Here is a 110,469-nt window from a genome sequence, read left to right on the forward strand (position 1 = left end):
TGTTGTACCTACATTGCACACACAATCATTTCACTGAGTCGAGAAACAAAAATAAAGGTTGATGTTGCCCCATCCTGTCCCTACCCTGTTTTTGTGCAGTTTTATTTAGAATTCTTTACTTTGCAGAAAGGTTTTGAATATGTAAAAATATTTAAATTTTGTATGGAAACAGGGTAAAGAAAGTAAAGTTCGTCCAGTGTACTGTTATTTCACAGATAAATTTATTTTCAAGTGCACTTATTTTCCATATTTTAAGTATGGCGTCTGGTAAGAAGATTCTCAAATGGACACAATGAATTCATTAAATAAGAAGTAATAACTGCAGGTGTTTAAAAATCTTTATTTAAAATATAAGCTATATTGTATCTATAACACAAGGAAGCAGTTTGACATATTATTCATCTGAAAATTCAACACTATAATATTTACCATATCAAACATGTCCTTGAATTATTATATGTATATGTATATACAAATTCCGGTATATATGGTGTGTGTGTGTGTGTTTGTGTGTTATACATATATTTATCTGTTTATACACATGTATCAGCGAAACGAAAAAGAAACAATATGACAGGTAGTTACAAACAATGGTTATACATACATTTATCGGTGTATCCACTAACATGCGGATCCAAGTATATGTGTTTATTGTTTTATTTCTTTTTATAAAGACAAGTGTATCAGTAGATTAGCAAACCTTTTGTTAATAATACATTTTGGTCATGATCAACAAGAACAAGTGGTGACAATCTTTTTTTTAGTGTCAGAAACAATTTAACAATGAAGCTATCGGTATAGCAAATTAAGCCAGTGTTCCACATCAAAATCAGTCAAAAAGGATACATTAGGCCAGTGTTCCACATCTAAATCAGACAAAAAGGATACATTAGGCCAGTGTTCCACATCAAAATGAGACAAAAAGGATACATTAGGCCAGTGTTCCACATCAAAATCAGACACAAAGGATACATTAGGCCAGTGATCTACATCATTGCTAAATGCCACAACTAACAAGAATAATTACCCAAATTGTTAAAGATATCAAAAGTGCACATCACACACTACACAAATGAAATGAAATAGCCAGCTTAAAATAAATCAAAAGATTTCTACTCATAGGTACTAAAGTCTTAATACTCTATAGTTTCCATGTGTCTATTTAAATACTGCCATTAGTGCATGTAATTTGCAGTTTCAAATAATACAAATTATTAGCTTAATAAGTCATGCTTGGTCAAATGTCCATGTTATATAGCAAGAGAGTTTCGGTATTTCGCTGCGAACAATTTGCAACGAGATGCAACTATTACTAGATATTTTTTTGCCAGGGTAGAAAAAAAAATGAACCAGGTAACGCTCTTCGCGTTCACGAAATCCATTACATATAATCGTTCTAGTGCAACATCAAGTTCTTATTATGCACTTTACCGTGACAATACCTCCCCAAAAAACAAAATGGAAACATTTAAAAATAATCACGGAATACGAGTAAAAGAATATATCTCTTATAAAACTCATTTACAACACTAATAATGGTAAAAAAATGATCAACGATATACTACTTAAGTCGTTTGCATCTACATTTCAACCCCGTTGGCTGCCTCTGTTCGAAAACAAATAAGGTTATAGGGTCAATGATTACGTAGTAGTTTACTCACTAGACAGCAATGTCGTATCGCACATGCCACGAGTATCTTTATCTTGTCTTGCTCCTAAAGCTACTCCTAACCAAGTGTCAGCGGCATCCGTTCTTAAAATGAATTATTTTATTATATCAGGTAGCTTCATGATAAGCGCACTGATCAGCTAGTGTCAAGCAATACCGTGACCACTCGACCGTTAATGGTAGCAGTCAGTCGCTGTTGGAATCCGTGCTTTGGGGAAAGACATGTACCAAATGATCAAATACCTTGTTAGACTTGCACGTTACCTTTAGTCTGTATAGCCACAGCTTCATTGCAAATTAATCCTTTTCTTTTAGGATACCTTGCCTGATTATGATCCCATTAATTACATGCATAGCACTGCTTACTCTGACGACCTCTATCCTTACCAGACCTTCACTTTGTCTTCGCATATTTTATAGACTCTCTAGTCGTTTGACCCTTGATTGGTTTCTAGTCTGTAATCTTTTGAAGCCTGTTAGCCATGTCTTGTACGTTTTTAAATGACTTTCTCCATCAGAAACTGGTTCAATTCCTGAGCCAACCGTTCTTAACGATTGGTCTCTGAGCAAGAAATCAGTTAGCTTTCAAACGTTTTCTTCACTTTCCTGCATTCGATCCCTCGTTTGAAATAACTTTCTGACGACTAACTGAAAAGATGTTTCTCCCTTCTCGGGTTTGCTATACATGAAAATCTTACGGAGACCCTGTTTAGTTCTGTAATCTGTTTAGAAGTGCATCACTGCTAGCGTCGTAATTAAGCGCATAATTTTTGGGGAACAGAACACTGAGATGAATTGTCCAATCATCTCGTTCCCACGTGTGAATCTCAGCATATCGCTCAAACAGATAGTGATAACGTTCCACATTATATTTATAATGATCAATGGCGATTTGGAGACACATAATTTGCTAAAAGCAGAATCACTTTCACCTTTTCTAGCTGCTAAGAAGTCGACCTGCCTGTCATAATCTCTCTACTTATTTCTACCCTCTACCTCCATGATCTCTAACCTTGTCTACTGTTCTAATTCTACCTTTCTTTCCACTGCATCAAGTTACCTGTTTTACCCTTCAATATGCTTTGCTATTTCCAGTTTTTCCCTTTCTTCATCCTTTCCTAAATCACTCTTTTCCCTTTCTGCTACCTCATATCCCAGTTGCTTACCCCAATCAGCTAAGTCTTTAAAGGATGACATGACCGATAGGTGTTAGAGTTATCTTTTTCAAACAGACTATTTATATACAATACGCACTAGCGGAGGTAAAATATCAATTGTCAACTTAATATTCCTTATCCAGGCAACCATGTAATGAACAGTTTGTACGTTCCGTCGCATACAAGATGACAGTAATTCACCTAATCCAAATCTCGCACTTCTGACGCCACGGTGACACTGCCATGGAAACCGAATGGATATGTATTAAGTGAAAATACTGAAACCAATGACGTGAATAAATGTTTATGGTAATGAAGTATGAGAGTCTCTATAAACCCAACTACTAATGCAACACTCAAATGAAACAAATAATGACAAAATGCAAAGAAACAAGAACACTATATTAAGACTTAAAATCAGGACATTATATTCGTTGCCTTACATACCGTGATATTAACACAAAAGTCGGAGCATAACACTCTCATATATATATATATATATATATATATATATATATATATATATATATATATATATATATATATATATATATATATAAAACCAGATGATATCATGATATGCTAAATGGTACTGATGTTATCATATGCAACTCATGTAGCGATGTATTCACCATAATGTGATTATTTTTTTAATAATTATGTGCGTGTGGTTTATATAACCATAAGCTTTGTCAACATTCAAAATTCACAGTTCAAAAGTCAAAATACAATGTTAAAAGTTCACATTCTTTGAAGAAAACGCTTATGTGGCTGCCCCACCCTCTTCAAATCATGCATCCGGGTTTCCAACCATATTATTCTGTTGCAATGCTGCTTCGCTGCTGAATATGTTGCCATACTACCAACCTTGTCGCCCTGTTTTCAACAATGTTGCAGTTTTGCCAACTGTGAGGTCCAGCTATGCTATCAATCATGTTGTCACCAAGTTGGCAGCTATGTTGTCAGCCATATGCCTGAAGTAAACTGTAAAGTAAATAATGCCCATGAAGATAACGGAATCATTGTGCCAGCTTATGGAATTATAATCCTAAAATACTATTAAAAAATTCAAGGAAACAATGTTAAAGTAACCATGCAAATCGCGAAATTTACGTATCTCGTTGCAAATGATCTACAACGAGGTGCAATTATTACTCAATATTTTGTTTAGTCAGTGTAAAATAGAAACTGCAAGAGGTTACTCTGTACTCGTCATCATCTAAACGCTACATCTAGTGCTCCATTAAGTTATTTTCTTGTACTATGCCCTGTCCAGTAATATGGTCAAATTTAGTATTAGCTACAATTTAACAACACTAAAATATTATGTTCAGTAAATAAATTATATTGTTATTATTCTGTCCTAATTCTCTCATAAAGGTCCTCTTTTAGATAATTAATAGTTTTAGACTTCTCGAAAGCTCCTCGCAGCTTTCATAAATCTGTATACTTTTGCAAATTTTAGCATTGTAGCTACTTTAACAATACTAAACGTATTTTATACTGTCATTGTAAATTAACCATACACTTTAAATTTTGAGCCAGCTACTTAAAAATAATGAGAATGCTGAATGTGTGCCTTCGTAATGAGAAGAAAGAAATAAACAATACCTTTAGTGTAGGAAGCAACATACATTTTATTCTGCTATTCAACGCTTTAAAAGTGGAACAAACAGACGTTATGAATATATAGTTTCTTTGTAGTTTTGAAAAAATAAGTGGTTACCAAATATATTAACTGCATTCTTATTCCAATTTATATTTCAGGTTTGCTTTATTAATTGGTCAGAGATGAGAAACTTTGATCATCAAAAAAAATTCTTCTTTGTTTGCCATCAATTTTGTATTGATCGTGTTATTGTTGCAACCAGACTGTTTGGAACGGCTGTCATATGCATTTGATATTTTAATTACCGTGGTCATTTTCTATTCAAACGTCTCCTCCACTTCTTTGTAGTATGGCTCTGAAGTGGTAAAATAGTCGTCAAAGAAGGAAAATAAAAATTCAAATGTTGGTCTGTTCTCGGCGTTACCGTCCCAGCATTTCAGCATTTTGTCATACATAGGGTCCTGACAATTTGAAGGCTTTGGCATCCTGTAGCCACGATCTACTTCGTCTAGCACTTCATTGTTTGTCATGTCTAAAAGAATATCAGATAATTATATTTCTGTATAATAACAATATTCCATTTTGTGCCACAGAACACTTTAAATACTGTGGAGTCAAGTGTCTCGCATCTATGTCTCTGTGTTGATGCATCACCACTGGGTATGATATTGTTGACAATGGTGCAGGAAAAGTGATGCTTATATCTTTCTATGTCTGATACAGGTGAGAGCAACCAGTTACATATATATCTCATTAAATGAACAAAAGTAAAACTGTCTGGAAAGATTGTTGGAGTATATTTTTATCTTGATATTTTTATACTGTAGTCAGGAATTACAAGCAAGAGTCCTTCTAAGGGATCGATGCTCTACTGACCAAAAAAGAATTTGAGAGAATTTTCAATAAAGCATTTCTTCGTTTTAGCTATTTAGTGTTAAAACCATTTCTAATATTTCTAAAGGATAACAATAGTTTCAATTAGCCGCTGTGATGACGATAACGACGTGAAATTGGCACATTTTTCATTTATGACCAATTAGGCATCATTAGGAGTCTGTTGGTGAAAAGCCTTTGTTAACATGATTGTATACAGGATGGTAATTATTGCATTTTCAAGATGTCAGATCTGTACCATTTTCATCTAGGACCAACTACACACCATGAGAAGCTTTCTTCCTGGTGAAAACCCAATGTCGATACAATGCTTCCCATGGTGGCCATTATGTATGACAAATCAGAACCATTTTCAATGAGGTCAAAGTAGACATGAGAGGAAGGTCTTCTAGTGAAAACCCAATATCGATATGAACATCTATCCAGGAGGAATGGATATAACCGGCTTTTCAAGATGGCTAGTTTGGTGAAAATATTGGAGGTAAGATTGGCACCGTTTTTAGATAGGACCACCTGGAGATGGTACGAAGTCCTTTAGTGAAAGACCTATGTCAAATATGATTTTCTATTTTGGATAAGCAGTTGTAACAATACTTGCAAGATGGCAGAACTGGTAACCATATTGGACGACATATCGGCACCATTTTCATTTATGACCAAGAAAACGTCATACGAAATATTTGAATGAAAATTTCATGATTATATGACCTTGAATTCTGCTTGGACGGTCATATTGAAGTATCATTAAAATTTACAACCAGCTAGATTTCACAATAAGACTTCTGATGATGACCCCAAGTCAATATGATTTTCGGTTCAGGAGGTGCGGCAATGGTAAGAATTTAGTGGTGACCATTGTGCTGGTCATATTAGATATTATATTGGCACTATTTTTATTTAGGACAATGACGTCTTTGAGTAAAAACAAAAACTCAAATAACTCCACGCCATCCATTCAGTTGGAGTAGTCATAACATGATCTTAAATATGGTCGTTGTAACAGCCATGTTGAAAATATGCCCGGCACCATGGGTTAATGAGTATTTAAAGTTTCATAATAATCCATCAATTTGTTTAGGGGCGATAGCAATAACAAATTTATGATAAACGAGGACGATGGACAGATCATTCTAAGAGGTCTACTGTCATGTATATGACCAGTGTAGCTAAAAAAGAATAATAGCATTAATCATGGTGTTACAATTTAATGCAAGCTTAAAATTTGAAATTCATAAAATTTAAAAACACATAATTTCCCTTGTGCGACAAATAACTGCTTCCTGCATTTGGATCTGTATCAGGTTTAATCGAGGGAACATTAATAATTGATATATAAACAATTACAAGAAAAGGATGTTAATATTTATAAATTAATTATCCCTGTTCATAAGAATAACATTTGAACACATTTTAAAAGGATAACATTTCTTTTTATATCTGCTATCGTTGTCATTATCATCATCATCGTCATTTTCTGTCTCTTCTTTTCATGAATTATTTTTTCCCCTCATAACACCTTGCACTGAAATACAGATTATTATACAAATATTTTGCTAGATCGTGTAATGTCTTATCGACAGAACAGTATGCCACCCGTTGACATCATCTCAGTGCCAAGCAAACTTGAATCTTTAATATTCAATATTTAGTACTGATGAGTTTCTTCTAAAGTACACAGTAATGAACGACAACGTGTCTACCTATTTGCACACGAAGCAACCAGGGCCGACAAGGGACGCAACCGGGGATATATCCCCGGGGCCCAGGCCCATAAGAGAAAGCTTGCCAGTAGCTTCTCGCGGGTCGGTGGTTCTTTCCGGGGTTTTCCCGGGTTCGTGTGCTGAAAAATGTCGTTAAACCCTACAGCAACAGCAACAACAACGTAAATATAGCGGGTTCCTCAAAATGCCCTTCTACCAAATATATGTGGTAGAGGTATCGTAACTCTTTTACACTAAAATGAAGCAGGGGAGTCCAAGCGTATTTGTATGTCTGAAAGGATTAATTCTTGGTGTTTCTGAACAGATGAAGTTCTCTGCTGGCGGTTGCACTGAGACCTGAGATTTGCTTATTCTTTCTTTGCTCAAAGCTAGTGAGATGTAATGGTGAAAATGATTCCCTTCTCCCAGTGTCATACACTGTACAGTCTTGATAATATCTGAATTTTGTTTATTAAACTATTTTGATCTCGTGGTTTGTGTCCAGATTGTTGTTGGTGTATTAGGTCTTTATTTAATGACACGAATTCCTTATTATTCCAGCTGTTAGTATAGATTACAAAGCCATAGCCTACATGTCGAACCCATGATGAAAACATTGTTTTAAAACATGCACCCATTGACCCGTGAAATCACTGTTAAAAGGTTGAGGGATGGTGTTGTAGAATGAATATTGTTGTTTAATGCTTTTTCAACCCAAGCAAAATACAGTATCCATCAAGAAAATAAAGAAATACAAGCCAATGACAAACTTTAATGAAAAATGTATAAAATATTTTGCGATGTAGATCCCAAGTTCCAAAGGAGAAACTATGCGTGTCTCAGAATGAACTGCCCTAGCTTTTCATGAATCATCCGCAGCGTAAAAAGAATCCAGTACGAGGTTTAGAAAATATAAAAAATGAAATAATTATCAAACTCTGAATGCAAATTTGCTATGATTGTGATACTATCCCAATTTTCTATGTCACAGATTAATGCCAAGTATATGGGAATCCATAAATGGGTTTAGGAAATCTCTGCAAATAAACAACTTTAATCCAAACTTTAGCTATGTGATGGTGACAAAACCAGCGAGAGAACAGTGACAGCTTTGTCTTGCTTCCAACTAAATTGGCTTGCAAATAAATGTGTGAATATACTTGGCAGAGATTACACTTATTTTGTTTAAAACAAGACATTCCCTACCTAAATATTAATGATATATTTACTGTAAGACCTATAAAGTAAAAGTGCTGGGCGTTCAAGTTTTTCTGTTCTAATGTTTTTTATTGCAGACAAAAGACTGTTTTTGGGGTAAAATTAAATAAGTCCTTCAAGTGATTTAGATTTAATTTGCCAAAGCTGTACTAAACTTAGTACGTGGTAAGAAGAATTAAATATTTTTGTTGATAAAGTTCGTACCGGGATATGGCACAGCTCCCATTGTTACCATTTCCATCAGTAATATGCCAAAGGACCAAACGTCAGACTTTATGGTGAACGTTCCATGCTTGGCTGCCTCGGGAGCTGTCCATCTGATTGCGAACTTGGAATCTTAAGTAAAAAAGATGTGAAATACTTATGTTTCGTAAAATAAATATTAACAAACAATGAAACACTTGTCTCATGTGTACATTTTCAAACATCAACCGGTTTAAAATGTTGAACAGCTGTTATTTGAACATTTGTACACATTTTAATATTACCTTCCAGTGAGCCGAATACCTTGACAAAAATCAAACCTATCAATGGTTTGAGATATGCTATCTTTTAGAAGATTTCATGTACCTCAATTTCTTGCTGAAAACAAAACAATGAAAGATGTACTATTCACGTGGTGTCAAAGTTTGCCCCGATGATTTTGGGACCAATTTGTTGTTTGCATTTATCTCACGTCTGCTTTGAAATTGTGATTTGTACTGAGATAGAACAAATGTACTTTTTAAAATGCGAAAATATTTGGCTGTGGTTTAGGGTTGTTTTAGGGAAACGTTAAACCATATAAAACTACATTCAAGCATGTAAACGTCGTGCATATACTTCCCTTTGTCTTGCAATAAAACTCACCTCACCTATCCTAATAATGTTCTTTTACAAATATCAACCCGAAACAATATCTAAAATGTTTGAGGAAATAAATTTTTTTTTCTCCCCAGGAATATTTACTAGAGCACATTTAAATTTTGGAAATAAGCTCGGCTACATCTCTAATCCAGCAAAGCAGAGATTTTGTATCTCCCATTCATACAGTATATAGACAAAGAGAAGAAACTCTTACCCATTTCACATAATATACTCAGTTAAAAGAAAACTAACTATTAGTCGACCAGCTTCCCGGCCATTTTAGGGTTGCAAACACCGAGTTTCTCTTTGACTGTCCCATAAATCGTTTCTTTGTGCAAATTGAATTCGTCCCTAAGGGGTGACTTATTATCAATAAGTAAGAGTTATATTTGGAAAAAACAAAACGCCAAACTGGTTGGATAGACAGATAAATAGGAAAAATTAAAGGCAAAACCCTAGTAAATAAATACAATTATACCACCGAGTACAATATGTCACAAACAAACTGACAAGTAACATTTTGTTAATCTTCGTGTATTAAAATCGACAGAAATTCCAACAGTTTGATATTTTAAATTCATTTGTTTGATAAATGCATGAATTTAATTTTAGGTCGCATATAAATATAGTCGTACTGGATGATGCAATTGACAATATCTCGGTATAAGTCAATACCAAATATCTTACAAAATCGACATCGAAAAGAAACTCGATACTTTTGTGATTCACAGTATCAAATAAACGTCACTATCGAATGTCAGCTCGTTTAAAGTCCAAGCATTCATTCTCATCATCTGATTCACTAAATAAAGTTTAGAAATCCATCCATGTCGTCTGGTCATGGCAAATATTTTCCTCCTTTACTGTCACCTGCGGAAGCTTCGGTATTGGTTCTCTCTCATGAGTCACGCTCATGTTCTTCAGTGAAACCAAATTCATTTTTTGTGGTCCATTTATGCCTTTGCAAAGTCTATAACTTTAAACTTGAATGCTCTAGTGTAAGGATAACATTCTTTTCACCCACATTCATGAAATACCAAATGTTTAGCAGTCAGAATGTAAGATATCCAGTGGCAAGGTACCAGATTAGTGACAGGTCAGAGATATGGACCATTAGTAATCTGGAACCTGGGCAAATGCTCTCAAAGTTACAGTTTGTCCTACACATTATTTCATTCAAGGATTGATACTAATGATCATGCTTGATCCCAGGGAGTTAATATAAGCACCCACATTTAGCTGAATACAAGAATCCACTTGGAAGTCTTGGAATTGTGGCATGAAAACATACAAAAACATTTGAATTGAGAACATCATTATAACTCCTAGTTTGATATAAAATGTACGTCGTACGCATTTAATCACTCCTCTCTCCATGAATGACGCACGATGATAATCGGGCGAATGTATTTTCTGTATTATCCTCAGGCGTAGTTTCTCCAACCAATCCCAACTGATTGACAGAGCATCAATAGCCAAGGTTTACGGAGCCCGGACTGGACAGACCAAGGTGGACAGTTCATGGTTCCACCTTATCGCGAAAGGTATAACAAGTGCGCACATTCACTGAAACACCTGCGGACACATGGACAGCTCGGTGTTAAAAGTCTGGCATCCTCTCAACAACGAATTGTCAAGGAGTTGGAACCTGCCGAGAATGTAATTTGGATCATGATATCTATATGGAAGCACCAGTGCAAGACTCCTAGACCAGAATGCATGGTTTGGGTATTTCGGTCACCCACACCCCATTGAATTGTCCGACATTATGATAATTACCCTGCTGCAGATATGATTATTCCAGAAATAAACTGCGTTCACTGCAGTAATTTCTTCTCTAGCTTGGGTTTCTCCCGAGGAATTCTTGCTGAAAGCCATATTTGTCTTGCCAATGATGCAATAATTGTTTTATCATCGTCGGGATTGCAACATAAGTGATGCAAATGACTGAAAAATGTTGGAACTCTTGACCAGTAACTATCTGCAAAGGGGGCTGAGGAGAATCAAATTTGCCGCCACTCTGATCAAGCAGATGAACTGTAACAATTCTCTTGCTGAAATTAACTCCCTGTTAGAACTCGACTATGCAACATCTAGAGAGGCTCGCGAGGACGAAACTGTAAAACAATTACATTTAAAGATAAGCAATCTAATTCACTAGCAAATGTATCTTCGGGAAATAAACAAATGATATTCCCGCCCCTAAACAAAGACGAGTTTTAACTGCTTTTTTTTAAAGTAATACGATGCACTTGCTGTTAACAAGATTGACCTGAGCAAAGTGATGATGCAGTATTTGTTCTTTGATGAACCTGCACGGAAGAGCATATAATTTTCTCGGAAGCGAAAGCGAAATAATTTGTATGAAGCCAGGTGAAATAGTGATGTGAACATATGAGTTCGTTAGATCTAGAATGATCGCACTAAAATTTGACCAAGGTTTCCATTTCCAATTTGAATCCTGGTGCGGCTATGTACTTGATGATCAGGTTGAGTGATGTTCCTCACCTGTGCTTCCAGTCAACTTCACCAAAGAAAGCCTGGAATGAAAAATCCCGAGAGTTTAACTCGCAAAGTAATAGCTTTGTTTCCGTTCCTTTTGTTTGGGACCTGACGCTAACTAAAATTAGAATGTTTAAACTGCTGACGTTCGGCGATTATACGCTATGTCTCCTTTAGCCTGAAGTTATCGCCTTTATGCTGTCTGCTTTCAAATGTCTTCATTTTATCTGTCAAAAAGGAAGGACATGCCAAAATGTATTGAGTACAGTGGCAAAGACTGATGTGGCTTGAGTGAAGGCGACCAGAGATAGCCATCTCGTTTCGCCAGGTCTGTTCTGGATGACACTGCTAGGGCTTTAGGCTTGAATGATATGTTGCCCTATTAAATAACAGGGTTATGCAAGCCATGCATCCTCATCGCTCTGTTTTTCAGCAAGGCGAAAACTAACTTGTGATACCAGGTCCGGCTTAGAAGACGTGATCACATAGTCCTGCTCTAAGATGGAGGTGGCATAAAAACATAGCAATCTACTTAAAAACCAGATGGTTTGACATGATCACCACTGCAACGTATTTAACTATATTGTGGCAAGTTGGCACCGTACGCAGCAAAGTGCATGTGATACCACTGAGACAAGAACGATGCTGGCTATTGGCTGCCTAAATAGAAAGCTTTCATATTACCCCGGTCCTTGCATCTTAAAGAAAGACGTTCAGAGATTTATTTAATCTTCACTGACCATGGCAGTGAACAAAAGGAAGGGTGTTCATCCTCATTGTTAACATCTACTCTAGCCTAAAATGTATAGGTCTGGTTCGCAGACAGTGACAGTGGACACTCAGATAGTAAAACAAATCTATAAATATCTTAACAGCCCAACAGACGGACTAATTCAATGAATCGCCATATGAAGTCGCATTTAACAGCATGACTGGCTGTTACGCAGCATAACTCCCCTATGCGACATATTTTTGGGTTCCTAGCCAAAAGTATAGTATGGCACATCCGACCCCTGGACTGGCAGGCAGACAAATAGGGCAGCTGCGTTAAACTGGTAAACATCCAGTTGATAGGTAGGCACCTATCAAGGGTAAGTGGAATTTCTAGATAAGAGTTTATTCCCTAGTGATTTATGGTATATAGACAAGAAAGACTAATTTTTCGTCATTATGGAACAGTTGGATTCAAGACACAGTGGAGCTCGTTTCCTAATAATAGTGTGATTAGAGAATGATGTATTCATTACAGTAACTACTATATTTGAGAAACTACTTGCACTGTGCGGTGAGAAGACATTGTTTCTTGAAGATTTAATGAGGATAAAGCTAATTATAACAAGCACACACAGATGAAGCCATAAACAATCTTTCTATAATGCGAATGTGCATGTTGAAGAGGTGGTTTTGTTTATTTATATTAGCGGGTCTCTAGTTGCCGTAAGTAAAACATGGGTAAGATCCATTTCTGAGACTGATCTAACCAACAAAGTTAATGATACACTACTCATGCATGGTAAACATCATCAGTAGAATAGTGATGTTCCAGGGAGGGTTTGGCCAGCCACTTCTCTTAGACAAGGCGCATTAAGACTGCACAACATTGCATTCTTTAAAACAAATTGTGACCGAAATGTCAGGCCTGTGTTTATTACAATACGTTTTGGTGCTACATTAAATGACATGGTTTGTACAGCCAAGAAGAGTTATTCTAAAATGTTCTCTACGGATATTAAATTTACTCCAGGTGTTACTTTGTTTCTTACTTCATTAATGAAGGTACAAATGAAGATGATAAAACACACAAATAATTAGCATGTCGCTACAACAAAGAAATATTACTCCGTCTGGTATCCACCCATATCTTGCATTATTTTGGTCCACCGAAATGTATCCGATTTTAGCTATGTTTGAGAAATATATAATAAAGAAAGTTTCTAAATTTAACAAAAGAAATTTATTTTATTCAGCTTTAACATTTTTTTGGGATCAAATTCAGGGAATTTTTAAATACATCCAAGAATGTTTTAAAAACAATTTAAACAATTTCAAATGTTTTGAAAGAAATCTATGCTTTTTAAGGCAAACTCTCGATTTCAAGAATGTTTTCAGGGTGGTCCGAACTGCAAAATACGTTACAGCCATATTGACATCTTTTCTACTCTGGAAACTTAACATAAGTATTATAAAAAAGCATACAAATCTGTTTACCTTTTTCCGGATAATATGTATTATCCTCAATTACTTTGGCCAAAGCAAAGTTAGCCACTTTGGCGATATTGTTATCACCAACTAAAATATTCCTTGCACCTAGGTCTCGATGGATAATCTTATTTCGTTCCAGGTAGGCCATTCCTTTGGCAATCTGAAACAATTACAATAAACTTCACTGGCATAATACAGTATTTTCCCAACAGTCTAAAATCTTATTATGTCAAGTTGCCTTTAAATTGTTATAGTACGCCAATATACTCGTCCAACATTAAAATTTATGCTAGGATGCTTTCTATAACCAAAAATTACTTCACGTTCTGTTAAATTTAGTGAAATGCTCTTGGTTGTTTTTGAGAGGTTGTTTAAAGGGTTCTATTACATTAGCTATGGTACTAATACTTAAAGCAGTAAATCCATCCATCGCATGATGCTTTGTGTTAAAATTAGTCTTTTTTTTACTGCGCATATTTTGAAAGAACTTATTTAAGGTTCTATATATTCAGTCACCATCATTTGTAAAGCTTGAAATGTCTATATGCAAGTATGCCTTCTGTTAAATTTGGTTTAATTCAGTTGCGATGTTTGCGAGGTGTCAGTTATAATTTTTTTTTTATAGCCAGAGTCGCCATGTTTAATAGTGGATTTGCACCACCGGTAAAAAAAAAAACGAAATAAAACCCCAAACAAACCGTGATGGCAGGATGCTTTCTGCTAAGCAGAGTTTAAATTGTCCAGATTGTCGTAATAGATTCGTATATATATATATGTATATATATATGTATATATATATATATATATATATATATATATATATATATATATATATATATATATATATATATATATATATATATATATATATATATATAAAGAGAGAGAGAGAGAGTGACAAAGAGAGAGTGAGAGAATTACACACAATTCATTCCTGTTTTCCAGTATTGTTCTTGTTTTTAATATTAGTCAGCAGGTGAATTTAATGTTTGGCTTAGATATAATTTGAGAGGAATCATTTATTTAGAGTAATCATTGGAATTACAAAGTACATATTGACTTTAGACTGAACTATTATTTTAAGATTACTGTGTATTCATTCAAAGGTCTTTTGGACAATGCCAGTGTGATACATTAAGACTGTTGGCACTTTAGCATATTCAATGATATTAGTACATCACCACATTAGGGATCTGGAATTAATTTAGAACGCTCTATTATTTGCTGTTGTGAAAGGATATTAATTATGTGGATTGTTTTGAATTTAATTCACAATACTGTAGGTTCCTCTTATATTTTCGTATCATAATTTAGATAATTAAATTATTTGTCAAGTTTTACAAAACTTGTTGGTTTTACTTCTTTCTTTTACTTAGTTTAAGACAGTAGAATTGTAATATATGTTATCAGGAATTCTGCGTTTCGTTTCTATGTTCAGCATAAACCATGAAGGCCTCCGCTGCAGACAAATTTTGTCTTGTCCACAAAGTCCGATCATAATAAAATGAAAATATGTTTTTGGAAATATCCAGGTCATTCCAATGGCATCATAACCTAAGCATTTCACTCCCGTGTAGATACATGTTACACAAATTCCATTAGCTATTGGTTTTGCAATATTGCTTACGATGTTAAAACCATACAGTAACTGACGTCGAACGAATATTTGTTAAAGCAAATACAAAACTCATTTAAGGAACAAAAAGCAATAACTTCATTTACTTATGAAGAAGACTATATCTACTTAAGTATTTACCCGGTAATTTTAGTTATTGGGTGACGCCATGAAATACTCTTAGACTAATATGTTGTTGTTTACATATACAAATGTGTTTCGGTATGTTGTAATCTCGTTTATTTCACATATTGCGTTATACAAGAATACCATGAGCACACATTATACAACTGTCTCGTATTTAATAGTTTTTGTTGTAAGAACTGTTGGAGAATGGATAACACTCGAGATTATTGATCAATGGGTATCAATAGCCCCTGATCTTAGGATAATGTATATGGTCTTAAACAAAAGATTCTGTGCGGAACGTTTAGCTTTTGATTAGACTAGCCATGATTGCGACATCTGACATTGACTTCAGAATGTATGTGTTTGTTTATTATCATGAGTGCACGCGCTTCATAAAGTTTGGTAGAAAAGCTTATTCAAGAACAAAAGTTCTTTTTCAAAATTCATTTTTTAAAAAGTCAGAAAGGCTCTGCCTTTTTGTTTGTTTACCCAAACCTCAAGAGGAATATTCTATACATCAGGTTAAAATCGCTACAACGTCTTGGTCACGCTTCAAGTTTGACCAAATGTTGTTCCAGAAAAAAAATCATTTTTCTTGTCTTTCAGTCACAAATACCATGAACTTTTATATTCTGATACGTATATCAATAGGCTTATTTCTTACTCAACATGGAAGTCATACAGAAACTTTGGCAAATACACGTTGTCGAAAACTTAAATATATGCGCAGAAACTATATTTCTTCTTTCAGTTAGAATGACCTTAATCTTTAACCTTTGACCTCAAAATTAATATTCATCTCTATCGTACCAAGTGCAAGCTATAAGGAGCTTTGAATGTCGAGGGCTGAATAGGAAAATGTGCTATCTATATTTTCTTTTTCAAAACTGGATTAGGCCATAATTGGAACCTGCTGTTCTTCTCCTTTTAGCAAAAGAATGACCATTTACTGCTTTATAATACTTTGTTCATAATCGACAAAAGTAAAAGACGATATGTGGCGACAGCTCATGTCTGTTCAGGTAAATGGGGATAATTGGCAGATGCGACTGGTAAAAGGTGACATGAGACTTTTGGCTCAGAGCAGGAGTATGGTTAAACTGGAAGACAAAATGTGCTTAAATCCAATATCACCTATTTTATTTAAGGAAACATATGTTCTCCACTGAGGTAATTTTCAAGGGGTTATAATTAGGTTCATCGTGTTAGGATTGAAATAAACAGTTTAAATATCACGTCACAAGTATAAAGCCAGGACTGAACAAAATAAACCAGGAAAGATGCATCAAGAATTTTGGGTAAGTACTAGAATCCACCTCCTCTCTGCGGATGTACTGGCACAATTAGTTGGAATAAGACGCAGTATTTTTGGATGTTTTATTTAAAGATAAACAGTGTTTAGTTAAGTGTCATCATCTAAGATGAATCAACGGTTTGTAAGAATATCAAGATCTACATGACTTCAAGGATTTGTTCTAGCCTTGCATATTTTTACATATTGCCATTTTAACCATTGTTCAGTCACTTTCTTTCTTGCAATTGCTACACCTGTACAGCTAGCTAATAGGAACCAATTTGAAATGCACTAGATGTTCCTTCTTTGGGTATTCATTTTTATTCTTCATTGTTATTGCTTATTTTACCAAGCAACACATCTTCATCATCAAAAATTCCTTAGTCTGGACTTCCATTAGGATTAAAACAATATGTTCTCATTACGCTTGTATTTTGAAGATTTGCATTTAATATCATATTCAATCTAAATAACTATTTCGTTAAATATTTAATCCCTTGACGTAGGTGAAAGGACGATGTGAATTTCACATGCTTTAGTTTTAACAAATCTAAGCGATAACAAAAACATGCCATACATTCTTCAGACTATTTCTACTAATACGATTAGAATAATTTTTGATAGTGTACTATCAAACTCTAAGTGCAATAAAATGTTAAACCTGAATATAACGAAAATTCAACATGCTTGACAGTCATATTTAAAGTATTTTAGTGAGAACTGCTGCTGTGGGGTTCATTAATGCTCAAGAACTATGAATTTTCCATTCAGGAATCCGACAAAAGATCCTTGAGATAACATGTCTATATTGAACTGGTAAAATTACAAAGTTTCGTAAAGGTGATATTTGCTAGCTACAAAAACCAGCATCAAAATACATAAAAACGACTTGCTTAATTTAGCGAAATCACAATGTATTCAAAATATTATTGTATAGTTCACCAATCCTACGCGAAGAGAGATTTAAGAAAAATGATACAAAATAATAATGATAACATATATGACGGAAAGACAGGATCTAAGGAACAACATTTTCGAAATTTACCTGGGCAGACACGTGCACCATAATCTTCAGATTCATGTTCCTCCCCTCTCCGTCTCTCAGGTAGACAAGCAGACTTCCTTTAGACATGAATTCTGTGATGATGCAAATCGGCTCTTCCTGGGAACAGACGGCATACAGGCGCACCAGATTATCATGTTTACATCTCTTCATAATCATAGCTTCATACAGGAAAGATTCAGGAGACATTGTCCCTGGTTTAAGTTTCTTAATAGCTACATCTTCTGTCTTGTTCCATTTGCCTGATAAAAATCATGAAATAGAAAGAGTATATTAGTCAGTGTATATCACAGGAATCCTAAAACAACCAAAAGGTATGCAATACTGATGAAATGCCTTTATTTTAGTCTGAATCTTCAAAGTATATGATTTGCTTTTATTTCGTGTTTACCAATAATGTATATTTGCACAACAGCAAATTCAATGCTTTTCTACCTACCGCTTATTTAAATTATGAAACTGATGTATGTTCAAGAAACAAAGTTAATGAAATCGAATCACAAAAGTTGTTTTTCTCCCATTATCATACAGCACAAAACCATGTCCATTTTGGCTATGCTTCTGTAAAGTATCACATTTTCTTTTAAGTATTACTTTGCAAATGATGCATTGTCAGTGTTAGGTTGCTGGAGCTTAAAGGTAAGTCATGACTTTAAGGCTACGTTATGATTCAACGTCTTTTGCTATCTGTTTATCCTATATTCTACACATGTCTACTGCTAAATGACTGAGGTCAGTTGGTCACTTATATAGTTAAAATGGGGTTACAAAATTCAGTGGAGCGTATTGAACTTCCTCTTTTTTAAATGGAAGCAGATAGGGGAATTGTCTCCGAGTCAGTAGAAGGTTAAGAAATATAAATGAAAAAGAGCAATTAACATATGCTAATCACCTTTTGGTACCCAATTATTTTACAAATACGGTCCCATGGTTTTTGTCTTGTAAGACATAGTCCTGGAAACAAATTGTTGCTTTTGTTGTTGATATTGTTGTTTTACATGCTTTTGAGTCAAGATAACCGGGGCAAGTGTAAATGTATTTTACCAGAAAAATTCATTCTAAAGATCATTTCATCTCTCTATAAATGGTGTCTTGAAATAGTTTTATGTAAAGTGTATACACAAGATCACTGATGAATAATGTATACACTGTAATTACTCAAATTATGTTTCAAACCTGTATCATAATTAAGTTAATATTCATTCTATGGTTTCGAAAATATAGCAGGGGTTACAATACGAAGCTCGTGAGTATGTTACAATCTCGCTATGAACTAACATCATACAATAACATTATTTTCATCAAGTCACCTTCTTTCAAATGGCTAACTCTAAGATATTGTGAAAGTGGTCAAGATAACTGCAAAATATCTTGCCCGTAAAAATTCTGTACTAATGTAACATTTTTATCGGTTGCCATAGGAAAATATGCAAAATTACTCAAAATTATGCCCTTCTTTATGGAGTAAAGCAAATATTATGTCCATTTATAATAAGGATTCTTCATTACATTTTTATGCTATTTAACACAATTTGCAAACAATCCGACATTTGCAATGAATCTCAGTTTGCACCTTTTTGAAGCCAACAAATTCTTGAATAATGCTAGCTGATGATTATTAATGAAAATATCCAAGATATAGATCCAAAATGCACTGTATTATCTAGTTTTATAGTGCTCCGTACGGAATAGACAAATAAATAAGAAAAGAGTTACATTGCCTAATTCAAATACTAGTTATTTCATATGATAAAAAATGTATTCACTATATTTTTATTTTATTAATCACAATAACTATTAAGCATCCCTCTCAGTAAACAGAACACAAAATGACACTGTGATTACTAATTAGATTTCATATATAAAATAATGTTTGTATCATCCTTGATTCAGATTTTACCACCTTACCTAATAAATCTAATTACTGCTGTAGGAATAAATCTGAAAGTTCGGAAATGCATGGAAGTGAATAGTGATATAACCTTTGATCGTCGCTTAATATTTTATCATACCTTTAATATTTTATCATACCTTTAATATTTTATCATACCTTTAATATTTTATCATACCTTTAATATTTTATCATACCTTCAATGAGAATTTCGCGAAAGTAGGTACCTATAGTTTGATTGAATTTATCGAAACCAAAGCAAGTTTCAATATTTTACAGCGTGAAACCAAAAATGTTTCTTTCTAGACCAGTAAATTGTGATTCAAGTTTCTTTCGTACGTTTCCTTTAGAGAATGGACCTAACGTTCCGCAAATGAAATAGTGTACACTAGTGGTTTATGCAATAGTCATGCAGTCAAATAACTTAGCATTGTTTTCTTCCCACGAGTGAGATTTTTATGACGTGAAAAACTGTTACTTTTCATTTGTTTACGATGACAACATTTTTCCAATATTCAGTTTTACTTTTCTCTCAGTAAGGTAATAAATATTTTACGCTCGCGAAAACGTATGCATTTATGGCAGGCTAAGCTATATACCTTTCCAAACCTCTCCAAACTGGCCATCACCAAGTTTTACAGCAAACTCCAGAGACTCTCGTGGAGTCTCCCAGGCATCATTTGTTTCTGGGGACAACTCGACTACAGGCGTCGATTTGGGACCTCTCTTGATCAAAACCTTGCTGTATACATGCTCCTCTTCTATAACCAAAAGAACAGATAATAATCATTGGAATTTTCAAATTGTTCAAAATACGATATACTCACAGGAAAAAAATGATAATGTAGCGATTTTTGGTGATCATGATATGTGTTTCCTCTTTGATGGTAAGCAGCTATATCAGAATCCAAGTCGAACGGAATGACCCTCAGCAACATAGCGACTTTCATTCCTACGACGCTTTATTCGACTATATCCGGGTACTGAAAAAGTAAATTTAGTCGCTGGGGTGGCAAAATCTTTTTAGAATCGATATTAGCAAACAAAATGAGACAAAAGGTAATGACCATCGTTTAGTTGTCAGAAAGATACATTTTAGGACAATTATCAATGTCGTGTAATTCGCTCTGTACACTTCGGCTAGCCTTCGACAATTCTTGCCAAATTGATCGTTATAAATAGCTGAAATTCTTTTGACTAGATGCTAAACATGAAAAAATAATATGTAGGAAGTCCTCATGTAGGTGATCAACTAAGTACTGACTGGCGATGTTTTCATTGGATTCGTAATAAAATGGATTGTTTTTCACCATATCTTCTTGAACTTATTAGTATATCATTGCTGAAAGTATTTTTGACCTTTGTCTATTTTTCAGTGAGCTTCCTTGTCCAGCTGTATAGATTGAAACAATTTTGGCCTTGAAACAACTGTTCCTTTTTACACACGTCCATATAAATGTTACCGGGAAATGTTAAATAAAATTCGTTATCCATAGTTCAATGTATTTGGTATCTGAGTAGTTTATTCGTTCTCAAAGAAGAAATGTTCCAAAAGAGGACTTCTTCAGTAGTCAGAAGAGTGATGACTGGCGTTGACGGCCAGGCTTCAGTAGTTGTTGTTGCTGTTTCCGTCAGTATATTTCAAAAACTGTTCAGTAAAATATAGTAAAATATATCGTTTATAATAATAATAATAATAATAATGAGGACTTTGTATAGCGCATAATCTTTAGAAGCTCTAAGCGCTTTACAACATTAGACAACACCTATAAGATAAAGGAGATATAATGATATGATTACAAAATCAAACACCATGAAATTAGAAAACATAAAAAAACATGCTGAGAATATTTAAGGTAGGAAACATAAATAGGTCTTTAAGTTTGTTCTTGCAGTCGAAATAAGTGAGCTTTGAGAACACTCTTGAATGGGATCACTGTGTCTTTGTGTCTAAGTTCAGTGGGTAATTCATTCCACGTTGCTGGGACCTGGTATGCAAAAGAACGCTGTCCATATCAGTTTGTTTTCATAGTGGGAATAATGAGTATACGATTGTCGGAAGAGGAGCGTAAGTATCTTGCTGGTGTGTACACATGGGCGAGGTCGGAGAGGTATGCTGGACTAGAGTTCGACAGTGAAACGTAGCACAGAGAATAAATTTTGTGTTTGATTATGGATCAAAATGATAGCAAGTTTAGGGTACAGAGCAGCGGAGAGGTGTGCTCTGATCGTGGTACTCTAAGTATGATCCGATCAGCTGTGTTTTGAAGTTTTTGAAGTTTCTGGAGCATATATTGAGATGAACCAGACAGAATTGAGTTACAATAGTCTAGTCTTGAAAGTACTAATGAACACACAAGTGTTTTAGTGGCATCTACTGAAAGATATTTGCGAATTGAGCTGATGAGTCTCAGCTCAAGATCTGCAGCCTTGCATATGTTCATGACATGTTGGTGCAATGTGAGAGTACTGTTCAGAGTAACACCTAGGTTTTGTACTGATTGTGTGAATTTAATGTTGGTGTTGCTGATATTTATTGTTTGAGGTAAAGGATGTGAATGAGAAAGTCTTTGTGTTGTGATCAGAATGGCCTCAGTTTTATCATCATTCATCTGCAGCTTGTTCCATGTCATCCATTATTTCATATCAGAAATGCACCTCTCAACACCTTGGATGGTAGCATCAACTTCAGTTGGGTGGCTAGAGTTGTATATTTGGGTGTCATCAGCGTACAATTGGTGAGACACTGGATGATGATCTATGACACTTGAGACGACTGAGTGTATAGAATGAAGAGAACAGGTCCAAGAACAGATCCCTGTGGAACATCACAACATATATCAACTGGGCTGGAGTGTATTCAATTTGCAGATACAATTTGTGTCCTGTTGACCAAGTAGGACTTGAACCACAGTAAGAGTATCATCATAAATGCCAAAAACATGCTGGAGATGGTGAAGTAATATATCATGGTCTATTGTGTCAAATGCTGCAGATAAATCAAGGATGGTGAGGACTGTAATCTTTCCGCTATCCAACGCAGAGAGAATGTCATTAACTACTTTTAGAAGAGTAGTTTCAGTACTGTGGCAAGGGCGATATGTAGATTGTACATTGCTAAAAGACTCTTTGAATTCAGATGAGAAACAGGCTGGGATAGAACAATCTTTTCTAAGACTTTTTGATATGAATGGGAGATTAGAAACTGGGCGGTAGTTCTTTAAATCGTTATGGTCTAGTGTTGGTTTCTTCAGCAGAGGTTTTACAATGGCAGTTTTGAAAAATGATGGGAATTCCCCGGATGAGAGGGAGAGGTATTAATAACATCAGTTAGTGAAGGCAATACTGGATCTAAGCACTCAAGCAACAGTGATGTTAGAATTGGATCAAGTTCACTTGACGTTGGTGCACTCTTCATCACGATTGTACGTACGAAATCCACAGAGACAGGTTCAAATGCTGCTAATGGTTGCCGCTCAAATTCTGTATCTCAAATGTATGGTGACGACGAGTCAATTGAAATAGTGGTGTCAAGCTTATCTCTAATGGTTTGTACTTTGTCACAGAAGAAATTTGCAAACATGTCCGGTAGGTCGACTGGAGAAAAGGTAGTTGGAAGTGGTATTGATTTGTTCCTTGACATTAGTTTGTTAGTAATCTCGAAGAGCTCTTTGCAGCTGGAACTTTCCATGATCTTAGTAGTGTAGTGGGCTGATTTCGCTGCATGGACTATATTTGTGACATTCTTCTTAGCGGCTTCATAGATTTGCTTATGAATAGTGAGTCTAGTGGAAAGCCAAAGCCTCTCAGCTTTACGGCGGTCTCTTTTAGCAGTGCGAAGCTGGTCCCTAACACTGCTATACCATGGAGAACACTTTTGAACTGATACTCTGCACTTGGTATCTGGGGCATGTTTGTCGAGCAATGAACGCAGGCAGTTATCGAGTTGTTCTGCTGTAGGAGGTAAGCAAGCTGTTAGGTTAGCTTGGATGTCGTGCATTTGTTTGGTTCTATTTATAAGACGGAGGTTTCTCTTAGTAGCAGATAAAGGTGGAGGGTTAGGGACTGATGCGTTCAGATGGCATATAATGCAGAGGTGATCTGATGCAAGGTCATGGGATGCCAGGGAGGACCGTAGAATGTTATCATCAGGTCTATGAGGAATCCAGTCTAAAATGTGACCATGTTTATGGGTGGGTTGGTTAACAGACTGTTTGCGGTTGAAAACATTAATGGAATCTATGAGTTTTAATGCGTTTGGGTTTCCGGGTCAGTCAAAGTAAAAGTTGAAATCTCCAAGAATAATCAGGTTGCCACCTATCAAATTTCCATACTCCAGGAGATTCGGAAACTGCTCCAAAAAGAGAGATTCAGCCAGCTTGTTTTTTCTACTTGGAGGAGGGCGGTCTAGGCAGAAACATGGACTGACCTTTGCTCCAGTGTGAGTGTGGTTTGGAATAGTTCAAAGTATGTGTGGTCGAAAATGAATGTTATGTTGTGGTTAAGACGTTTGATGATGGAGTTCTTTGTGATGACAGCAATTCCACCTCCGCGAGAGTTACGGGGGAACGACTTGATGGAGTAAGCAGTGGGTGTTAGATCCGCACTCTTGGGCTCATCGCATGCTGTTCTTAGCCATGTTTCTGTCAGGAAAAAGACGTCAGTATTCTGGTCGTTGATAAAATTAACTAATTCTGTGCACGTTTCCGGTGGTCCTACTGACTGGGCATTGAATAATGCAATACGCAGAGGTATCTCTTGGATAGTTGACACAAAGGTTGACGAATTAATAGGGATTTGAATTAGGTTATCTAAATTAACGGTCGATTTTTTTGAATTGTTGAGCCGAAATAAGGGAGATAACTGGAATTCTTCTTCCTGGTTTACGCCGGCCAGCTTATCACCTTGTTGCAAACTCAAATTCCAAAGACTGTGCCAATGACATAATACCCAGCCCCCTAAAAGATCTAGCACACAAAGATAATTTGATTTTTAGGTGCATGTTCTACACACCAAACGCATAGGGATTGTTTTAGTAGGTTATGAAGAGAGGAACTGTAAAACGTAGAGGTAGATGCTGTGATAATTTCTACTTCATTTAATAGTCGTTGACTTGTAATGCTGCAATCCAAGAATCGAAACCAAGTGGATATCCTTTCCAGCAAAGTTTCACTTCTTAAAATCGTCGCTTGCCCACCTTATGTGCTCTTCGATACGCGATGATTTCCATATCGTATCAATGCTTTCTTATTGGGTCGCTCGTTGTGACTCCGACAAGGCAAAAGGTCCTTTTTGAGCACATTTCAATTGATATCACCCCAGTTATAGTTAGGATGATCACAACCACGCATTAGAACAGCGAAATTAAACAATTATGTCGTCCATTTAGGTAAATAACCTTTACATTTTGTCTTTCCTATTCAAATCCAGTCTCAACTGTTTACAACTTTTTTTCTGGTTGTGATTTTCCAACCAATCGATCAAACACCAATACTTGCTTTTCATATGTGACGTTTCTGGTGCACATCAGGATATTACGATGGTACTATTGATTGCATGCTTTGATGAAACGTGGTGATGTGTAAAATGTTTCCACAAATGTTCTTTCAATGTTATTTGGTTTCAAGCTTTTTGGTGGTGAGAACGTGAATGTCTTGTTTCTTCAACTGCTGTATTAAAGCTTAGTTTATCAGTTCAGTATCTTTTTCTTTTGGCCATCTTAGAGGATCGACCGATATGTTTCAAAGTTAGTTTTAAAGCAGGCACTAAATCTGAACTTGTTTCAGAAGTCTAAAGAATTACCCAAGCTGATTTTGAATGCATGTCATTATAAAAGAATCAAATATCTGTAACCACAATGAGAGCCGTCTGCTCATTATGCTTGCCTTTGATGATCGATGCCTGTCAATTTCTTCTGGAAAGATGAACTCTTGACCTCCAACTGGGAATCTGTTTTACGTTGTAGTTAGTCTTATAACTTTTTACTTTATAGAGATTAGTCAGTCGTGCCTTAACATTTGAGACGTTAAGTGGTTTATGTTGTGTTCCATTTTGGCAAATTATTTTATTTTCTTCAATTTTTTAAATACTTCAAGCGATTGTTTTCTCTGGAAATACTAGCGCTCTAAATTAATTCTTGGACAAAGACATTTCTTGAAATTTATACGTAATTCAAAAACTGGAATGATATTTTCTGTGATTCCACAAGAGACCGCTGACACTGAATCACTTCGCAGGTTGCAACAGACGTCATCGTCTTCCATTTTGGATTTCGTCGGGATTCGAACTCAGTTTCATTCAGGACTTTTTGTTACTAGGACTTCTATTTTTTAATTCTTGGATTATTTTTGGATTTTCTTCATAAAACTATAAGCTTTTTTTCTCATTTATTCACTTGATATTCTAGGGAAATAAATTATTTGTTAAATTTTGCAAAGCTTGTTGTCTTTACTCTTTTCTGGCGGGGCCTCGAGTGGTCGAGTGGTCTAAAGCGCTCGCCGTTACGGATCACTTCCATCTCACCTCTGTCTGCGTGGGTTCGAGTCTCGGGCTCGGCAAATATGGATATGTGAGAAAGCTTGCCGGTAGCTTCTCGTGGGTCGGTGGTTCTTTCCGGGGTTTCCCCGGTTTCTTCCTCTACCATTAATACTGGCCGCCATGCATAGCCTATCTTATGCTGAAAAATGGCGTTAAACTCTACAAGAACAACAACAACAACAACAACAATACTTTTTTCTGTTAGTTTTTGTAAGAGTCTAGACTCGTAACATTAATTACAATCATTGTGAAAGTTCTCAAGCGATAGTCTCTAGAAGAAATGTTGCACATGTCATCGTCTTAATATCTGTCAATCATTTGTTATGGGGAGATGACACATAAAACAATGGGCAATATTTTAATAGAAGATACTCCTTATAAAGACTTATTTATAGCTTATGAACGCTACAAGCAGCCTAAAGTATTTTGCAATAACCATAGTCTTATGATATTACCTGTCTTTGATTCATTGCTAGCATCACTTCTAGACATGTCATCCTCCATTACCGGTCTTTCGATCACCTGAAACAGGATATAGATGCACAATCAATATATGTGACATTCAGATTACATTGCTTTTTTTAAACGGAAAATAGCATGTTCTTGGTTCTAACCATTTATTGCCAGTTTAAATTCTTATCCAACGCAATTGCAAACTTCTTTAAAACAAGAACCCCTTGCTAGTATTGTTATTAAACCGTTTCAGACACATTCTGTAGTTTTTTGATGAGACTAGCACAAACATAGTAGAATTTTATTTAGACTAAAAACCTGATAAGTACCCACAACGAGAATGTTGAAATAAAAAGGGTTGTCAAACCACGGGATATTCGGACTGATTGAAATTAGATGATATAACCCCATCCATAAGAAACAGAGAAACTTGTATATACAGTCTTGGTCAATGAAGCCGTGTTACGAGAGAGATGATGATAATGATATTCTTGTATGAACAGGCAATTTTTTAAAAATGAAATCAATTTCTTACAATAGTATCCAAATGACGATATAAGGCACAGTGTGCGACGGTTCGCTTTGCATTATATTGACATACGACTTTCAAGATTCAAAATGGTTGCCGCAATGATAGCATATAGCTCTATGGGTATCAGAGACCACCGTAAAACTGAGAGACTCTGGCTTTCCACTAGACTCACTATTCATAAGCAAATCTATGAAGTAGCTATGAAGAATGTCACAAATATAGTCCATGCAGCGAAATCAGCCCACTGCACTACTAAGATCATGGAAAGTTCCAGCTGCAAAGAGCTCTTCGAGATTACTAACAAACTAATGTCAAGGAACAAATCAATGCCACTTCCAACTACCTTCTCTCCAGTCGTCCTTCCTGACATGTTTGCAAATTTCTTCCGTGACAAAGTACAAACCATTAGAGATAAGCTTGACACCACAATTTGAATTAACTCGTCGTCACCATACAGTTAGGATACAGAATTTGAGCGGCAACCATTAGCAGCATTTGAATCTGTCTCTATGGATTTTGTACGTACAATCCTGATGAAGAGTGCACCAAAAGTCATGTGAACTTGATCCAATTCCAACATCACTGTTGCTTGAGTGCTTAGATCCAGTATTGCCTTCACTAACTGATGTTATTAATACCTCTCTCTCATCCGGGGTATTCCCATCATTTTTCAAAACTGCCATTGTAAAGCCTCTGCTGAAGAAACCAACACTAGACCATAACGATTTAAAGAACTACTGCCCAGTTTCTAATCTCCCATTCATATAAAAAATCTTAGAAAAGATTGTTCTATCTCAGCTTGTATCTCATCTAATATCAAACAGTCTTTTTAGCAATGTACAATCTGTATATCACCCTTGCCACAGTACTGAAACTACTCTTCTAAAAGTAGTTAATGACATTCTCTCTGCGTTGGATAGCGGAAAGATTACAGTCCTCACCATCCTTGATTTGTCTGCAGCATTTGACACAATAGACCATGATATATTACTTCACCGTCTCCAGCATGTATTTGGCACTCATGATATAGCCTTACTGTGGTTCAAGTCCTACTTGGTCAACAGGACACAAATTGTATCTGCAAATGGAATACACTCCAGCCCAGTTGATATATGTTGTGGTGTTCCACAGGGGTCTGTTCTTGGTCCTGTTCTTTTCATTCTGTACACACAGCCGCTCTAAAGTGTCATAGATCATCATCCAGTGTCTCACCAATTGTACGCTGATGACACCCAAATATACAAATCTAGCCACCCAACTGAAGTTGATGCTACCATCCAAGGTGTTGAGAGGTGCATTTCTGATGTGAAATCATAGATGACATGGAACAAGCTGCAGATGAATGATGATAAAACTGAGGCCATTCTGATCACAACACAAAGACTTTCTCATTCACATCCTTTACCTCAAACAATAAATATCAGCAACACCAACATTAAATTCACACACTCAGTACAAAACATAGGTGTAACTCTGGACAGTACTCTCACATTACACCAACATGTCATGAACATATGCAAGGCTGCATATCTTGAGCTGAGACGCATCAGCTCAGTTCGCAAATATCCTTCAGTAGATGCCACTAAAACACTTGTGTGTTCATTAGTACTTTCAAGACTGGACTATTATAACTCAATTCTGTCTGGTTCATCTCAATATATGCTCCAGAAACTTCAAAAAGTTCAAGACACAGCTGATCGGATCATACTTAGAGTACCACGATCAGAGCACACCTCCCCGCTGCTCTGTACCCTATACTGCCTATCCATTCGATCCAGAATCAAACACAAAATTTGTTCTCTGTGCTACGTTTCACTGTCGGGCTCTAGTCCAACATACCTATCCGATCTCACCCATGTGTAGACACCAGCAAGATACTTACGCTCCTCTTCCGACAATCGTATACTCATTATTCCCACTATGAAAACAAAGTCATATGGGCAGCGTTCTTTTGCATACCAGGGCCCAGCAACGTGGAATGAATTGGCCACTGAACGTAGACACAAAGACACAGTTATCCCATTCAAGAGTGCTCTCAAAACTCACTTATTTCGACTGCAAGAAGAAACTTAAAGACCTAATAACATTTCCTAACTGAAATATTCTCAGCATGTTTTTTAATTTTTAATGTTTTTCTAATTTCATGGTGTTTGGTTTTGTAATAATATTATTATGTTTTTTTTTTATCTTATAGGTGTTGTCTAATGTTGTAAAGCGCTTAGAGCTTCTAAAGATTAATCGCTATACAAAGTCATTATTATAATTATTATTATTATTATTATTGTTATTATTATTTAACATGGCGGCTCTCCACTGACAGAACGTTGATTATTCTTATGACGTCATGACCTGAAGCCGAGTTTTCAAATGGCGTTCATGACGCAAAGAGGATTTGTACGACGTCTTAACGGGAAGCAGACCTTTTGAATGGTGCCACTTAGCCGTTGCATATTTGTATGACTTGAAGCCGATTTTTCATCGGAGTGAAGGAAGATTTATAAGACGTCTTAATCGGAAGTAGGCCCTTTGGATGGTGCCAATTTCAGGTTGCATATTTATATGACCTGAAGTACACTTAGTTTTATTTCAGACCCTATTATGTATCATTTCTATGTTAAGTCAGCTGTTGTCCAATTTCACAGTAGAGTTGGAATGGAATGCAAACAATATAAAGGTTCTCTTTAAGGAAAAAATAACCATAAAAAACTAATAATGAAAAACAATAATTAAAATAATTTCAATTAAAAAAAATTGTTAAAATTTAATTAAAAACATGAAAATGAAAAATAAAAAAGAAAATAAGAATAATAAAGAATGCATGCAAATGTTATTAGAAATTATATAATTATCTAAATATTTTGCAAAGATTTAGTGGAATGTATGTTATGATTAGGAAATGGTAGTTATAATTATTCAGTTTTAGTTATTTTTGGAGGAATGGTTTTGGGTAGATTTAACGGAAATCATGTATTATTTTTGCAAAGGTTTTGTAGAAATAATGTTTATAATTCTTTCAATTTTTTGAAAACTTTGAGGAAAATTATGAAATATTTGAGAAGTTGGGGAATATTAATATTAAGTGGAAATTATGGTTATATAATTAATCAATGTTTGCATATGCTGCGAATTTGTATAAAGAATAAGTGGAAATTATGTTATGACTGAGAAATGGAAATAATGAAAATTTTATTAAAATAAGAGTTAGGATATATATATATATATATATATATATATATATATATATATATATATATATATATATATATATATATATATATATATATATATATACATATTGATTCTGTCGTTGAAAGGGTAAGCACAATAACCAATTATATTCCGCAGTAGAGTAAATAATTTACTCGTCATATAGTTTTTGATCTCTGTTTAAATAAATGTTTTGCAAATATTTTCTTTCGCAGTAGAAACAAAAATGTAGAACATGTGATTTGTATATAGAGGAAATTATTTTCAAATTTGGAGATGTTTTGAAAGAAGATATCGCGCAAGACTTGTTAACTTTACTAAAGTTATATAATATCTGGTCTAAGCATAATACCTTTTAGTTGGATGCAGCTCGGTATTGTTGGGATGATACTGTTAACGTCGAATATCGACAACGTTGTAACGAGAATTGTAATAGACTTTGATGGTATCTTCTAAACATTCTGTAAACTTAACTTTCCAATTATTGGCCATTTTGATGATAAAGAGTAATATGCTATCCACGTCGGATTAGATTTTCTGACTTTTATTTAAGAATATAAGATAATGGTAAATGTTCATTTATTTGAAAAACTGTTTGAGTATAAATGGACAAGGAATACTAATTATACCCCATGATGAACCCCATTTTGTGTCACTGATTGTAGAGTATCTATTCTGCACAATCAGATTGTTCGGCGTAAAGGACAAGCAAAAACTGGGTAGAATTAAGTCACATGATTATTTTCTGAAGTGTTTTAACAGGAAGTTGCCAAGAGTCATATCATCCATAGTTACAGATCTCTATCAAACGTATTAGTTGTGATGCAGTTTAAATTACAAATTACTATATCACTTTAACAGGCTTAGGAATAGTTATAGAAATCAACTGATAGATAGTTATGAAAATAAGACAAGTCAATTAATTTTTATTACTTCTTTGCTAACAATAAAGAATTCTGAAATTACATCTTTATTAGAATAACATGACTAATTAAATTGAAACAAATTCAATGCACTTTTAATGATACCAGCCTAATGCAAAAATGTACGCAGGTATCTTCCATAATATAACACCAAGAATTTAAAGTTTAACTACAGAATAATTACACTGTTGAGTATCCATTTCTTGCTGAATTATTACATTAGGGTCATGCATAACCGACTACGATAGTCTCTGTATATATTGCATACAATTACTTATTCATGCTTGTGTCGGGTTCTCCTTTCATCAAGAATGTCATTATAATTACACAGAATCAGAAATAAAAAGGTCCTGAACTGAAGTATTTTGAAAAATGATTACCACAATTTTATAAGGCAGCTCATTCCCACCCCAAGTATGTACAAATCGTGTTAGATAGTGGGGTGTAATAATGTTGCCAATGTCCAGTATCGTGACGTCATCATTTCTATTGTTCCTATACAAACCCAATATTTGTTTTGAGGCTATACAGTCCCAATCTTTTTTGAGGCTATACAGTCCCAATCTTTTTTAGGCTATACAGTCCCAATATATTTTGAGGCTATACAGTCCTAATCTTTTTTGAGGCTATATAGTCCCAATCTTTTTGGAGGCTATACAGTCCCAATCTTTTTTAGGCTATACAGTCCCAATATATTTTGAGGCTATACAGTCCTAATCTTTTTGGAGGCTATATAGTTCCAATCTTTTTGGAGGCTATACAGTCCCAATCTTTTTGGAGGCTATACAGTCCCAATCTTTTTTGACGCTATATAGTTCCAAACGTTTTTGAGGTTATACAGTCCCAACATTCCCCATGTTAAATTCCCCTTGTCGCTAACAGCCTCAGAGGTTTTGCCCATGTTAAATTCCCATTGTCGCAATAGTGGCCCACGACCTTTTTGACCGGGATTTCTATTGAGGCTATAGTTGCCTACTTTACTAATTAAATGTCACTTTCATGTTCGAATTCAATAAACAGCGTTATATACTTGCCAGTCAGTACCTGTGGTTCAAAAGGGCACCAAACTTCCAGTTGATGCCTAAACGTGCCTTGTTTTTAAAACGGAACAAAGTACAGACTCAGAAAATAAATTTAGACAGATGATAATCAGTTAGAAATTGACGAAAGAGACATATTTGCTAGGAAATGATTTAAAGAAGAAGTCACAGAAGGCGTATGTTAACCTTGACTCAAGAGCTCAGAAAGTGATAGGAAACGTAATGAGTGTAGTTACTAGACTGCTTACGAACGAATAAAAGATATAAGATCTAAAATACAAGGCAAAAATCAATGTGCAAGTAAGAATGTTGGAAACAATGCATGTTTCCTATGTAATGCACCAAATCACTTATACCTAAAGTGAGAGTCATAATATTACGATTCATTACCCAGAGGCAGCCCAGTGCAATGCAGTATCGATGGAGGAAGGGAAATTATCAGCTAATCAACTGCCAAATCATTGGCAAGATTATAGTCACCATCATCCACATAACACTGATGAAAAGAAGTTAATAGCATTAATCTAAAAAAAAAAAAACAGCAACAGAAAATACAAATTTCTTCTAGAAATCACATGATGGCCTTGGAGAACCTGATCTTAAAAAATATTGCATTAGCAGAGTCAATGCATTTGCTTTAAGGCAACCTCCGTGTAGATTACCTATTGGAAAAAAAAACAGACCTCTAGTGTAGTGTTTTCACCCAAGGATTTCTGTATCAATTTTGTGCAGACTATAGCAGATATAACTGTGAATGAAGCGTATCTTTTACCCAGGGTCGGTGAGTCTGTCAAATTCCCTTTCAGGTTCAAAATGATTCGGCTGCTTGGACCGCAACTCTTTGGAGTTTGGTAATTTGGAAGATAGATGGACGACCATAGTGATCAAGGTCTGAATGAGTTCGCAATGATCACTCGGATAGCGCTTTTTGCAGACATGCTGGCCGTCAGGATCTTCCACTTCTATTTTTTCGATCAGAAAGTCTTGTTTCGTACGTACAATGCAGTACGGATGCAAAACTTAAAGATCCAACTGGACAAGTTGCAACATGGCCGTAACAGCTAAATACATACGACATGGGCGCTAGTCAAAGGTCCCGGCACAAATACAGAAATGCTGAGGCACTATCGAGAAACCAGTGTAATATTTGCGACAGACAGCAAAAAGCAATACAATTTCTGAAGATAAGACATTTTGCCATAAAGCTGTTGATCTAACAGAACAGAAATTAGCTACCTCAAACCTGAAGCATCAGAGCCGTGGCTAGAGGTCAACAAAAATATGAAATGAAACAATGAAAGAACACTGACTTGTTTCTTGATAGATGAGAACGAAATGAAATTAGACATAAGCAACAAAAACACACTAATATCGGTTTGAAAAGGTTTGAAAATATCCGCTCTTAAGAAAGGAATAGATAGGCTGAAACTGGAAAAAGTCGCAACCAGTGCAGCAATAAAGAAAGCCTCTGGATCCGTTAGGACTGTTTCTGTTTTCAAGGAAGCATGTGGTATCGCAAATGGGAGTTCGAAAATGGGGACATACCAGTTTAGCTTATCATCCCCAAATCCAGAAGCAATAATTTGTTTTCGTAACAATCCAACAGAAGCCCGACTTTGAGTTGAGGAAATTCTCGAGAGACTGAAGATTGGTTTATCTTTTGTAAAATCTTTACATACAGATTTGGAACTCCAAGTATATCGACAGCTGTGCAGATATCATAATATTGACAAAACTACAAATACAAGCATGTAGCTCAAATCGAATGAAAATGTAAAAACATTTAAAATTAAATGTTGAGATATTTAGTCTCACACATTAAGCGACATTGATCATGAAGTATAATTCAAAAATAGGAAGTAATGTCGCATGTTATACTTGGATACCGCAATTCTGTTCACGCAATTAAATCGCAGACACCAATTATAATATGATGATTTTAGCACGGTAAGTTTTCAAACCACTACTGGGCAGTAATTAGGATGCCCAGCATCACAGATACACCTGTAGAACAAGGACAATATGTTCACAGCATATGGGTTTGCTTGATTAGGTTCGTGAAATGGCCAGGTAATGCCTGAAATAAAAGATATTATATTAGCATAATTTATTTACAATTCCAAATAAAATTTGCACAATCAAGGCAGATTCTGTGGGTGCACTGACCAGTCAGGCAATTTGAAGAATGTAAGAAACATACCTAGTCTTGGAAGGACTGCTTCAGTGCTTTAAATGATGAAGTAAATTACCAGTATATGGCAGCGTGGACAAAGCAGTACCAAACTCTAGTCAGTCATGAAGTTATTTTAGTACTAACCTATTGTTAGATGTGCATGCGTAACTGTTATGCATGGGTGGATATTTTATTTATTCAGAGGTCTTCGTTAGCACATCGCTCTCAGTGGAAGATATAGTGAAGTGTATTTACTGCTCTGGTTCGATACACCCAATCATAAGTATTAGAATGACTAAGAGTTATACAAATGTTATCGAATGAATAGCTGGGGTGGAACTTCATTTAGGATTCCATGCTGTGACATCAAGCTGGTCCTAAAATCAGGTCAGAAACATCATTGTCTGAGTCTGGATTGTGAAGAGGAATTAGAGGGGCCGAAGCACTATGTGATTCTTACTTACCCACAAGGCCAGAAATCCAGAAATGGGTTGGAGGTACAATCATCTTACATGACTGGAAAAGGAATAAGTAAATAACTATCCATGAGGCAAGGCATCACAGAATATATATATATATATATATATATATATATATATATATATATATATATATATATATATATATATATATATATATATATATCCAATCGAGATAATCGCCTTCCCTTAGTGTCACATTCAGGGTTATATCTCTCTCTCTCTTTATATATATATATATATATATATATATATATATATATATATATATATATATATATATATATATATATATATATATATATATATATATATACTGTAACTGGCTTGCTAAATGACATATAGTACATCTGGTCTTCAAGAACTTTAGTGGTATATATCTTGCAAATCTGTTTATATGTCTACTTGTCAATCTATGACTGTGATAAACATATAGAAATTCCAAATTAACTTCTGCACAATCCACACCATAACAGAAGAAGTGATGATGTTTGGATGTACTTTCCTTCTGACTTGACTTTCAATCCTCGAAGCAACCGGCAACGCTGAAAACTATGACACTGTTTGTTCTGAAATTTAACTCTCTAAGGCAACACCAGCTGTAATTGATGTGTGGTACTGAACTAACAAACAGTCAAAATTTGTAGTTTAGTAGAACGTATTTCTTTCTGATTAAATATTTCTTCAATCTGGAACTATCATCGTGGCTGACCTCGAATGTAATGTTCCCAAATATGTTGTCGTATTCTCAAATGGGTAGACTAACGCCATCATTCTCTTCGCGGGTGTATTGATTTGATACTCCATACACTATAAATCTAATTCAACACCATCCTGAGATGGCGCAGAACTTGGGTATAGGAGATACTCATTTTTTCCATATACTGCTGAATTATCATGCAAAATTCCGCTAATAGTGTACCTCGCACATTTTTTGCCATATTCCGGATCATCTAGCGGTGTTCATCAAACGCAAGCTCAAAACTGGTTGTAGATTGGTCGCAGGAATCGAATAACATTTGGTCATTAACAGCTCGAAGTCATACTGCATAACGAAATATCTTCCAAATGCTTCTGCGACACAGGCGTCACGATTGGTGACAACCACGTCAGCGCCTGCAGAAAATCGTATAGCAGGTTGGTAGGCTTTCTGGGTGACTTGGTAAACCGCGTTTGTGCGCTGTTTTTCTGTTGGCCAAATATATTGGTAGACACCACAGATGTATGCGTAGTCAATGTACTTTGCTGCACACAATGCTAATACTTATCTTCTAAATCTTCTAGATACAACATCACCTTCTAAATTACCAATGTTATTCACGATTGTGTTGTCGATGTCCGGAGCTGCCCCTCACAGCAATTGAGAAGCCAACTGTGTGGTTCTGGGAACTATAAAATTGCTTTCTAAAAGGGCTGGCAATTTGACAGCGAGCTGCACTTTTTTCGTCACTGGTCTCTGGTAACAATGGCGATGTTATGAACGGAGAGAACAAAATAGATATAAATCGAGCTTGTTGTCGTATTCAAACATAATTAGAAAGCACGATAAAGCAGAGTACCATTTGATTTATTGTAATAATTCTTTATTTTGCCAAGCAGTAGCAACACACATAGCTAAAAGGGACGTAACATGTAAATCGATGAGTTTGGCAAAAGTGTTATCAATAAAGAAAGCAAATTAACTGGTTTTCCATTTATTGATTTTTCCAATCGAATGTTATCAACAAAAAAATGAATTGCAAGACCACCCGAGCAGCCTGCGTGGAGACGAGCCTATGGAATTTAAAAACGAAATTCTTAATAAGATGGTTAAAGCTTTCTTAAGGGCAAACGGTGGAGTTAACAGTAGAAAGCGGTTTGTAGAAACTTTGGAGATATAATATAAAGTTTGAATATGCATGGTGAAGGAAAAGGTTGGCTAACCTAGAACAAAACCATGACAAATGGATACATACTGAGCCAGGAATATTCAGGCCACCAGATAGATAAGCAAAACGTAAAAACTTAGAAACCTTTGTCTCACAAGATATCCTTTTCTCTGTTACACGTATAATCGCAGATTCTGAGGTATTTAATGCACAGGGATCCGAGGACCAGCTTCTAAAGAACTGGCTACATAGGAACCAGAAATATGCCAATACCAGAGACGCTGGACCTTCAAAGGACTGTAGAAACCTCTCAATGCTTACTAAACTCGACAGCCACACCACATCACCGTTGACGAAAGAAACTTGATCAAACTGGAATATGAAATGTCAAGCCAATACGGAATTTCACTAGGCAAAAAAAGGAATAATGCAAACTGTGGCTAAATGCGAATCGAGCAAAAATTCGCAACCACACTTTTCAGGCTCAGAGAGACGATCGGTAAAATTTTCCAGGAGGACACGACCCTTGCCGACCGGCTTCGAGCACGCTTCTATAAGCAGTGTATCACTATATAGTCCATTCTAACGGCAGTTTAGTTCATTTTAAGAACGATTGTATTCACAATCACAAGTGCAAGCAACACAACAGCACCTAATGTCGCCAGGCACCTAAGCCAGTCCAAAGTGCAGGAACTAATCGGTTAAAAGACATATTGCAAGACTGGACAAATACAGAAAAAGCTTACATACATGACGGGAATGATGCATCGTCGAAAGTGTTCTATCATTGTATCGCAAAACAGCAGCGAAGCCGTTGGTTCATTGTCTGCTGGAGCCTAATGGTGCTTGTCACTACCCTGTGAACTACGTTCTTTGTAGCAATACGGTTTGACTTCACTAAAGTGAACAGGCAGACCCAACGCTTGGAAAGGACACTAGCAGGGAAGCAAGTTGCATTAATGCCCACAGTGAAATCTTCTGCGACTAGTGATATTTGTTTGACTCCAGGATATTCGACTTTTTGTGATGCCATTACATATCGCATAGTGCTAGTTCGAGCCGATGTTTTGTTCCTGGCTGGTGGGTCAACGCCAACCACTTTGTGCTTTATAAACATAAACTAGGGCTATTGGGATGGCACTGTGAACACTTATTCATACATCTGTGTGGGCATCATTGTCGCGTCGTACAAAATTGTCGAGGATAACCAGCAGATCGTTGAACTGCATTGTTTCCTCATTGACCTACCTAAATGCAACGCATACCGAAAATTTTGCGTAGCTTATTAATGCGATCTATATGTGGCAGTACCATCTCTGTATTTATAAGAGTAAGGACAATGTCAATAACGATTTTATTAATCCTCTAGATGGGTGAGTATAATGAAGCATGTGATCCGTACCGGATCTTTAATCCGGTTGGAGTTTTCAGAAAAGAGTACAGCTTGGGATGGTACATTGTTTCGCTGAGTTTGGCAATAATTGGGTCAAGATGCATTTTTCTCTTATTCCCGATTACTGATACTATTTGCACACGCTCATAGAAGTGAATCTGACGTCGATTTCAAAGCTGAGTGTATACTACACAATAATGAAATCATCCGGACGTATAGATGATTCCTTCGATTTTACAGATTCGCCTTCATACTTGGTTTTACAGCTAGTCTTCTGGAAAGTAACCGAACGACGAAGGCAGTAGAACCACCGGCATTTATCAACGTCAAGTGTCTTTATGTCCACCTCGACTAAATAAATTCCACGGAAAACCTTATGGACTGATAAGAGAGCACGTTCTTGCAGGTGAATCAGGTAGATGGTAAGCTCTATGGGGGAGTCGGACCGTGAACATTGGATCGCCTCCCAGGTGAAAAAGTACTTGGCGATGGGAGTATTTCCGAGTTTTTGATTCGCATTCTTGACAATAAAATCATAGCTGTCAAGTTGTAATCGATTTCAAGTCAAAGATAACTGTTGAAGAAATACCGAGACAACCGCACAATGCGACTATCAACAAGGCACGCTTCCTCTTTAGCCGAAACTCAAGCCTATTTGGACCATGGGCCATAGTTCAATTTTAATAGTGTTGACCTAGATGATGAAACACTTACCAGCCTCGTGGACAGTGCCAGTACTGCCGGCGCTGTTGCTGTAGCTAACTTAAAAGTGGTGTATTGCATGGCCGATAGCATAACCTTGGTTGAAACAACTACTGAAGAAACCGCTTTAGGCTTTTATTACTGGGATACAACGCAAGATAGTCATAGCTTCAGCTATATTACTGTCAGCAACAACAACGACGCTGTCCCAGATGCAGGATTTTGCTTTATCATTCTCCACAACTATCGTCAAGGCGATACGCAGTCTTAATTGTTACCACAATACGAACGTAGCATTTCGCGAAATGCCTTTGGCAATAATCTTTCCTTCGTGGTATCAGGACTCTTAATCGCACATCTCATCGGCGGAAATTGCAGATATATATTCAAAAAGACATATCATTGTTGCCTGTCAAAGTTATTGGCAATAAAAGCAAACAATGAACCTCAGAACAAACGGCACGGTAGTCTCGATGAGTGTGTTGGCAGGAATGCTGCAGACTGGGTTATTACTGGATCTAAACATATAAAGGAAGCTAATATTTGTTGACATCATCGCCGTCTTGCTAGTACAACATTTTCTTTTATCGGTAATCTAGTAGAGCAACTATGATGTGGTTATACAAAAAGATTCATTCATCGTTCAATTACATTATAGACATACCATTCATGAAATTGCTTTCATTGTCTTCGCTAAAGTATAATTCAAACCCGACTTCGTCTTGTTACGAGTTGCATGCGTACGATTTCCTGTCTCAATAAAAACTAGGCCAACTATTATTAGTAACGCTAGTGGCTCGAAGGCACCGCTAATAAATCATTCCGGTGCATATGTAACGTACGCAAGCGCTTGGTGTGTATAACTTAGCTCCTTGTCGTACTCTTTGTGCGACGGGCACCCGTAATTAATAGCTCAACATTTCGCCGGCGCGGTTGTCACGAAGTCGTGTTATGTACGCGGCCTTTGAACAAATCGGCGTGCCGTCACTAAAGCCAATATAGTCAGGAAAAAGAGTCTTTCCTATTTGACTTGCACTTTCATCCTTGTAATCTTTGCAATCACAATGGTAAATACTAGGGAACATATTTTTCTAAATGGTCGACCTCTCTTTGGATAAACCCGACGGGGTCTGTCTGGTGTAAGACAATATGATTTGGACCAATTCATGGAGAAAGGACTGGTACAAAGTGAGCTGCTAAAGGAAACAAAGTATATTGTATGCAGGACTACTCGTCCTTTGCAAAGTTATTAATCAGAAAACTTACACTGCCATTCAGACAATACCTAACACCTTTAAAGATGTTTGCTCTATGATGTAGGTAACATGATCAAGAGGCTCATATTTTTCATCAGAAAATCCATTGGCATATGGTCTTGTGGAATATAGTCGATGTTAACAAAGGGAGAATATTCTTACAGAACAGGATTTTGTAAATTATATTACGATAAGAGATAAATAGGAACCAACGAAATCTAAGACATAAGTAAGATAGTTCAGGATTCTAATTATAAAGAGTGTAATATTGTTTTTCTTTTGCCACGTTTATCATGGCATAAAATAGGTGAACAATTAAATATGTTTGGCTTCGACAATGATTAAGGGTTATTTCTTTTTAGAATTTTTAAGTTCATTTTTCTGTGCTAAAACAGCCCACAAAGTAAGTAAGGGTAAACAATGTTTCTTTTGACAAAGATGAGAACATTTTGAGCTATTTTAGCCGGAACTTGAATCAGATATCAAGGTGATACTTGTTATACTGTTTCTAATGTGTCAGCTCAAACATGCTAGAATATGGTTGTGATCCTTCATTAAGCATTATGCATTAAACATCAACATATGGTATTTTTGCATAAATCTAGCCTAATTTCCATCGAAAACATTATCTTATCAGTTTGCTACATGTGCCATGCCTAACTTTGTTATGATGACTTTAGACTGCAGTTTAAAAGCTAAATAGGAAAGTCAGATTTCGTAAATATCTATAATAAGTAATATACTCCTGTTTATTATCACCCATCCCGAGTTTCAATCATAACACGATAACAGTGTTAGGTATATACACATTGTTAAGGATAGATAATAAGGACTACATACCTCATACTTTCTATCTCCCTTTGCACCTGAAATAATAGAAGAACAAGGTCTCCAATAATTTTTGATTGATTTATACTTCATATAATTACTGTTCTTTTAGTGAGAATCTGCAAAATATAATTTTTTTCTTGCCAATATTAAGTGTTCATTTCAAAGATGAGTAAGAAAAATATTTTCATTGACAAAAATAAAGAACCATGTAGTTTATTAATTGGATTATGCTTGGATTTTCATTTTAACATCTTGCACGCTTTTACAAATAGAATGGTAGCTTATCTGTGTAGACTTTGAAGTATTATACTTTCTAGGTATTAGAGACTTAAAGTGTTCACACCAAAAATGAAACAAACATTATCAGCTTTCTAATTGCATCATTTGTCCAATCTTGGCCAGTTTTGCTGCCAATTTTGTGTGTTCATACTATTATGCTTTTCATAAGCAATAAAAATTCAAACAATTTTGTACAAAGACCACCGCCAAGAAAAGAAAATAGACAAGAAAACAAGAGACCCAAGTGAGGTTGAGATCATTTAACTGGCAGTCATGTACCTTATAGCCTGTGCATGAATAGTATGCTTTCTGTTGAAATGTCTTCCTTCGCTAATGACTGAATATGTAATGAAAGCGATTCCTCTTATGTCTCATATTATGCATCCATATTTAATTGCATACCAGGATCATTTGTCCAACATTGAAAGACGTTTCTGCCAGGATGGCTATTGTCACATTTTTCATGTTCTGTTCGCTATTTTTCAGATAGGACATATCTGAAGCGAAATTTGTTTTTGCATATTAAAAGGCCTTCAAGTTCAATCACTTTCCGTTAAAAATTGTCAAATTCTGCCGAACGAAATTTGAAACGTTTCTGTTCAATATTTATGTCGAAGAAGTTATTAAAATCTTTTCTTTGGTTTTAAGTAGTAAGAGTAGTATTTTTTTATGGCATCATTTGTATACTGATTAAAGCCCCTTAAACTGGATGGCTTTGTATAAAATTGGGTCAAACACTGATGATTATTTTCTAGGAAAGGCGCTTAAATGACTTCTTAGTTTTTAATAATGTCGGTCACATTTAATAATTTGGATAATTTGTATAAACGTAAAAGCCCTAGAATATTGTAATGATTTCTACTAAATCGGTTCCATTTCTGCATAGCGGTAATGTGAAGAAGGAAGTTATTTTCAATTTTTATTGACGGTAACCATATTTGTTTAAATATCTGACCAGTGGCGAATAGTCATTCTGCAAGGATGCTATCTGTCAAATTTGGCCAAATTCTGTTTGAACTATTCTTTCGAATTGTTATCATTATTTTCTTTGTTTTAGTACAAGCATTCAATTTTGAAATCTGTTCTGAACCGTTTGTACAAAGTTAAAAGCCTTTTATGTGATACTGTTATGACTCCATGGTCTTAAACTAAATAACAGAAAGTGGCAAAAAATCAAGTTTAGTAAAACTTGAATAACTTAATTATACAAATTATAAAATGAAAAGTTAAGACCATGCACGGTATTATGAATTAAATCCAAAACATTCCTAAAAACGTCCTACATAAGTCCACAAGAATCGAAAATTCCGAATTAAAAATCAGATCCTCTAATGTAATGACCTGGCAAGAGTCCTGATGTTCCACACTGGCATTGTCCAGCACATCTTTGAATAATTCACAGTAGTCTCAGAATAATATTTGAATCCAGTGAGCCCTTTGTAATTCCAATAAATGATCGTAACAAATGTCACATATACAGAATTACATCAATAACATAGGACATAAAAAACATGTTCCCACTTCTATCTACTTATTTGCTGGCATAAAGCTCTAAAACGCACTATTCGTCACCTCACTACGTGAAATTTGGCAAATAACCCGCATGTTAACGTTATCGGACATATTCTGTTGAGCAGTTTTTTGAAAATGTCTTCAAAGATTTTTTTTGTAAGTAACAGAAACTATATTTAATGACTGATCGGCATTTTTAAACAAATTTGAAAGACCTAGATGTCAAAATGTCCTCTATAATAGCATTGGCCAACAATTCGGAATAAACAACGCAAGAAAAACAAGAGTTACGCACGACGGACGACGGCAAATACCCTAAGTTCACTTGATACTGGGAATATGTGGAAGGTAGTTATTCAGCATTGATTTATCACAGGCTAAGTCTTCGTTTTTCCACGATTTCGTTTTGGACAGATTTAGCTTTGGCAAGGGTATCAGTTCACCCAAAACATGAATATTAACAATCTAGGATAAATGGCTCATGCAAAGATATGTCTTGTTATGAGGTTATATGGGGTAGACGTAAAGAAGTTTCCAGACGAGCCTCAAAATGATTTATTATTTAGAGGGTATTGCATGCAGTGTTGTGCATTTAGCTTATTGAGAATGAAATGTTTATAGCTGACGCGCATGTATGAGAAAACTTTATGTCTCCATTAACCTCTGTGAATGATATATTTATAGCTGGAACATTTAAAAACAATTTAATATATGTTTATAGCTGGAATAACACATGTTGGTATATTTTAATGTCTTTATTAGCCCTTTATTTGCAGTGGATTACTGAGAAATCAAAACAAAATGTGAAATAAGATAAACATTCAATACCCTTTGCGTGTAGCACTAACAGAGAAATTTGAGGGCCGTCTATGTTGTTTTTGTGACACAGCGATTTTGAAAGTGATTAACAACTATCTGAATTTACAGATTATTTTTCTGCCGAGATCGACAAGAATAGCATTTTTACATCGAGCATATACCGTAATAAAACTATTGGTGCCGACATTATTTCTGAAAAATGTTTGCCGAACCAGACATAACAAATTGGATGAAGATTTTCGGCAAACTTAAATGACTCGATACAAGCGAATTCAGTCAAGTCAAAATCCGGTAATGGTCCGTTTGTCGATACTCTGGTCATCTCGTGTGTTGGATGACCAAATCTTTTAAAATATACAGAACACTCTCCCATTCCAAGAAAACTTCCGGGATAACATGCAGCCATATCAACCGAGATAACATCTTTATGATCGTATTAACTATTCCATAATCCACCGTGTCCGTATTCGACACAACTCGATATTATATCACTGAGAAAATCAAACCGAGTTTGGTTTCCACGAATTTTTCTCTCGTCGGTTATCGATTTTACAATTATTGGAAAGTTTAGTTTCTTTCCTAGCTCAGCGACATCTTTGACAGACGCTCCGGTATCCTTAACTATTTCTCCACACTCATTTATTATTTTACGTCTTTTATCACTTAGACCGTTTCCACTAGTCGAAACGGTAAACTGTTCAGTTACTCGTTCGGCTACACAATTTAGCATTGAAAATGTCATTGGTATTAGATTATTAACGCTGAGTTTATCATTTATCGGATATAACGCGTAGATAACCGTGGTTACAGGATACGCTCGTTCATAATATGGTTTGTCAATACCAGTCAACATTCCTGGTTTGGAATTTTTACTCAATATGGCAATTTTTTCATTATGAAGGACAGGATCATGTTTGTCACGGATAGTCCAGGTATTATTGTATGTTTCTGTTAGTACAATAAATTCTACTTTAAAAAGATATTTTCGATTGTCGAGATAATTAATGATAGTTGCCACTTGTTTTGTCGTTCCTCGTAGTATCGACACCTTTGGTGTTGTGTATGATTTTGAACGTTGACCACATATGAGATGCGCCATCTTTGCTGAGTTCTTTCTTGGCGTCATGAATTTTATTAATCAAAGTTTTATTCGTCGGATCAACCAAAGCTTTAATCGGTAAGTCATGGGATATGAATAAATTGAAATATTATATATATATATATATATATATATATATATATATATATATATATATATATATATATATATATATATATATATATATATATATATATATATATATATATATATATAAGCATAGAATAAATGCAAGTGGCTAATGATAGGTTCTACGACTCCATTTAACAAAGCCTGCTTAAACGAATTATGCGGACTTCATTCACAAAGCGTTCGTGATGGAAGCCTAGGACCAAAACGATATTTGGAGTGTGGTGTTGGAGTTAGAGAAAAAATGCGTTTGTGTGTGCAGTGTGGTGTTAAAAAATACAGAGAACTGAAATGATATTATGATATAAAATAACTACGACAATAATGATAAGGTTATTAAAAGTGCAGAAGATTTTCTAGCAAGATTTTCAAAGTAATGACTTAGAAAAATAATGATTTAAACAAATAATATTATTATATAAAATAGAAAATGAATTTGTCAAACATCCAATCATCAAGAATTACGAAGCAAATCATGATGGTGTAATCTTCCACTGTCGACTAAAAAAACAGCCGGAAATGTTAATAGCACTGGTTATCTCATATTCAATACAACGAAAAATACACGTATCTTTGTCATAGGTACATCTTTGAATGTTTCAATGGATTAATCGAAGACGGTTTTGTGATCGAACATATTGATTAAAGTCCAAAAAAATAATCATTTGAGTAATTTAACAATTGTCACAGAGTCAAAATCGCAAATATGGAAATACTGGTTATAATGATAAGAGCGCAAGATCAGCCTATCTACACATATAGAGGCAGGTGAAAAAATAGCATTTTCATCGATGTGTGCAGCTGGCAAATATTTCGATACTTCAAATCGTTTTGTAAAGCTTGTAGCAGATGACACTCCTAAATCTACATTTTCAAAAACGTTTAAACAAAAAATAACTTTTCATTATCGTTGAAGGGAGACTCTGTCTCTTTGGCAAATGGTAATTAAGTAGATATCTCGATTATACTACTAAATATTTATTTAATTTCTTTTTTGTATTATCATAGTCATTGTTAAAATAAGATAGATCAGTTATTTGATCCATTTTGAAGCTTCTATCGTCAGTGGTGAAAGTGTACCAAATTATTATTAAATATATATTTAGTCCACTTTTCCCCAGTCACATAACATATATATTTTTGTGTTGAGTAAAATATCAAGATGGAAGAATTACTTCGTTATTCTGAAGCTTCTATCATTTTTGTGAAAAAGGGGGATTTATTATATATATATATATATATATATATATATATATATATATATATATATATATATATATATATATATATATATATATATATATATATATATATATATATATATATATATATATATATATATCTGCTTTTATAGTCTATACGCACAAATTTTCAGAAATTTACGTGATTGAGTTCTATAACCCACGTGGGGTTTTATGACTATAAAAAGCATATAAAATTCTAGGGATGATGGGTATAGCCAGAATAACTTAATCACGTAAATTTCTAGAACATTTTGCGTGGGTTTGTTCGTGACTATAAAAGCGGAGAAATTTCTCTATCCCCAGCCAGACTCGAAGTGTACTTGAGAAAACGAAAGGTAAGTGAAATGTTTATTTAGTAGTCTAGAGGCTGTGTTTGCGTTATATTACACAATTGTATTATATCGTCTTGGTTGAGGAATACAACTTAAATATATATTTTATAATAAATAATAAAATGAATTTTGAAAATACCAGAGCTATTATTTCTGCGATTAAAAAGTTAAAACATGACGGTATAAAAATTCAACTTGAAAATTATTTCTGATCAGGAATCATTACAAAATCGTAAATTTGAAGGTGGATATACACTATCAGCAGAATATCGATTGATTAAAACCTTCCAGCAAATTATGTCAAATTAGCGCTATTTCTTTCACTGGAATTGCAGTTGGAAAGTTTACACTAAATTGCGGATTAATTGAGCTTTCCGATACCATTATTGTTTTTGACGGAGTTGTGTTCGTTACGATTTATTGAAGTAGCTCGTTCGGAGTTGACATTATTATTTAAATCCTGATTTTCTAAACCAATCACAGTCATTTCTTCTTTGTAAATTTTGATCATATCGGTGAACTCACAATCTGATATTTTTCCATCACCAAGACTTGTTGATAATAATGAGGATAATTTTGAGTATGTTAACGTCTCTGTGTGTAATTTTATTATATCATCATGCAATTTTGCATTTGTGCACATACTTAATTTTTGCGATGATATTAAGAATACCGGCAATCGATGTTGCAGCTGAAACACAAATTGTCACAACTTCTGCTGCCATTACAAGTTATGGTGTTATTGTTGATAATAATACGCCGGTTCCAGCAATAACAGCAGACGCTGAATAAACAATTATATCAACAATAATCACACATTTGCGATATTTCTTTACTTTTACTATATACCGGTCAACGATATCTTTTAATTTTGTTTGCCATTCACGTGCTTGACTGTATCTAAAACGTTGAACGTTGATCGGAATAATCACTGTATGTGGGAATTTAGCTACTAAGTCAAGGCACCAGTAATAAATCAAGTCGAGTTTTGTTTCTTCGGGTTCCACAGTAAATGTTACCTCGTTTTGATATAACATCACTAACACAGTTAGTGGATAACGCCGTGAAATCGTGGTAGATATTATAAATATTGCAACACCAAGTACTGAGAACCTGTATATACCGGTAACCTTAGCGCGATGTTTAATGGATTTATTGAGTGGTGACCATAATGGCTGGTCAGACGCTATATTATATACCAGGTTCATAATCTGCTTGTGGGGAATTTAAATCAGTTAAATTTTTGTAACGATATCAGGAATTCCACTTATAATTATCTTTTAATATCGCCGAGTTTTGTGTTAATATCAACGAGTTTCACGTCAACAGTCGACGTGGTACCAAAAAAATCAAATGCGATTTTTTTTATTAAGTTTTTGAAAATTTCTACGAGTGTTCATAAACATATTTAAGTGAACGTGATACTCGGCCCGCAGCGTGGATAATTTAGTATCTACTGTGTTATAGTTATTGTCTACATATATTTTTGTTGCAGCATCTTCATCAGATGTTGGATCTCTTAAAACAACTATTTTATTTCCGTTCATGCTAAGTTCACCTGTCATTATGTCACCGGTAATCGTAAACGATTAGCAACACTTTTTGGAATTTCATTTATAATAGTTGCGATTGATATACTTGAGTCCCTGATTTTGCCGTCAATAGTAAATACCGGAATGTTATCAGCAGTAGCACCAATAACTCTACAAACTATGTGATTCCACCTAATGTTACTAGTCTTTAGAACACAGTGTTTATCCTGAAAAATAAAGACCTCATCTCGATCAAATGCAGAGAGGTTCATAATATCGGCAAGTTCACCTTTGACAAATCAGTGTCATCTTTTTTTTTCTTGCCCTTAGTGGTACCACTAAGAGAAGATCTTCCGTAAATATCAACCAGTATATTTTAAGATCTGTTTAAAACGATGCGGCTACTTGTATACTCGTGCACGACTTTATGAGATGCACCGGAAGATTTTGATATAGCGTCGAGTGCATCAATTACTTCACGACCACAGATCGGTGGATCTGTCATTGTTTGTATTGGTAATGTTGAATACCAGACTGGAATATTTTTTATTGTGTTTGTATGATTTACAAATTCAATTGGTGGTGCCAACCCATACAAATCAAAATAAACAATTCCACTTGGATCAATTACGTATGCAACCCAGTGAGTTCCTGGACCAGAACTGTTATCAAGATTAGAAATTCCTGTTTCAAAATTGTTTGGTTATTTTGGTAATTGGTCACACATAAAAACACCTCTGAAATCGTTTATATTTAATTTTTGGCAGCATCGAGTAAATCAAAATTTGACATAGGGCAAAATTAGCGAAGTGTTCCTGGAAATCTCAGACCTTTTCCGTATCGAAAAGGGGTTCCTGGTAATTTTAGGCCTTTTCCCCTTTTTAAAAATCCTTTCCCTGTTATCTTATCAACAAGCATACTACCAACCTTTCTGGCAGTACCGCTTTAAACACCAAGTGCAGCTCTGTTTGCAATACTTGGAGCTGCACAGCTATTAACGCTGGTAATGCTGCAAAAGTGGAAATATACCCTTGTTCTAACTGAGTCTTTAATGGAACTCGGAGAAAGATGAAGCTGAACTCCGGTTTTTCATTCTAAAGCCTTATTAAAATGTTTGAGTTGCGTCTTGGTTAATGATAATTTGTTTGGAACACCACTAGAAATTTGATATCTTTTTAGTGATATTTTTGTTCCGCATTTACTTGCAAGTTTTGATTGTAATTTTTTCACATGACCGGAAGTCAGAGTGAGATTAACGTGTCTATACGGCATTTTCATAATATGATAAGTGATTTAATTACATGGTTTCTACTGGTGCGTCAACAACTCGCATTCGTCCACCAACACCTTCAAGTAACATTGCTTTATCTGATAGAATAACTGCAAATGCTCTGTAATTAGGAACAGCTCCAGCGTCTCTATTTACTCGAGCTCAAAAATGAACATCAACGATAGATTGTCTAGATAAATCAGGATGTTCCAGTGGAAAGTGATAAATCGGATATAGATTTGTAAAATTTAACTGTGATATTTGTAAACCAGTATCTATATTTTAATCACGTCCCATAAAAGTCATTAAACGATGATATACACGTGCTGCATGGTTTAATTCAAAATTGAACAATATATCTTCAGATGGTTCTTGATGTCCATTTATTCTTAAAGAAACTTTACTAACTCCAACTTTGTCAAATATCATATGACTTTCTTCTTGCGAGTTTACTAGTCCAGCATTTTGTAAAGCAACGAAAATATGCCGTGGTGCAGAAACACCTTGCTTTGATGCTATATGCCATGTAAATAAACCATTAACATTACTTTGAACACTCTCTGTAGTTACTGTTAACCATGGTAATAATGATTGACCGCCTTGATCCATAAAACAAAGTAATTTTTGTTCTTCAGCAACTGTTAGTCATTACCGGCATCCACAACGAGACTTTTATTAGTATTACTTTTACCAGCATCAAGACCACCATGATTCCAGATAGCATCATCGTCAGTAGCTTTTCTAACAAGTAAACTGTACGTTTAGCTCCAAAAATAACTTTTCTAACATTTCTACAAAATCCAAAGATGTGGGATAATGAATATGGCATGAAAGTCTTCTACGAACATTTATTAACATTGATCGACGTGTTGCAAATCTTAAAATGTAATTTATATTCGTTGATATTACTGCGGGTGTTTCTGCATTTCCTGCAGCGTTTCTTACATTACCTGTACTTAAGCTTATATATTCTGGAAAGTTAGAATTGTTTTTAGAAAACATCATTGTTGGACTAGCTGACCTTGAATAATCATCAGAATATCTTGCTAAACCTACTATTGTTGCAGCAACATCAACGTCCTTTTGAATATTTTCAATATTTCTTCCATCAATCATATATGTAACACTGTCAAAGAACGCCATAATTCCGTTAGTAACAAAACTTATTTTGTTAGCGGCGTCATATTCAGTATCGTCTTTTTTAATAATTTCACCTTCTACTTCAATAAATGCTTCGGCGGGTAAGAAATGTTTACTTGTATCTTGAACTTGTAATTCGATTCTTCCACGCTGATTTGGTTGTCTTGCGTCGTAAGGATAAAATTGATAATCACTTATAGATTCATCTGTGAGAACTGGTGCGTCTATATCGAACGCTGGATCGGATATACGTTTAAACATTTTATTATATTTATCATGGTCCAAAAGGAAGACCACTTCCTGCTATCATGCTAGCAGTTATATTTTTCTGCTTCACCAGCCAACTCTGATAGTATTTTTTATTTGCGGCTTGATTTATTATTTTACTGACATTTGCAGGCATAACTTCAGTACTGGGTAATTTTACTGGTTGTGATTTTCGTCAAATTAACCGTTTTAGTCTATCCTTGATTGTTGAGATCGCTTTACCGGCAAGATTACCAATAGTGCCGATGCCTTTATCGCGAACGAAATCAATAGCTTTCATTCCTAGTTGTTTTGCAATCGGAATTATGTTTGTGACTATCCTTCTAAAAAGGCCTTGAACAACATCACCGATTCCATCTCCGTAAGTTGCTTTATAGGTTGTTAATCACAAATATACTGCTCTAACCATGACTGATCCATGCTGAGCAGTGTGTATAATCATTTTATTTATTACTGATTTATCTAATCACTGTGAGAATCATCAGCAATTGCATCAATGAGAGAACGACAAACATTGATATCCATAATATCGCCAGTAAATAATTTTCGATAAATATCAGATATTTCATTAATGATTTCCGGCGAATTATTTCCAGCACGTTTTCCTCCAATCAAAATTTCTGATCTATCTCTGTCAGAAAGAATATTGTTAGGACAAGCAATAAAACCGCTTCCTCCAGGCGTAGTTGAGTAAAAACCATTTCCAGTAGCGCCAGGAGGATCTTCTGGACCATAAAATTCTTTTTCTTCAGCAGCAGATGGTTCTACTAATGATTTAAGAAAATCTGAATCTCTTTTATCTATTACTTTTTGTTGAAATTCAATAAAATCTGGATCGTTCCTACTAGCAGAGTCTTTATTTTTAGCAGAAAGATATACCTCGATAATCAAATTTTCAGGTTTTTGGACATTTTTTTTTATAATAAATTTAGGTTTTATATATGCTTCTGTTTAATCCAATCCATATACTGCAAAATTTATTACATTGTTCTGATCATCAATTTCGGCAATACCTTCAGGAGTAAATTTATTTCTAATACTCGACGATTTTTGTTGTGGCCGAGAAATTTGTGAAGGAGATTGTGGTTATTTTTGTTGTTCTATTTGTTACTGCGGTGGAGAAAGTGGATAAGAATGTTCTTACTGGGGAGGTCGTGGTGGGGAAGGTTTTTGTCGAGAACATAAAGTCTTTTTATTTCACTAACAAAACCTCTATATTTTAGATCATCATCTCTAGCTTGTTGTTTTTTTGTTGTTGCAATATATACGATATAATCACGTAACGAAATTATCATCGTTCACAGTATCATATTTAAGTTTCAAAAATCTATTTTTTTTATTAAAACAGAGCATCAAGTACCAGCGCAGGCAAATCTTTCTCTTTAATTTCTTTAAGTTATTCAATAACAGCTTCCCTACATTTTTAATCAATCCAGCAGTTTCTTTTGCTACTTTAGGTTTGGGTGCAAGATCTTTTATTTTACTAATACCTTCAAGTATTTCTTAACCTTTGTCAGGAGGAGGAGGAGGAGGCTGAGCATCAACTATTGCGGCTGGAATTTCTTTTAAAAGTTTTTTTTTTTGTTTTCTTATTATATTTAGCAGTCTGTTCTAACGTTGGACGAAGACTTTCAGTAACTGCTGCAGCTTTTTCAGTTGCTTATGTAATAGGTTTAAATACCTGTTTTTTTTTATCTTCGGCAAATTCTACCTGAGATTCTTGACGTTCTTGAAGTTTTCATCTAAAAGAATCACGAACAGGAAAAAACTTTTTGATTGCTTCCAATCTTTCTCGAGCTAATCTAGCTGTATAAGATTCAGCACCAGGTGCCATTATTGATATGATAATGATTAAATTGCAGCAGCAGAGAGGGTGCGACCTCAATGAAACCTCCGGAGGGTAAACAAAAACACACATACAAATTTAGAAGATAAAAACGACAAAAATAATGTAACAAAAAAACCAAAAACTAACCCAATTCGAGAAACTCTCGGTAAGTTAGAGGCTTTGCTTTGGCGTTATTAAGCTTATATTTTCCTTTCGTAGGAAACTTTTATTTTAAGCAAATGACGTTTCAGCAAAAGGTATGTTCACACTCTCTGCTGCTCTCGGTATGTGACGTGAACACTTAACTATTCCGATCGCTCTCTGAGGTTGGCATCTAGGATCACACATTTTAAAAAGAATACTGTTTTTATTTGTACTGACTTGAATACTGACACAATTTTTGCAAAGCGCCTTTCTACAGTTGGTACAAAAGCTATCGGCAGATTCCTTGTTTCCTCGCATTACACATTGTTCACACAGCTGATCTACTTTGTTCTTCCCTCGGGAAACATCAACATCAGAATTTAATCATACGGAAAATGTTCTGCACATTTGTCATCGGGCACGTCCGATGATGAAGATAATGTGTCCTTCTCACATGTTGGGCACATAAAGCTAGATGACATCCGCCATTTTTAAAGGAATTGCATATGTAATCTCACAGACACCTCTTACAGCAAGTATGCAGAAAGATGAGTGCCCTCGGAACGGTTAAAATGTCCAGACAGAGTGGACATAGCATACGATTCTGATTTTGTTGCCTTCCTCATATGGCATTATTTGAATGCTTGTCTATAAGAATTTTCTTGTCTTGCAGCAGTTGTCCGGCTCCTTATTTGCCATGAAAATCAATCAGATCTGGTGTGTGAAGTTCCAATATGAGTCACATGTAACCATAATATTTAACGACAATTAGTTACCAAAACAATACGCCAGACATGGCTAAAATCACAATTATTGTTTTTGTGTCAGCATCTACGACTGTGGTCCATATCTGTTTTTGAAGAATCTATTTTTCTTTATTCTCTTGGTGCTGGTCTTTGGGTTGAATGTAATCATTATTGGTATTGATTGAAGGGAAGTTATTTGTTTTGAGAACACGATCATTATGGTGATAGGTGTTCTTGTATATTTGACAACAGCGTACCATGAGTAATCAGACTACTGCTTTCTATGAAATGAACTCTGTAATCCAAGATACGTTGTCTTGTTTTCACTTCAGCCTCTCTAAACATGATAGAAAACTTACGACAAGAACTTAGCTATAATTTGGTCTAGTTAGCATATACCTTATTGGGATTTGGCCACAAGGTAAAGTTATGTACTGAAAATCAAAAGCTTATCCTTCTGGCCTTTTAGGATAATTCATCATTCATTAAAGGTGTAATTTTGTTGTTTTTTAAAATATTTTTCATAATATATTCCAGTATTGATTTAAACTGTATGGTGATTTAAAGAAAAAATGAAAACCTGGAGATATACGGAAATTTTGTTTAAATTGTACCATTAAACTCATCGACGTGAAAAATAAATAGTTCTTTTATGTGAAATAAAATACTAGCTTATAAATATTCGACAAGCACTAGTATCTTTGAAAATGAAGGACGGCCTTCTCATAAATATCTTGCAGAATTCAGTGTATTGCAACACTACAACGGGAAATTAATAATCATTCAATATAACATAACAGGACACACTGATGTTATATCAACACATGCCAACAAATAAAAGTATGCCGATGCGTCGCTTGAACTATGTCACATACAAGCTGTCAGTCTTAGATTATTGAAATCCTTCACGGTATTAAATAGTATGGAAGCTATTAGTGATACTTGTAATCAAACTCCGTTCTCTTAATTAGGACTTGGCATGGCCTAATTACGTCTTAGATATCTCATAATTACATGAGTAGTGAATAGGGGCACTAGAGCGACAATGGGAATTAGCATTATAGACCCCCCCCCCCCGGGCAAATATAGCGACAATGGAAATTTAACATGGAGAAAAATCGTGGGCAAATAAAGCGACAAGGGGAATTGAACATGGAGAAAAAAATCGTGGGCAACTCTAGCGACAAGGGGAATTGAACATGGGGGAATAAAGTGTGGGTCTATCTAGGGACAAGGGGGAATTGAACATGGGATTTTTTTTTGGTTTTTAAAAATTTTTTTTTTTAAAAAAAAAGGGGTAGGCAATTGAAAATCATTCTCTTTTCGAGAAATATGGGTGGCCCTGAAAAGGGCCTTTGGGTTTTTTCTTCTTCTTCTAACTCCTTAACTTCTTCCACCATCCTCTTATTTTTTCCATCATTCCTTTCTTCTTCTTCTTTTCTGTTTCCGGCATCCAGTCCGGGTGACCCATGGCTCGAAACTTCTCTTGGATTTTTATCCAGTTAGCGTTCAGTTTTTCTAGTTCTTCCTTTTTCTTTCTATTTTCTTCTTCTTTTCTATCTTTTGCCCACCTGTCTTTTATTTTCTCCACTTCGTCATCTATCACCTTTCTCATCTTTTCTTCCCCTTTTTTCAATCTTTCAACAGTCCTTTTGACAAAGGGCCACTCTGACCTTTTTTCTATCTCTTCCATAAACCTTCTTACTTCTTCTACCTTCTCCAGGGCCTCTTTTAATGTTCCCACTCTGACATAAAGGGGATTTATTAGCCCTCTCAGTCTCTTCACTTCTTCTTCAATTAATCCTTCTACCATCTCCCTGGCTAATTTTAGTTCGTTCACGTAGTGCACACTGGTTCTTAACCTCCAATCTCTTTCAATCCTTTCAACTCCATATTCACCATCCACCATCCAAAAATAAACATGCCTTAAATCATTGAACAGTTGGGACACTTCCATCTTCTTTTTATATTCTTTGTAGAATGGTTTGAACGACGAATACTGTGGATTCTTATAGTGAAAGCGCGGACGTGATGGAAAACATCCCCCTAAGACATAAAATTGATCTTACCTAGATCATGACCAAACAACGCGCGGACGTGAAGGAAAACATCCCCCTACTTTCTCATTTCATATAATAAAACCCAAACTATACTCTCCACATACGCTAAGAAACAATAAAGAAACCCATAATATACTATTCACACAAACATGCGACAACGGTTACAATCACAAACACTAACACACAAACACATACACTCGCACTATGAAAAAAAAGAGTTAGTGTTTATATTCACACTACTCTACCTACACACATTGGCAAATGGATAGTTATTTCTTTTCTGGAGTATTGGGTAGCCCTGAAAAGGGCTGTTTTTTTGTTTGGAACTTCATGGACACCTGGTTAATGGTGACACCTTCCAGGCCTGGCGCCACATACACATCTTGTTCCCCAGTTGCTTTTTACTTTTTTTGGGGAGAGAGCAGAGGCAGGATATGTGGCTTCACAATCCCAATTTACGGTCTCTGGGATTCTGAAATTTCTTCTTCTCTACTTTTCCTCCTCTTCTTTGTTTCTTCTCTCCTCCTCCTCCTCTTCTTTGTATCTTCTCTCCGCCTCTTTGTATCTTCTCTCCTCCTCTTCCTTGTTTCTTCTTTCCTCCTCCTCTCTCATCCTTCCCTCTTCCACAATGGCCTCCGCGGCCAGTTCGTTCAACAGGCGCCTGGCATATTCCAGATGCACATGAAGTTCCAACAGTTTCGCCAGTCTCGTGTTCATTCTGGTGTTGATCAATCAACAAGGGTAGCTGGACTGCCGAACGAGTTTCAATTTGTAGTAAAAGCGCGGACGTGATGGAAAACATCCCCATAAAACATAAAATTGATCTTACCTAGACATGACCAAAAAATAAAACAACGCGCGGACCTAAAAGAAACACTCACTCACTTTTTTATGCTACCCATTCCTATTCTAAAATTTTTTTTTATTAATCACTTCAATAGACTATTCACATACTCCAAGCAATTCAATCCAACCCCAAATCTACTCTCCCCGCACACCTCAAACACCAAAAAAACATGATCTTAATCTACTATCCACACCAACGTACGTGAGCACTTACAAACACAAACACACAAACACATACCCTCACACTATAAAAAAAGAGTTAGTGTTTATATTCACACTACTCTACCTACACACACTGGCAAATTGATGGTTATTTCTTTTCTAGAGTATTGGGGTAGCCCTGAAAAGGGCTGTTTTTTTGTTTTTTTGTTTGCTATGGCAATATTTTAGTTTCTAAGAATGCGATGTCCTCTGAGGATAGACTTTCTGGCGATAGGTCTGCTTCTTCGGAAAGAGAAGAAGAACTCTTTGGTGTCGATACGACAATCGACAAAGCCTCTGTCAGGTTCAGGTTGCTGCTGCTGCTGTTGTTGTTGTTGCTGTTGCTGCTGTTGCTGCTGTCTCTGAAGTCTGTACTTCTCTGTCCATTCTTCTTTCTCCCTGTTCACTTCTTCTCTGAAGAGCTCTTCTATCAGGTCTTCAGTGACTTTTAACATTCTCACATTCTCTATTTCTTCTGGCTTCGGTATCAGACTGTGTCTGACCCTATGCAAATTCACGTAGGCTTCGTTTAGCTTAGCTAGTTTGGAGCACATCTTCGTAGGAGGATGAGTCGACAATGGATGGTTAGACTGGAAACAATCCGGTTCTTAAAGTCAAAGCGCGGACGTGAAGGAAAACATCCCTCCACGGTTTTCGAGCCGCAACGTTCAATGAGTGTCATGAGAGGGATAGAGAGAAGTCAAAGAGCATCAATCCAACATTCTTATAGCCAAACAAAAGACAAAGCCATTTTCTTTTCAAAACAGAACATTTTTTATTCAAAAATCACTTAAGACTAACCAACAACAACTCTAACATTTTTTAACAATAATCCAACACTATAACATCAAACATTTTTTTCAAAAATGACAAACATTTTTTCAACTCTAACATTTTTTAACAATAATCCAACACTATAACATCAAACATTTTTTTTCAAAAATGACAAACATTTTTTCAATTTACAGTCTACTTTAAACAAGGCTGACAACGTTGTGAATGAAATTGTGATTTCCACTGTTGGAAGTCATTAGGCCATTGATGGACACTACGTTTCCTAGCTTGAGACAAAAGATAAGCATAATGGTCACAAAACCATCGATCTACTTTCACATCGTTTCTAGAAGAAGAACGAGGATCAAAATGAGTCACTAAATGTTCTAAAGAATAGCCCAGGCTGCGATGATGCAGAAAATACACACAATAATGTCCACACACCAAGGAATCTGTGCCTTGTAATTTGACATTATTGAATCGGGTGGTTTGAGCATTTCTTCTCATAAAGTCAATGATATCGTCTTCCAAAGGGGGCAATCCGTACGAATCGAAATATTCCACACATCCTTCTTGAGGAACGTAGACGGCTACCCAGTGGGTTCCTGGGAGATGACTGTCGTCCGTGTTGATCACATAAGCTAGATAGTCTTGAGGTTTGCGATGAGGGAGATCATCTTTAGCACAGACGACAGGATTCCAAGAAGCCGTATACGAACTGTGGTTCAAAAGGTAATAAAGTTCCCAGGTATCCATTGTTTTGTGTTTTTTTCTTCTTCTTCACAGGTAATAATAAGTCGTCAATTCGATCCTGACTTTTTGCTTGAAAATGTCTGACAAATAACCGTTTCTTCGTTTCGTCTCCTCACTCTGATTCAGGAGAGCTTCGATACGATCGATCTCTTGAGTGGTTAATGGTGGACAAGAATGTTCACGCAAGTCTTTATACCACTGGTGTAACACGTCTTCGTCCGAGATGAGACTCCAAGCTTCGTCCAGATACTCGTCCAATTTTTCTTCTTGACTCAACATCAGGCATTTATCGTGTTGAATTTGACTGGGATGATCGTTTTGACATCCATAGCAATTTTTCTTGATCAATTCCGTCATTTTTTCCGCCAAGTGTTTGGCAAAACAGGAGACTAAATGGTCTTCTTGTTCTGGCCATCTTGACTTCATCATGATCACTTCTTCTTTTTCCATGGTCTCCTCACATTCCATCTCCAAAGTTTCTCCACTAGGCAAAGAGGGATAACAGTCTTCCATGGCTTCTTATAATCTAGAATGACTTCTCTCAAACTGTTGATTTCTATGGTATTATCGAATTCTGCATACAGGATGACGTTCACCGTTTCATCAGGGACTAGGTTTGCAAACTGAATTTCCACACAAATCTGGCCGGATTTTATAGGGTGGAAATGTCCCTCGTCGCTGCCTTGGTCTGGAGTGAAATCAAAAGCCCACAAAGCATAGCCTCCTGCGTAATCTTCGTACGTAATGCCGTGACTGGTGTTGGTTCCTAACTGACCAGTGGCTTCGTACAGGGACAAGTACGATCTCAAGTAATTCTTCTTGGTAAAGTCAGGTTCAAAAGGTCGGGTACACAAGGTCTTGCCATCTCGACTGACTTCGATCTTGGACACGCCAAAGTGTTGAAAGTAGAAAGGATTTGTTTCGGCAGCTCCGTTGAAGGCTGTATTCTCGACGATACCAACGATCAAACGTTTGGGTAACTGTCCTTGGAACAGATGATCTTCGATCATGGATCGCTGTCCCTTGGGAATGGTGAAGGTTTTCACTTCCACGCGTCGTATGGGATACTTGGCGGTCGTTCTGCTCAACGTCTGACTGATGTCGTTTCCCACTTTAGGTAACACTTCCACACGGCGTACGTAGAGTCTGGCTTCTTGGATTTTGGTTTTGTAACCGTCACTATCAGCCATTAAATGGAAAGCGCTACTGCTACGATTCAGTCTCAGGTGGACATCCACCCCGTTCAGCAAATACTTTTCTTGTAACCACATGTCCAAATACAAACGATCCATCAGTTCTAAACTCTGTCCATCTTTGATTTTGTTTCTTCGTTCTACAAATCCCTCATTGTATTCTTTCTTTTTATCAGTTGTATCAGTTTCCAATAATTCAAACTGGCCTGCTGCGTCAGCTTCGCATACCACACAGGCATTGAGATGAGTGTTCTTGGCGTCTATTCCGTACGTCAAGAGATTTTCCAGATAGGCACGGTAAGGGTAAGTATCCATGCTGCTACTGACTAGTTTGTTATTCAAGTACAAGTCCACTCCACTGAACAAGGAATGCATGAAATTGTTGACGGGAGCTACTGCTTCAGTGTCTATATCACCTCCTGTCTTATCTAGAACTTTGACTTTCAGGTACAAGTAACTGCTATTCAGATCGATGTAATCTTCGGGCTGTCCTTTGATTTCAGACTCGATGGGAGCGGAATGGGTCAATGAGGAGACGGGATGAAATTCCACCCATTCGGATTCTTGCATGGTCATCATGGTGGGTGGCATGGCAAACAGATCCAGTTCCGTCTTGGAACAGGCGCAAGACTCTCGGTGCATCATTTTTTTTTGTTGCTGTGTCTCAATAATCGAAAACGTCTAAGTCTCGAACGGTTCTTCTTTTCTTTGCCTTTCTAGCTTTAGAAGTGTGAAGTCTGGTGAAAGGGTGTTTTCTTCCTCGTCTCTTTCTGCCTTGTCCTTGCTGAATGCCTGACTCGGTAGCGTGCAGGGCATTTATAGGTGTTTTTCGTCGACCCAAAAGGTCTTTGCCCGTTTGCAGCAAGACATTTTTGCCTGCCCTCATGAAGGCTTCTTTAGGGTTTTGTTTGTCGATGATGACATTTTGCAGAAATTCGCTGTCGAGCAACCCCTCGGTACACTGGATACATGACTTACGAGTCGTGAGAGAACCGTTTTCGAAAATGGAGTTTCACCGTGACTTTTCCTTTGGTGAATGGAATATTTTGTCCTAGATCTCCTTTTATAGCAATGTTGACCGTGTCCAAATAAGACTTACTGACGGGCAAATAGTGAGGATGTACAAATTCGCGGTGGACATGATAAGTGTTCCCACCTTCCTGGTCACTGGTCGTGGCACTATCCACTTTTGAAAGGAATGAGACGCAGTAACGGCACAGAGGTGTGTCCCACCACGTTGTACTCCACCACATCGGAGTACACGAACATCAAATTCAGTCCTTGGTTCAGTTCTACAGGGAATCGAAAAACTTGTAAAATTCCGTATTGCTGTTGATCTTCGGTTTAAAATTTGGAGCCATTTTTGTGTCTCCACCTAAAATATCAAACAAGTCACGATTAAAACTGATGGACAACGTTTGGGTGTCCTGAAATTTCATCAGTAAGCGACAAGCCACTTTATGGTATTCCAGGGTGACACTTTTTTTGATTCTGTTCAGGGCTTTGCCAAAGGATAACTCGAACCTGTAAGCAATGGTGTCCACCAAATGTTGGCCACTAAAATAAAACCCTGCCGGAATTTTCAAGGTGTAGATATTGAAGGGTGAATTGTTGGATGGTCTTGTGTCCCCTGAAAACCCGATTTCATTTATGGTTTCTTGCAATTGTTGGTTCAGGATTTCGACCTCAAAAGTGTTTTGCTTTTCAGTGGTGTTTTGGATTTGTGTAGGGTGAATCATTTCTACCAAAGCCACTTCCCAATGGGCTTCGTGATCTAACTGGATGGCCTGAGGTAATTTGGCCGTGTAACAGCACAACATGTTGTTGGGAAACACCTCCGTGGAACTGTCACTGGGTAAGGTTAAGTAAAATTGGTTTTGGTGACTCATAATTCCAGAGTTCTGTGGCTGTCCGAGGGGTTACTGGACGTCAGAGGCGTGTCTCCGCCCAAAATGGGGTTCTGGTTGTGGTTGTTGTGGAGTGGTGACTGGCACTGGCACTGGACACAAGGTTCCCGTGGTTCCCGTTCGAGGAGAATTTCAGGGAGGGATTGGGAAGCAGGTAACCGATGCAACTGCTCAATAAAATGGTCCACAATTGTTTGTCTCCTTGTTGCAAACTCAAATTGGCAATGGCTGCTCCGATGACACAATACACCACGAAGATTTGGCAGAAAAAGACGATTTGCGTTTTAGGCACACGTTCTCCACACCACACCCACAAGGGTTGTTTTTGTAAATCTTGCAGAGAAGAACTAGGTGAAGGAGTGGTCGACGTAGCTGCGTCTGTGTGAAAGGGCATGATGGTCACTTCTTTTTATAGTCGATGACTTGCGAAGCGTCGATCCAAGAATCAAAACTGGGTGGATATCCTTTCCAACGTACTTTGACTTCTTTGACATGTCGTTTGCCTACTTTACGGGTTCTGCGTTCGAGAATGCTTTTGATGTCGTACACGTCGTCTTCTTTTTTGGTGAGACGTTGTAACTCGGGCAAATAAAACGTTCCTTTGAGCACTTCTCCGTTCATGTCTTCCAATTTATAAACGGTAGGATGACGACCATGCACTCGTCCAGTGACGCGAAACAATTCGGTCGTCCAGTTAGGTAAGTAACCTTTGTCGAAAGTGCGTTTGGTTTTGCCAATGCGCACCCAATCTCCTACGGCCAACTCTCCACTTTTCTTGGGGACAGCCCTCGTCGGGGACGTACCAAACAGGCGCTCAAACACCAACACTTCGTTGTCGGTAGTCACGTCTTGCGGGGCACGTCCGATGCTTCGATGGTAAGATTGGTTGTACGCTTGCACCAGGTGCGGTAAGATGTCGATGTACTTGAGAGTGTGGTGATGCGTAAAATATTTCCACATGCGTTCTTTCAAAGTGCGTTGAAAACGTTCCACGATGCTGGCTTTGGTTTCGGGATTCTCGGTGGCAAAAAAATGAATGTCACGTTTCTTTAATTCTTTTTGGAAAGCTTGGTTCAGAAATTCGGTGCCTTTGTCCGTTTGCCATCGAAGAGGGTGACGACCGCTTTGTTTCAACACCCGTTGCAGGGCTCGCACTAACTCGCTGCTCGATTTGGAAGTCAAGGGCAAAGACTTTTTCCATTTTTTTTGTGTTGGTTGGTGTGTTAATAAGGCACCCACTCTTGGAAGATACTACTCTTTTTCTCTTGGGGTATTTTCTTGGATTGCAATGCTTTGCGTGTGCGACCAGCAATAGGTGTTGAAGAGGAGGATGTCTGAGCGGGGGATATCGGTTCTTGTTTCACTTCTGTTTTCACTTCTGTCTTCACTTTCTTTTTCTCTTGTGAAGAAGAAGGGGTGGCCATCATCTTTTTAATCCATCCAATTCTGGAGGTAGGTGGTGTCGTTAACTTGCGTACTTTTTCTGGCGGAGTTTGAAACCCTTCTTCTTCTTCTTCTTCTCCTTTTTCTGTCTTGGTCACTGGTACTGGTACTGGTACTGGTGATGGTGCTGAACTTTTCATCAAGGTCTTAAAATCTTTCAGAGTGGGTAGAGCTGTTTCGTCTAAAGCTTTCTGGTGAAAGATTTGCAGTCGTTGCAAAATTTGACCGTACTTTTGCGATTTTTCTGTTTCGGACAAATCTTGGCGATCCATCAAGGACTGCAATTCGTGTTGTAACTGGGACATCTCGCTCAGATTGGGATTGGGAGGTAAATGCGGGGTGCGTTGTTCTTGCCACCGATGGTATTCCATCCATCGTTTGTAAGGTACTAAAGCTAGTTTTCGTCCTTCCATGGGGTTGTCAGGGGTCGATTCTGAGATCTTGGGACTTCCGAAGGCCTTTTTATCTTGCTCCCACCAGTCTTCCCAACATGGTTCCCAAGACTCCTTTCAGCAATGGGCCTAACAAGAGAGGCGAAATACCTCCACGTTGGACCAACATCTTCTTCTTTTGACGAATGGGAGTTTTCTTTTGAACCATTTGGCGAAGAACGTGACGATGTTTGCTTAAGCATTGTTTCTGGTGTTTGGACAAAGGGATCGTGCCTTTCAAGACGTTCAAACAACATTCGCACACGGTATCGATGACCTCTTTGGAGGCCGATTGAATGAGTTTTTTTCGCAGAGGTGGAGAAGCTTTGGACAGGATAGATAACATGTCCCCATGTTTGACTAAACGTGGTGGTAGTCCTTTTCTTTTCTTTCCTTGGGGTTTTCTGGAGGGTGACATCTTTGAGTCTTCAGGAGCACCAAAAAGCACTGATACCCCCGACTTGGTCACAGGTCTTTTTTATACTGGAACGCGTCGCCACTGATTGTCTTTACGTCGTATCAGTTTGAGGACAGGCATGATACGTCGTGCAGGGGTACGCAACGGACTAAATCGAGCCAGTTCTTGCTTGGACAAATCCAGCAAACTTTGTAACATGCCCGATCTTTCTTTGACTTTGATTTTGGGAGAAGGTACTTTGTGAGCAGCAGCCACTGCCACTAAATTGGAGGGTCCTGCCACTGGGGAAGTTCTTTTTGGGGTCATTAACGGAGAAGTTCTTGGTGTGATCAACGTCTCCAAGTACTCTTCAGTTCTTGGTGTCATTAATGGAGAAGTGGATGAACGTGAGGCTGCCGGAGACACAGTCACTGCCGTGGCAGGTCGTGGTTTGCGGGTGTAAAGTTGCATCCTGGCCGAAGTGCCTCTCTTGCGACTAGTTTTCTTCTGTGGGCTTTTCTTTTTCTGGGGACTTTTTCTCTGTTTCTTTTTCCGGGGTGGTGTCTGGTCAGAGGAGGGTCCAGCCACTGGAGAAGTTCTTCTTCTTGGGGACCTGGTCTTTTTCTTTTTCTTCTTGGGGCTTCGTTGGACTTTTTTCTTGAGGATAACTTTGGGGGCATTAGGATCCCATCTTAAGAGTGAGTGAATGATGACCCCTCCTAGAGTACCGCTCCCTCCAGGTTTCAAAATGATTTGTTTTTTTGGTTTGAGTGTCGATGCGGGGATCGGCGAGTTGGACCAAAGCGACTTTGTTTCGATCGAAAAAGCGTTTGGTTTGATGAGGAATCTTAATGATTCCTTGGAGTATTTGACGTGCCGTCACCGTGAACCATCGTAAGACTTCTTTGAGACTAGCTTCTAAGACACGAGCTCGTATTTGTGGATTTTTTTCTCGACTGATGCCATACAAGGCACGAATCAATTTGACGGGAAGATGCGACTGAATGGACGTCATGTTCACACTGTGTGTGAGACAGACGAAAAGGGTCTGAGGTTTTTATAGATTTTTTTTATGTGGAGTGAAATGAAGTCGAGGATGGAGACGTGTACAGGACAGGCCCTCCGTCTTGGCACCAGTGGTGAAACAAGTGGGTACGAAATCGCAAATCCTCGGGGGTCGTAGGTTTCAAATCGACGAGTAAATAGGCGTGTGGAGTTTGAGTGGCATCGTCGTACGCGTGAGTCAGCCAAGGCGTTCCTAACTGCTTGGCTAAGACTTGCACTTGCGATTTATCTCGAGGGCTTTTAAACAAGACCACGTAATGCGCATTGAGACTGATGGTACGATGGGCCTTACTTTGTTGAAACAAATTTTGGGTGATGTAAACGACACTGGCATTACGGTGATGCCCTTTGCGCGTGAACCACAGTTTAATTTCTTCTTCGTCTTCTCCTAACATGTCGTCAAAAATGACCAAATGGGTTTGACGGGAGTCAGAGACGATGCCGTCGTCTTCTTTAGGAATGCCTTCCACAAACACGATGGAATCGCCTTGACTTTCTCGCCAGAGGCTGTACGCCGATTGCCACACGATCCGTTGAGGTGGCCGATCGATCAAATGATGTTTATGTTCGACCAAACGTTTGACGAATTCGGTTTTGCCTGAACCGCTAGGTCCAGCAATGAGCATGTTAAAGGGATGGCGAAGATTCAAAGCCTCCCAACTGGCACGATCTAAGTGTTCGTCGATGACTTTGACAGTAGAGGAAGAGGGAGCAGAGACAGCAGAGGTAGCCATAGTGTCAGAAATGTCACTTGTGACACTAAAACAAACAAGAGAAGAGTTTATATACTTTTTTCAGAACACGTTTATTGAATGTTTCAAACATGAATACGAAAGACAAAAATACATAAAAGCCAAAGGCTTAAGTACAAGGATAAAAGGCACATGATAACCATTAACGTGGAATAAAAACAAGTGTCTGTACAACAACATGTTTTGGGTAATGTTCTAACCAGTTCTATAGTAGGGGGTAAGGTCACACAAGTGTCCTCGCGAAAGGGTCTTTCAGGCCTGTCCATGACAGTCCCGTCCTGGGTGACGGGTTCTTCTGGCACCGTCACTAACACGGGTTGAAAAGTAACTTTTATCCTTGAACAACTCTCGTGCATACTGGGCCACTTCTTTGGTCCAAGCCTCAAAATCCCATTCTTTCCAGGCACGGACGTCTGTCCAATGGGGATGTAAGTCACAAGCTACACACACATCGTCATACACGTCTTGGGCAGCTAAAAGTTGACGAATCTTTTTTTCCTGTTGAGGTCGAGAAGTATCCAGATGAAACCGTAAGGCTTTGAGCAAAAGGAGTTTTTCGTGACCATTTAAGGCCATTGAGGTGGTAAGTACTGATCGTAAAGAGTCCACAAAGAATCGGCTGGTAAACGAAATCCCAGAAAACAAGTCACTAAGACACACACCACTTGTCGACCCAAATTGAATGGATACAGTTCTTGTAATAATTGATGGTAATGATCCACGGTTTGAATATGGTCATTGAGTTCCTTCCACGGAATCTGTTGGATTACATGCGATAAAAGTCGTGGCATGGCAGCCTGTTTTTATAGTCTCTTTGTTTCGGAAACAATACACGTACTTTCTACCAGACATCTTCGTTCTCCAGTGGGGAATTTAAATGTTGCATACTGTAACCGAAACGTCAGACTTCGTTTAGAAGTTTCCTCTTCCGCTAAGTAGATTCCACGTAACATATGTCGGTAATCCTTTACCTTGTCTTCCTCAATGTGTTGTACTAGGTGAATCTCGAAGTAACCAAAATGATCAACACGTGGATCATCGGGGGCCTGGAAGTATTGAACAAGGTCTGACCACTGAAACAATTTCTGACGAATCAGTTCTCTTATACCATTCAGGTACCAGTGCTTAAAGATCTGGTGACGTAACGGATGCAATTGTTCTTTACGTTTCACTTGTATTTTGACCAGCTCTCGGTAAATGCGTTCTCTCAACTCCACAGGCAAAGCACGAATGTTCTCTTGTAAAGTATCCATGAATAGGTCATACTAAATCCTCTTTGGTCTGACACAAGAAATGTACTGTTTGCACAGACATGGTTTTAATTCATTGTCGAATTTAAATTGTTTAGTCACTAATTTACACATTACAATTCGTTCAGAAGTTTCCTCTTTCACTAAGTTGACATTGTGTTCAAGATGTTGGTAATTCGTTAACTCTTCCTCTGGAATTCGATGCAGTAAGTTTACAATGATGTAGTAGATAGAATCGTCCATACCAAACCAATCCTTTTTAAAACTAGGGGATCGTTGATCAATGTCTGTCCGATGGAACACTTTCAATTGAATCAGTCCTTGTATAGTCTTCAGGTACCAGTGGTTCAAACACATGTGACGTAACGGATGCAATCGTTCTTTACGTTTCACTTGTATTTTGACCAGCTCTCGGTAAATGCGTTCTCTCAACTCCACAGGCAAAGCACGAATGTTCTCTTGTAAAGTATCCATGAACAGATTATGGTAAGTTACTTCAATGTCTCGGTCCCACTAAGGGTAAGTAATGACAATTCGGTGACCATCGAGCATGTTCTACGTAGGCTGAATCTTGCGGTTCCCAGTAATGAAGTGACACACCGCAACTGAAGCACTTGACTTTATCTCCTTCACCCAAGTAGAAAAATCCGGCTCTGGCTAATTTTTCGGGGGTCGGTCCTCCCAGATACTTAGGCCATTTTCCTTTGAACGATTGAAGACGATTTTCAAAGTCGCAGTATTCCGACAAACGCACAGGAAACGAATATTCGTCTTTCACAGGTTCGTTTAGATGAGGGTTGGGTGACATGAACAGGAGTTTGCTCAGGGCTGGATGACATCCGTAGGGGGGTAGACGTGAAGGTGAACATTCCCCTTTAAAACGAAACCCAGTAAAATGTCCAAGAGGACGAGCGGCATCACTTTCGCATCCCTCAGGTTGGACACGCACAGCATCCCTTTCCATGATAGGGGTAGTGACACTAAAGTTCCCGTGATGCTTTACGGCATCGCTAAGGTCACAACGTACAGCATCGTACCCATCGCAAGGCTCACAATCGCATTCCACTTCAGAAGCCTCACACTTGAATTGTGCCTTTCTAAACAACTTGTTCTGTGTTTCTCTGAAAGTATTCATCTTGTTCGCTCGGTCTTGGTAGTCACAATGAACTATCGATCTTGCCTAGGGTTCCTTGTTATATACAGACCAATACCGACGTGTCCATACGGTAAGGTGAAATGATTGGGAAGTCGCACTCGCTTCTGGTACACGATTTGATAGACTTTTTCCAAGGGCCGACTGACGATGTGGTGAGTGGGTAAACGTACAATCTTGTTCGGTTGGTAGGTGGTCACTTTAAAGTGTTCATCCTCTCCCGATTGCAAGGCTTCTTTCAAAACCCCAAGTTCGACCACACGACTGGTACGATAATTCAGAGTCAGTCCTTTCACTTTGCACGTCGTGTGCACTTCTCCTTGTGGGTCCCGGAATTCGTAGCCGTAATTTTTGGGACCGCCACTCACGAAACTTAGAATCGGGATGCTCGTCTGTCCAGGCTCCTAAACGGTCTCCTTCGATGTCAGGGTGCTGTTGACTCGGGTGATGGATGTAAATGCAACTGTCCGTGTCAAAGTACAGGACGCGTTCCCCTAACAGTTCTGAAGCTTCGTACAATTTTAAGCGAGCATGAGCTGTCACGTAAGCAGCAATGATGACATTTCCAAAAGGGTCGTCTTGTACAAAGTCCAGATCTTCTTCGTAATTGACCAAGATCAAATTCTCTCGAACGACGTCCACGTATTTCATGTATTTCTTTTTGTCGTGAATCATCTGGAAGTAGCGGGAAGGTTCTGTCAAATATTCCGTCTTGGGTAAACACGGTCGTTGTGCCATTTTACCCCACAAGCAATTTAACATCACTTTGGCAAACGATCGCCTGCCTTCGTTTTTTCTCGATGTGGTCTAAAGAGATGCCTTCTTGTTCATAGTATTTCTCTTTGAATTGTATTTGGTCTTCGGGAGTGTGTCCCAGGAAGGATAGCCGCTGGCTTCTTGTTTCAGTTTCAAAAAGGCATCCACGTAGTCGGCGAAAATGCCTTTCTGACTGGGATCACCCTTGTGGTATTGTTGTGTCTTGGGAAAGTGACAAATTTCGTACACTTCTAACAGTTGGTATCCCATGTCCAGAGCTTTGAACAATTCTACGCTGACCCAGGTTCCCGTCAAGGCACGTTCTTCCTGGGTGTGCTGACAAGGTTGGTCTTGGTTGCACGTTTCGGCACAAGTACGGCACAATGGAAACATCAGTTTGCCTTGACAATGGTGAGGTAAGACGGGATGGTACAAGTCCGTGGGCGGCAAAACTTTACACTTGATCAAGCCTTCGTATTGTCGAATGTTTTTCAGGTCGATGTGTTCCGTTAACAATTGCGGGTGCCCTTCAGGAAAGCGACAATATTTGCACACGTAGGGATACATCGAACACACGTCCAAGTATTTGATTTCTTCTCCTTTCTCTTCGTCGGCTTGGTACAGCAAACAGGTGGCATTGGTCCTTCCTCCGTACAAACTATCCCTCGGGTTCAGCGGGTCCATGAACTGGTAACTTTCCACGAGGCGTTCAAACTCGGGATCGGTTTTCATACGGTGATCGTACTCGTGTTCCCACATTTCCACCACTTGGTATCCTTGCTGTTCTAACTTTAGGCGTCGCTGATAAGTGTCCTGGTACAAGTCTTCCATGGTTCGTTGCAAAAACTGATTTTTAGTGCCACGGTCAGGGTAACAGACGGGACATCCGTGAAATAAGCAACCGTTAAACTCGTACACGATCTTGTGATTTTCTAAGTCCCAGCCATCTACCGAATACGTTCCGATGGTCTTTTCACCCCCTCCGTTGCGAGCATGCTGAATCCACTTGTCTTCCTTGTCGCACAAGTAATGTAACCAACGTAGGGCTTTGACCGAGTATTGACGTTTGACAAAGTTGGACGTTTGAGGGCTGATGACAGCCACGGTGTTTTCAGGCATGAATCGTTGTCGATACACTAAGGAACACGCTTTGGCAATGGTGCAAGCTTCTTTCAAAGGATCGACCCCTCCGTGTTCCATGAACAGTTCTCGAAATTTTCCACAGCAACGCCGTAAAATGTCCACGTCGGAACGACAATACTTTAGCATTTCTTGCTGAAAGTCGAAAGGGTCCGAGGCGTGAGCCTGGTACCAAGCGTAGAAAGCTTCTCGTTGTTCGGTACGCATGTTGTCAGGGTCGTAATAGTGAGCCTCAGGTAAATGGGGTAGAACGGCGTGTTGATTGGCTTCCGTATTGAAAAAGTGTGGAAAGTACCCTTTAGCCATTTCTGTCATTCCAAACGTTTTAGGCATTCGGCTCAAAGGCATGGCCAAGTAGCTCATCGAATCTTTAAACTGTACTTGTCCCACTTGCATGAAAATGATTTTGGCTCCGTTCAAAGTCACTTTAGGACGCTCGGTGCCTTGTTCCGTATAGTATCTCCAAAGAAACTGTCCATCGTATCCGGAGAAATTGTGAGCCATCACTGTGGCATGACGATGACAATCTCCGTAACGTTCGATGTCCTCTTGGCTCCACGTCTTGTCGATGGGGTCTAAGACCCATTGGGCAAAATCGGCTAACGTGTTCGGTCCCCGAAAGATTTTTTCACGCCCTCCGGGAATCTTGCTGCAGTGAGGGCAATGACTGAAGATAGGTTCTTGAATGCACTTCTCGCACGCTCGATGAGCCACGCAGAAATTAGGAATGTGAATGCCGGTCTCTTGCATGCATTCGAAATCGAAAAAGATGAAATTGCCTTTCTTCTTGTGACCGTCCTCTTTCTCTGGTGGGGGTTGGTATTTTTGCACGTAGCATTGGTGTTCCAAGTCCACGATGTGGTGACAAATGTGACATTTTTTCTTTCCTCGACATACGTGTGCCTTGGCAGCATTGGTACATATGCCTTGTCCACACGTAGGGCACAATCTCAGGAGTTGCCAAGCACATTTCTGCTGTGAACCTTGCGTCTTCAGATGTTGTTGGTAACAGGTAGGGCTGACAAACGTGCGCAGACAAGTTGAACAAGGCACTGGTCCTTCGCTCAGACAGGGTGAAGAGGCCAAACATCCTGAGCATTTCAATCCACAATGCTTGTGTTGCTCTCGATTATTATAACCATGGTCACATTTCTCACAGTAATAACTGTATCCCAGGAATCCGGTGATACTGGTAATGGTATCGAAATGTTCATCGTGATAATAGACATGAATGTATTTTCCGTCCTTAAAGTCTTGGCCTCGAAACAACAGAGGTCCGCGCACTTCCTGAGGGTGCACTTTCAAGGCGTATCGTGGAGCTAGGGCATCTTGCAAATTTTGCATCTCAGGAATGCCACAGGGTGTGTCTTTGGACAGTCCGGCTTGTTGTAACAGGAGTTCTGCTTCGTTTCGCTATTTGTTCGTTGAATAGTTTTCCTTGCTCTTTTCCATTCTGTCGTGTCTTTCTTGTTGGCATAGGTTCGTCCCACCACGATGGCTGGAGCTAAACACATCTGGTCTTGAGGATTGTGAATTTGGACAAGGCTACGCTTAATGCTGCAAAGCTCGTTCACCAATAACATCTTTTTGCGTCCGGTCCCTTGAGGAGGAGAGACGTGGGTCATGTCCAATGTGGCTTTTCCATCGGTGATGTCAAACTGGTCATTAGATTGTTGCACGTGTTGAATCTTGTCCATGACTTTGGAAGCGGTCAATTCTGCAGGGGTGCTAAACTCGATCCAAACAGGGGATTTCAAACCGTCGTGTTGTATGGAAAGCCTCAAGCGATCGTCTTCTTTGGGTTGACATTGTCGCTTGAGTGCGGTGAGCAAAGAATCCCACACCCCAGTGATGAACACTTCTGCTTTCTCTAACGGTACTTCAGCCTTGAAATCTTTAAATTTCGCTGTGTATTTGTAAGCCGTGGTTCTAAATTTTCTAGAGGAGCGCTTTTCCGTCTCTCGAATGGAATAGTATTTTTCAGGGTTGACTAAGGGTGACGAACTTGGTTTAGAGGGTTCGGATTCTGGTTCACTCATGTCCTCTTCAAAATCACTGGCATGAATTTGTGCGAAGACTTCAGCCCTGGTACGAGGCGATAGATCACGTTTCTGCCTCTTACTTTCTTCTTCTTTCTTCTCGAATGAACAGGATCGTTTCATCTTGAGTGCAAAACGTCAAATGACTCAAGTTTAAACACCATGGACTAATTTATAGTCATGGCAGACCAGCGTATATAAAAGGGTGTGTGTCTTGTCCCTTCACTATTCATTTCACTCTCAAACCGAGCACAACGATGGAAGAGACTAGCCAAATCGAACGTTTCGTCAGAGCTTTGCGAGGGGTCATTAGAAAAATCTCTTCAGACCAGCCCACGGACTACTCTCCTTCCTTTCGAGATAAAAGTCAAGATAATTGCTATATCTGTCAGAAGAAAGAGCATTGGTCTTCAGAGTGTCCAGACCGTCAAAAAAGAAAAAAAGGGGCTAAAAAAGACAGAAGTCAAGATACCTGTTATTATTGTCAAGAAAAAGGACATTGGTCTCCAGATTGCCCAAAAGAGAAACAAGAGGAGTCAGAAGAAAAGAGGGATTCTTCAGAAGAGAGGGATTCTTCAGAGGAAGAGAGGGATTCTTCAGAGGAAGAAAGAAGACAATTCTATTTACAAGAGGCAAAGAAAAATAAACAGGAGAAGAAAAGAAGAAGGGAAAAAAGTGAGGAGGAAGAAGAGGAAAAGACGGTGAAGAAATTCAAAAAACAGAGAGAGTAAACAAGGAGACAGAAGAAGTCAATGAACTTTTAATTAAAGTGTTCTGTTGTAAACTGTGAATTGGATTGTAACAATGGATAAAAGAATAAATTAATGATATAAGGTAAGTGTCTTTGAGTTATGATTTTAAAATAAGAACGTACACTCACGAACTCATGCACAGACACGTACTATAGGGTAAAATGGGTTGTTTGTTTTTGAGTTATTGGCAAATTGAAAGGCTATCTCTTTTCGAGAAATGTGGGTGGCCCTGAAAAGGGCCTTGTTTGGTGTAGGGGTGAGTTTAAGCAATCAACTTTAACTGCCTTAAGCCTTTGCCACGGCCAAGGCCTACTTCTGGACTACGTAATGTTGATGATGATTGGGTTGAAATCACTAAAGGTGGTACGGTAGGCTTAGTCACAGGGTTGACGTGTTTAGCTCGGGAAGGTCGTATTCTCTTCGGTCGTAATAAAGAAGGCTGATACATTTGTTTCAGACTTCTTAACTCCGCTAAAATGTCCAACAGTACCGTGACCGTTTGATTTTCACCCTCTTGTTTCTTTGCTGCTACTTCTTCTTGCTGTTGTTGCTGTTGTTTTTTTTCTTACCTCTTCTTCTTGCTGCTGCTGTAGGAGAAAAGCTTGTTCCGCTTCCTTTTGTCGTTGTATAAATTTCTCCAATTCTTCTTTCTGTCTCTGTCTAAAATTCTCCACTTGCGGTAATGAAGAAGGTAACGAAGGTTCCGGAACAAATTCTTGCGAGGTAAGAAAATCCACAAAATCCCAATTCACCTCTTCTGAAAGTAAATCCGGGTTCCCTTGGGCAGTCTCCCCTGCTGGTGCACCCCAATGGATCGTTTTCTGAGTTTCCGTCATGTTGAATCACTGTCGCATAGATTGACTGCACACAAGCGCTAGCGAATCTACATAGACCACGTGACGTCACAGACTGCTCTCTTCGGATTGGATGTGGGCTGACTGAATTTTGTAACGCGTGTTCGGATTGGTGAATGAACTCAATCCGTTTCAATCCTTCCTCTACCTATAAATAAGCGCAGTTCACTGCATTGATTCACCTGTTCTCGTCGCTTCAAGATGTGGACCACAGTCGAATCATCCACCCTTGTGTCTTCCATGATGTTTAGGACGGACATGCTCATGTATGTCCGGTCCAAGTGGACCGTTGTCGACAAGTCAGACACCAGTCTGTGGATACGAAGAGTGTACGTAGAAAGACAAGGTTGCCTCAAGAGGACACTGATTTATGGCCCTCGAGTAAGACGCAGCTTGAGGACAAGAAGATGCCGCAGATGCCCTTTATGTTAATGGATACATTAACATAAACCCAAAGGCCCTTTTCAGGGCCACCCATATTTCTCGAAAAGAGAACGACTTTCAATTGCCTACCCCTTTTTTTAAAAAATTTTTTTTTTGAAAAAAAAAAAAATCCCATGTTCAATTCCCCCTTGTCCCTAGATAGACCCACACTTTATTCCCCCATATTCAATTCCCCTTGTCGCTAGAGTTGCCCACGATTTTTTTCTCCATGTTCAATTCCCCTTGTCGCTATATTTGCCCACGATTTTTCTCCATGTTAAATTTCCATTGTCACTATATTTGCCCGGGGGGGGGGGGGGCTGTAATGCTAATTCCCATTGTCGATCTAGTGCCCCTATTCACTACTTACATGTTAATTTCTCGTAATTACTTATTAGCTGACTTATAATTAAGACTTTTCCGATTTAACTTTTCCGATTTAGCTATCTCGTAATTAAAAATGTAGCATTTCTTAATTACGCCCTCTGATAAGTTGATTTTGTAATTACGACTTAGTTATTTCGTCCCCAGATCTGTTAAATGATTTCTACATAATTGTATTTATCAACAAATGTTCAAATAAATAACCCATGACAGCAAAGATGTAGCTATCAGTAATCTTGTCAGGGGTTGTTCTGCATATGTCATCGTGACCATTCTGAGCAAGGGTCAAGTTCACAAAGGACAGTAAAAAAATATTAAAAGCATTGTCAATAACACGTTACACACTGGTCTCACGATCGATTGTCCTCTTTGTAGATAACACGTGTTTATTTTGCAAATGCCACTATTCTTTCATCAACAATATTTACATTGACCTTTGACGTTTTGAACCCAAAGTCAATAAATTTCTTTGGTAGAACAAATATTATTGTGCAGAAATCACTTTTAATAATGAACATGTCCTTTGACCTTTTGATAGAAAATCGATACGCTCTTCCATAACCAACCTGCACACCATCCATATCATGTAGTCAAGGCACCTAATGAAGAAATAATGTTGTACCGATGGAATTTGTCTTCTTTTAGTCAGTGACGTTCACCTTTGACTTCTGATCCCAAAATTACTAGATTTTATCCTACCCCAATTGCAAGGCTTCCACACAGTTTCGTGAGCATGGATGATGATAAACAGAAGCCATTATTTGGAGACCATTTCTCCTCTTTCAGTCGGAGGCAACTTCACCTTTTAACGTCTGAACCCAAAATTATCAGTAAGCATTCCTACCCCAAGTTCAAACTATCCGCGAAGTTTAGTAACAACGGATGATGGCAAAATCAAGTTAGAATGCTGAAACTGTTTTACTTCTTTCAGTTTGTGAACTTTACGTTCGTCCTTTTGACCCTGAAATCAATCGTGTTCTACATTAATCGAGTCAAAACCACCCAAAATGTCTGGAAACTGTACATAATGGAGCACTCAAGTTATCGTACAGAATCCCATTTTACATTCAGTCAAAGTAATCTTAATATTTGAGTTCTGGAACCGAAATCATTGTGGTTTTCCTACCCCAAGTGCAAATGATTCATCATAACTTATATTTATAGACGGTGGGCAACTCAAGTTATTGAGTGGAAATGAAATTAGGAACACACAGACGGACAACATCGTAACATAACACTGACCGATCTGTAGCAGACGTATAAAATATGCATGCAGTTAGAGCCACGTGGCATCCTCTACTACTCATTTACGTGTCTCTCTTGCTGGCGACAGAGCAATGTGCCTTATTTTATCTTGATTCATTGATTATCTTTCCATATCGTGATCAATAAAATATAAAAGTTTCGTACCTAAATTCAGAGGCAGTTTTTTTCGGCCTTTCCCCTTTCCCCCTTTGAGAGTGACGATTCTTTCTGTCGAAGGAACAGTAGGAGCTTTGTGAATATGTTCTGTAACATTGACCTTTGCGAGCTGATTAGCGTCCATAACCTTCAATGCGTCAATACGGCTGACAAGCTGAAGTTTGGAATTTAAATGTCTTACTTTTGGATATTTTGTCTGAAGTATATTTTCACACTGCAGTATTTGGTCTTCAACTTTATGTAATATTACGAAACATTCATGTTTGTCTCCATATTTACACACTTCTTCGTAAGATTTGAGAGAATTTAACAGGGCAGCTTTCAAGGAGCGAAAATGACGATTATTCTCATATAAACTCTGTGACTCGTTTGTCAATAACTCTTCTCTTTCTTTGATGATGCGATTTTTTGTTTCATTCAACAATGTTATCAAACTGTCAATCTCATCCACCATGCTTTTAGTTTGACTTTCAATCTTTGAAACAGCACCCTTGTTCATTTCTATACGTGTGTCTAAATAATCAGCGAGTTGACTTATGTTTTTTGTCATATGCTCCGGTCTAATTAATTCCAATAACCCACTGCTACATTCCGTCAATTTCTGTGTCTTTTTGCAATTTCTGTGATCAAATAAACACTCAGTACAGCATACTTGTTCATGAGACCCACAAAAATATTCTAAATCGTTATGAATATGACGTGAACACTTTATTCCCACAGATATTCCAATCGAAATCTCAGGTCGGCATCTAATATCACTAATATTTATGAACGAATGCTTTTTTTTGGCGCTGATGTGAATTCCAACACAAGTTTTGCAAAGCGCCTCTCTACAGTTGGTACAAAAGCTATCGGCAGGTTCCTTTGTTTCTCCCGTCATACATTGTTCACACAGATCTACTTTATTCTTGCCTTCAGGTAGCATTGACATCATTATTCGATCATGCGGAAAGTGCTCTGCCCATTTGTCAACTGGCAAGTCCGATGATGAAGGCAGAGTTTCTTTCTCACAAGTGGGACACTTAAAGCTAGATGCGCCTCCGCCATTTTTAAAATAATTTCTGATGTGGTCTCCTAGGCACTTATCGCAGTAAGTGTGCAGACAGGGGAGTATCCTTGGAACGGTTAAAATGTCCAGACAAAGTGGACATAGAATGTCATTCGGATTTGTTGACCTCCTCATATTGCAATACTATAATTCTTGTCTGTGTGCCTTTTCTTTTCTAGCTACTGCTTTCTGTCCTTATTCAAACTGTACTAATGTATATACCTTGTCTATGAACTAAAAATATCTCTCATGTTTTGAACCGGTTTGTGACGTGGTCTCATATTACAATTTTCTTCCTGGTAAGAACGTATATATTTATAGAGTAATGTTTATTGTTTGTGCTAAGAATGCCAACATTCAGATTAAAAAAATCCCCATTAAATGAAATTATTTGGTGTGATTGTGTGTACTTTAGGTAAATTGTACAGGGAGTAACCAGCCCACTAAGATCTGCAGCGACATCTGTACTGTCATAGTACACATTCCCCTAAAAGCTCATACCCTTTCTATTACGTATGTACGTTACCCATTATTCTCAAATTCTGAACACACTACCGAAGATACAAACTTGAAAATTCCCGCAATTCTTGCTTTTCACTAAAACGATGCAACCTTTTATACTTTGATACTGTTCTAAAAGCTAAATTTATATCCTGAAGTTTTATTTGTAAAAAAAAAATAAACTTGAAATATTGCCAACTTTTCGTCATTTCCCTTCCATCTATATGAGATGAAGTGATATTTCTACTTGCTTTGCACGACCTAATTTTCAATTCTTATACACTTAAAATATTATTCTATTTCCTGTTATATGGCCACCTTTTATGGTTATAGACATTACAACACTTTGAATTGTTTTATATTCAACATATTATTAGTCCCACAATTCTCCATCATTTGATTGTACTATTATCTATTCTTGTAACAAGAAGAGTAGCTGGAACAATAAATATGGAATGAAGCAAATGTCATTGTTTCTTTATTATGCATAGTTCTACACAATTTAACAGGCATACTACAAATTAACAACTAACAGCTCCGGCGGTGGCCTATTTAGTTAGAGCGTCTGTCTCGGTTGCGGGAGATCGCTGGTTCGAAACCCCAGCCGAATCATACCAAAGACTTATAAGAAAACGATGCTAGTAACCGCCACGCTTGGCGCTCAGCATTTAGAGGTTAATGTTTGGACTGGTCGGCCAGGTGTCAGGATAATGTGACTGGGTGGAACATGATGCCACGTATCTTCGGCATGATGCCTCATTGCTAGACATCACTATAAACTGCCACACTACAGACATCGTAGCGATATGACTGAAAGATTGTCAAGGCTACATTAAAAATCAAAATCACACACACACACACACACACACACACATACACACACACACACACACACACACACACACACACACACACACACATATTAACAATCACTGTGATCTATTGTGCACTGAACCTGGAGCAAATGTTAGAAATTGAGTATGTGCAGACAAATGCGTTTCTTAAATATAATGCATCAGTTTCATGATTAAAACCTTAACACCTGCAAAAGAATTTAATTTATATCTTAATATGCTTGTACAAATTTAAGTTTGCATTTAAAATACAATTTGAAATAAATAATATTATCAATATTTCTCCTATTTTAACATAGTATCAGATATATAATAGCTCGTGTTCTGCATGGTCATATTCCATTGATTAAGGAATATATATTACCTTTATGCATTCTATTAGCATCAACCCATACAAGGAGCGGTTCATGGTAATATAGTCTACTAATGATAATGGAGAAAGACTTTGTGACATTTGCGAAGACAGCGACACTTTTATAAGAGGGAATCTTTTCTAGCATAAGCAAATCCACAAGATGACAGAATTCTTCGGATGGCAAAACAGAAAACCAGATCGACCATGTGCTGATCAATGGCAAGTGGAAACAGTCACTGCATGATGTACAAGGCAAGAGGTTTTATGAGATTCGTTTCTCTCATAAACTCTATGCAGTGGTCTTTTCCACGGCAAGAGAGAGAGAGAGAGAGAGAGAGAGAGAGAGAGAGAAAGGCAATGCGATAAAGGCACGGGAATCGATGTAATGATACAAGCCCTCTTTGAGTATTTTTATAATTTCTGCCTTTTAGAATATAATACAGATAATTAAGTATCGAGTCAATTCATGATAGCTAAAGAATCTAAAATTCAACTTTTCATACTAATACCGCAATCATTCAGTAGAAATATATTTTACTGAATTTAATCTAAAATACTAAAATATTAAACTCTTTAATATTTAAATAGTATCCTACTTCTGAATTAATTCTGAGCATGTATTTGGCGGCGAACGTGGTCTTTTACAAAAATCAATGAAATACTTACAAGTAAATATAAATTCTTCAAACAATTAAACTTTCCAATACATTATATTAAGGAATGGTAAAGAAATATTAAATAATCCAATGTTGCAAATGTACCAATCTTAGATGGACTCTTACTTCAACATCTTAACATTAAAAATCCCTATACTATATAGAAGTTTGTACGCAGACGGTAGCTTACCTGTAATGATACAAGCCCTCTTTGAGACTGACAAAACGGACTAATTTTGCCAAGCAAATCTTCTCGCTTCCTATAACAGTTTCTTAGAACGCGGCCAAATATGGTCACACGTCTTAGTTCTTGGGTTACGTCAGAATCTCAAAGTTAGGCTTCATATTTTCTTACCGACTACCGGTTGGGTCTACGTACATCATCCAACATATTTTTCCGTGAACACTTGAAACCTTAGTGATATACTTGGCAGAAAGGAATTTGCTTGTCCAGCACTGCTGATGCAGAGTTCTAAATTTGTCAACTTTAGTATTTTACAATGTGTAGGATTTAGCATAGAAAAACACAATCTTTACTGAAATAGTACACACTTATTATACAAGAATAAAACATTGTTTTTAATACAATTTACTGAAAAATTCCATCCTAGCAGAGACATACTTATCTAGTCAGAGATCACAGTCTGTTGGTAGCCAAGCTTTCCCTTAAACCGAGAAATGACAATTTAGGCGAGCAAAAAAGAAAAAAAAACAACCTTTCAACAATGCAAAATGGAAAATCCCATAGTCCGGCAAGAGTTCAACCTTATCATTTCAAACAAGTACGGCATACTCCGCGATGAGACGTAAATGACTCTACATTCTTTCAACTGGAGAAAAAGTTCTTGGTTCCAGAAATGCACATAAAGAAGAATAGATCTCCCAGTTAACTTGGGATGCTACTAAAACAGTAAACAGTTTAAGAAACACCTAGAAAAGGCTAATTACCTAAACTGAACTATAGGATTCCCCGTGAATACTCTGGCAGGAACAGAGAAGTTAAAAACAGAACATCAAGTGACAAGCGGCACTAGACTGAGTAGTTCACAGGTTCACATCAGAGAGAGAGAGAGAGAGAGAGAGAGAGAGAGAGAACACAAAGTCTCTGTTCGAGATCACAAAGAAGATTAACGGGGGCAACAGACAGTTCATATCAGATTATGTTAAATTTAAGACAACGGACAGATCATAGCAGATTATATTTAATGTATGACACCGGACATATCATAGCAGATTATATATAATGCAAGAAAACGGACAGATCATAGCAGATTATATTTAATGCAAGACGTAAATCTACCACTTTATCCACAACCACCAGGATTACTGGTATACGTAGCAGAGAGAATGAGAGGGGAAGTGATCTGAGGAAAGGGAGGGTGATGGGGCGAGGCTGACTTCTGAAAGAAAAGTTTTGAACTTTCGGTTATTCCTAGAGACTGTACCTGCAAAATTAATTCAAGTGATTTAATTTTTCAACTCAATTAAGAAGTTTATTAATTCATTCTCTATCATACTGGACTTATTTTATACTTAAACTTGAGATTCATAATAGTTTGCAAATAGTTTAATTGATTTAATATAAATAATTTAGCTGAAATTAAGTGATACTAAGTGGCACATCTGGGGTTACTAACTCTTATTTACGAGTTGGCAAGTCGTAATTATGGGATCCTAAGTCATAATAACGAGATAAAAGACATTTCGGCGTGGTATTAAGAAAGAGTGCTCCTATTTATGTCACTTTTGGGAGGGTTGTCAATATGTATTATCTCAGGATAACTTGCAAAACTCATCTTGAATGTGTAGAGTTATAAGTGTAATACATCAGTGTATTTTCTTACAAACTACTTAAAAAAATAATATTTTCTTACAGTGGTCTTATAAAGATGACGTTGGTGTAATAGTGAATTGCTAAAGTATTTTCAGGATTTCCTTTTTAATTGAGAGATTTTTGCACATATGTGCTCTATTTTATTTCTTAATTTTATTGCATCATTTTCACAACATACCCCTCTTTTGGGTCGGTAAAATGACTCGGTATATTTGTAGAAGAATATTTGTGATCTAATTTGATAATAAACAGGTATACAGAGATAAATGAATAGAGGTCTGAATAATTAAAGGATTGATCTTTAATATATCAGTAGATAAAGAAATCATTCGAAATTTGATACAGCTGGAAACATAATGAGTATTTAGAATATTACCTTCACAGAAAATGCTAAATTGCACTTAAGAAAATTCTAAACCTTCCTTACATGTATTATTCGTGCACGTGGTTTCATTAACAGCTATTAAAGTTTTGCAAATAGGTGACAATATACAATATTTAAGTAGAGAGTTAAATCTGGCACCCCGAAGGAGATAATTAAACCTGCATCAAAATTACCTAACCTTTGCAGCTTTTGGTTGCTAATATTAAGTAACTGATAAAGGTTTAAAAGTTGATGTAATTTTTTTACCGATTAAAATTTTCTAATTTAAGGTACATTGAGCAGATGGAGTGTCAATTGCTGTAGGGATACAACTGCTCCACCAGACTGATATTAGATACACATATAACAAAGGCTTGAGAGTTACTTTTAAAGCAGAAAGAACACGTACAAATTGAATTCATATTTACGAATTAAAGCAGGTTACATTGCGTTATGTCGAATAAAAGCTACGACCAAGATATGAAATAGAGCTCATGTCTGCTCAGGTGTGTAGTACGTGAGTTAACTTCAAACTAAAACGTTCAAACTTTTTTTAAAATAATTCCTGAAGCCAAAATTAGCGATGATACTTTTTACATGCGTAAACATTTTTCGCCCAATAGCACGCACAATTATTTAGTAAACTGATTTTCACAGAGTAAATTTAATGACACGAGTTTTAACCTTATACAAATTTTAGGGGCACGCATGCTTTTGTAACGGGACTTTGAGAGGAAAATTAACAGTGTAGGTTATTCTTTCAAATTTAAACGCTCATATCTCCAGAACCAGACACCCTATGTGATTGAAATATCTGGTTGTGTCATTTCTTATAAGACGGGTTTAATACAGAACGCTTTCAGATTGGATTGAACGATTTCAGAAAATTTTGAGGAGTTGAATACTTAGACATTTCAAGTGTTTGAGAGAGAGAGAGAGAGAGATAGAGAGAGGGAGAGAGAGAGAGAGAGAGACTGTGCATGAACAAAGGCAAAGCATTTTGAGAAATATACTCAGAATTAAATCACTAGTTTCGATTCATAACCTATTATAAAAGGTATAGAAAGGGACAACTTGTGATTGCTAACAATATTGTTTTCTTTCAAGAAGAAAATGCAAAGCAATATCTGACTTTTCCGAAAATAAACATCTGACACAAGTGGACAGGTACACATAGTTGTAACATGTTTTCATGTTTAATACTTCAACTATGATTGTTCTCTTTCGTCTAAATAAGCTACGCTGTTTGAAGCCAGCGAATATCTTGCAGACTGTAAAGACTTATTCCTGTATAACAACAGTATAACAGGTTTTTATAGAAAATGTACTGGTTACCTTTGCAATACTGTATTGAATTTGTGATTCACTTTTGATCCGTCGTAGCAATAAGACGGCCTCCCTTGAGAACTTTGAAATACGTGCAGTATTGCCAGTATACAGTGTGATAACAAAATCATGTCGAAGAATTAAATATGCTTTTGATTAATATCATGTATTTAAACGTGTGTGTGTGTGTGTGTGTGTGTGTGTGTGTGTGTGAGAGAGAGAGAGAGAGACTGTTTTACAAATCTATGGTCTTAAAATAAAATACAGAAAAGTTCAAAAATGAACACGTTTTGTCAAAGACAACAAATAATATATTTCCAGAGAATGCGAAGTGGAGATGTAAAATGAACTTACAGTATTGTGAATTAAATTCCAAATTTAAAAATAGTCGGAACGGTTCAATCGCAAGTTAAAAAGTATAGCGTTTCGAATGAATTCCAGTTGTGTTCCAAATGAAGTTAAGTTTTTAATGAGTTGATTTAACAATAGCCTGGAATACCATTGATGATCTTACAATCTTGATGTGACACAATGTTATAATCGAAATAGTTTCTAAATGAATTCACAATAATCCAAAAACAGTCATTTAGTTCTGAAGTCAATGAGCACTTTGCAATTCCAATAAATAATTTAAGTAAATAAATAATTTCAAATTAAAAACTGAACGCAAATAAACAACCGATTTAACTAATATATTCTAATATAATCAGCCCTAATATAAGAAACTAAGTCACAATAAGAGGACAAGGATCGGGCACAGCTTTATGGAAATTTCCAGCAAACTGTCAACAAAATTTGTTTCTGGAATATTCTAGAGTGAGAATCAAGGCTGTATCTAGAGCTCAAATCCACGTAAACATGTTTAATATGCATGACATTACTCATATAGTCCAAAATTCCTAAACTCGATGATGAACAAAGGTGAATCACACCATACAAATTAAATATACATAGCAATTGCATGGTTTCATACTTGCTAAATAACCCAGACTGTACTTACTTTTGGATTGCCACGTTTTGTTTTATCCCGAGAATTTTTACTTTTCCGTTGTAAAGGGGTTTATCAGTTCTGTCACCTTTCTTTATGAAAACTCGAGCTATAGTTTGTTTATGGACGATCACAAGACAGTTCATCCGTTTGGAGGAATTCTTCTAAAATGACTTCCATTAAATTCTACAAAAGGTATTTTAAATTATAATAGCAACTAAACAGAATATGAACTTTATTAACTTTCCTTTAGTCCACAATAGCCCTCAAAATATGAAAATGCTGATTGATGAAACGCAAGGAGAAATTCACATATTCAGTTCTTGCGTGAATACTTGGATCATCTCAACCTTGACAGACGACTCAAACGCTCGAGTGGAGGTCTACACGTTAAAATGCAACTTGCATAAGAAGAATTTGTAATTTCATCTATCTCTCTCTCTCTCTGTGACGATTAATAAATACTTGAGTGTGATATATATATATATATATATATATATATATATATATATATATATATATATATATATATATATATATATATATATATATATATATATATATACGAACAAGTTTTACAAGGTTAGGTATGTCATAGTTTCGTTTTAATTCCGTATTCGCTACTAGATATTGTCGATGTGTCGACGAATTGTGTCCATAAAATCAAAGCAGGTTTATTTTTGGACGATCACAAGGGCTGTTCATCCGTTTCGAGGAATTCTTCTAAAATGCCTTGCATTAAATTCTACAAAGGTATTTTAAAATTGCAATAGCAACTAAACAGAAGATGTATTTTATTAACATTTCCTTTAAGCCAAAATTGCCTACAAAATATGAAAATGCTGCTTGACTTAAACGTAAGGCAAAATTCACATATTCGGTTCTTACGTGAATACTTAACTCATCTCGACCTTGACAGACGACGCAAACGCTCGAATGGAGTTCTACATGTTAAAATGCAACTTGCATAATAAGAATTTGTAATTTTAGAGCTCTCTCCCCCTCTCTCTCTCCCTCTCGCTCGCTCTGTCTCTCTCTGTAACGATTAATAAAAAACTCGAGTGTTATCTATCTATCTATATCTATCTATCTATCTATCTATCTATCTATCTATCTATATATATATATATATATATATATATATATATATATATATATATATATATATATATATATATATATATATATATATATATATATATATATATGAACAAGTTTTACGACGTTAGGTATGTCATAGTTTCGTGTTCAATTTCGTATTCGCTACGAGATATTGTCGATGTGTCGACGAATTGTGTCCATAAAATCGATAAGTTAATCAACAAATTATGTGAAATAACGTAGTCGACTAGTACGTTAAAAATACATATATTGACAGAGTCATTAAAAAGATTATGCCTCAGATCTGCACTAAAATTCGCGAAAATCTAATGACGTTGTTATCCACCCCACACCACCCCTCACGCAAATGGCAGTTCCTACATTTCCTTAAAATAAGAGTTTTCTTAACAAATTTTCAAAACATTTAGTATGATCTCTTGCCTTCATTTCTTTCCTCCACCATATCAGTAGTGAAGTGGGACGATATAGCGTCAATGGAACTTACCATTAAAAACCACCCTGGGACGATATAGAGTCAATGGGAAATTTAACATTACGGAAACCCCTGGGACGATATAGCGTCAAGGTGAATTTATCATGGGAATATGGGACTGTTTAGCGTCAAGGGGAATTGAACAGGATGGGACTGTATAGCGTCAAGGGGAATTGAACATGGGAATAGATCGTGGGACTGTTTAGCGGCAAGGGAAATTGAACAGGGGAGAGGGATATACAACACACACACACACACACACACACACACACAATAGACATTTGTTTAAAAAAAGGTAGGCATGAAAGGGAATCTCTTTTCGAGGCATGGGAGTGGCCCTGAAAAGGGCCTTTGGTTTCATCATCATCTTCTTTTATTTCCTCCACTTCTTCCACCAAGTTCTCACTTTTTCCATCATTCCTTTCTTCTTCTTCTCCTTCTCTGGCATCCAGTCTGGATGACCTATCGCTCTGAATTTCTCCTGTATCATGATCCAATTGTTGTTGAGTTTTTCAAAGGCCTCTTTTTCTTTAAGTTTTCCTTATCCTTTCGTTCTTTATTCCACTTGTCTTTGATCTTCATGACTTCTTTCTCCATCACTTTTCTCATAAGTTCTTCCGATTTCTTAAGCTGGTCCAGGCTTTTTTTGGACAAAGGACCACTCTGTCCATTCCATTACGTCTTCCAAAAAGCACCTTACTTCTACCACATTATCCATGGTTTCCTTCAAGTAACCAATCTTTACATACTCTGGATCGATAAAGCCTCTTAGTCTTTTTACTTCTTCTTCTATCATATCTTTCACCTGATCCATAGTTAATTTCAGGTTTGTCACTTGCCTTCTGAAAAAATCCCGGGTAACTTCATGCTTCCATTCAAGTTCAATCATTTCCATTACATAGGCTCCATCCACCATCCAATACCAAATGTCCTTCAACTGGTTAAACAGTTCTGTTACAGCCACCATCTTCCTTGTCTTTATTCCTTAGAATGGTGCGAACGACGAACACTGTGGGTTCTTATATAAAAAGCGCGGACGTGAAGGAAAACATCCCATACTTTTCTCTTCTCATATTATCTACTATTCACACAGTAATGACTAGATAAATAACATAACCATAATCTACTATCCACACACACACACACGCAAAGCAGCCAAATCAAACCCAAACTATACTATCCGCACACGCCAAGCAGCAAAAACATAACCATAATCTACTATCCACACACACACACACGCAAAGCAGCCAAATCAAACCCAAACTATGCTATCCACACACGCCAAGCAGCAAAAACATATCCATAATCTACTATCCACACAAACGTACTTGAGCACTTACAAAACCCAATAATCCACTATCCACACAAACGTACGTGAGCGCTTACAAACACAAACACATACAATCACACCAGGAAAAAAGAGTTAGTGTTTATATTCACACTACTCTACATACACACATTGGCAACTCGATTACTATTTCTTTTCTAGAGTATGGGGTAGCCCTGAAAAGGGCTATTTTTTCAACTCCACAGACACCTCTTAGTGGTTGCACCTCCCCGGCCTGGCACCGCAAGCGCATCTCCTACTCCAGTCTCCTTTCACTCTTTTCGCTGGGAGCGCAGAGGCGGGATGAGTGGCTTCAGAATCCCAATCTTCTGTCTCTGGGATTCTGAAATTTCCTTGTTGTGGCTGTGGTACAGCCATTCCTTTCTCCTTTTCCGCCTCTTCTTTTCTTCTCTCCTCCTCTTTCATCCTTCCTTTTTCCACTATAGCCTCTGCGGCCAGCTCATTCAGTATGAGCCTGGCATATTCCAGGTGCACATGAAGTTCAAGAAGTTTCGCTAGCTTTCTGCTCATTTTGTAGTGTGGATCAATCAACAAGGGTAGCTAGACTACCGAGCGGTTTTCAATTTATGCGAAAAGCGCGGACGTGAAGGAAAACATCCCCCTAATACCCAAATCTTATATTACCTAGATCATCACTTAAAACGCACGGACGTGAATCAAAACATCCCCTAAAACCCGAAACTTATATTACCTAGATCATGACCAAAAAATCGCGCGGACCTAAAATAAACACTCACTCATTTTTTATACTACCCATCACTATTCTAAAAAATGTTGACAAGCCACTTAAAGAAAATACTTATATACACACTCACTTTCCAATCAACATAAAGAAGTCATGTGCTTCTACACGCACTTCTATTTTTTAACTTATTATAGGCAGTCGATTGTTTTTTCTTTTCTAGAGGTTGGGGTAGCCCTGAAAAGGGCTGTTTTGTTTTTGTTTGTGTGTGAACTTGAAGCTATGGCAATCTTTTAGGTTCTAAGATGGCGGCCTCCTCTGACGATAGGCTTTCTCCCAGGATAAGGTCTGCTTCTTCGGAAAGAGAAGAAGAACTCTTTGGTATCGATACGACAGTCGACAAAGCCTCTGTCAGGTTCAGGTTTCTGCTGCTGCTGCTGTTGTTGCTTTTGCTGCTCTCTTTGCTGTTTCTGTAGTCTGTACTTATCTGTCCATTCTTCTTTCTCCCTGTTAATTTCTTCTCTGAAGAGCTCTTCTATTAGGTCTTCAGTGACTTTTAACATTCTCACATTCTCAATATCTTCTGGCTTCGGTATGAGACTGTGTCTGACCCTATGCAAATTCACGTAGGCTTCGTTTAGTTTAGCTAGTCTGGAGCACATCTTCGTAGGATGATGAGTCGATAATGGATGGTTAGACTGGAGACAACCCCGGTTTTAAAGTCAAAGCGCAGACGTGAAGGAAAACATCCCTACACGGTTTTCGAGTCGGAACGTTCAACGAGTGTTATGGGAGAGATATAGAGAGAATTCAAAGAGCATTTTGTTCAAAACACAACATTTTTTATTCAAAATTACTTAACACTAACAAGTAACTATAACATTTTAACAATAACTATTCAATTTAACATTAAACATTTTTTTCAAATAACAAACATTTTTTAACTAACACATTATTTTGGACAAGGCTGACAACGTTGTGAATGAAATTGTGATTTCCACTGTTGAAAGTCATTAGGCCATTGATGGACTCTACGTTTCCTAGCTTGAGACAAAAGATAAGTATAATGGTCACAGAACCATCAATCTACTTTCACATCGTTTCTAGAAGAAGAACGAGGATCAAAATGAGTTATTAAATGTTCTAAAGAATAGCCCAGACTGCGATGATGCAGAAAATACACACAATATTGTCACACACCAAGGAATCTGTGCCTTGTAATTTCACATTATTGAATCGTGTGGTTTGAGCATTTCTTCTCATAAAGTCAATGATATCGTCTTCCAAAGGAGGCAATCCATAGGAATCAAAATATTCCACACATCCTTCTTGAGGAAAGTAGACGGCTATCCAGTGGGTTCCTGGGAGATGACTGTCGTCCGTGTTGATCACATAAGCTTGATGGTCTTGAGGGTTGCGATGAGGGAGTTCATCTTTAGCACATACGACAGGATTCCAAGAAGCGGTATACGAACTGTGGTTCAAAATATAATAAAGTTCCCAGGTATCCATGTTTTGTGTGGTTTTTTTTCCTTCACAGGTAATGATAAGTCATCAATTCGATCCTGACTTTCTCTTGGAAAATGACTGACTAGTAAAAAGCGTTTAGCTCCGACTTCGGACCCTGGTTCACGAGAGTTTCGATGCGACGGATCTCCTTCCACGGTCTCTTCACATTCCATGTCCAAAGTTTCTGCACTAGGTAAAGAGGGATAACAGTCTTCCATGGCTTTTAATAGTCTAGAATGACTTCTCTCAAACTGTTGATTTCTATGGTATTATCGAATTCTGCATACAGGATGACGTTCACCGTTACATCAGGGTCTCGGTTTGCAAACTGAATTTCCACTCGAATCTGGCCAGATTTTATAGGGTGGAAATGTCCCTCTTCGCTGCCTTGGTCTGGAGTGAAATCAAAAGCCCACAAAGCAAAACCTCCTGCATAATCTTCGTACGTAATGCCGTGACTGATGTTAGTTCCTAACTGTCCGGTGGCTTCGTACAGAGACAAGTACGATCTCAAGTAATTCTTCTCGTCACCAAACTTAGGTTCAAAGGGTCGGGTACACAAGGTCTTGCCATTGCGACTGACTTCGATCTTGGACACGCCGAAGTGTTAAAAGTTGAAAGGATTTTTATCGGTAGCTCCGTTGAAGGCTGTATTCTCGACCATACCAATAATCAAACGTTTGGGTAGCTGTCCTTGGAACAGATGATCTTCGATCATGGATCGCTGTCCCCTGGGAATGGTGAAGGTTTTCACTTCCACTCGTCGGATCGGATACTTGGCGGTCGCTCTGCTCAACGTGTGACTGATGTCGTTTCCTACTTTAGGCAACACTTCCACGCGTCGTACGTAGAGTCTGGCTTCTTGGATGACAGTTTTGTAATCGTTAGCATTAGACAACAGATGGAAAGCGTTACTGCTGCGATTCAGTCTCAAGCGGACATCCACTCCGTTTAGCAAATACTTTTCTTGTAACCACATGTCCAAATGCAAACGATCCATCAGTTCTAAACTACGACTTAGTGCAATTTTCTTTCTTCGTTCTATAAATCCCGATACATTTTGAGCATCCCCATCAATTGTAGTGCTGTCGAACTTTGCACCTAATGAGTCAGGCTTCCATACCACGCAAGCATCCAGATGAGTGTTTTTGGCTTCTTTTCCGTACGTCAAGAGATTTTCCAGGTACGCTCGGTAAGGGTAAGTATCCATGCTGCTGCTGGCCAGTTTGTTATTCAAATACAAGTCCACTCCACTGAACAAGGAATGCATGAAATTGTTGACGGTAGCTACTCTGAACGTATTAATGAGAGGGTCACCGTCCACTTCGGTTACTTTGACTTTCAAGTACAGGTAATTGCTATTCAGATCGATGTAATCTTCGGGTTACTGTGGCGTCAGGGAAGTAGGAATGCCTGACTCGGTAGCGTGCAGGGCATTTATAGGTGTTTCTCGTCGGCCCAAAAGGTCTTTACCTGTTTGCAGCAAGACATTTTTGCCTGCTCTCAAGAAAGCTTCTTTTGGGTTTTGTTTGTCGATGATGACATTTTGGAGAAATTCTTTACCGTGTGTCAATGCCGCATCTTTCAAGGCGTGCAATCCTCGTGTCACCATCGGTTTCAACACCGGATCCACCGAACGAAAGGCTGATTTCAACATATCTCCTAAGCTGTGTCCTCGCTGTCGAGTAACGCCTCGGTACACTGGATACATGACTTACGAGTCGTTAGAGAACCGTTTTCGAAAATGAAGTTTCACCGTGACTTTCCCTTTGGTGAATGGAATATTTTGTCCCAGATCTCCTTTTGTTGATCGTGTCCAAATAAGACTTGCTGACAGGCAAATAGTGAGGATTTACAAATTCGCGGTGTACGTGATAAGTGTTTCCACCTTCCTCGTCAGCGTTCGTGGCAGAATCCACTTTGAAAGGAATGACACGCAGTAACGGTACGGAGGTGTGTCCCACCACGTTGTACTCCACCACATCGGAGTACACAAAGATCAAACTCAGTCCTTAGTTCAGTTCTACCGGGGCACGAAAAAACTTGGTAAAAGAATCGTTGTCGAAAATGACTGCTAATTCACCTTTTTGCTCAACTTTCTTTCTCATCTCCATGTCCCTGCCCAACATGTCAAACAATTCAGGACAAAATAAAATGGAAATCGTTTTACCCCCGTCAAATTTCATCAGGAAGCGACGAGCTACTTTATGGTACTCCAGCGTGACACTTTTTCTGACACTCTCCAAAGCTTTACGAAACACGACATTAAACCTGGAAGCCATGGTGCTCACCAAATGTTGTCCACTAAAATAATAGCCTGGAGGAACGAACAAGTGATAGGTGGTCGACTTCTGATTTTTTGTGCTAGTTGCTTTCTTATCATATTTGACATAGGTATCCACGTACTGTTGCATTTGTTCGTCATGAACTTCCACTGAAAAAATTTTGATTGGGAAGGACATTGAGGACTTGGGTCGGGTGAGTGATTTCCACTAAAGCCACTTCCCAATCTGCTTCGTGATCTAATTGGATGGCCTGAGGTAATTTGGCCGTGTAACAGCACAAAGTGTTATTGGGAAACACCTCCATGGAACTGTCATTGGGTAAGGTTAAGTAAAATTGGTTGTTATTGTTCATAATTCCAGAGTTCTGTGGCTGTCCGAGGGGTTACTGGAAGTCAGAGGAGTGTCTCCGCCCAAAATGGGGTTGTTGTTGTTGATGGAGTGGTGACTGACACTAGCACTGGACACAAGGTTCCCGTTGTTCCCGTTCGAGGAGAATTTCAGGGAGGGATTGGGCAGCAGGTAACCGATGCAAATGCTTAATAAAATGGTCCACAATTGTTTGTCTCCTTGTTGCAAACTCAAATTGGCAATGGCTGCCCCGATGACACAATACACCACAAAGATTTGGCAGAAAAAGACGATTTGCGTTTAAGGCACCCGTTCTCCACACCACATCCACAAAGGTTGTTTATGTAAATCTTGCAGAGAAGAACTAGGTGAAGGAGTGGTCGACGTAGCTGCGTCTGTGTGAAAGGGCATGATGGTCACTTCTTTTTATAGTCGATGACTTGCGAAGCGTCGATCCAAGAATCAAAACTGGGTGGATATCCTTTCCAACGTACTTGCTTTCGATGTCGTACACGTCGTCTTCTTTTTTGGTGACACGTTGTAACTCGGGCAAATAAAACGTTCCTTTGAGCACTTCTCCGTTCATGTCTTCCAATTTATAGACGATAGGATGACGGCCATGCACTCGTCCAGTGACACGAAACAATTCGGTGGTCCAGTTAGGTAGGTAATCTTTGTCGAAAGTGCGTTTGGTTTTGCCAATGCGTACCCAATCTCCTACGTCCAACACTCCACTTTTCTTGGGGACAGCCCTCGTCGGGGACGTACCAAATAGGCGATCATACACCAGCACTTCGTTCTCGGGAGTCACTTCTTGTGGGGCACGTCCAATGCTTCGATGGTAAGATAGGTTGTACGCTTGCACCAGGTGCGGTAAGATGTCGATGTACTTCCGAGTTGGTGATGAGTAAAATATTTCCACATGCGTTCTTTCAGAGTGCGTTGAAAACGTTCCACGATGCTGGCTTTGGTTTCGGGATTCTCGGTGGTAAAAAAATGAATGTCACGTTTCTTTAATTCTTTTTGGAAAGCCTGGTTCAGAAATTCGGTGCCTTTGTCCGTTTGCCATAGAAGAGGGTGACGACCGCTTTGTTTCAACACCCGTTGCAGGGCTCGCACTAACTCGTGGCTCGATTTGGAAGTCAAGGGCACGACCCAGGCAAATTTGGAAAAGACGTCGATGGCACAAAACAAATATTTGTAGCCACGATTGTAGCTGGCCAAATGAGAGACATCGGCTAAATCGGCTTGCCATTGATGATCGAAGCCTTCCACTCGGGTGCTACTTCTGGAAAACTTGCGTCGAATGGGTTTGTGTAAAGTGTAGGTAGCTTGTTCTTGTAACCATCGTTGCACCTGAGGTAAACGGAGATTTTTCAGTTGAGTTTTGGCAGCACGATACAATTTTTGAACTCCTGCGTAACCTGCAGGATGGGATGGATCGTAGTAAATGCTGGCTAACACCTTCTCCTTTTTTTGTGTTTCTTAATAAGGCACCTACTCTTCGAGGATGCTACTTTGGTAGGGACGAAAGGGTGGTTTGGAAACGAATTTACGTGTCCGATGGGCTACGGGAGTGGAAGTAGTGGTGGAGGTGGCAATGGAATGGCTTTTGTCTTCTTTTCTTTTTTCACTTCTGGTTTCCCTTCTTTCTTTTTCACTTCTGTCGAAGGAGGAGTGGACATCATCTTTTTAACCCAGGCTTTCATTTCTTCTCGTTGGGGTGTGGGGGACGGGGTCAACAAGGATGCTGCAATCTTGCTAGACATGGGAGCTGCTGACGGTGTTTGAAACACTTCTCGCATCTCTTCTTCCTCAGGCCTTCGTGGGACTAGCGTCTCTGGTGACCCCTGGGGATGGTAGTAGTGGTGGTGGTGGTGATGGTGGTGATGGTGTGGGGAATGGACTTTTCATCAAGGTCTTAAAATCTTTCAGAGTGGGTAGAGCTGTTTCGTCTAAAGCTTTCTGGTGAAAGAGTTGCAGTCGTTGCAAGAGTTGACCGTACTTTTGCGATTTTTCTGTTTCGGACAAATCTTGGCGATCCATCAAGGACTGCAATTCGTGTTGTAACTGGGACATTTCGCTCAAATTGGGATTGGGAGGTAAATGTGGGGTGCGTTGTTCTTGCCAACGATGGTATTCCATCCATCGTTTGTAAGGTACTAAAGCTAGTTTTCGTCCTTCCATGGGATGTCAGTGGTCGATTCTGAGATCTTGGGACTTCCGAGGGTCTTTTTATCTTGCTCCTACCAGTCCTCCCAACATGGTTCTCAGGACTCCTTTCAGCAATGGGCCTAGCAAGAGGGGTAAAATTCCTCCACGTTGGACCAACATCTTCTTTTTTTGACGAAGGAGAATTTTCCTTTGGACCATTTGGCGAAGAACGTGACGATGTTTGCCTAAGCATTGTTTCTGGTGTTTGGACAAAGGGATCGTGCCTTTCAACACTTTCAAACAACATTCGCACACGGTATCGATGACCTCTTTGGAGGCTGATTGAATGAGTTATTTCGTAGGGGTGGAGAAGCTTTGGAAAGGACAGATAACATGTCCCCATGTTTGACTAAACGAGGAGGCAGTCCTTTCCTTTTCTTTCCTTGGGTTTTAGAAGAGGGATGTTTTCTGGAGGGTGACATCTTTGAGTCGTCAGCACCAAAAACACTGATACCCCTACTTAGTCACAGACCTTTTTTATACTGGAACGCGTCGCCACTGATTGTCTTTACGTCGTATGAACTTGAGGACAGGCATGACACGTCGTGCAGGGGTACGCAACGGACTAAATCGAGCCAGTTCTTGCTTGGACAAATCCAGTAAACTTTGTAACATGTCCGATCTCTCTTGGACTTTGATTTTGGGAGAAGGTACTTTGTGAGCAGCGGCCACTGCCGCTAAATTGGAGGGTCCTGCCACTGGGGAAGTTCTTGGGGTCATCAACGGAGATGTTCTTGGTGTGATCAACGTCTCCAAGTACTTTTCAGTTCTTGGTGTCATCAACAGAGAAGTGACTGAACCTGAGGCTACCGGAGACGCGGTCACCGTCGTGACAGGTCGTGGTTTGCGAGTGTAAGGTTGCGTCCTGATTGAAGTGCCTCTCTTGCGACTAGTTTTCTTCTGTGGGCTTTTCTTCTTCTGGGGACTTTTTCTCTGTTTCTTTTTCTGGGGGCTTTTCTTTTTGCGGGGTGGTGTCTGGTAAGAGGAGGGTCCCGCCAGTGGAGAAGTTCTTGGAGACACGTTTCTCCTTGGGGACCTGGTCTTGCCACCGTGGCTCTTTTTCTTCTTCTTCGAGCTTCGTTTGACTTCTTTTTTCTTGGGAAGAACTTTGGAGCATTAGGATCCCATCTTAAGGGAGAGCAAATGATGACCCCTCCTAGAGTACCGCTCCTTCCAGGTTTCAAAATGATTTGTTTTTTGGTTTGAGTGTCGATGCGGGGATCGGCCAGTTGGGTCAAAGCGATTTTGTTTCGGTCAAAAAAGCGTTTGTTTTGATGAGGAATCTGAATGATCCCTTGGAGTAATTGACGTGCTGTCACCGTGAACCATCATAAAACTTCTCTGAGACTAGCTTCTAAGACACGAGCTCGTATTTGTGGATTTTTTTCTCGACTGATGCCATACAAGGCACGAATCAATTTGACGGGAAGATGTGACTGAAGGGACGTCATGTTCAAACTGTGTGAGACAGACGAAAAGTGGGGAATCTAAATCTTGCATACTGTGACCTACACTTCAGAGTTTGTTTAGATGTTTCGTCTTCCGCAAAAGCAGATTTCACGTAAAATATGTTGGTAATCCTTTAACTCGTCTTCTTCAATGCGTTGCTCTAGGTGAATCTCGAAGTAACCAAAATGATGAACATTTAGTTCATTCACTTACTGAAAGTGTTGAACAAGGTCTGACCACTGAAACAATTTCTGACGAATCATTCCTCTTATACCATTCAGATACCAGTGGTTAAAGATCTGGTGACATAACGGATGCAATTGTTCTTTACGTTTGACTTGTATTTTGACCAGCTGTCGGTAAATGCGTTCTCTCAACTCCACAGGCAAAGCACGAATGTTCATGAATAGGTCAGTCCGTTCAATTCACAATCTTCTCCTAGAGCAAAAGTAATCCACATAGTGAGTAATTTCTGACCACTGCCATTCAGGGTAACGTCCAAGAATCTCATTGAACTCTTTTGATGTAAACGGTTTAGAGTAATATAATAGGATGAATGCACCCTTGACCCAGAGAAATCTAACACATTGATTGACTTTTTTCACTTTCCTCTTGTGAATTTCTCGGCACAAAAGTTCTACAGTCACCCATTGAGATTTCACTCTGGCAAGCCCCTGCCAAACTTCCTTGTAAATCTTCTCTTGCAGTTCTTTAGGTAATGATTCAATATCGTTTTTCAAATGGAGTTTAAATACTGGTCTCGGTGATGTCCAACATTTGACTCCTAGCCAATCTGGTTTCTTCTTCTTCGACGACATGGTAAGTTACTTCAATGTCTCGGTCCCACTAAGGGTAAGTAATGACAATTCGGTGACCATCGAGCATGTTCTAGGTAGGCCGAATCTTGTGGTTCCCAGTGGTGAAGTGACACACCACAACTGAAGCACTTGACTTTATCCCTTTCGCCCAAGTAGAAAAATCCGGCTCTGGCTAATTCTTCAGGGGTCGGTCCTCCCAGATACTTAGGCCATTTTCCTTTGAACGATTGAAGACGATTTTCAAAGTCGCAGTATTCCGACAAACGCACAGGAAACGAATAGTCGTCTTTCACAGGTTCGTTTCGATGAGGGTAGGGTGACATCGACAGGAGTTTGCTCAGGGCTGGATGACATCCATAGGGGGGTAGACGTGAAGGTGGACATTCACCTTTAAAACGAAACCCAGTAAAGTGTCCAAGAGGACGAGCGGCATCGCTTTCGCATCCCTCAGGTTTGACACGCACAGCATCACTTTCCATGATAGGGGTAGTGAGAACAAAGTTCCCATGATGCATTACGGCATCGCTAAGGTCACAACGTATAGCATCGTTCCCATCGCAAGGCTCACAATCGCATTCCACTTCAGAAGCCCCAAACTTGACTTGTGCCTTTCTGAATTTGTTTTGTGTTTCTCTGAAAGTATTCATCTTGTTCGCTTGGTCTTGGTAGTCACAATGAACTATCGATCTTGCCTAGGGTTCCTTTTTATATACAGACCAATACCGACGTGTCCATACGGTAAGGTGAAATGATTGGGAAGTCGCACTCGCTTCTGGTACACGATTTGATAGACTTTTTCCAAGGGTCGACTGACGATGTGGTGAGTGGATAAACGTACAATCTTGTTGGGCTGATAGGTGGTCACTTTAAAGTGTTCATCCTCTCCAGATTGCAAGGCTTCTTTCAATACCCCAAAGTTGACCACACGACTGGTACGATAATTCAGAGTCAATCCTTTCACCTTACACTTCGTGTGCACTTCTCCTTGTGGGTCCCGGTATTCGTAGCCGTAATTTTTTGGACCGTCACTGACGTAACTTAGAATCTTGTCGTCGGGATGCTCGTCTGTCCAGGCTCCTAAACGGTCTCCTTCGATGTCAGGGTGCTGTTGACTCGGGTGATGGATGTAAATGCAACTGTCCGTGTCAAAGTACAGGACACGTTCCCCTAACAGTTCTAAAGCTTCGTACAGTTTTAAGCGAGCATGAGCTGTCACGTAAGCCGCAATGATGACATTTCCAAATGGGTCGTCTTCTACAAAGTCCAGATCTTCTTCGTAATTGACCAAGATCAAATTCTCGCGAACGACGTACACCTGTTTGATGAATTTGGTTTTGTCGTGAATCATCTGGAAGTAGCGGGAAGGTTCTGTCAAATACTCCGTCTTGGGTAAACACGGCCGTTGTGCCATTTTACCCCACAAGCAATTTAACATCACTTTGGCAAACGATCGCCTGCCTTCGTATTTCTCGATGTGATCTAAAGTGATACCTTCTTGTGCCCAGTATTTCTCTTTGAATGTCTTTTGGTCTTCGGGAGTGTGACACCAGGAAGGATAGCCACTGGCTTCTTGCTTCAATTTCAAAAAGGCATCCACGTATCCTTCCTGTTCTAACTTTAGGCGTCGCTGACAAGTGGCCTGGTACAAGTCTTCCATGGTTCGTTGTAAAAACTGATTTTTAGGCCACGGTCAGGGTAACAGACGGGACATCCGTGAAATAAGCAACCGTTAAACTCGTACACAATCTTGGGGTTTTCTAAGTCCCAGCCATCGACCGAATGCGTTCCAATGGTCTTTTCGCCCCCTCCGTTGCGGGCATGCTGAATCCATTTGTCTTCCTTGTCGCACAAGTAATGTAACCAGCGTAGGGCTTTGACCGAGTATTGACGTTTGACATGGTTGGTCGTTTGAGGACTGATGACAGCCACGGTGTTTTCAGGCATGAATCGTTGTCGGTAGACTAAGGAGCACGCTTTGGCAATGGTGCAAGCTTCTTTCAAAGGATCGACCCCTCCGTGTTCCATGAACATTTCTCGAAATTTTCCACAGCATCGTCGTAAAATGTCCACGTCGGAACGACAATACTTTAACATTTCTTCCTGAAAGTCGAAAGGGTCGGAGGCATGGATCTGGTACCAAGCGTAGAAAGCTTCTCGTTGTTCGGTACGCATGTTGTCAGGGTCGTAATAGTGAGCCTCAGGCAAATGGGGTAGAACGGCGTGTTGATTGGCTTCCGTATTGAAAAAGTGAGGAAAAAACCCTTTAGCCATTTCTGTCATTCCAAATGTTTTAGGCATTCGGCTCAAAGGCATGGCCAAGTAACTCATCGAATCTTTAAACTGTACTTGTCCCACTTGCATGAAAATGATTTTGGCTCCGTTCAAAGTCACTTTAGGACGCTCGGTGCCTTGTTCCGTATAGTATCTCAAAAGAAACTGTCCATCGTATCCAGAGAAATTGTGAGCCATCACCGTGGCATGACGATGACAATCTCCGTAACGTTCGATGTCCTCTTGGCTCCACGTCTTGTCGATGGGGTCTAAGACCCATCGGGCGAAATCGGCTAGCGTGTTCGGTCCCCGAAAGAATTTTTCACGCCCTCCAGGAATCTTACTGCAGTGAGGGCAATGACTGAAGATAGGTTCTTGAATGCATTTCTCGCACGCTCGATGAGCCACGCAGGAATTAGGAATGGGAATACCGGTCTCTTGCATGCATTCGAAATCGAAAAAGATGAAATTGCCTTTCTTCTTGTGTCCATCCTCTTTCTCTGGTTGGGATTGGTATTTTTGCACGTAGCATTGGTGTTCCAAGTCCACGATGTGGTGACAAATGTGACATTTTTTCTTTCCTGAACATACGTGTGCCTTGGCATTATTGTCACGTATACCTTGGCCACACGTAGGGCACAATCTTAGCAGATGACAAGCACATTTCTTCTGTGAACCTTGCGTCTTCAAATGTTGTTGGTAACAGGCAGGGCTGACAAACGTGCGCTGACAAGTTGAACAATGCACTGGTTCTTGCCCTTCGCTCAGACAGGGTGGAGAGGCCAAACATCCTGGGCATTTCGATCCACAATGCTTGTGTTGCTCTCGATTGTTATAACCATAGTCACATTTCTCACAATAATATCTGTATCCCAGCAATCCAGTGATACTGGTAATGGTATCGAAATGTTCATCGTGATAATAGACATGAATGTATTTTCCGTCCTTAAAGTCTTGGCCTCGAAACAACAGAGGTCCGCGCACTTCTTGAGGGTACACTTTCAAGGTGTAGCGTGGAACTAGGGCATCTTGCAATTTTTGCATCTCAAGAATGCCACAGGTTTCTCTTTCGGCAAGTCGGCTTGTTGCAACAGGAGCTCTGCTTCGTTTCGTTGTTTGGCTCGGTCCGATTTTCGAATGTTCTCTCAGGCTCTTTTCCATTCTAACGTGTCGTTTTTGTCGACATAGGTTCGTCCCACCACGATAGCCCTGGCTAAACACATCTGGTCTTGAGGGTTGTTAATTCGGACGAGACTTGTTTTGTTGCTGCGAAGCTCGTCCACCAATAACATCTTTTTGCGTCCAGTCGCTTGAGGAGGAGAGACGTGGGTCATGTCCAGTGTGGCTTTTCCATCGGTGATGTCAAACTGGTCATTGGATTGTTGCACTTGTTGAATTTTGTCCATGACTTTGGAAGCGGTCAATTCTGCAGGGCTACTAAACTCCATCCAAACAGGGGATTTCAAAATGTCGTGTTGTATGGAAAGTCTCAAGCGATCGTCTTCTTTGGGTTGACATTGTCGCTTGAGTGTGGTGAGCAAAGAATCCCATATGTCGGTGATGAACCGTTCTGCTTTCTCTGACGGTACTTAGGACTTGAAATCATTAAACTTCACCGTGTATTTGTAAGCCGTGGTTCTAAATTTTCTAGAGGGTCGCTTTTCCGTCTCTTGAATGGAATAGTAGTTTTCAGGGTTGACTAAGGGTGGTGAACTTTGTTTAGAGGGTTTGGATTCTGGTTCACTCATGTCCTCTTCAAAATCTCTGGCATGAATTTGTGCCAAGACTTCAGCCCTGGTACGAGGCGATAGATCACGTTTCTGCCTCTTACTTTCTTCTTGAATGAATTGGATCGTTTCATCTTGATAGCAAAACGTCAAATGACTAAAGTTTAAACACCATGAACTAATTTATAGTCATGGCAGACCAGCGTATATAAAAGGGTGTGTGTCTTGTCCTTTAATTATTCATTTCACTCTCAAACCGAGCACAACGATGGAAGAGACTACACAAATCGAACGTTTCATCAGAGCTTAGCGAGGGGTCATTAGAAAATTTTCTTCAGACCAGCCGACAGACTACTCTCCTTCCTTGCGAGATAAAAGTCAAGATACTTGCTATATCTGTCAGAAGAAAGGGCTTTGGTCTTCAGAGTGTCCAGACCGTCAAAAAAGAAAAAAAGGGGTTAGAAAAGACAAAAGTCAAGATACCTGTTATTATTGTCAAGAAAAAGGACATTGGTCTCCAGATTGCCCGAAAAAGAACCAAGAGCAGTCAGAAGAAGAGAGGGATTCTTCAGAGGAAGAAGAGGAAGAAGAAAAGGAGGAAGAAAGCAGACAGGTGAAGAAAAAGAAACAGGAGAAGAAAAGAAGAAGGGAAGAAAGTGAGGAGGAAGAGGAGGAAAAGACTGTGAGGGTGAAGAAATTCAAAAAACAGAGAGACTAAACAATGAGACAGAAGAAGTCTATGAACTTTTTAAAGTGCTCTGTTGTGAATTGTGAATTGGATTGTAAATATTTATAAAAGAATAAATTAGGTTAAAAAAGGTAAGTGTCTTTGAGTTTTGATTTTAAAATAAGAACGTACACTCACACACTCATACACAAGTACTATAGGGGTAAAATGGGTTGTTTTTTTGAGTTTGAATGGATGTTGGCAATTGAAAGTCTATCTCTTTTCGAGAGACGTGGGTGGCCCTGAAAAGGGCCTTTTTTGGTGTAGGGGTGAGTTTAAGCTATCAATTTTAACTGTCTTAAGCCTTTGCCACGGCCAAGGCCTACTTCTGGACTGCGTACTGTTGATGATGATGATGATTTGGTTGAAATCACTAAGGGTGGCACGGTAGGCTTAGTCACAGGGTTGGAGTGTTTAGCTCGGGAAGGTCGTATTCTCTTCGGTGGTAATAAAGAAGTCTGATACATTTGTTTCAGACTTCTTAACTCCGCTAAAATGTCTAACAGTACCGTGACCGTTTGATTTTCACACCCTTGTTTCTTTGCTGCTACTTCTTCTTGTTATTTTTTTCTTACCTCTTCTTCTTGCTGTAGGAGAAAAGCTTGTTCCGCTTCCTTTTGCTATTGTATAAATTTCTCCAATTCTTCTTTCTGTCTCTGTCTAAAATTCTCCACGTGCGGTAATGAATGAGACGAAAGTTCCGGAACAAATTCTTGCGAGGTAAGAAAATCCACAAAAGCCCAATTCACCTCTTCTGAAGGTAAGTCCGGGTTCCCTTGGGCGGTCTCCAATGCTGGTGCACCCCAATTTCCGTCATTCTTAAAAACTGTCACATGGATTGACTACACACGGGCGCTAGCGAATCTATATAGACCACGTGACGTCACAGACTGCTCTCTTCCGATTGGACGTGGGCTGACTGAATTTTGTAACGCGTGTTTGGATTGGTCAATGAACTCAATCCGTTTCAATCCTTCCTCTACCTATAAATAAGCGCAGTTCACTGTATTGATTCACCTGTTCTCGGCGCCTCAACATGTGGACCGACGTTTAATCTTCAACCCTTGTATCTTCGATGATGTTCAGGACGGACATACCGATGTATGTCCGATCCAAGTGGACATTTGTCCACAGGACAGACACCAGTCTGTGGATGCGAAGAGTATATGTGGAGCGTCAGGGATGCCTCAAAAGAGTCCTGATTTACGGTCCTGCAGTCAGGCGCAGCCTAAGGACAAGAAGAAGACCAAGGCGGTGCCCTTTATGTTAATATATCTTAATATTAACATAAACCCAAATGCCCTTTTCAGGCTGACTCATAGGTCTCGAGAAGATCTTGACTTTCAATTGCCTAGCCCAGTTTTTTAATTTTTTTAAAAAAAATCCCATGTTAAATTCCCCTTGTCCCTAAAGTAGTTTTTTTCTCCCATGTTAAATTCCCCTTGTCCCTAGACAAGCCCAAACTCTATTCCCCTGTTCAATTCCCCTTGTCCCTAGAGTGGCACGACAATATCGCCCATGTTAAATTTACATAGTCCCCAGAGTGGCCCAGGGGTGTTTTTAATGGTAATTCCCATTGTCCCTAGGGTGGCCCCTTTCACTACTAATAATACTTGGGATAATCTTTTTTCTTCAGAAACTTGGGGAATTTAAATTTCAAAAGCAAAGTTTTCTGAAATATTTTAGCAAAGGTTCGTATCCCAAGGACGAGCACCCCAAGTTTATGTTACGAATCAATGCTCTTAAAATAAGTTACAGAAAAGAGTGAAGACAACAAGCTTTGTAAAATTTAGCAAATGATTGAAATCCCTAGACTAGAAAGTAAAAAATTAAGGGAAGAGAACTTATGGTATTTGATGAAGGCAAGAATATTCAACTTAATACAATGATTTCAATATCTTTACACTGATGCCTTTCTTCAGTGTGACAATCTATGCAGCTAGGATCCCTGTAAGGTTAAAGATTCTTTTCAGCTTGAAAGTTGTAAATCAACATCTACTCTAAAAAGTAAACAAACTTGCAATGTACAATTAAATGCAAGATACAAATATAACTCCACAATGAGTAATACAAAACGTAACGCCGCTATTAAGTAAAGCACATTTCATTTGCATACTAGCGTAAAAATGATCAAAATTGTTTGCAAAATTGTCTTGCAATGTACGAAGGCTACAAACGAGATACTATAAATCTTCGAGACCTGTCTTTACACTTTGCAACTTTTATTAATGGTTTTCAATTAATTCCTCCGTATGTATTAATCGTTGAGCAAATCTGTATAGAAAAAAAAAACTTTGAGTACCAAATTATGACATGCACAAGGATTATGACACGGTCTGTAATCTGTAGGGTATTTTAAAATTTGTTCTAATGGAAGATTGTTGTTATTGTAGGGTTTAACGCCATTATTTTCAGCACAAGATAAGCTATACATGGCGGCCAGTATTAATGGTGGACGAAGAACCATTTCGAACCCCAGAAAGAACCACCCACCCACGATAAGGTACTGGCAACCTTTCTCACATACCCACATTGGCCGAACTTGAGACTCGAACCCAATCAGACAGAGGTGAGATGGCAGTGATCCGTAACGGTGAACGCTTTAGATCACCCGGCCATACGTGCCCCCGCCCCCCCGGAAGATAAACATAAGGTAGCATTTGGACAAAATATATGCGGTTCTAGCAATGGAAAAATTGACTCAAAAGGAAACATTACATATTCTATCTTTTAGATGGACAAGCATTGTCACCATACATCTCACTTTGAAATATACAACTTTTTCACAACTAATTTGTTAAACCATATGATTATTTATCTTAGGCCAATGGTAACTTCTGGGGTTTAGTGATGCTGCTCACATATCAATATGGAAGCTATTTAAAGCTGGATGCCAGTCAGAAATCAGCTGGGAAATGCAACAAATCTAAAGGTGCATTATGAATATTTAATTTGAAATGTACATTATGTATTTAGCCTCGTAACTTAAGCCCATGTGTCTGCTCACACTTATAAAACGATTATGTTCCTTACCCCAAAGGTCACTGAATATTTTCATCACCGAACGGACAGTTCTATTGTGGTCATGTGTTTTACCTTCGGAGCCGGATGGTGATGAGATAAAACGGTTAGCAATGGTATAAACATGAAATTATTGTTAAACATACAAGCGCTCAATAGAAGCAATTGCAAAGAATCACCATTCACAATAACCCCGAATAATAATAATAATAATGATAATAATAATCATCATCATCATCATCACTTAATGAAGCACTTAATCGTATGAAAAACTCTAAGCGCTTTACAGCATCAAGTTCACACATAAGGGCAAAAGAACAGTTTGCATATAGGCAACAAAAACACATGAAACTATCTCAAAAACACTATAAAAACATAAAATATTACACAAAATAACAACATAAAACATATCAATGGTTTACAAAAATAATCTAAAAACAAAAGATGAGTTTACAATACAGTTTCCGTCGAAAAATAATGACAATATGGATGAATGTCAAATTTGTTCTTGCTGTTGGAAAATGTCTTGAGAGCACTCTTGAATGTAATCATGGATTCTTTATCTCTGAAATAAAAAAGCATTTCAATTCCAGTAGCTGGGCCCTGACATGTAAATGCACATTGTCCATAGGATTTAATATTTTACCTTGGGAACACTAAGAATACGAGTGTCAGATGATGAGTGCAAGCTTCTAGCAGATGTATACACATGGGTGAGATCAGATAGGTATTTAGGACCAATGAACTGTAACAGAGGGGAAGATATTTTGTGTTTCATTCTACTACCAACAGGCCTCCAGCGGAGTTTGTGAAGAAGTGGCTGGTATTGGCAGTTCTTTGTGCTCGAAGAATGGTCCTAACTGCAGTGATTTGAACCTTTCAAAGTTTCTGCGGAAGATACCGTGGCAGACCAGAAGAAAGCTGTTACAATAACCATGTCTAGAGAGCACCGATGAACACAAAAGGTATTTTTGTGGCATCAGCTGTGAGAAGATTGTGAATAGAGCTGTTGCGTCTCAGCTCCAGGTATGATGCTCAATAAGTGTTCAGGACATAATAATACTGTGGCTGAAAGTTATCAAAAGTAACACCTATATTTCTAATTGATTGCCTAAATTTAATGGGTGTGTCACTGATATTAATTTGATTCTGGTAAATGCTGGGCTTGAAAACATTTTTTGTCAGGCAACTTGCATGGCTTTAGTTTTATCATCGTTCATTTGTAGCTTATTAAACATCATCCTAGACTTAACATCAGAGGCGTACTTCTCTATGCTTTGAGTGGTGGAAGCAACTTCTTTTGGTCAGCTAGATTTGTATAGTTGAGGTCGTCAGCATAAAACTGATGGGACACAGGATGGCGGTTGATAATACTTGATATGGGATGTGTGTATAGAATAAATAGAATTGGTCCAAGAACAGAACCCTGTCGGCACCATAACAAAGACTAACTGGGTTGTAATATTTACCATTCATTGAAATCATTTGTCTTCTTTCAGTTAAGGATGAGTTGAACCTTGATAAAGCAGTACTGCGGATGCCCAAAAACAAACTGCAGACAGTGAAGATATGTGAGTAAATTTTATTAAAGGCCGTTCATAAGTACAGGAGTGTGAGAATTTAAATCTTAACATCATCCATATCAGAGAGAAGGTCATTAGCGCAGTTTCAATGCTGTGACAGGGGAAATAATCCGACTGGAAATTGCTGAAGAGATTATGTAAATTTAATTGATATGCTATTAGGTACAGAACAACCTTTTCTAAGACTTTTAACATAAATATTAGGCTAGAGACAGTGCGACATTTTTTTAAAATGTCGTTGGGGTCAAATATCGGTATTTTGAAAAGTGGCTTTACAATAGCAATTTTAAAACGTGATGCAGAAGAAAACAGTTGAAAAATATGTATTTATGACGTCAGTCAAAGCAGGCAATGTAGCATTCAAACAGTAAAACAGCAGTGAAGTATGAATTGGATCCAGTTCACATAACTTGGCGGCACACTTTCTTTTGAACTGTTTGAAGACAATCCGTAAATATAGGCTGTAATGTTGTGAATGTGAGTTGTCAAATTCTATATCTTGGTAGCAAGGTGAAGACTGGGACGGTTGTATGATCCGGTCAAGTTGATTTTTGATAGGTTTCGCTTATCACGGAAGAAATTAGCAAACTTAACTCGTTGACTGTCAGGGGATATTGTGTCTGGAAGTGGTGTAGACTTATTCTTCGCCAATAATTTATCCATGATACAGAATACCTGTTTGCAGTTGGTACTCTCAGTACCTTTTGTACTTAAGAAGGTGAATTTTGTTTCATGAACTATAATTTGTAACAATGCTTTTGGTAGCTTCATCAGTCTGCTAATGTTTTGTCAGATCAGATGACAGCCACTGTTTCTCGGCCTTCCGGTGTTCTCAGATTGTTCTCTCTTCCAAAACAAGTAAATAAAAAATAATATATGCTAAAATGAAGAGTAAAACATGACGGATATAATAAAAACTACTGATAGAGACGATAAAATACGCACAATAAAATGAGAGCAGCTGCCTCTAGCTTGTTAGGCGATGACGAACCGGAACATGAATATTCCACCCCCTTTTTCCCACGACCACTACATAACTATCAGCGAACCATGATCATGATGTAAAATCCGTTGCATATTTTGCTGTGTCTTTCTGCTGTGGCTTCATACGCTTAGTTTGGTCAGAAATATTTGAAACTGTCTTTCTGACTAAACCTTTTACACATTTTACCTTTGACAGGGACCACGGATGCGGGAGTCACTAATGATATCGAATCTTTTCCTGGGTGTACATCAAATTATGTAGTGTTGAGAAAAGTGTTGGTGCGTCAGTTTAAGGAGCTAATGGGAAACAATGCGTGACGTGAAAACATCATGTTGACCTGTACGACATCACCAGTTAACACATTGTCAAGGAAAACATATCCGTGTATTCCTCATACTTCACAGAAACAAAGATGCGAATGTGTACATATTAAGATTAATGCTATACTAGCATATGCTAGGTACTGCTTTGCTCTAAAACAAGAATTCACCCTGCAACTGAGATGTAAATGTTCATGTTGCTGTAAAGGAGATATACACTGGCCTTGTTGCTTCCGAAGACACCACTATAGTCATCATTGTCTAACAGGATCTGCCAAAAGAAAGGGCCAAACTGCTTAGATTATTGCATGAAAGATAAAGATGCAATAAAGAAACTTAAATCAGAAAATTGTTTCATTCTTCTCCACACTGTCCTATTTGTGATAAGCTTATTTGGGCCATTAGTAATCTGTTTTACTATGCACACGTTCCTTCAATAAATCTGATATTAACTTTCTAAGCAGACTATTGCAAATACCCGATAACGTGATTACATGGTTTTAGTCTTTTTATTTAGATTTATTAGCAGCTGTTACAAAATAATTCTTGACATGAAGCAAATGTGGGATTTTCTTAAAAGTGCCAGAAACCTTTCAGCATGCAAATTTATTTTCCTGTGAAGAAAACTAGCACTGTATTACATGGAAGTGAAGTAGACATTGGTAGATAAATTAAATTCATGCATACTTATCTGGTAATATTTTGGCATGGGTTGAATAATCAAACGCCAATTCGTAACCAAATACAACAGTAGGGGACATCAATTTAAGTAATCGTTACAAATATCACAGCATGAGTCATCACTTGTTATATCACCCCAAACGCTCACTTATTGAAAGATCCTGATGGAAAGGACCCGAATAGTCCAATACTCTAAATTTCTATACTATTTAGGTTACATCGTGCTTCCATGATCATAATGTCAGCTGAATACAGCAACAGTTATATTATCCATACTGTATTGTTGGTGACTTAGTAGAGAATGAGTTAAAAGCGATGAGACAAAAAGACGTGTTGATGAAAACACTGTTCCTTTCATTCTCACAGACTGACTTATTCACTTTTAGGTGAACCCTTTTTAGTTTCGCCCTATCGGCAGATCGGGCGAGATTCTTTCCTCAATAATTTCCCCACTCCTAATATTGAAGCTTTTCTGCTTTTAGGGACAGGTTTCCATTTTGCTGATAATCCAGATGATGAAAAGTCTAAACATTGAGAATATCTATGCTATATATTTAAATGAACCTTCGCACAAGCATAGAAAACGATGCTGCCAGAACATGGAATGAATAATTGTGTTTTTAATATTAAATGTACTAACTTTCTGAGCTGTTAGAAATTGTATGCAGGTGTAGAAAAAGCAAGTTAGATATACGATGAAACAGCAATAAACTGAGTATTCCTTTGCACTGGAATGTCTGCAAAGAACAAAATGACCCGAATTTGTAAATTATTTATTGAACGTATTGAAAACAAAATGCAACCTCTCTTTACGTGTCATCTCTGGGATGGAATAAACTTGACCCTGTAAGGGAGCTGGAAGTGCATCATCATCATTCCTTCCTTTTGCGTCTAATACGTAGCATAGTGCGAAAACCATCCTTCTCTGTCATGGACCACGGCAGTGATTTCGTCAGATATACCTTTGTGGACCCGATTCTTAGAATTGGGAAATTCGTAAATCGCGGAAAACTACTTTTTGGCAATTAGTAACTCATGCTTCTTGTGTTCCTCACCTACAATCTTTCATCACTCCTGTACTTTTTGTTGCGTCTTTTTCTCATGCCCCTGTATATGGGACTAAAGCATTAATATTAAAATGATTTGTGTATAGTGTAAACCAATATTAGTTATATAATTGTGTTCTTGATTTGTAGAGAATGTGCTTTTCTGTAGCAGACGTAATGTAGTAAAACAATGTATTATGTTGCAATATGAGAGAGAGAGGATGTGCTGCCTACAAAATGTATTTGTTTATTCATCCAACATTACATGAATTAAGCAGCATTATAAAAATTAAAGACTGCGACAGCATGTACACAATGGTGCTATGCACTCAATTTATATTACCGGTAATATAGGCAACAACATAGGAATGTTATGCAAAGACTACAACCAAAATTGCCCTAATGTCATATACATCCAATTTATAAAAGAATTGCATCATAATAATTCCATATTAACATAAAATGTTCTAAACAATTAAAATTATTAAGCATATAAGGTACCTTATCCTAAAAGGCCCTGAATGTGTATCAAGTTTGGTTGCATTATCATGAATGTTTTGGAAGTTAGACACTGAAAAAATTGTTTATGCACAAAACTCTCTTTAAAATTGTTTTGAAACTAAAATATATAATGAGGAGGTTAATGTATTTTATCACACATTTCACATAAATATACAATGAGCTAATTTACCTCTGAAGAGAAATTGTTAACTATTTTTTGGTTACTGTTTGATGTTATTGATAAATTCATGTGGCAGCTGTACTGCTTATGGATCAAATGCTTTTGAAATTTCATAAAGTTGAAGAGTTTTGTGTGCCGTTTAAAACTACTTGACCAGTAGATCTATACAAATACCAGTGTTATTAAAAAATTTGACATCAAACAGATCGCACACTTTTTTCTATTACTTCTCCCTTCATGAGTCACTCAACCCAACATTCTTAATCTGATCTAACCCTTAGATAAATACTGAAATTGTAAATTAATAGTCACTATTATCCAAACTGTGGCGAGTGTACAATGAGAACGAATGAACTTAGCATTCTGTCTGGCAATCCCAACAAGGACACCTTTTGTCTTTTGGATTTTATTAAATCATCATGCAAGTTATAATGCTGACACGGGTTGTAGGGAAAATAGTTAACAATCTACCCTAACATTTGAGAAACCCAACGAATCTAACGATAGATAGTAATTCCAGCAAGAGAACACATTGACTCCAAAATTTGGCAACATAAAAAATGAATCGGCGACAATATCTTCAGGATTCATTCCAACATGAGTACCTTTCAGAGGCTAGCTTTCCCCATTTTTTTTATAACGATCATGAAACCTGAACACTAGTCTAATTATATAAGATATTCTCGTACTATTCGTGTACACACAAATTATTTCCATTTTGTACGTGTCAGGAGCTCTCTACTTTAGTTCTCTCAATATGATAAAACTGAATAAAGCTCATACACGTTAAATTCATATTGCAGACTGATTTAGCCCATTAAGTGATGTAGCGAGATGTCGGACATGTATAGTGCTAAATTCCAATAACATCGTGACGATTTCTGTTTTAGCTTCTTTCACGTAAGGTTTACCACGATAGAGAAACGTATTTATAGTAGAGAATTATTTTCAGCAAGATTTAACCCCCCACCCCCCAAAAAAGATGTTAAAATGTCACAAATGTAAACTGATATATCTATGCATTATAATGTATTAACATTTAACAACACCTCAGGACAATACAGTTGAAAGTATGGTTCGAAAAAGTAACATACAAAGAATAACACCAACATTGAGGACAATAAACCCTACGAAATAAATGTAAACATGAAGCATTTCAAGATGAAATACAAAAATAAAGATGTTAAAATTCTGTAAGGGGTAAATAATATACAAGATAAAGGTTAAACGTGTAACATTCCTTAAACATATCACACAAGTATAAAATATAAACTGACATCCTTCAAAAAGTCAAACATTTTCTTGTGTATTACAAAATCATAACGTTTCTTTACTGTCCTCGTATCAAAATCTGTCTGTCTCCCATGGGGAAAGTCGATAAACTTGGCAAGAGTATTTACACTGTCCAATATGTGTTCGGCACAACACCCCATCACCATCTTTGCTACTTCTGCTGTACAAGGTATGCCCTCTCCAATAGTGTGTGTGTTGTTTTAATGTTTGTCTGTGGATATAAATCTACCTATTTTAAAAAGCATAAAGAACACGCTGATTTATATAAGAGTAGACGTATTCCACTGGGAAATAAGTAAGTGCTGGGCGGCTTTGACTGCTTTATTTGCCCATTCCTGCCTTGATCTTCGATGACGTACATCCCATTTTCCCAAGAAGAGTCAATGCTCTTCAAATATTCCACTTTACAACAAGGTCTCGGTCCAAATGCATTATGAAAAT

General features: G+C 38.0%; 1 protein-coding gene across 1 annotated transcript; it reads right to left on the reverse strand.

Annotated features, from left to right (window-relative positions):
* Positions 1–324: 324 nt before the first annotated feature.
* Positions 325–76,782, reverse strand: LOC149807895 (uncharacterized). Its single transcript, XM_089971776.1, has 9 exons — positions 75,508–76,782; positions 41,193–41,218; positions 26,782–26,848; positions 20,389–20,550; positions 17,881–18,140; positions 13,804–13,957; positions 8,452–8,583; positions 4,741–4,967; positions 325–3,810 (listed from the first exon to the last, which is right to left on the reverse strand). Exons 1-8 carry the CDS (start codon positions 76,700–76,702, stop codon positions 4,753–4,755), a joined length of 2,211 nt encoding a protein of 736 aa, XP_089827902.1. The 5' UTR covers positions 76,703–76,782; the 3' UTR covers positions 325–3,810; positions 4,741–4,752.
* Between the last annotated feature and the right edge of the window lie 33,687 nt (positions 76,783–110,469).

The sequence above is a fragment of the Sinohyriopsis cumingii genome, chromosome 1 (assembly GCF_028554795.1).
Source record: "Sinohyriopsis cumingii isolate HCF-2022 chromosome 1, ASM2855479v2, whole genome shotgun sequence".
Taxonomy (NCBI): Eukaryota; Metazoa; Mollusca; class Bivalvia; order Unionida; family Unionidae; genus Sinohyriopsis; species Sinohyriopsis cumingii.

Coding starts and splice junctions, on each gene's coding strand:
- LOC149807895 (XM_089971776.1), bottom strand. CDS start 76,702: ATGAGGAGGTCAACAAATCCGAATGACATTCTATGTCCACTTTGTCTG. Junction 26,849..41,192: donor AGGGAGATAGAAAGTATGAG/GTATGTAGTCCT, acceptor ATCCTGTTTCAG/GTGATCGAAAGACCGGTAAT. Junction 18,141..20,388: donor GTTTGGAGAGGTTTGGAAAG/GTATATAGCTTA, acceptor GATTTTTATCAG/GCAAATGGAACAAGACAGAA.